This window comes from Ascaphus truei, chromosome 1 (assembly GCF_040206685.1).
Source record: "Ascaphus truei isolate aAscTru1 chromosome 1, aAscTru1.hap1, whole genome shotgun sequence".
NCBI classification, from domain to species: domain Eukaryota; kingdom Metazoa; phylum Chordata; class Amphibia; order Anura; family Ascaphidae; genus Ascaphus; species Ascaphus truei.
The window spans coordinates 43,002,471-43,146,649 of record NC_134483.1 but is presented as its reverse complement, the minus strand read 5'-3'; the positions used below and the strand labels follow the sequence as shown (position 1 = coordinate 43,146,649).

Here is a 144,179-nt window from a genome sequence, read left to right as displayed (position 1 = left end):
AACCGTATTGGATATATGAACTCCAAACGATTTCCCCTTTGGGTTTAAACCTGGAATTTGATATGAAACCGTTTCTCTGATGTATATCTAATCATAAACTTTTTATCCTTCTTATAGATCTCCAACAGACCTCTAAATATGATTACTAGAATGGTTATAATAATTCAACCTAGATAAATTGTTTACAATACATGTTTACAATACATGTTTATGTATATTTTATTTAAAATTTTTACTAATATTAGTTTGACAAATTTTGTTTAACCAAATATGTTTTTATTTTGCTAAGTTCAATTTTTAAATAAATATCTACTTATATATTTTTGAGCTCCATATATGTCCGATGTGGAGATAATATGTTTGTATATCAGTCATTTATAGCATACTCTTAACGGTATCACTTTAAGACACGAATTAGCTCTTAACCTATCAATAGATAGCTTAGGGTTTATAACCACTAAGAACTATGTCACCGACACTTCTGATGAAACCGAGAAAGGTGAAACGCTTAGAGTGACGTTGACAGAGGATCCACAGCCACTTCGCCGACCGGAACCCCCAGATCTTGCTGACGTCACATCCGGATTCGCTTGAACGCAGCCGTGAGACGCACTCAGAGCAGAGGGGAAGCAGAAAGCTCATACAAACCGGAGGCGAGATCGATTGTGTATCTAAATGCCTAATAACGTCCTAAATCATGTGAGTGTATTGTAATATACTTACCATTTAATACAGTTTTCTAAAGTCCGCACTATGTTTGGTTCTCTGTGTTTAACTACTAAAGGTATTCACTTATACATCACCGCTGAAGCTGACATACTATTCCTCACAGCCGACGAGGCATAATCTAAAGATACCACTACGTACATTGATCTATCCTCACTTTTGTGAGTATACAATTCATAGACCTTGAGAAGACAAAGACATCTACACTTGTTCCCTACATGTTCTAGAATACGAACTCGAAGGGGGCGGATGGTCTTACCTATATATTGGAGCCCGCGCGGGCACTCCAGGAGGTAAACTACAAATGTTGACCTACAGCTAATATGTTGTTTGATCTTGACATTTCTATCTGTCTTATTGGACTTAAACGAGTCTCTTACATGACAACTAAAACTGCAAGCAGTGCAACTATTGCAATAAAAAAAAAACCATGGGGAGTGCCAACCAATTAGTGCTATTCTTTTTATTTCTTATTACGCTCGGTGCTAACTTATTTTTTAATGTTAGGCGCTTTTCAAAACAGGATTTGTGGCAAGTTTGGAATATGATCTGTTAAAATTGGATCATTTTTTAATATACAGTATGCCAATGCCGATTTAAGATCTATTGACATTTCTTTGCATCCTTATTATATTGTGTTATGAAGGGAATATCAAAGTTTTTGGAGGGAGTATCTTTTTTAGTAGAACTTAGCATTAATTTCCTTTCTAAAGAAATAGTTTGGTTAATGCCTCTTCTAAATTGGAACTGTCATATTTCTAACTAGAAACTTTTTATTAAAGAAGATTTGCTTGTTCTAAGAAGATTTTATCATCAGAGCTGTTTCTCTTGAGTCTCCTTTATTGGCCAAAAGGTATATTTTTAATCCAATTTTCGTGATGGCAACTTGACTGTAATATAAAATTATTGCTATCAACGTCTTTGAAGTAGGTTTTCGTCTTAATTTTTTCATTTTCGATGTATACCGTTAAGTTCAAAACATTTTTTTCTGATTCACTTTATTGGAAGGTGAACAGACCCTATGGATTTAAGATACCCCAGAGACAGACTACACAAATATACCCTATTGCCATTATTTTGGCTCACGCTTGTAAAGAATGAGAAATATGTGAGTACACACTTCACAGGATTTCAAGATTCATAGATCACAATATTATGTTTGAACGTATTGCACTATTTCCGGTATGTTTTTCCATTTATGTAGTGTCGTGCCTGTAAATATGCATAAATGTTTCAGTTAGGTATATTATATTTGTCTTTCAGCTTTAGAAAAGTATATACATGTAGAAAATTCTATGTGTATTATATCTTTAATGTTATTGATACCTTTTGTATCCACAACATTAACATGATTTGTTACAATGGTACTGTAGGTGTAGGGATAGCTCTCTCTTTCTCTTCTCTCTCTCGATCTCTCAATCTGTACCATGTTTTGTAGGTGTTATAAAGTCAAGACAATACTCAAGACTCAATAAAACTATTTGTGAAAAAAAAAAAAAAAGTCAAGACATTTATTTGATCTCTTTTGGGATTTATTCTGGCGACATATGAAGGATATATGCCAGGTTTATATCTGGATATAATTGTCGGTCAGGGGGGGGTGATTGGAAGAGCCAGGGAGAGAAGGAGCCAGGGAGCAGAAGAGCCGGGGGGAGCCAGGGAATTGAAGAGCCAGGTAGAGGAAGATTAATCTCAGCAGCGCCTCCAAATGTAACCCTGTTTCCCCCCCCCCAATCTCACAAAGGGTCTATCTTGGGGAAATGTGTGCTGGTTACTTCTTTGAGTGTGGTGAAAACCTGCTGGTAACAGGGGGCCCTTAGTCTCCCACCGGGTGTTATGGGGAAAGGTCAGGACAGGCTTGCCTGAATCGTACTCACATGTGCAGCGCCTCCATCTCTTGCAGTCACCAGGTGTATGGGGAGAAGTTTCTTTACCTACCCTTACTAGGAATTACTGCCAGGAGGAGGACAGACCTATAGCCCAAAACCTATCAGGGCTACACTTGCTTCAAAACTTCCCAAGTCGTAGCTGTGGCAAATTTGTCTCCTAACAGTTGGTAGGATAATATATTGGTACATAATTACATCAAACAAAAGAAAAAACAGTAGAACCAAACATTGTGAATAGCAACAGAACTTAAAATGGTGTTTGGAGCTCAAAATGATGTGGTTCTACTGTATCTTTCTTAGGCAACCCAACTTTTGCAGAGATCTACCGGACACATCTTTATATTATTCAAAGGTGGATTTCAATTTATGTTGAAGTGCAACTTTGCTTTTTGAGGATTCAAAGAGCAAAGTCTCTGAAGTTTCTACCACTCTCGCGTAGCTGCATTGAGGAGGGCAACTTGCTTTCCTTTCTTGAGCAGCTCCTTGCAAATTGGAGAAAACTCCCATCTTTTCATCGCTACTTGGGAGAAGTCTTGAAACATCAGAAGCTTGGAAATATTGTACTGTATGTAGCCAGGTCCCCTTACCCTACCTCCATTGCGGGTGCGGGGGATGAGAGGCTACTGCAGGGGCAACCAGGTCACCAGAGCTCCTCGGCAGGACCTCGGACAGGGCGCCACCATCTTGTTTTATGTAGCGCATGCACAGAAGCAATCGCACATGCGCAGTAAGTGCATCAAGTGCGGTGGCCATCTTGCTACAACCCGCGCATGTGCAGGAGACCCTGTAGTGGTGGCCATTACACCCAAAGGGTCGCAAGGGGAACTACAAGCCCCAGCAGCCCCTGGGGTGAAGACCACATGGCGCGCAACAGCCAATAGGGCTGCGAGGATGCCCTGCAGCAAGATAGGTACATTTGGCGCGCTAGGAGAGCCAGTCAAGTCGGAAGAGGGAGCTGGATCCAGCAGGTAGTGTCTCAGAGCCAGTGGCTCTGAGACTAGGCCTAGTATATCCCCCCCTTAGGCCCCAGCTAGGCCCCGACTCACAGTAGCTTGTAGTTGCTGCAGGGAAGGCCCCTTAGGCAGGGACGCTTCCCCATTTACTGTCTAGTGTCAGGGACACAGTGAAGACGCCGCACGGTGATTGCGGCCTGTGGTCTGGAATCAGACCACCTCCGTTATAAGAGACCCTGTACGGTGATATTACCCACGCCGGAATTCACCCCACGCAGAGGCGCACCCTATATCGGATGACGACAACGCTGGATCAGACGGATCCCCTTGTCAATCTGCATTACTCAGGTGCTGGAGCCCCGGGCACGTACCTAACTAAGTGCACCAACACTTTATGGGATAGCGCTATCTCCTACACTTTTGGGTGGATCCTGACATTGGGAGAAAACAACATCAGTGTATTGGTGCCAAGCACCCTATGTACTTTGGGGGCACTCATTGGTGGTACGGGGCTGGGCCTATTATACTGTGTGGTACAGGGCACTGTTATAGTGTGTTCAGTAAAGGTTGTTATTATATATCTGAGTGTGTGTTATTGGTATTGTTCCTGTAAGGGGCTTATCCCACCACGTTGGGATCCCTTGCAGGTGGAGGCGCTGCACCGAGATTAACCAGAATCACCCCAGGCTCCCAGTGGTGGAGGCTCAGGCCTCCTTGTTGCCAACAAGGTAATAGCAGCATTGGTAGTTTCTTCCCTGGTACGGGGGAACAAGGGCTACATGTAGATCTGCGGTTTTCCTTAAAGCTGGAAGTACCTTTGCTCTGCATAGTTGAGAAACTAAATGACCAAGAGAATATTATTATTGAAGTATTTAACTTTATACTTATTATTACCATATATATTTTGTCAAATTGGATGTAGCATTGGGCTTCCCTGCCTTTTATTATATACATTTGCCACACACAGTAGCACTCCTTTTGATATATATATATATATATATATACATGTAGAGGTATCAGTACCGTGTTAGCCGAGCTTCAATAATCAAAAAATAAATAGATGATACCGTTCTGTGGCTAACGAAATGCTTTTATTTGTGCGAGCTTTCGAGATACACTGATCTTTTCTTCCGGCGATGTTACATCGCCGGAAGAAGAGATCAGTGTATCTCGAAAGCTCGCACAAATAAAAGCATTTCGTTAGCCACAGAACAGTATCATCTATTTATTTTTTGATTTTATATATATATATAATATGATGTGGTGGGTGTTGGCGTTTCAGCTTGCTGAGAATGTGTGTGCATAATTGAGAAACCTCAGAACAACCAGCCCTGTCTTTGCTTGAATTGTTGAGTGTTCAGTGCCAACACGATGTGCTCTCTCTATTATTATACTGTGACTCCTCGGTATCCAACGTCTCGCTATCCGTCAGATGTGATATCTGACGCTGCATAATGCAGTCTGTTGGACGCATTAACCGATGCCGGACCCGCTTATTTGATGGTCACCGCCACCAATTAACATTGACCCACAATCCGACGGTCCGTTAACCAACGGCGGTTTGCGGGACGCATTCCGGCGGATAAGCGAGGGCCACCTGTACTTTCATCTTCGTTTACCACTTTTAACTGTTGTGGCAACCTTTTCAAAAGCAGCGGCAGAAGTTCACTGCCTTTCATGGCTTCCGGGATTTATATTATGTTTCTGCGACTTCTATTTTCGAAGTCTTCTAATTTTCCATTGAGGGTTTTCATCGTTTTTTCCTGTGACTTGAGGGAATGTTGTAATTTTGGGACCTCCGATTCATACTCCTGGGTTCTAGTTTCCACTTTATCTAGCCTCTGAGTATGGGAATTACTTTGAGTCAATGCCTCTTGTATTACATTTTTGATATCTGAAATGTTCTCATCAAACAGAGGTGACATTAGCTTCATCACCTCTCTGGCTGTTTTTGCTGCAGGGGATAACCCTTGATTATTTGGTTCTGATAGTAATCTGCTATAATTCTCTGAGTCTGACCTCTCAGGAGAGTGCATTGTATACTGTACGTGTTTTCGTTTTGTTTTTCTTCTCCTTCGGTTTGCACTGGACGCTTTGTCTATGAACTTATCCATTTTGTTTTTAGTTATGTTACCTTATTCTGAAATGTTGTATTTATTCATAAGTAGTTTATTGTGGCCCTTGTATAGTGTTTTGCAAATAGACAGTGTGCTTTCTCCAGTTCTGTTTCCTGCTCCTGCTGTTGCTGGGTAACCAATTGCCTTCAGCAATTACCCTGTATGTCCCGTACAAGAAACCATCGAAATCAGCCCAATGGATTTCCAATACGACCATCAGCATCGCAGAAGAGAGAAGGAAGGTCAAAGCTACTGGGAACAGAAAAGATTTCAGAAGACTGAATGCAGAATTCCAAAGAGAAGCTAGGAAGGACAAAGAGAACTACTGGAATGAAGAGTGCCAGAAGATGGAGGAAGCGAACAGGAAAGGTCATACACGAGAACTCTACACACACACGAAGAGGGCACGGTCAACATTCAAGGCTCAGAGGGCAATAGTTCATGGGAGCAATGACTATGAATTGCATGACCAGCAAGCAATACGCGATTGGTGGAAGGAATACACAGAGAAGTTGTATGAAAGTGAGCATCAGAACCATCCGACGGAGGACAATGAGACACTGGTACTTGAGCCAGATATAATGGAGGAAGAAGTCATATGGGCAATGAAGCAATTAGTCAATGGAACAGCCCCAGGAATTGGCGGCATACCAGCAGAATTGCTCAAACCCATACCAGAGCCAGCATTAACAGCATTATGTAAAGGCATATGGAGCATGTGTGAATGGCCAAAAGAATGGAAAAGAGCAGTATTCATCCCAATTTGGAAGAAGGGTGACATGAAGGATTGCTTGAATTTCCGCACCATAGTCTTGATACCACATGCAAGCAAAATCCTTCTGAAGATTATCCAACAACGCTTGAGTGCAACTGGCGATTGGGAAATGCCGAATGTGCAAGCTGGCTTCAGGAAAGGCAGAGGCACTCATGATCACATTGCCAACCTTCGATGGATTATGGGAAAAAACAGGGAGCATCAGAAAGATATCTACATGTGTTTCATCGATTATTCAAAGGCGTTTGATGTCATTGAGCACAACAAGCTCTGAACCTGCCTGAAGGAAATGGGCGCACCACCACACCTGACCGAACTTATAAGATCACTCTATCGAGATCAAGAAGCTACAGTCCGAACGCCATACTGAGACACGGATTGGCTCAAGATCGGAAAGGGTACACACCAAGGATGCATCTTCTCACCAGCAGCTTTCAACATGTACGCAGAAGCTGTCATGCGGTGAGCAGGTCTGGATGAGTCTCAGATTGGCATGAAAATAGGCGGCACAAACATCAACAACCTCAGATACGCCGACGATACTACCCTGCTGGCTGAAAACAAGAAGGATATCGAACATCTGATCATGAAAGTGAGAAGGTTGGATTGCGCCTGAACATTAAGAAGACAAAGATCATGACAACAGCAAAAAATGCGAACGTTAATATCAAGATCAATAATGAAGAAATTGAAGTAGTTAATGATTTCATCTTTCTTTGCTCCAAAATTGATTGCGATGGCAATGTACCACTGGGATCAAGAGACGGTTGGCACTTGAAAGAAATGCGATGATCAGTATGAACAACATCTGGAAGAGTAAAGACATCAGCTTGGCAACTAAATGCAGATTGGTCAGTGCGATCGTTTTCCTAATAGCAATGTATGGCTGCGAAACTTGGACTCTGGGAAAGGCAGATAGACGAAAGATCGATGCATTTCAATTTTGGTGCTGGAGACGTCTGCTGCGAATTCCGTGGACAACCAGAATAATGAACCAAGCAGTCCTGGAATGGACCAAACCGATAATCTCAATGGAGGTCAAAATTACAAAGCAAAAGCTCTCCTACTTTGGTCACAGCATGCAAAGCAAGTCGCTTGAGAAGGACGTCATGCTTAGAATGACTGGTGGTAAAAGAGGAAGAGGCCGCCCAAGAACTCGCTGGCTAGATACCATCAAGAAAGATGCTGGACTGAACATAGCAGAATTGAAAGAAGCCGTGAGAGACCAGTAGACATGGAGCACACTGATCCATAGAGTGGCCGAGAGTCGTACTCGACTGAACGGAGAGAGAGAAAGAGAGAGAGGAGGGCATAACAATTGCACTCATAAGGCAAAGGCAAACGATCTTATCTTGCATTAAACTGACAATGGATAGAAGGGAAGTAAACATAATTATGCCCCTTTACAAAGCATTAGTAAGAACACACCTTGAATATGGAGTACAATTTTGGGCACCAATCCTAAGAAAAGACATTATGGAACTAGAGAGAGTGCAAGAAAAGAGCCACCAAATTAATAAAGGGGATGGACAATCTAACTTATGAGGAGAGGCTAGCTAAATTAGATTTATTTACATTAGAAAAGAGGCTTCTAAGAGGGGATATGATAACTATATACAAATATATTCTGGGACAATACAAGGAGATTTCAAAAGAACTATTCATCCCACGGACAGTACAAAGGACTCGGGGCCATCCCTTAAGGTTGCAGGAAAGGAGATTTCACCAGCAACAAAGGAAAGGGTTCTTTACAGTAAGGGCAGTTAAAATGTGGAATTCATTACCCATGGAGACTGTGATGGCAGATACAATAGATTTGTTCAAAAAAAGGTTGGACATCTTTTTAGAAAGGAAAGGTATACAGGGATATACCAAATAAGTAAACATGGGAAAGATGTTGATCATGGGATTAATCCGATTGCCAATTCTTGGAGTCAGGAAGGAATTAATTTTTCCCCTTAATGGGGTTTTTTGTTTGCCTTCCTCTGGATCAATAAGTAAGTATAGATATAGGATAAAGTATCTGTTGTCTAAATTTAGCATAGATTGAACTTGATGGACGTACGTCTTTTTTCAACCTTATCTACTATGTAACTATGTACCACAATATGCATCACATGTGTATACATTTAATGCATGTCTACACACTAGTACCATACATGTATCCATCCCCAGCTGGAACCTGGATCTAATGTGAGTGGTACTTGGGCTACCTCAGTAGTAGTGGGTAGATCGGGCTTCTTGACCATATTGCCCGGACTATCAGGTACTCTTACACAGTAGCAGCGTCATCTCCCAGACTCAGAGATATATTCTACTCTGTCTGGGTGGATGTTGCGGCCCACGACCCATAACTTGAGTAGATGTTTTTCCCTATCAAATTCACAAGACTTTGAGCCTCTGGTAGTGTTGGCTATGTGCTCTAATATAGCTTCCTTCACCCTCTCCATCCTATGTACTTTTGCACTCCTCATGAGGTTCTCTGGGAGATAAGGATACTCATACCCCATCTTATGGAACCTTTGTACTAGAACTCTCTCAGCTCTGCTGAATTTCATGAGACCATTCTCTCTGGCTGTGCTGGATAACACCCAAAATATTAACCCTTCCCATAAAGGTGTTTCTATACTCTCTTCCATAACTGGAGATGTACTGAGCACTGACCCTGACATGCTATTCTTATCTGTCCCCACAGATACCGGATCAAACAGAGACACATCACCCTGCTCCACTTGATGCCCCTAAGGCAAGGCCTTCCCCACAGATAGTACAGGCATGTTATTACATTTGCAAAACATACTGGACACCTAACAAGCTCCTATTAGGGACCCCTGATATGTGGTCTGCCTTGGCGTTGGCTCAGGGGCTTACAACAATTTTGGCCAAAAATGTCAAACTAAAAGACCATTTACTTATTAGATATTTATCCATATATATTTAGGCACTGTACCGTGTATGAGTCTCACTAGATGTGCTAAAAACTGAGCTTTGTCTGTGTTTTTTGTTATGTCTCTGGTTTTAATGTTATTACATTTCACATTACTACTTGGGGCCACGGGACTCACCGGGGACAAGGGCTGATGGGTCATGGGGTTATGGCTAGGTCTTGGGTTGGTATGGGCAGTCGGGGCAGAGCGGTCAAAGTGGCTATTCTTACGTCTCTGAAGAGAAAACTTTTGTGAGTCTCCCCAGGAGGAGCGATAGACATGTCCACAGTCCTGGCTAGGCTTAGTTGACCACTGCCTCTAGCCTTTAGAAATCGTGCTTCTGCCATGGCTGCAGCATCGAGAGAGTCTTTCGATTCCTTCTGCTCCCTTCAGTGAAGGAAGAATGGATCCACAGCGGGCCAGTCACTCACTGGAGAGGTAGCAGCAGCTGGTAAGCCCATCCGGCAGGACGGATTTGCAGCCTTCTCTTCTCACGGTAGTGAAGCTGTCATCAGGGTGGTTTTGTTGTCATCTAGGGTGGTGTTGGACGACACTTCCCTAGGGAACTTCTCCAGCAGCCTCTGCACGTCGTAATGCCTTTCTGCGGCTTCCACATAGGCGGCAGCTCTAGCACGGGCCTCGCGCATCTCCTTCTGGCGGCGTAGGTTCAGGTCAGCAGCCTCCTGCGCTTGGTCCCAGCGTGGATAGCTATACTGGATCTCCCGCAGGTCACTCGTAATGACTACCGGAACCTGCAGCTCGATATCAGTCTCGGGTATGTGGAATGTCTCACCACGCATGGAGGGCGTTTCAGCAGGTACCTTATATATGTCATCAGTCTCGTCCTCTGATTCACCAACGGCGGTTACCTCTGCAGGGTTCTCCCTCTCAGAGCAGCTTACTGGACTGGCAGCAGAACGCACCTCGCAGTACGCAGGTGGTGCTTCTCTGTGTGGCTCTGAAAGGTTGACTGCTTGGCACTGGCGTCGCAGCGGACATGGTAGAGCACAGCTCCGGTGGCGGGGTGGCAGCAGACATATTCCAGAAGGCACTCACCCAGGCTGTAGAGCCCAGAAGGGAATCTTCTTTCCGCCCCACATGGCACACAGAGTTTAGCTCCATGGTAAAATCTGTCTCTGGGTAATCTGCTACAATTTCCGCTATTTTGAGTAGTACAGTCCATTGTCATGCGGCTCCCAGTTCTCTGGAACCACCATTTTGTAATCACACACTGCTGTAGGTATTTTCTCTGTCTCAACCAAAACATCCTTTAGGGCAGTGTAGGCTGCAGTTCTTGGTAGATATGATAACCCCCTTGACACGCACCTGTTCCTTTAGCACAGGAACTGAAAATGCACTTTCTTTCTATGGTTTCTTCTGCTGGTAAACCTGTCCTGTGAGAATGCGCATCTCAGCAGCGCCTCCATTTGTAGCCCCTTTACCCTCACCCTAAGTGAGATCTGGTCTGCTACTAATATCTTTCCTGCGATGTGGTGCATCAGGTGAGGTAACAGGAGGGCTGAGTACTTCCGCGATGATGTGGGGAACCTTATTCGTTGGCAGCGCCTCCAGTCAACGAGGATCCTGTTGTAGTAGGATGGTCCATGCTGACACCTTTCCATATCCGAAGACAGTGAATCACACTTGCATATGGTTCCATGGTATTTATTGCATTGGTTAGTTGTTACAGCAGTGCATTCCTTTCTTTCTTCCCCTGGAAGGTTACTTTAAGGCTTGAGGCCCATCTAAGTTTCCTTCTGGTGCTCCTCCTGTATCCCCTTATGGGACAAAGGGTAGCTGTTGCTCACTCCACAGGGGGAGGAAAGAGACACACCCACTTTTAGGAGAGTACCAGTTTATATACCCTGGGGTTGGCTTGTAACCCTGCCCCATTACAGGGCAGGTCTGATACTGACAGGTGTCACATCTGCACATGTCACCCAGCCAGTACCTCCCCCAGGCTGACACTCTCTAGTTGTTGCTAGGCCCGCTCTTGGATACACGAAGGGTATCCAAGGCTGCAATAGCACACTAGGCCTTCTGGAGGAATTAACCCATCCACTGCCTATACCTACCAGGACTTACACTGGTAGGGCCCATGGAAATAAGTAGCAGCCGGAGGCTAGGATACACGCACAAAATTGAGAATTGTGCCTTTTAATTAGGCCACGTCATGTAATGAGATAATAAGGCATGTCATGTATTTGTGTGTAATTGTATTTCTATAGGGATAAAAATGTGTGCAGTAATGTACATCATAAGTTAGATAGTACTGTAGAAGGACATAAATTAGAATTGAATACTTAATTAGGCATATTAACTAATTAAGTGCTCAGCTTGCTTGTAATGATGCAATTTTTTGTCTATTGAGGCTATCTCGCCAGCATTGAGTTGACGAGACAAAATCTGCACATTATTTGAAGCGGTTTTGCCTTTTTCAGTTAACGGAGCTGCTAGACTGCCAAACGTTTGCAAAAATTGCGCGTTTGAGCCATTTTTGTCATACCGCTCTAATTTGCAGAGCTGGAATGAAACTGCATCTGAAATAGCCTTTCTCGCACGGCTTGTGTGTGCATATCTGTGAGGAAAGGGCATTTGCCTCATGGATATGCACTTCTCACAGGCACTAGAATATCCCCCATAGTTGCTAAATATACAATTAAAGATAATATCCTCTTCACTCATTTATGACTGGGCAGAATTTTGAGCTAGAATCACAAAACCGTGTCATCTTTTGGCAAATAAAGGGCGAATCTCTACCCTTCTATTTTTGGTTTGTAGCTACACAGATAAAGATATGCAAAAATAAGAAGGACTTATTAGAGTTAAGTTCTAAACCTATTGTGTGGCACAATGTACAAAAAGAACCTCTACAAGACCACACAGTCTTTGGCTGGCTGGCTGCCCTGCTGCCTAGCTGCCCAGCTGCCCAGCTGCCCTGATATCAGTAGAGCTAACTTAGAGTCAAATGGCAGACAACCCCATACCTTAATGAGTTGAGCTTTCAGGGTGCTTTTACATGTCTAAAAGCTGGAGGAGAGTCTGATGGTATGTGGTATGGAATCCCAGAGAAAGGGCTTTGCAATGGCCGAGTATTGCAGGTAAGAGTGAGAGGAGGTTATGCGTTATGAAAGATACTGTAACTGGGCCTAATTTGACCTAATTTTGCCCATGAATTGTATTTTTATGATATTTTGTAATTGTTGGTTGTAGAACAAGATCCAGACCCTTGCAATATACAGTTGTGTGAAAAAGAAAGTACACCCTCTTTGAATTCTATGGTTTTACATATCAGGACATAATAACAATCAACTGTTTCTTAACAGGTCTAAAAATTAGGTAAATACAACTTCAGATGAACAACAACACATGACATATTACACCGTGTCATGATTTATTTAACAAAAATAAAGCCAAAATGGAGAAGCCATGTGTGAAAAACTAAGTACACCCTTACTGCTTCCATAGGAATTAAGATGCTAAGTAGCAGAGAGGTGCTGCTAATCAAATGCCCTTGATTAATTGATCATCAGCAAGTGTGACCACCTCAATAAAAGCCGAAGTTTTAACAGTTTGCTGGTCTGGAGCATTCAGGTGTGTGTTAACACAATGCCAAGGAGGAAAGACATCAGCAATGATCATAGAGAAGCAATTGTTGCTACCCATTAATCTGGGAAGGGTTATAAGGCCATTTCCAAACAATATAAAGTCCATCATTCTACAGTGAGAAAGATTATTCAAAAGTGGAAAACATTCAAGACAATTGCCAATCTTCCCAGGAGTGGACGTCCCAGCAAATTCACCCCAAGGTCAGACCGTGCAATGCTCAGAGAAATTGCAATAAACCCAAGAGTTACATCTCAGACTCAACAGGCCTCAGTTAGCATGTTAAATGTTAAAGTTCATGAAAGTACAATTGGAAAAAGACTGAACAAGTATGGTTTGTCTGGAAGGGTTGCCAGGAGAAAGCCTCTTCTCTCTAAAAAGAACATGGCAGCACGGCTGAGGTTTGCAAAGTTGCAACTGAACAAACCACAAGACTTCTGGAACAATGCCCTTTTGGCAGACGAGACCAAAGTGGAGATTTTTGGCCATAATGCACAGCGCCACGTTTGGCGAAAACCAAACACAGTATTTCAGCACAAACACCTCATACCAACTGTCAAGCACGGTGGTGGAGGGGTGATGATTTGGGCTTGTTTTGCAGCTACAGGACCTGGGAACCTTGCAGTCATTGAGTCGACCATGAACTCCTCTGTATACCAAAGTATTCTAGAGTCAAATGTGAGGCCATCTGTCCGACAGCTAAAGCTTGGCCGAAATTGGGTCATGCAACAGGACAATGATCCCAAGCACACCAGCAAATCTACAACAGAATTAATAAAAAAGAAAAGAATCAAGGTGTTGCAATGGTAGAAAGGGGGGGGGGGTGATAGACAGCACTCTGACACAATGACTCAGCAAGGTTGCAGGGTGCACGGAACAGGAAGGGACCCTAATACCCTTCAGAAGTACTAACAATCCAAAAAAATAGTACCAGCACTCTCTGTCTCACAGCTACAGATATAAGCGAATACCAGTGTTCGCTTATATCTGTAGCTGTGAGACAGAGAGTGCTGGTACTATTTTTTCAAGGTGTTGCTATGGCCCAGTCAAAGTCCAGACCACAACCCGATTGAAATGCTGTGGCGGGACCTTAAGAGAGCTGTGCATAAACAAATGCCCACAAACCTCAATGAACTGAAGCAACGTTGTAAAGAAGAGTGGGCCAAAATTCCTCCACAATGATGTGAGAGACTGATAAAGTCATACAGAAAACAATTACTTCAAGTTATTGCTGCTAAAGGTGGTTCTACAAGCTATTGAATCATAAGGTGTACTTCGTTTTTCACACATGGCTCCTCCATCTTGGCTTTATTTTTGTTAAATAAATCATGACACGGTGTAATATGTCATGTGTTGTTGTTCATCTGAGGTTGTATTTACCTAATTTTAACAAAGTAGAAGGTGTTTCTATTTCTGCAGTGACCGCCGATACACCTTCTACTTTGTTACTCCATATCTACGGCTGGGGCACGCCAAGGATCCCCTGCACTACAAGAGAACGTCACTTCTTCCCCTCCCCTTGCTGCAGCAGGGCTATCTGGGATACGTGACTCATCGTTGGAAACCTCCCCGCAGCAACCAGCCTGGCGATCGCGACGACGTCATCCGACAGCGCAATCCACGTGGAGCCAGCACCGGGAGTACAACGGAGGCAGCAGTGAAGAATTCAGGCGGGCTAAGGGCAGCAGGCTTCGGTCGGTTCATTCGTGAGTACAGGAGGGGAGTTTAACAAAAGGCTTCTTATCCTGTCTCCTTACCAACCCCTGCATTACGGGCCCCCCCACCTGGGAATTTTAAGTCTGCATATTGCCGCCTCTATTATATACCACAAAGTATTATATGTTCATTGCAGTGGGATCGCTTGTTTTCTTATTTGTTCTCCTTGCCATCTGAGGGTAATCTTGACCCATACCCCGCTACACATACCTCTCAGGAGCATCGAACACTATGGGGTTCATTCCCCTTACGCTATATTACCTAATTTTAAGACCTGCTAAGGAACAGATGATTGTTATTGTGTCCTGATATGTAAAACCATAGAATTCAAAGAGGGTGTACTTTATTTTTCACGACTGTATGTTAAGAGGGCCCCCACCTATGATACCTCTAAACCCAGCTCCCTTGCCAGTTCCTTGCATTCCTGCCAAGCAGCTGCATAAGCATCCCATGTACTGGGTGCCACTGAAGCCCTTACCAACTCCACCACTGAACCGTCACCAGCTTCCACAACTCCGCCGAATAGTGGCGACGGATTGGATCCGCCTCCAGTGCCAACCTCCTGAACTCTGATAACTGCATTCGGGATAAAGAATCTGCAACACCGTTTGCCACTCCAGGTACATGCCTAACCCTAAAAGCTATGTTTAAATAAGGCTGGACACAAATGGGGTGACTTTTCACCCAACTACACTTGCCAAATAGAAAAAGGCCTGTTACCAATTAGAGAATGTTCTTGAGAATAACAGATTCTCAATGTCTAACTTCTTGGCCCCACCTTTCATGTTGGACCTCGCCAGCACTTCCCTATAACAAGGAAGTAGTGACAATATCTCCACATAATCACCCGCCCATATTTTCTTTTATCCCTTCCATTAGTAAATGTAAGCCATGGGGCTAGTTAGGCATGCATAAGCATCTTTGAAACAAATGTCCGCTACTGTTCTTCCCTCACCCACAACTATTGCCAATGCCGATGAAGTAACCCTCACGGTCGCTTTTGAAAAAGCTAATGACATTTCACCACTTACTAACCCCAGCAGAAACCGAGCTGCCAACACCAGCTTCAAAGGTTTCTACACTCCAGGCTGCAGCTACCCTTGGTGGTGTAGCACCCACCACCGCAATAGGAGGTGCTGACCACACCCCTAGCCCACCTGAAAGGGCCCTACCCATAACACCTAAAACTTATAGCACGCTCCTTTGCTGACTTGCGCCAAAGCCTGCTGGCCCTGACCACTGCCGACCTTCACTTACTTGTGATGGCAGCAACCCTGAACTATCAGCTTTTAGTCACACTATTCCCCTCAGGGAAGATCTTCCCAGACCACCAAGGTACCCAGGGACTGAAGCCCCTCTGCATACCCCCCTATCACACTCAAGGGGGGGGGGTGTCTTCCTCTTATTAAAGCTGGACTGATCGCTTCACAGCACAAGCTGGTGGATTACATGAGGTCGAGTCAACTAAAACAAAGGAGGAACTATTGCCCCTCTCAACTCACCACAATAAAATAGTCTTCAGCAGACTTCCCTCTGTATATTGTTTTTACTTGTATGGAACACATAACTCCTGGCTTCCGATCAAATCCCGCATTTCACACTCCATTCTTCTCCTCACTTTTAAAGCTTTACACTCTTCTGCCCCTCCTTACATCTCAGCCCGAATTTCTCGGTATGCACCATCCAGACTCTTGCGTTCTTCTCAAGCATGTCTTCTTTTTACCCCCTTTGTATCTAAAGCCCTCTCCCACCTTAAACCTTTTTCACTGACTGCCCCACACCTCTGGAATGCCCTTCCCCTCAGTACCCGACTAGCACCCTCTCTATCCACCTTTAAGACCCACCTTAAGACACACTTGCTTAAAGAAGCATATGAATAGCACTGTGTATATTCTGAACACGATACATAAAGCTTGGCCCCCTGCAGACGCACTTACCAGAACTCCCTCCTACTGTCTCTGTACATTCTCCCTACCTACCAATTAGACTGTAAGCTCCTCGGAGCGGGGACTCCTCTTCCTTAATGTTACTGTTATGCTTGAATCACTTATTCCCATGATCTGTTATTTATATTATCTGTTATTTATTTGATTACCACATGTATTACTACTGTGAAGCGCTATGTACATTAATGGCGCTATATAAATAAAGACATACAATACAATACAATACAAGTTGGTTGAGTAGCCTGCAATATATGACAGCAATTAAGTTATAATAAGTTGAATGTGCTAAGTTACTACAATTAAGTTATAATAAGTTGAATGTGCTAAGTTACTACCTTGTTCTGATTTTCCTTCTGTACGCCGTAAGATAATACAGATAAAATACAGCAGTTCCCTAACTGATCTTCTGACTCCAAGCCTTGCTGGGGTTTCATAATAATCACCAATTTTGCAGACATATGTACTTGCACATGACTGGTCTATGAATAGGACATTAAGTGGTTAGACCAGACATGTGGTTGCTCTAAAAATGCCGGAGGAGTCTTTGAAAAAAACCCTGTCCACTCAAGGACTGAGATTAGATCACCCTTAGACTAGCCCAGCCAAATTTGCACCCTACCTACATCTCAGAGAAATAAGCAAGTATTTGTGTCAGCATGTGTCTGTATTTGTTGCAATTGCATAGTTTATTTGATCAAGTTGGGTGAAAGCAATATAAAACTGAAACTACTGCCATTTTTTCCCCTTCAACAGTCCTTTAGCGAGTTGAATTTAATAGTTGGAATTGATCGATGATATATAAGTCTGCCTTTCATACTGTAGATTCATTTACTCCATAAAATATAAAACAGAAGAGATAGACTTGAAATATCCCAGATATAGATAATTAGCACCAGTGAGAGAGAGAATATTTCTATAGACTAAAATCAATAGGGACAAACAGTTTTAAAACACATTGAAAGAGACAAGAAGACTCCTAATCACAGCAAAAATACAGAAAGATATAGATTTCCAGAAATAAAATGAATGCCCTAATGTAAGTGTTTGAAAATATGTGATAGAACTGATTAACTTTTTATGTGGAGTTACTGGATAATATGCTGTTGTATTAATAAATCAAGAACAGTTAGGGAGAAGTTTATATAGCGCAGTTTTCCTTAAAGCTTTCATTTGTGGAAACTTGGACCCATGATAGTATCAGATAAAAGTCTTGTCTGAGACATTTTGCACTGATACTAAAAGACCACATTAATTACGTCTACCGGATAAATTTATGGAAGATTTCAAACTTTTGGATTCTCACCTAAAACTCTCAGAGGATTCGATAACAAAGTATAGTCACACGTTATAGGGCAAATGTATCAAGGCAAAAGTAGTGCCTAGATTAGTGATCTTTTCTTGGTTAAGGAACCCTAAGTAAATTCTGAGGAACCCCAACCATCTCTAACAGCGAGTTTGTGATCAGATGCATTGTAAGCAATCCTAACCCTCTTTAACAGCGACTCTGTGATCAGATGCATTGTAAATTCTTCTGTATTTGACACAATTTTCAAATGACAAGAACATTTCAAGGAACCCTTTAGGGATGCCCGGGGAACCCATGGGTTCCTAGGAACCCTGGTTGAAAAACACTGACTTATACTGTACATGCATACACTTATACTGTACATCCATACACCTATACTATACATGCATACATGTATACTGTATATGCATACACGTATACTGTACATGCGGACAAACGGACTCAGATAGACGCACTGATAGAGACAGAGCAGGTTGAGGTTCCTGGTCCCACATGGGGACAGGACACCCTGGGGACTTTGCAGAGAAGGCTAGTGCAAGCCTGAGTGCTGAACACAATTATCTGTGTCACTTCTTAAGCAAAGTTTTATATATTTATACAGGCTTCTGGGGTTGTGCCCAAATTCTACTTATAGGTGCAGCGCCTCCATCTTGTGCAGCCCCCAGCTGTATGGGGTGAAGTCTCTGAACAAGAACACGTCCCCCTCCTCCCAATATACTTCAGTCACAAGCAGGAGGTATAGGTAAAATGCAGCAGCTCTTTATTGGCCTTCCTTATTCAGCAGCAGTTCTCACCAGGGCTTCTCCCTCAGGATGTCCCTAAACTCCCTCCCAGTCAAGGGCACCAAGGGTGGTTCTAGCTCTTCCCCTATCCCCTGGCAGGATAGGAGGTATGGGTCTACCCATGCTCCCCGCAGGGAGGGCCTCAAGCCTACCAGTGCCCTGGCAGCTTAGTACGGGTACCCTGTCTCTATCAAGGTAGAGACCAACTGACTAAATAGGAAGTTACAGTACATTAAGTAAGCTCCAGTAGGCACCACCCCTGTGTCTCTAATTGGACAGTGCTTTTCAGGGCCGCAGACAGATTTCCCGGGGCCTAGGACTACAGTTCTGACCAGGGTGCCCCCCCCCCCCCGCCTGCCGGCAGTGTTGCGAGACCCATTTCATAGTTACATAGTTACATAGTAGATGAGGTTGAAAAAAGACGTACGTCCATCAAGTTCAACCTATGCTAAATTTAGACAACAGATACTTTATCCTATATGTATACTTACTTATTGATCCAGAGGAAGGCAAACAAAAAACCCCATTAAGGGGAAAAATTAATTCCTTCCTGACTCCAAGAATTGGCAATCGGATGAATCCCTGGATCAACATCCTTCCCATGTATACTTATTTGGTATATCCCTGTATACCTTTCCCATCTAAAAAGATGTCCAACCTTTTTTTGAACAAATCAATTGTATCTGCCATCACAGTCTCCATGGGTAATGAATTCCACATTTTAACTGCCCTTACTGTAAAGAACCCTTTCCTTTGTTGCTGGTGAAATTTCCTTTCCTCCAACCTTAAGGGATGGCCCTGAGTCCTTTGTACTGCCTGTGGGATGAATAGTTCTTTTGAAAGCTCCTTGTATTGTCCCTGAATATATTTGTATATAGTTATCATATCCCCTCTTAGACGCCTCTTTTCTAATGTAAATTAATCTAATTTAGCTAGCCTCTCCTCATAAGTTAGAATGTCCATCCCCTTTATTAATTTGGTGGCTCTTCTCTGAGCTCTCTCTAGTTCCATAATGTCTTTTCTTAGGATTGGTGCCCAAAATTGTACTCCATATTCAAGGTGTGGTCTTACTAATGCTTTGTAAAGGGGCATAATTATGTTTACTTCCCTTCCATCCATTGCCCGTTTGATGCAAGATAAGATCTTGTTTGCCTTTGCAGCTACTGCATGACATTGGGCACTATTGCTAAGCCTGCTGTCTACAAGCACTCCTAAATCCTTCTCCATCAAGGATTCCCCCAATATATCTCCATTTAATTTGTATGTCGCCTTTTTATTCTTGCATCCCAAATGCATAACCTTACATTTATCTGTATTAAACCTCATTTGCCATTTACCTGCCCACGTTTCCAGTCTCTCCAAGTCCTTCTGAAGAGAAATTACATCCTGTTCTGATTCTATTACCTTACAGAATTTAGTATCATCAGCAAAGATGGATACTTTGCTCTCGATCACAACCTCAAGGTCATTAATAAACAAGTTAAAAAGCAGGGGTCCCAGAACCGATCCTTGAGGTACTCCACTCACGACTTTAGCCCAACCTGAAAAAGTTCCATTTATGACAACCCTCTGTTGTCTGTCCTTTAACCAGTTTTCAATCCAGGTGCATATATTATTACTGAGTCCAATTTGCTTTATTTTGTACACCAACCTCTTGTGTGAAACCGTATCAAAAGCCTTTGCAAAATCTAAGTAGACCACATCAACTGCATTACCCTGGTCTAAATTCCTACTTACCTCCTCAAAGAAACAAATAAGGTTAGTTTGGCAAGATCTATCCTTCATAAATCCATGCTGACTATTACTAATAATTTTGTTTTCCATTAATTATTCCTGAATATTATCCCGTATTAAACCTTCAAGTAGTTTCCCTACTATTGAAGTCAGGTTTACAGGTCTGTAATTCCCCGGGTGTGATCTAGCTCCCTTTTTAAAAAAAGCACCACATCTGCTTTATGCCAATCTTGTGGTACTGAGCCTGTGGAAATGGAGTCCTTGAATATTAAATATAATGGTTTGGCTATTACTGAGCTTAACTCCTTGAGAACTCTTGCATGTATGCCATCGGCGCCAGGTGCCTTATTTACTTTAATTTTTTCAAGTCGATTATGAACTTCTTCCTCAGTTAACCAATTGGTCATTAATATGGAGGTTGTGGCTTCTTCCTGTGGCGCTACTATTGAACTTGATTCTTCCCTGGTAAACACAGAGGCAAAGAATGTTTAATACCTCTGCTTTTTCCTTATCTCCAATAATCTGCCTACCCATCTCACACTGAAAGGGTCCTATATTTTCTTTTCTCATGTATTTGTTATTAAGGTACTTAAAGAACGGGGGGCGTGTCCAGGACGCTGATGAGAACGGTCGGGTAGCAGAGGAGCTCCCTAGACCCAAGCATAAAACTACAAAAGCAGCGCTTTCCCACCCCAAAAAAATCACCACAAAACAGCTCAAAACCTAGAGGAAGCCCTCGAGAAGGCAATGGCAGGCAAACAAAAAGCCCAATCGGGCCCAGGAATTGCCCGTTTTCTCTCCCCTTCTCAGAGGAGCTCGGAGGCTGCCACAAGAAGCCAAGATGGCGGCGGCCCCACACCACGCGGGGCCAAGCAAGCGGCAATGGAGCGTGACCGCACCGACACACCACCACCGCAAGACGAAGCTCTAACGCGGGATTACATGCAAGAGCTAATAACATCAATGCTGAACAAGCTACATACCTCACTCAAAGCGGACCTTAAAGCCGCGGTCTCTGAGCTGAAACAGGAGATCTCGGGCCTCTCAGAGCGCACCGCGGAGCTGGAAATAAAAATGGCTGACGCAACACAGGCCCAAGAAGACGCCGCGAACGAAATCTACCGACTGGGGGCCGAAGTGAGTAATCTTAAAGACCAGATAGAGGATCAGGAAAACCGAGATCGAAGACAAAACATCAGGATCAGAGGGATCCCAGAATCGGTCCCCCCAGCCCAGATTAAACCTTACATCCTGGCCCTCTTCCAATCCGTCTGCCCTGACCTTACTCCAAGTGAGTGTGAAATGGACAGAGCACATCGAGCCTTGGGACCAAGATCAGATGACCCCAACAGAGCGAGAGACGTGATTGCAAGAATCCACCATTACACAATAAAAGAGCAAATCATGGCAGCATGCCGCGCGCAAGAACCTATCACCCACAAAGGCGACCATCTTCAAATATATAACGACCTGTCTAAACGCACGGTGCTCAGGAGAAAGGAGATGCAACCTCTAACCAAACTCCTGCGTGAAAAAGAAATCAAATATAACTGGGGCTTCCCGTTTAAACTGCTGGTGCAGAAAAACGGGAAATACCATACCATCAGACACCCAGAGGATATGGCGCGCTTTGCCAAAACGGTTGGACTGAACCCGCCAGCAGAATGGGATAAGAACCCCTCCAGAGTCCAAGAACCGGACATACAAGACCCGCCAGCAAGAACATCCGAAAGGCTGGCAGGACAAAGACAAGGCAGAGTCAAGTGAAGACCCTGAAAACCCACCAAACAAGGCCATCACAAAGCGTCTACCAGAAATTAGCTAAACACTCAAACACATCAGGAACCCTCTCTCCCCCCCCCTCCCCTCTCTCCCCCCCCCCTCCCCTCTCTCCCCCCCCCCCTCCCCTCTCTCCCCCCCCCCTCCCCTCTCTCCCCCCCCCTCTCCCCTCTCTCCCCTCCCCACCCACACCTTTCCCCCCCCCCCCCGCCCGCCACCCCTCTACCTCTTCCCCCTACCCCCCCCTTCACCCCCCAAGGAACCCACAGACCCGTCTGCAAACCTGATCCTCCGCATCAAAGACGGCTGCCGATACCAGCGGAGCGGATGACATCGAGACGCGGCAGGCAGCCGACCAGAGAGTGAACGTGACGAGTACCTGGAGGCGACAAAGCCTCTTACAGCACACCGGAACGGCCACAGCAATGAGGACGGACGTGCACACCGACAGCCCCGACGCTGAAGCTTAGCTGAGACAGTGTGGAGCCAAGACCCGCCGTCGCGAGGGGAACACAGGATCCTTTTGCCCCTCCCCTCCTGGAGGCCCCGACAACCGACCGGCCCTCACGGGAGCGGAGGAAGCGAGCACTCAGACGGGAACCCAGGACATCCGGTCGGATCACCCCCTCCGCTTTTTTTGTCTTCCCCCTATCACCCCACCGTGACCCCAACGGTAACCGTGAGTACTACTGCCTGTATAACACTGCGGCGATCAGAGAGTCACGCCACTGTCAGGAGAACACGGGCCTGCCCCCCCCCCACCCCCCCCCCCCCCCCCGGCCACAGAAGGCCTCCCCATGCCTTGACACCCGACCCACCCCCCCCCCCCCCCAAGGGCCCCAAGAGACCCATATCGACATGAAAAGAACTTGGACAATACAAAGATACCTTGGTCTGCGACCCATTCAAACCATGGGCTGCAGACATAAAACTTTAAAATAATTTTGACTAAAAAGAACAAAGAGATTCCTAGGGGAGTATATGCTCAATGTTCCAAGCCGATAGCAAAATCTAAGAATAGGAGTCCCTCCCCAACCCCTCCCCCCCCACCTCCCCTCCCCCCCACCTTCCCCCCCCTCCCCACTTTCCCCCCCCCCACCTTTCCCCCCCCCACATTCCCTTCCCTCCCTATCCTCTCTCCCCCCCCCCCTCCCTCATGCTGTAGCCGAGATAGGCTGCTGCCCAAGAATGTACTGTAAATGTGCCAGGATACTAGACAAGAGTACTCAGATGTATATGCCAGGGCGCAATTATCAGGTTCTCATACAGATACTGCTGTATGGGTCGTTGTAAGCCTTTGACAGATTACCTACTGCGCATGGCGAGGCAGGTCTACCATGCTGCATGCCTGGACCACATCACAGTATAGGTAAATCCAGGCTTGCAATGGTACACCTCGGCATCATAACGCAGGGGGTATCAGTGCGATTGTGATATGTCCCTTGTCAGACCTGTACTGTTGTGTATGTCAAGGTAGATTGGATATATTAAATGCCAGGATCACGTAACTATGTAGAAACAGCGCCGATGTATTACATGCCATGACAATAACGATGTGTAGGTTAAGGCAGGCTTACTATGTAACCTAACAGGAACATGTCTCTGTATATGTTAACCAGAAAGCTGATTGTGTACTAATAATAGACAACGTATATGATACTACCCACAATGCATACAGACCCAATAAAATAGGTTAACCCAGGCTCGCTATAACATACCTCAGGATCAAAGATCAGGAGGCACTCGCGCGACGAAGTTGTATTCCGTGTCAGACCCATATTATTATCTATGTTAAGGTAGATTTGAAACATTATATACCAGGGTTATATCGCAATGTTTAAACAAGCAGACCAAATGTATTGCATGTCATGACAATAACGAGATGTAGATCAACGCAGGTTTACTATGTTACCTACCAGGCACATCCGTCTGTATATGTTAAACCAGAAAACTGACTGTGAACTAGTATGGGCTGTGCTTAGGAAACTACACACAGCACATACAGATCCAATAAAAGGCAGACCTAGCCCATAACTACCAATATAGAGAAGAAAGAAAATTAGGACGCCCCCCACACTCAACTCCCCCCCCCCGTCCTACCCTCACCACCCGCCCCTGTGCTCCCCGCCCCCCACCGCCCCAGTAGAACGCTGCCAACCGGCCCTAAGTAACCAACAGAGAAATACGCACCCTTATATACCTCACCAAAATGGTAAAATAACCCGAGCCATACAACCAGCGTCAGCGACTTCAACACTCACAACCTGAACGTCTCTTTGGGTGCTCACCCCCCCCCCCCCTTTTTTTTTTTTTTTTTTTTTTTTTCTTTCCCTTTCACTACCCACCCCCCTCCCCCATACAAGTAAAACACGACGCAGCCTAAAACCGAAACATGACGACAGAAAAAGGGAAAGCGCAACACACTAGCAACCTAGGGTCTGGACCCCTCGGTTGCACGCCGGTCACTGGTGCCGGAACCTCCCTAGATGGGCACATCTGCCCAAATGCCGGCCTTCACTAGGTCTGGCAACACAATATTAGGACCTGAAAAGGCCCTAATCCTATCTGCTCTCTATCCGCTGACTCTGTCCCAGCGGATCTTTAACCACCCTCCCTCCCCCTCATTCCCCCCCCCCCCCACCCCCCCTTCCTTGGCACCACACAAACAATTACCAAAGAAAATATAAACAAGACACATCCCTACCCCATAAACAAAGCAGCTTCCGAAGTAATACATACCTAGGACATAAAAGCAAGATCCCCTCCGGTGGGAAGGGGGAGATCCCGAGTCCTCAAGCCACAACAAAATCACAATGACATCCACAGCCCCAATAAAAATCTGCTCACTGAATGTTAAGGGGCTCCAAAATAATAGAAAACGGAGACTTGCACTCAACGATATGAAAAAACAGGGGGAGACATCATATTCCTACAGGAGACCCACTTCACATCACAGGACCCCCCAAATTTATTCAAAAAAATATTCCCGACCTGCTTTTTTGCATCATTTAGTAGTAAGAAGAGGGGTGTGGCTATCCTTATCAGACAAGGCACCCCATTTAATCATGTCAGAACAACAATGGACCCAGAGGGTAGATTCCTAATGGTATATGGCTCCCTAGCGGGCTCGGCAATCGTCCTGATCAATGTATACGCCCCAAACGAGAACCAAACAGAGTTTTTACAAGCTGTTCTCGAGGGTGTTGACCCGGGATATCTGTCATCGATGATAGTGGGAGGAGACTTCAATATGGTCTTAAACCCTACCGAGGACAGATCAACCAACATGGGCCCCCCCCGCAAAACCCACTCCCAGATCAAGGGGAAAAGGTTCAGGGAAATCATGAGCGAATTCTCACTGGTGGATGTCTGGAGAACCCAACATCAGGGCCAGAGAGACTACACATTCTACTCAGCACCTCACCAGACTTACTCTCGAATAGACCACATCTTGATCACCAAAAATGTGATGGCGGCAGCCATAGAATCAGACATTGGCTCAATCACATGGTCAGACCATGCCCCGGTCACCTTGACTCTGTCAGTCCCCTTTGAAAAAACAACAACGTACACCTGGAGACTGAACGACTCACTACTAAATCACCCAGAGATCGAGAGAGAAGTCAGATCCTCACTTAAGGACTATTTCTCCCTCAATATGGGAACAGTCTCCTCTCCAGCAATCCTATGGGAAGCCCATAAGGCAACTATCAGAGGGAAATTTATTTCCATCGCATCCCACAGGAAAAAAGCCCGCCAAGCGCTAATCAAAGAACTCACAGAAAACATAAAAGCAATAGAGCTAGCTCATAAAGCACATCCCTCAAAAAAAATATACAAGTCATTAATAGATGCTAGAACAAAGCTTAGACAAACCCAGCTGGAGGACGTTGAAAAGGCCCTCAAATGGACCAAACAACTATACTATGACAAAGGCAACAAAGCTGACAGACTCTTAGCTAGTAAATTAAGAGGGATACAAAAAAGATCCCAAATAACGGCGATCAAGAGTAGGTCTGGTGAGATTCAATATAGTGAAAGCAAGATTGCAGCGGAATTCACAAGATATTACACAGAACTATACAACTTAAGAGCTAAAAACGGCCGACCTGTACCGATAGCGTCAGAATCTATAACTCAATATTTAAATAAATGCCAACTCCCCTCACTGACGGAGGAGGAAAACACAGTCCTCAATGCTGAGATATCAAAAGAGGAACTGGAAGAGGCGGTCAAATCACTAAAGCTTACTAAGTCTCCTGGCCCTGACGGTTTCACAAATATTTACTATAAAAGGTTCTTGCCAACCCTATCCACGCATCTACTAAAAATATTCAATTATTTTATGGAAGGGAATCAAATCCCCCCAACAATGTCTCTAGCCAATTTGGCTATAATACATAAGGATGGCAGAGACCCGATGCAATGTGGAAGCTACCGTCCAATCTCCCTCCTCAATAGTGATCTCAAACTATATAGCAAAATTTTGGCAAATAGGCTAAACCCAATATTACCGAGGTTAATTAATATCGACCAAGTAGGATTTGTCGCAGGGAGACAAGCCTCAGACAATACCCGAAAAATAATTAATATCATTGACCATGTTCACCTCACAGGCACCAAAGCACTTCTGTTAAGCCTGGACGCAGAGAAGGCGTTCGATAGAATAAACTGGCAATTTTTGGACCAGACTATGCGCAAATTTGGCTTTAAAGACGCATACTTAGAGGGGGTCCGTAGATTATATCAAAACCCGTCAGCCACAGTGAAACTACCAGGGGGCAATAACCACAGATTCGAGATAACAAATGGGACTCGACAGGGATGCCCCCTATCTCCTCTCCTCTTTGCGCTAACGATAGAACCACTAGCATCAGCAATACGACTCAATACGGACATCCAAGGAATAGAAATTGGAAACAGGCAGCATAAAATCTCCCTATTCGCGGATGATGTCATACTAACCCTTTCCAAACCCCAAATCTCCCTACCCAACCTTCAAAAAGAACTCCGGGATTTTGGAAAAATCTCAGGATACAAAATAAACAATGATAAGTCAGAAGCCCTAAATCTAAGTCTGCCAGAGCCAGAGGTGAAACTCCTCAAACTAAACTTCAATTACCGTTGGAGCTCCTCCTGTATCAAATACTTGGGGGTTAAGATATCGAGGAACTACCAATCCCTATACCAACATAACTATCCGACCTTATTCCATAAAATCAAACAAGATTTAGAAAAATGGGGAGGTTATCAAATATCATGGATCGGGAGAATGGTCTCGGTTAAAATGAACATACTCCCTAGATTACTATACTACTTCCAGACTCTCCCGGTCCACATCCCTGGCTCGGAATTAAAAAATATCCAAAAACTAATCTTCCACTTTATTTGGCAAGGTAAAAAACCTAGAGTCCCTAGAACATGTCTCTTGGCCTCAAGGGGGAGAGGAGGACTGGGAGTCCCAGACATCACAAAATACTACCTAGCCGCCCAACTGCGACAGGTAGTAGTCTGGAACGCAAACCCAAACCAATATTGTTGGCTGGATATTGAAACACAATATGCCGGAACGCCTTCACTGCCGGCTTGCCTTTGGTCCCTGAGCAAGGAGGACATGCAGAATAGCAAATTTAAACTAGGCCCAATGAGACACACATGGGAGACCTGGACGAAAAGCAAACTCAAGTACAAGCTCACAACACCACAATCTCAACTTATACCGATTCACAAAAATCCGAAATTCCCACCTGGCTGTGAGCCCAGACAATTTGACCAATTTCAAACCAAAAACATCAAGGTGATTGCCGACCTCTTGAGCTTCGGGGAGTTCCTGAGCTATCAAAACATACAAGCCAAATATGGAATAATAGGACTGAACGTGTTCAAGTATTTACAAATTCGACACTTTATCCAAACAATATCCCCAACATTGAAATTTCCCCCTCTCACAGGTTTCGAGCGGCTCTGCAGAGAAACAGCTCACCAGAAAGGTCTAATAACACAAATATGCGCGGAGCTAGAGAGGGGCACAGAAGCCCCCACACATGACTATATGCTGCATTGGGCAGCAGAATTGGACATAGTTATAGACCGAGAGGACTGGGAAAGTATTTGGGAAAATGCCTCAGGAACTTCTATATGTACCACAATCAGAGAAAATATTTACAAAATAATGTTCCGCTGGTATCTTACCCCAGCCAGACTAAATCAAATCTACCCCCTGGCATCCGATCTATGCTGGAGAGGCTGCGGTCAAAAGGGGGACATGGCCCACATTTGGTGGACATGTCCGGAAATTCAAAAATACTGGGAAACGACACAAAAATTAATAGAGGAGGTCACAGACCTCACAATACCCATTGAACCGCTGACCTACCTGCTGGCCAGGCCACTAGACTATCTGGACCGGCCAACAGGAAAATTAGTCTCCTTTATTCTTACGGCGGCCAGATGTGCGGTGGCTGCCGCCTGGAAGAAAGTGTCTCCCCCCTCCAAACAAACAATAATAAAAAGGGTGCAAGAAGTAATGGACATGGAGAAATTGTCGGCTTTCCTTAAAAGGTCTTCTACCTCATTCACTAATATTTGGGATCCATGGTACACCCACATGGCGCTCCTAAGACGAAACACCCCTTAACAGATCAGGGACCCAATGGACACCAAGATCCAAACCAGAACTGCCAAGAAGCTAGGGAATAAGACCTTTCCCCATTACACCCTCCCCCCCCCCCACCCCACCCCCCCTCTCTTCTCTATCCCCTCTCTGTTTCCATGCTCGCGCCGCCCCGTTGGACCACATATGGTCAGGGAGACGCTGAGCCTTTCCTCTTCTCTTCCCAGTTAAGGAAAAAAAAAAAAATGTGTATTAGACAGGCTTACTGTTTGTATTATCTATACCCTGTAATGTCATAACTGTCTAATAAAAAAAATTGAAACAAAAAAAGGTACTTAAAGAACTTTTTAGGGTTGACCTTACTTTCTATTGCAATCCTTTTTTCATTATCCATTTTTGCTAATTTAATTGCCCTTTTGCAATTTTTGTTACATCCCTTATAATTCTGATACGATGTCTCTGTCCCTTCTGACTTAAAGAATCTAAACGCCTTCCTCTTCTTGTCCATTTCCTCCCCTACCTGTTTATTTAGCCACATTGGTTTTGACTGATAAGTGTGCTTTTCTAACAATGTTTTAAAGACTGCCCATTTATCTTCTACATTTTTCCCTGCAAAAACATCATCCCATTGTATTACTACTAGATTAAACCTCAGTTTATTAAAATCTGCCTTTCTAAAGTTTAAAGTCTTTGTTGAACCCAAGTAATCTGTTTTTTGATAATTTATTTCAAATGAGATCATGTTATGATCACTGTTACCCAAATGTTCCAGGACTTTTATATTTGTTATTACTTCTACATTGTTTGATATGACCAAATCCAGAACTGCCCCTCTCCTGGTTGGTTCCTCAATAATTTGGGTCATATAATTATCTTTAAGCACCCCCAAAAACCTGTTTCCTTTTGTTGTAACGCTAATCTCATTGCCCCACTCTATGTCTGGATAATTAAAATCCCCCATTATGCAAACATGACCCAGTTTTGATGCCTTCTCCATTTGAAAATGTATTTTAGCTTCCTCAGTCTCACAGATATTTGGTGGTTTATAGCATATTCCCATAAACATTTTCTTTATACTTTTACCTCCACTGCTAATTTCTATCCACAAGGTCTCTACATTTTCATCATTCCCTTCATAGACATCATCCCTTATAATAGGTTTTAGATCTGGTTTAACATATAGACATACTCCACCTCCCCTTCTATTTGTTCGATCCTTCCGAAAAAGAGAATACCCCTTTAAATTAACTGTCCAGTCATGAGTTTCATCCCACCATGTTTCAGTAATGCCTATGATATCATACTGCTCCCTTGTAGCTATTAATTCACGGTCCCCCATTTTATCTGTCAGGCTTCTTGCATTAGCAAGCATGCATTTAAGTTTTTTTTCAGCCTGTACTATTATCTTATCTGCTCCTTCCTTTCTGCTCCCACTTGGTTTAGTCTTTAGAAGTTTTCTAGTATTATCTCTATTTACTATGGGTATGTCACTGCTTGTCAAACTTGCACTTGCCCCCATTCTACCTCCATACCACCTTGTATCCTCATCTATTCCATTTAGTTCATTATCTGTTTCATTCCCCTCCCCCCTCCATCCTAGACCTTGTGAACCCCCCCATTTCACACCTCCCGAGCCCCCTCTATTTCCCTCCCTCTTCCCATGTATTTCTCTCCCCTCCGTCTCACCTCTCACTCTCCCCCCTCCATCAATTACCCCACTCTTACTCAATCCCTACCCCCCCCACCTCACATGTATTTCTCTCCCCTGCGTCTCACTCTTACTCCCTCTTTTCCTCACTCACCCCCTCTCTCCTTTCACTCTCCCTCCCCTCCATCAATTACCCCACTCTCACTCAATATCCCTCTTCACACTCAATCCCTCCCCCCTCACACAAATTTCTCCCACAAAATACATACAAAAAATCCCCACCCCCCCAAATATATACAACCCCCTACATCCCCAAATATATACAAACCTCCCAAATACATACAAAAAACCCCACCTCCCCAATACATATAACCCCCCAATACATATAAAAAAGACCCCAATACATATATATATATATATATATATATATATATATATATATATATATATATATATAGAATACAAATAAAAAAAACAATACATATAAAAAAAACATACATATAATAAAAAACAATACATATAAAGCCCCAATGCATATTAAAAAAAAACCAATGCATATAAAGAAAACCCAATACATATAAAAAAAAGCCCCAATACATATAAAAAATACACCCCTTCCCCCTAATACATATAAAAAAACAGACTTACCTTATGGATGAACACACAGATACCCAGTAAGCTCATATAAAACCCCAAAATGACCACAAAATATATATATGTATATGTGTCAAAAGGAATGCTACTGAGCGTGGTACTGTATACTACAAAAAACAAAACACAAAGGGAGTCCAGAACTACTTCCAATATGACAAAAATACACAGTGAAATACATATATATCTTGAAAAGGGGTCATTTAGTTTAACACTTTGGCCAAAGCATTATAAGCCTGCGAGCCACTTCAAGGCATGACCATAATATCGCAGGTCCTAACACTAACTGATTAAAATTCTTATTTACCTGTATAATTGCAGGAAGAATGATCTGCATAGGATCTGTCACAAACAGCTGTCTGAAAAGGAGGCCTGAAGAGGAGCCCTGGAGCTGAGGGAGAGCCGGGACCCGACCGCAAGAGGACTGGCTGCCGGGCCTGGACCGAGGGCGTGCCCAACTTGTAGCGCTTGTGGCTAGGCCCCAGCGGACATCGGGCCCGGGACATCGGGCCCGGGACACCAGTCTCGGCTGTCCCCCCTTGTCGGCTGCACTGGTACTTTTGCTCGACTGTTGCTATTTACATAAAAATATACATGAATATCCAACAGCTAGTTAATCTACAGCAGGTGCGGCCAACTCCAATTCTCAAGGGTCACCCACAGGTAAGGTTTTTTTTTTTTCAACTTCAAAGTTTTTATTAGGTTATACAATTTGAACATTATAACACCAACCATTGTTTCACATCGTAATACACACATAAGCGTTTCCACCCCATCTCTCGCGACCTGGGGTTGTGTTCTTTCGAAGTCGTCGCTGGACAAACAACATATACTCACAGGACGTGACAGACCTGACCGACATGACAAAGACAAGACAACAACGGGTATACACATTGGGGGAGGTAGGGGGGGTTTCTGCAGTAAGGTCCAGGGTCGGCAAGCATCTGCCTATTTAGTTGTGGCTCACTGGTAACCGCCTATGTTGTTTCTTTCTCGCATCTCTCGGTGCTAGGAGGGGTCCTACCTGTCTCGTAGCTACGTAGTCGTGAGTCCTGCTCAGTCACCAGAGAACGCATCTATAGTTATTATTGGAAGATTGCGCTGGCGTCCAGCCCGGGGATGTCTGTTTGGGCGATCCACGGCGCCCATACTTTTAGGAAATTGAGGCCAGTGTCGTTGACCCAGCTCGTCAACTGTTCCATTTGGCAGACATGCCAAATTCTGTTCCTAATTCTGGGGATTACTGGTAGATCTTGCTGTTTCCACACTGCTGCGATCTCGCACCTGGTGGCAGTTGCAAAATGTGCAACCAGTTTGTGTGCCGACTTTGGCAATCCCTGAATCTGTCTGCCCAAGAGGAACAGCCACGGGTCCAGGGGGATCTCCAAATTGAGAATCCTTTGTATCCATTCCCTAATGTCTTCCCAAATCGGGACCACCTTCGGGCAGGACCACAGCATGTGTAGTAAATCAGCTACCTCCCCGCACTGCTTCAGGCAGAGCGGGGAGTATCCGTTGACGAATTTAGACAGTTTCAGTGGGGTGTGGTACCAGCGCATCAGGACCTTATATGCGTTCTCTTTTAACGTTGAGCAGATGGAGCTTTTGGCTGCCGCTTGTAGGATGTGTGCCCAGTCTTCGTCCTCTAGAGTCTCCCCTAAGTCTGTCTCCCATTTTGTCATGTAGTTCAGTTGGGGTTCATCGGGTCCTTCAGGACAAATTACTTCCCTGTACATTCTAGAGGTAAGTCCCTTTGTGTCTGTATCTCTGGAACACAGCTGCTCAAAATTGGTCCTCGCTGGTCGAATTGGGAATTTATTGTATAAAGCTCTGATCTGGAGGTAACGAAAAAGTTCGGTATTTGGCAAGCCTTTCTCTGATTTAATTTGTGTGAAAGTTTTAATAAATTTCCTCCCCTCCAGATCTTTCAGCCGATTGTATCCCGACTGTGTCCAATTTATGAAATGATTATTACTGTCCTCCCCGGAGCGAAATCCGGATTGTTTAATAACGGGGTTATCAAGGAGTGCTTAGTCGTTAAGTTATGTTTAAATTTCGTATTCCCCCACACCGCGAGAGAGTTCGCCACGGCCTGCAGCAGCATCCCTACTGTGTTACCACATCTTTTTGGTAGCCAGATTAAATTGTGCAGCTCAACCGGTGCACAGCAGTCTCTCTCCAGCGCCACCCATCTCCGCAGAGACGGATCTGAGTGCCACTGGATAATTTGGCATAATTGAGCTGCTTTATAATATGCCATCAAGCAAGGTACCGCTAATCCTCCTCTTATCGTTGGCCTTGTTAAGATGCCTTTCGCAATTCGCGGGCTTTTGTTATGCCATATAAATTTCATGATTCTAGCTTGTAAGGAGAGGATGTCAGCCCGAACCAAGGGTATCGGCAGGGCCTGGAACAGATAAAGCACCTTTGGCAGGAGATTCATTTTTATGCTGTGAATTCTTCCGAACCAGGAAATGCCATACCCCGCCCACACCCTGAGATCCTCCCTCAAAGTCTGGAACAGCCTGGGGTAATTGGCTTTATATAGGGAATTATAGTCTTTAGTAATGTATATTCCCAAGTATTTGATAGAGGAGGCTTGCCACTTGAAATTGAAGTTTAGCTCGATTAATTTCTCTACCGGTCTTGGTAGATTTATGTTGAGGGCTTCGGATTTGGTCTGGTTAATTTTGAACCCCGAAACTTGATTCAACTTTCCTAGAATCTCAAAGACATTGGGCAGAGAGGTAAGAGGTTTTGACAACGTCAGGATCACGTCATCTGCGTACAGCGCCACCTTGTGGGACTGGTCCCTTACATCTATCCCTGCTTTATCGGGGCTTAGGCGGATGTGTGCCGCCAGGGGTTCTATACATAGGGCAAACAGCAATGGGGACAGGGGGCACCCCTGCCGCGTCCCGCTACAGATCTTGAATTGTTCCGAGGGGTAGCCCTGATGGCGCACCCTTGCCGTAGGACCGTTATACAGAGCTAGTATGGCCTCCAGGACACGTCCTTCAAAGCCAAATGCCCCTAGTGTTGCTCTCAGATAGTCCAGTCTATCCTATCGAAGGCTTTCTCTGCATCCAGACTTAGTATCATAGACGGGATACTCTTTTTTTTTGGCCAGATCAATCAAATCAATTATTTGTCTAGTGTTGTCTGCTGCTTGCCTTCCTCCGATAAACCCCACTTGATCCGGGTGAATCAACCTGGGCAGGACAACACCCACCCTGTTAGCTAGTAGTTTAGAGAAGATTTTTATGTCCGAGTTGATCAGGGAAATGGGCCGGTAGCTCTTACAGTCTACTGGGTCCTTGCCTGGTTTATGGATCAGAGAGATTGAGGCCTGGAGCATTTGAGCTGGGAAGGAGGCCCCTGCGAAGATTTCGTTAAATTATTTCAAGAGATGTGGAGCTAGTATTTTAAGATATTTTTTATAATATAGATTTGAAAAGCCATCCGGCCCAGGGGCTTTGGCGGGTTTGAGTGATTTTATTACCTCGGTTAGCTCCTCAATTGTAAAGTCCCCCTGCAGTGTCTCCCTTTCCATTCTACTCAATTTGGGAAGTTGTGCCTCTTTTAGGAATTTCCTTAATTTCTCTCCTGTTTTTTGTGTGTGGCTGTCCTTATCTCCGTCGTAGAGAATCTCGTAGTATCGTTTGAACGCCTCGACTATTCGTCTAGGATTGGAGGTAAGGTCCCCCCCCTTTGTTCGGATTGATGAAATACTATAATTTGGAAGCCTATTACGTAATTTGTTGGCAAGTAAGGTATCTGGCTTGTTGGCCTTATTATAGAACTTGTCTCTCTGTTTATTGTCTATATGGAGTGCGGAGAGGTGTGCTAGTCTCTTTCGCAATTCCTTTATCTGAGCCTCCTTTACTCTCTTTGTTTTTGCTGCCAGATTCATTAGGAGTCCCCTAAGGGTCGCCTTATGGGCATCCCAAAGCGTGGAGTGTGAAGACACACTTCCATTATTGAGCTCAAAATATTCCTTGATTTTATCTCCTATTTCCTGTTCTGATATTGGATTTTTCAGTAGCAGCTCATTTAGTTTCCAGTTCGGTCCAGGCCTGTCCAGTGATCGTAATGTGCACCGCAGCTCTATTGGTGCGTGGTCTGACCATGAAATGTCATGGATCCCTGAGTGGAAAACCACGGGAACCGCCTTATGAGAGTTCAGGAAGTAATCTATCCTGCTGTATCTGTCGTGAGGGTGCAAATAGAAGGTGTATTCTCTCGTCTTAGGGTGTTGCTCCCTCCAAATGTCTATTAACTGACGGTCTCTTAATCCTTGTGTTATGTTTAGTACGTCATGTTTCTGTGGTTGGTTAGTCCTCGTGCATCTGTCTAGGTCAGGGTCTAATGTTCTATTGAGATCTCTCGCCAGGAGCACACAACCTTGTGCTGTTTTGTGTAACTTGTCAAAGAATTGCGTGAAGAACTGCGGGGTTTGCTCGCACGGGGCGTATATAGAGACTAGAGTGACCAATTGACTGTGTATCGTCCCAATCACTATGACGTATCGTCCATCGGTGTCTACGTGGTTCTTAACAACCTATAAGGGTAGTCTATTATGGATTAGATTAGAATGGCCGAGGCCAGGAAGACTGATCTGAAGTGTTTATCTAGATATTTTTGGTGGTTGTGCTGGGAAAAATGTGTTTCCTGTAGGAAAACAATATCCGCTTTTTTGCGGTTGTAATCTCGGAATGCGATCCTACGTTTAATGGGGTTGTTAAATCCTTTAACGTTGTGCGATATGAGGACTAATTCGTTACTCATCTGGGTAGTGGTGTGAACCCTCTTCCGTGTGACGCGTTGCATTCGTATCTGCCGCTGACCCTCTTAGGAATAGGTCCCTTTCTTCTCCTTTAACACCTCGGACCTCCTTGACTGGCGACACATGGGGGCTAGGGAGAAACAAAAGGGAAACCTGGGGGGGGGACAGACAAACATCCACAGATAGAACCAACATTTAAAGTCCTCAGAACCGTGGCCCCGCCATCCTGGTTCCAAGTCCATCGCCTTTGGGCTCTGGGGGGCCGCTGCGGGGAGCCAATCTCCATCCCTCCTCCTTCCCCATACCCCCCCTTCTTCCCAAAGGACTTTGCTTGAGCCCTGGAGTTAACTTCGTCCAGGCTCCAGCCCCTGACCCATGTGGACTGCAGAGCAGGCTCGTCCCCTGTCGCCCCTGCCCCGCTCCTAACCGTCTTGTACTATCAAAACCTCTATGAACTTCAACTTATACCCAATCCCCTAACCGTTACTGCTCCTAATTTTACTGGCAGGGTTCTATAACTTTCCCCTGCCTCCTTTCACCCCCACCCAGTCTGAGCGATATACCCCTCTGCGTACTGACCCCCTTCTCTTATGGCTCCTGTATCCCGCGGACCTGCCGTTGCCCCTTAATGTTGCGCTGCGGCGTGCCTCCTTGCTCTACCTCTCCGCATGACACCCCTGCTCTGGGGTAACCCTCCTATGTTATTTCTTTAACAGCCCGCGTCACTCTTCTGTCCTTTCTCTGCACCTACTCCCCTCTCTCCCCCTGCCTCTCCGCTTCTTATCGTGGCCTCCATCTTGCTCACTTGCTATTCACGCTTTCTACCACGCTCCTCACCTGCCTCAGCTTCCTTCAGTCTCTCTAACACTTGCGTTTTCATCTTTTGCTTCACTGTTTAACTTGTCTCTGTCCTCTCTTTTTCGGCACACTTTCGTCTCCTGCTTATTTTCCATCCTTTGCTCTAGCTACTCTCTGCTATATCACTTTTTCCTCTCGTTCCACTTACTGACCGCTTTCTTCCTGCTTGATCCATCTTTAACTTTGCTACATCCCTTTTGCTTTCTACCTCTACTACTTCCTTTTTTGCCCTTTCATCCACTTCCATCACTTCCCCCATCCGTTCTACTCCTCTACTCTATCCGTCTGTTCTCGCTAACTTCCCCCAACCTTACTTCCACTTTACCTACCCCGTCCTGCTTGTTAATGTCTCTCATCTTGGCTTCTCTCCCCTCTTTCTCCTCCTCGCTACCCTCCTCTTAGGCCGCTGGGCTGCTATCTCTTGTTGCACCCTCTAACCCCGGAGTTCGCAGGTCGGGCTCCGCGGCTTTCTACCCCCCCCGATTGTTCTGGGGTCGCTCCGATACTGCTCCCCTTCTTTCCGGTGTCCGCTGCAGTGGTCCCTCTTTGCATCACTGTCATTGGGTGCCTGTCGACGTCATCTCCGCCCCATCCAAGATGGCCGCCCATACACTTCCGCCCGAGGTCCCCGGATATCCGGCAGCCACCATTTTGGAGTCATCTTCGCGCCAGTGCAGGGGCATATGCGCGCTCACCTCCCGTCTGTCGTGGACTTCCTGCTCCTGCGTTCCATCTTGGTTCGCTGGCCTCCTCGTGGCTGACACCATCTTTGGGCTGCGTGTATTGGAATCCCAAGTGAGTAGAGTTCTTTTTGCAGGAATCGCCGAAGGGGTTTTCCCTCCTATGTATTTTCTTCTGCGGGACCGATTTTTTGTTTTTTTATTGTTTGTCTACCCCGACTCTCGACGTTCACAATGTCAACTCGTCCATGTTTAACTTGAACTGGTGGGGGATCGTGGTGCAACAAAACAAAACTAGAACCACAGCTGATCCAACTTACAAATGTAATTCTGATTTAGGGGTTCCCTTTTCCCCTCTCCTTCAGCTTTTGTCTGTCTGAGACCGAGGAGAGTGCCCCGCTGTTGACCAGCTAGGGTCCGGGGCCTCTACTGCTTCCTCGCTTGTGATGGGGGCCCCCTTGAGGCCCAGCTTCTGTAGGAATGCTTCCCCTTCTCCTTGTTCTCTCATGGAGATGGGTCTCCCATTTCTGCTCACGAGCAACTCGAAAGGGAAGGTCCAACGATAACAGATGTTTTTTTCCCTGAGGATCCTTGTAATCGGGATTAAAGTTCTGCGCCGCATAGGAGTCGTGGGGGACAGATCTTGAAAAATAATCAGTTTAGCCCCTTCGAATTCGATCGTTGGGTTGGATTGGGTCTTATGGCGGACAGCCTCTCTAGTACTATAGTAGTGCAGCCGCACTATTATGTCCCGAGGCTGTTCTGTCTGCATGGGCCTGGATCTTAGGGCCCTAGGCAGCGGTCCATTTCCAGTCTCTCCTTAGGCGTCTCAGGCAGCAGTTCCCCCAGCCATCTTAGTATATAATCTTCGCAGTCCCCTACTGTTTCGGGGACTCCCCTGATACGGACATTGTTACGCCGTTCCCTATTTTCAGCATCTTATTGCTTCTCTCTTAGTTCGTTTATTTGGATTTGTAGCTCTGCCGTTTTTCTTTCATTCCTTTTAGTAGCTTTGGTGGTTAGGTCCAGTTGCGTTTCCACCTGTCCCATTCGTTCCCCCAGCGTGCCAACCTCTTTCCTCAGTTCTTTGAGTTCAGCCTGCAGTAGTGTCTTTAAATCCTTGTACAGGCGGTTGAAATCGTAGATCTTTACTGGTCAGGGTTGTCGCTTTCCTCCTCCTCTCCCTCCCGTTCTGAATCAGAGCCCTGATTCGAAATCGGCGCCATTGCAGGATCTGCCTTGCTGCTTCTGGTGCTGCTGAAGTATTCGGGGAGCCCCTTCTTCCTCTGGGTTTTGACTGTTTTTTTGACATCCTGCTGTATTGTTTTAGCACTTAGGGTTGTTTCTCCGCTTTTTGATTGATTTTTGAGGTTTATTTCTGACAATGTCTACGAGCGGGGCACAAAGCACTCAGATCACACGACCATACTCTCTGCTGTCGCCCATGCGCCTCCCATGACCAACAGGTAAGGTTTTAAGAATATCCCTCCTTCAGCATAGGTGGCTCAATCAGAGGCTCAGTCAAAATGATTGAGCCAACTGTGCTGAAGCAGGGATATCCCCAATACCTGGTCTGTTGGTGGCTCTTGAGGACTGGAGTTGGCCATTCCTGATCTACAGTATGCTCCATGTAGGCTGTAATAACTAATGATGATAACTGAAGAAACTTAAATGAATTACAAGGGTTTCGCACGTGAATCTGTAAAACGTGTCATTGCTTCATCCTTCTTTCTGCTGCTAAAATCTATCACATACATCCCTGTTATCCTCCTGGCTTCCCTGCTTGTCATATGTGTTACCTACTTTCATGCCAAACTCATAAAATAATGGTTTTCATCTTCTTTTCTCTGACATGCTAGAGTTTCGCAAATCAAAAATGAGGAATGGCAGATACTATAAGTAATCAGAATTATTTTATATCATATATATATTTGTTATCAACATATGTCAAGTAAATAAATGTTTTTAAGGTTTTACTAGTAACTGCCTTCTAACGGTGTGCTTAGGGAGGGAAGAGGGAGGGGGGAGGAAGGAGGGAGAGAGGGGGGGAAAGAGGGAGAGAGAGAGAGGGAAGAACAAGGGAGGGGGGAGAGAGGGGGGAAAGAGGGAGAGAGAGAGGGAAGAGGGAGGGAAGAGTGAGGGAAGAGGGAGGGAAGAGGGAGGGGGGAAAGAGGGAGACAGAGGGAAGAACAAGGGAGGGGGGAGAGGGGGAAAGTGGGGGAGAGAGAGGGAAGAACAAGGGAGGGGTGAGAGAGAGAGGGAAGAACAAGGGAGGGGGGAAAGAGGGAGAGAGAGAGGTAAGAACAAGGGAGGGAAGAGGGAGGGATACCTACCATGAATATGCAAATTATTCAAATGAGCATATTTCCACAGTATCTCATGTGTTCACAGGTACTGTCTCTCTCCTTCGACAAAGCTATTTTTCCAGGGTCTAGATGGGACATACTTAACATCACGTAATAGGAAGTTAGTGCAACGTTGTGTTACAATAATGTGACGTTAAGCTTGAGATGTATTCCAGCTGTTGTTTCTGCATATAATTAGCTTTGTGGCTATAAATGAATCTCAGGGAGGATAACACCTGTTTCGATGTGGTGTTATGAGCCCTGATTTCACACAGCATTGTGAATATGGCCCGTAGTCCTTTACATGCAGGCTGAACAGAATTATTTGGATACATTTTCCTGCCGACATTCATGTTTTCTTATCCATGTTTTGCCTCTAAGAACATGCCTGTGTGTTTCACATTGGAACGGTGGCTGCAGGAGGAGCTAACCAAAAAAAATGAAGGTCTGGAGAGCACAAAGATATTAGTAAAAATGTTTAATTAACACATTATACAAAAGCGGAGGACACAATCCCTCTAACGCGTTTCGTGCCACGACAGCGCTTTATCAAAGCGTGAGTAAGCTGTGTGTTCGCAAATTGTTTAAATACTGGTGTTCAATTGCGCATGTATGGGGTATAGCAACACAAGGGCAAACCTGAAACCCTGAACCAACTCAGATCCATTAATTAGATTCTCAAAAGCTGGAACTAGTATGTCAGTAATCAAGCAGAGGCTAAACCAACCCTATAACCCAAAAAGTTAACAAGACAAAGTGTACCATGCCACAACTCAGAGAACCCTATTTAGAAAGCACACATTTACATAGCATACGCAAAGTATATAATGCATATGTGGACAATTAAAGTATATACAAAACAAACAAAAATATGTAAAAACATATATACATGAACATATAGCCCCTGTGTTGACAAGCTAAACAATGAGGATGTAAGCAATGGTGGAGAAAGTTCTAACCTATTAGTAATACAGTATTACTGAGTTGCTATATTAAAATGAAGATTCGATGTGGCCAATGGTAATAATCCCATGAGTGATGGAGTACTGGTCTCAGCTATATCATGAAATACTATAAAATAAAAGGCCTGTCTTCCAATAAAGGAGAACACCTTGGGACAGAGCTGACAGATAATGTAATGGGTTTAATAATATCCTAAAGGTGCCCTGGATTAATTTGTCTAAAGAGCTTCTAGTTCCCTACTGTCCCATTCGCTCACTTCGATCTGCAGGGGAAGGACTCCTAACAGTTCCCAGAATCTCCTTGACTTCCTTTGGGTCTCAAGCTTTTACCCACGCTACGCCCACTCTCTGAAATGGTCTTCCTCATACAGCTCGAGAGACCCCCTCTCTGGGAATCTATAAAAACAGGCCTACTGTACCTGTTTACCCAGGCATTTAATTAATGAACCCAAACCTGTCCGGCATTTAATAGCTACAGTACCATCCCATCCTGTATTGTATTTTTCCTTATGTTTGGTCTTGTTTATAACCATAAATGTTTTCTTCTTTTTCCCTTTCTTGTAACTGTGATGCGCTTTGAGTCCCATTGGGAGAGAAGCACTATATAAATAAAGTTATTATTAAAGTTATTATTACGTAAATGCAAGTATCAAAATAAAAACACAGAAGCAAATGTTTCCATTTTTCCGTGCAGCTCAGAGTGCATATAAATAAATCTGGATCTAATAAAAGGATTTTGTTTCCGTGTTTCCTTCATGCAATCTATTAGAATTAGACATAATGTACAACTCATTCTGTTTCTGTTTTACGAGCGGGAACAAAGATAAAACAAAATGTATGTCTTTGCCAATTGCTTCTTTCTATTTTATCTCCAGATTTATTTTTGTCTAAAGTATTTGATTCTGCCGCGGCCTGTCACATAGTATATATTACATTATTGCCATCAACAAGGGTGGGAGTATTGTAAGTGTAACACAATTTTCCCCCCCCCCTCTCTGGAAGATGTACTGCTGGCTACTGCTGTCTGTGGTGCGGTCATACCTGTGAGGGTCAATAATCTCTCTTGCTCAGTCAGTCCAGGAGGGACTGACTGCATGTCTCACTCAGCTGGGAGGAGCAGCACACACCTCCTCTCCCTAGGAGGGATGGAAGAGAACTCTCTTTTGCATCCTCAACCAAGGAGGGTGGGAGCTCAACTCTTATATTTTAGCACTTCCTCTCTGATGCACAAGAAGGGGAGGGCACAATGTCTGCACCATCATTGGTTATACACAGACCCTTGTGGCACCACCACTCCGGTTACTCAGAGAGTCAGCACGAGGGGGGATTAATGACCCTAGGATAGCCTGCCACAGCCTGTAGCTACAAAGGACTTATGTGACAGGGGGCAGAGAGGCAGTCTGGACCACCCTTGGGTGGAAAATTCCATGTCCTCACTGGAACGAATTTGATGCACCATCCATCACTCGGGAGCCTGCAATGTAATAACAGATTACACATATGATGGTACAATATTAACCAGAATACATATACGGACAGCAAGGACCCAAATCATCCACTGATAACAGCAATGATATTTCTAACTCTTCCAACATGAAGAGTAGGGGGGGGGGTCACTACTTGTAATATTTAGGATTAGGCTTTTGAATCACCCGTCCCTCAAAATCCTTCACCTTCACAGAATACACCTTAAGGGAACCAGCTTGCTGTTGGATTTCTACCTATCCATGAATATACAAGTCCCTATAAGCCGCTCCCACATGATGGATATACGGGAATCAGTAATGAATTTGTGGATACTAGATTTAGATTGGAGGTAATCAGTGATGGCCAACTTGAGCCAATCATGCCGGTTGTCATCTATTTATTGCATGATCGGTTCAGATACATAAGGGAAGTCGTACCCGTGAGATTGACGGTACCTGTTTCTTATTGCCGGTCCGCTCGGCTAAGCCTTAATATCTTTCGCCCAGCTTCCTGGCTGGGTAAGACCAAAAACTTAGGCTCATCAGGGTCCACCTCCTGGTATAAAATGGAGGGGCCCTTGGATGTCCTAACACCAAAATTTATTTCTCCCAGCCGTTGACAAATGGCTTCAGCTGTATCCTCTGGGGAGTACTGGCCTTCCCCCCACCAATGATCCACAATGGGACCATCTACTAACAAGAACCTGGTTCGGAACATAGGGTCCCACCACCTAAGGGGTTTCCCAGACAAAAGGTTCAGGCCTGGGACTTCTTGGCCTAGTGCACACCTGGGAAGATACTCCAGAGGTATTAGATTGCTGAGATTGTGACATGGAAGATTCCCTAAAAGATCTGAAAGATCCTTGGGACGTAGGCCATTTAATGCAATGGGACACAGATAGCTCTCTCTCCGAATTGTCAGATTTGCTATCCCCTCCTCCCAAAAGACCAATCCCTCAAATCAGGGGATAACCCAGGGGACACATTATCACATGGGAACCGTGAAAGCACAAAGGTGGAAGTGGTAGGACCAATTGCAGTAGCCTGAGCAGGGGCAGGAGTGGTTACAGCCGGTGACTGGGGCCTAGCAGTGTCATGACCTTTCCATATAGTGCGGGCTTACCACTGTCCCGTGGGGTTGGTAGTGGAGTGACGTCATGGGCTCGGTGACCCCATCCCTTACATTGGACCACATAGCAGGGGGCATCATCAGGAAGCAGTCCTGGGCTCACCTCTGTTGGAGCTAGCATTGGGTCAATAGACTCAGTAGGCTCCGCGGATTCCATCTTAGTGATGTCAGTCTGCTGCGACAGTCTCGCAAGAGTTCCAGGGAGGCACAAGCCTGGCGGCGCGGAGGATGTCACATCCGGCTATGCCGGAAGTGCATCACCCCGCGGCACACCGAACAAGGCCCTGCCTGGATCCTCGTTCAGGTAGGCCGCAGCTGCATCCTGTGAAACGGAAGGAGCAGGAACCTAACCAATCAGAAGGTAGGAGACGTCCTTCAATTCCTCTGCCGGCAGGTCTTGGACAGCGCCGGCGTCTTCCTGAGGTGTGGGACTGCTCCTGAGCCCCGGCAGCACCACGGCCTTCTGGACGGACAACCCAGAGCTGATACGCTGTCACAGGATGCAGGTAGGAGACGGTCTCTTCTCTGCAGGTCTCACGCATCTGAGCACATCTTCTTCGGGGACAGATGGGGACCCCTCCACCAGGGATGTCGCGGCGATTCACTCGCCCGGGCGACCAGTTGTATGGAGCTTGCCTGCTCCTGGGCTGCCTGAGGAACTGCACACGACACCACTGGGGCAGTCCACTCGCCCTCCCTGTCATCGGGCACAGTTGGCACAGGTTCCGGTTCTGGAACCAGCTGTCATCTCGGCGCGGAAGTATTGTTTAGGGCGCACGGGCCCACAGGTGGCCCCGCGTTTTAGAGGTCAGGATAGGCCGCATCACAGAGCATGAGGGCCTGGCTGTAACTGGGTGTTGGTACTGTTGGCACTGGACAACTTGGCCGTCCGGGCGTGATGGCAGGGCCCATGGCCCCACAATATCCACAGCATAGAGGTCAGGGTAAGCAAAAACAGGAGATATAGCGTACAGCCTGGAGAGTGGGTCAAAAAGTAGTATAAAAATTAATTCTTCATTGGTCCATTAAAAAACTGAGGTGTAACAGTCCTCCTACGCGTTTTGTGTGTGCGGCACCTTATCAAGGAGTATATGATAAACAAGCAAACAAACATAACTTATATACACATTTCTTGATGTTCCGTTTTCGCGCCATAAACGTAATGATGTCACCGGGTCCCGACCTCTCGCGCGCATGCGGTGATGCAGATACGAATTGCCAGTTTCACCGGTCAGCTCCATCTGCCCTTAGTTGAGCTAAGCTCAATATACGCATGCGCGCGAGAGGCCCGCCCCTGCAACCTCATGGCAGCCACGGAGACCAATGAGAATCGCCTATTAGGCTCAATCTATGCAGAGTATCAAAAACGTAATTGAATAGAAAACTTTAACGAAACTGTACAAAAACTCTAATACTCTAAATCAAAAGAACAAATTAAAAGCAAGTATAGATTGCAAGTTAAAACTTAACCTCCTCAGGCACCAGCAATCAACCCTGGAACAGTCAAAATAGTCAAAGATCAATCATACAAAATGTCTATATACGAACACCTAAATATACAGTTGTACAGCAGATATCTTGATCAAAATTCAAAACGCCTCCCCATAATGATCAGTGTGAGTCTGATATATATTTATATATATAATATATATTAAGGTTATGGTGGGTATAAAAAGTGACTAAAACCTTCCACAGTAAAGCATAAAGCAACTGTAAATATTCCTGTATATTCATTTGCATGTCTTAGACAGGTCTGCAACCCTGTCTTTCACCATTATCACCCAGCACACAACACTTCCACTGCAGCAAGGAATTCTGAGAAATGACATGCAAATGAGCACACACTGCCACCTTTTATCTCATGCTCACATTACATGAGCTTATATAATGTGAGCATGAGATAAAAGGTGGCACTGTGTACTCATTTGCATGTCATTTCCCAGAATCCCTTGCAGCAGTGGAAGTGCTGTGTGCTGGGTGATAATGGTGAAAGACAGGGTTGCAGGCCTGTCTAAGACATGCAAATGAATATACATGTATATTTGCAGTTGTTTTTATATATATACTAGCTGAGAGACCCGGCGTTACCCGTGAGTTAAATTTCCCGCTAGGAGGAGGGGGAGAGCGGACGGGAAGGAGAGGGAGAGCGGACGGGAGGGCGGGGGGAGAGAGGACGGGAGAGCGGACGGGAGGGCGGGGGGAGAGCGGACGGGAGGGCGGGGGGAGAGCGGACGGGAGGGCGGGGGGAGAGCGGACGGGAGGGCGGGGGGAGAGCGGACGGGAGAGCGTACGGGAGGGCGGGGGGAGAGCAGACGGGAGGGCGGGGGGAGAGCGGACGGGAGGGCGGGGGGGGAGAGCGGACGGGAGGGCGGGGGGGAGAGCAGACGGGAGGGCGGGGGGGGAGAGCGGACGGGAGGGCGGACGGAGAGCAGACGGGAGGGCGGACGGGAGGGCGGACGGGAGAGCGGACGGGAGGGCGGACGGAGAGCGGACGGGAGGGCGGACGGAGAGCGGACGGGAGGGCGGACGGAGAGCGGACGGGAGGGCGGACGGAGAGCGGACGGGAGGGCGGACGGAGAGCGGACGGGAGGGCGGACGGAGAGCGGACGGGAGGGCGGACGGCGAACGGACGGGAGGGCGGACGAAGAGCGGACGGGAGGAGGAGGGGGGGAGAGCAGACGGGAGGGGGGGAGAGCAGATGGGAGGGCGGGGGAGAGCAGACAGGAGGGCGGGGGGGGGAGAGCAGACGGGAGGGCGGGGGGGGAGAGCAGACGGGAGGGCGGGGGGGGAGAGCAGATGGGAGGGTGGGGGGGGAGAGCGGACGGGAGGGCGGGGGGGGAGAGCGGACGGGAGGGCGGGGGGGGGAGAGCGGACGGGAGGAGGAGGAGGGGGGGGAGAGCGGACGGGAGGAGGAGGAGGGGGGGAGAGCGGACGGGAGGAGGAGGGGGGGGAGAGCGGACGGGAGGAGGAGGGGGGGAGAGCGGACGGGAGGAGGAGGGGGTGGAGAGCGGACGGGAGGAGGAGGGGGGGGGAGAGCGGACGGGAGGAGGGGGGAGAGCGGACGGGAGGAGGAGGGGGGGGGAGAGCGGACAGGAGGAGGAGGGGGAGAGAGCGGACGGGAGGAGGAGGGGGGGGAGAGCGGACGGGAGGAGGAGGAGGGGGGGAGAGCGGACGGGAGGAGGAGGGGGGGGAGAGCGGACGGGAGGAGGGGGGGGGGAGAGCGGACGGGAGGAGGGGGGGGGAGAGCGGACGGGAGGAGGAGGGGGGGGGAGAGCGGACGGGAGGAGGGGGGGAGAGCGGACGGGAGGAGGAGGGGGGGGAGAGCGGACGGGAGGAGGAGGAGGGGGGGAGAGCGGACGGGAGGAGGAGGGGGGGAGAGCGGACGGGAGGAGGGGGGGGGAGAGCGGACGGGAGGAGGAGGGGGTGGAGAGCGGACGGGAGGAGGAGGGGGGGGAGAGCGGACGGGAGGAGGGGGGGAGAGCGGACGGGAGGAGGAGGGGGGGGAGAGCGGACGAGAGGAGGAGGGGGGGGAGAGCGGACGGGAGGAGGAGGGGGGGAGAGCGGACGGGAGGAGGAGGAGGGGGGGAGAGCGGACGGGAGGAGGAGGGGGGGAGAGCGGACGGGAGGAGGGGGGGGAGAGCGGACGGGAGGAGGGGGGGGAGAGCGGACGGGAGGAGGGGGGGGGGGAGAGCGGACGGGAGGATGGGGGGGGAGAGCGCGGACGGGAGGAGGAGGGGGGGGGGGGAGAGTGGACAGGAGGGGGGTGGGTTGGTTAAAATTTCCGGGTCTCTCCTCTCCACTCCCCCTGTATGTTTCTCCGCTCCCCCCCTCTCTCTCCCCTCCTGCCCCCCCATGTGACACAGACACACAGTGAGACACACACACAGTGACACACACACACAGTGAGAGACACACACACCGTGAGAGACACACACACAGTGTCACACACACACACACACAGTGAGACACACACACACACAGTGACACACACACACACACACACAGTGACACACACACACGTCACCTCTCCTTCGGGGCGCCGCCATCTTAGGTGCCGCGTGTCCCCCCGCCGGGGAGGGAGGTGAGTGCGGGAGGGAGGTGAGTGCGGGAGCGGGAGGGAGGTGAGTCCGGGAGTGGAGCGGGAGGGAGTGGAGCGGCTTCCGGGCGCATCTTAGGTGCCACGTGTTCCCCCGCCGGGGAGGGAGTGGAGCGGGAGGAAGGTGAGTGCGGGAGTGGAGCAGGAGGGAGGTGAGTGCGGGAGCGGGAGGGAGGTGAGTGCGGGAGTGGAGCGGGAGGGAGTGGAGCGGCTTCCGAGCGCGTCTTAGGTGCCGCGTGTTCCCCCGCCGGGGAGGGAGTGGAGCAGGAGGGAGGTGAGTGCGGGAGTGGAGCGGGAGGGAGTGGAGCAGCTTCCGGGCGCCTCTTAGGTGGCCGCGTGTGCCCCCGCCGGGGAGGGAGTGGAGTGGGAGGGAATGGAGTGGGAGGTGAGTGGAGCGGGAGGTGAGTGGAGCGGGAGGTGAGTGGAGCGGGAGGGAATGGAGTGGGAGGGAGGTGAGTGGAGCGGGAGGTGAGTGGAGCGGCTTCCGGGCGCCTCTTAGGTGGGCGCGTGTCCCCCCGCCGGGGAGGGAGTGGAGCGGGAGGGAATGGAGTGGAGTGGGAGGTGAGCAGAGGTGAGTGGAGCACCGGGGAGGGGGGGAGGGGAGTGTGATGGGGGGGAGAGAACAGAGAGGTGTGTGTGTGTGTGTTTTTTTTTTTTTTTTGGGACCTTTGGCCCGTCACTCCGCCTCAGGCCAATGAGAGGTGTGGGGGGCAGGCCAAGGGGGTGGTGTGAGTGTGTGAGGCCAATGAGAGGTGAGCGGGGGCGGGCGGGCCAAGGGACCAATGAGATTGCCGCTAGGGACACCGGACATCCGGACATCCAGGCATACAGTGCTTTCAATAATATATTATAAGATATATATATATATATATATATATATATATATATATATATATGTACTGTATTTGTATATGAAAATACTTAGGGCCTCATGCAGAGAGCAGCCCTATTTAAAATTGGAGAGGGGAATAAAAAGTAGGTTTAATGGAGAGTTTTATTCTCCATATGCAGAAATGGGCGAAATCCGCTATTTTTAGCATTACTGCATGTGGAGAATTGTAAATGAGGAGATGCGCGCAGCTGAAAGGGAAAAAAAAAATCGCGCATTTTTTTCTGTTTCCCTATAGCCGGCGAACTCCTGCTTCTTGCCAACTTTAGTTGGCGGAGAAAATCGCGCCAAAAACAGCCGCTAGATGGCAAGCGCGCCTTTCTGAATTCGGATATTTTTCAGACTGGCGAGATGTAGTTTCTCGCCAGCCGCGCGGCAAGATTTTCAAATAGAAAAAAAAATGGCGCTTTTTTCCTAACTCGCCATTTTCCGCTGTTTTTAGCGCGATTTTCTCCGGAAAATGGCGAGATTGCAAATAGCACTGCTCTCTGCATGAGGCCCTTGTTCTGATGAACAAAATATTATATAGAATTATATTCCAATCCAAGATCCTAAACAATTTAAATTCGAAAATGAATTCAAAATCATCTTGATCCTAGGGAGTGTCATGAGACGATTTCTGAAGTTATATCCATACCATATAACAACCGGTTTAGAATTCAGTCTTCCAATAAGAAGTTTTTGCTATGTCTACAGTAGTATTAGTGACTAAGACATCAAATAGTGATCTCATGACCAAGACCTGAAAATGATTTGCATCAAATGCAATTATAATATGACTATATAGTCATCCTCTGGAAGATAAGCATTACCATATATAAGAATGAATATGTTTATGGGATGTGTCAAGAGAATCTGCAAGATATAACTACATTATATAGCCTATGTTTTTATTGCAGTACATCCCCCCATTCATAGTGATGATTAATTTACTCATATCCTATACCTACATTCGTATCTGCGCAGTCTAGTGACATCACTGCAAGCGCGCGAGAGGCCGGGACCCGGTGACGTCATTACGTTTATGGCGCGAAAACGGAACAACAAGAAATGTGTATATAAGGTATGTTTGTTTGTTTGTTTGTTTGTTTATCATATACTCCTTGATAAAGTGTAATGCACACGAAATGCGTAGGAGGTCTGTTACACCTCCGTTTTTTAATGGACCAATAAAGAATTAATTTTTATACTACTTTTTGACCCACTCTCTTGGATGTGCACTATATCTCCTGTTTTTACTTATGCTGACTTTCAAACAGGAGCAGCACGCTTTACAAAGGGCACAGGATGGGGGCATTCTAGATATGTGAGTATATCTTTATTCAATCAACATATGTGGTTTAATAGAGGTCCAGGGACTATCCTAATGAGGTTCTGAGGAGTGGATTACAACCCCCTTACTCTGTTCCTTCAGGGAATATTGTCTCTTTTAAGGACTTCATACCACCTGGGAGTTGCCTCATTATTATCAGCCCCAAAACCTGTACCCTTGTTTAATCTTGATCATTGCAAATATATGTGCTATATGGATCCGGCACTCGAGCGCGTATACCATGAAAATTTTTTCTAGAGGTCAGGGTAGACCAGAGCAGATGAAGCGTCAGACCCAGCGATAGGGACCGCAGTAGGACGTACCGTAGGGGCCGCACCGGCTGGTGTGGAGGCCCGGTAAATTGTCACGAACAGGGTGGAAGCCGCAGGGCTGGCAGGCCGCATGTAGAAGGTGCCACAGTGTTGGCACCGTGCATCGAGGCTGGCATTTCCTCAGGGTAGCCGGCAGTGCGGACAAATGCACCGCAGATGGATCTGGCCGTTCACCCGGACGACGAGATTACCTCCGGGGAGATTGTAATTAGTAATCTCCAGATCGTTCATAGCTGCACTGGTTGCCATTGAGGTAGTGTACAGAAGGTTGTTTAGTGGCTCCTCTCTCTTGCTCAGCTCCGTGGAATTGAGGTGGGTGCAGAAGGTTACGGACTCCTCCCAGCTCAAGGCAGGCTCCAATTGTCTGGTTAGTTGGTGGCCCCTCCCCTGGGTGGAACTTGGGCAGGGTAGTTCAGACCTGTCCAGAATAAAGGTGTACAAGGTCCCTCTCGTTACACTGTAAGGGGCCCGTCCCTTTTTTAGAACAGATATGGGGTTCTCGCTCCCTAGATAATTTCCCACAGTGTGCTCCCCCAGCAACACCACGCTTTGTGCGTTGGTACCCAAGGGTCCCCACGGTACACTGTAAGGGCCCTGGCCCATGTTCAAATAGGATGAAGGGTACATGCTCCCTGGTTCCATACCCTCAGGGTGCACCCGAACTTGCACAGTTCATTGCGAACAGGTACACAAGGGTCCTCAGGGTACGTGGTAAGGGTTGTCCTGTCCCTGTCATGGACTATGATGAAGGGTATCCACGCTCCCTGGAAACATGCCCCCATGGTACGCCCCAAGAAAGTCTCTCTGGTAAGGGCTTAGGCAGATTCCCTCTTTCCTTAACACGGATGGGTGCCCAGGGTCCCTGGGATAGCATAAGGAGCCCGGCCCCAGCCTCTTTTACTATCTGCTGCAAAGCTGCCAGTGCAAAATCCTTAAAGCCTGCCCTGTTGCTGCCATCTCAGCAGCGCCTCCAAATGTAACACAGTTTCCCCCCCTCCCTGATAGATGTACCGCTGGCTACTGCTGTCTGTGATGCGGTCATAACTGTGAGGGTCCAGGAGAGCTGAGTGGTCTGCAATGGTGTGGTGAACAGTACAGGCTTTTGATGATCTTTAGGTTCCACTCACGGTGTCAGCACCTCCAGCTCCAGTGGGCTCCAGGATTCCCAGAGACAGTCCCCACCAGAATAAACTTCTCTCACAACCCTTCCCAATAGACTGTAGACTCAGGCAGGGGTATACAAAAAGGGATGCTTTATTGAGCAGTCACTGCAGATGTTATACAGCAGATGCAGATAGATGTGAGAGGTTCCAGGGCCTATGGATGATGCTGGGCTCTCTGGTAGAATTAAGGCCAATAATCTCTCTTACTCAGTCAGCCCAGGAGGGACTGACTTCATGTCTCACTCCCAGCCGAGAGGAGCAGCACACAGCTTCTCTCCCTAGGAGGGGTGGAAGAGAACTCTCTTGCATCCTCACCCCAGGAGGGTGGGAGCTCAACTCTTATAATTTAGCACTTCCTCTCTGATGCACCAGAAGGGGAGGGCACAAGGTCTGCACCATGATTGGTTATACACAGACCCTTGTGGCACCATCACTCCGGTCACTCAGAGTCAGCATGAGGGTGGTCCATGCCCCTAGGATAGCCTGCCACAGCCTGTAGCTACAAAGGACTTAGTGACAGGGGGCAGAAAGCAGTCTTGACCAGCCATTTCTACATAAGTATTGTATTTTATTCAATAAATATCCTTCTGCATCAGTTCTTATTGATGCAATATGTAGGCATACAATTCCTTACAAACAGGAAAAACAATCTTCCTTAAATTATTTGAAACTTGTAGTGATCGTTAACATTCATCCTGATAAGTGGTTCTTAAAGAGAACCCCAAATCAGGTTTGGTAGAGGTGATTAGAAACACTGGCAATAACAGGACCAGCGCACTTCACTCTTTTGCTACATACACGTGTCTGCATGGAAGTATATATCAGTTATGTGGTGCTATTGTGTTAAAGGGTTCCTTCAAGAAAGCACAAACAGCTACACCATGAACATTATATAATAAAAATACAATGCACGCAGCAAATAGATGTAAAAAGGTTCAACGTGTATGTAGTGTCTAGCCTTAAAGGTACAGTACTTGCTTGTACTGTTGTAACAGCACCGAGCAGAGTGGAGAAGTCCCGATCTTCAAGCCGAGTGATGTCATCTACCGCCGACATCACCTTGACAACGCACCACGTGGAGAGGGACGCTCAAGCGCTGCGGAGAGAGCAGAGAACGCTGCGAGCTGCTAGACGGCAGGGACCCTGAGCTCACTCCCTGACTTCCAGACTTCATCTGGTAATTGCATTTTAGGTGTTGGTCATTGTACAGTCATCTTTTAATTTTTCCTATTTACATTTTCATACATTGAAGTCTTCTATAACCTAGGCCACATTTTGCTGGTGCTTTTTTTTTTATATTGCCTTGTATGTGATTGTGTTTGTTTTTATATGACATTTTTTTGCTCATCTGGATTTTCACATTAAATCAAGGGTACTACATTATTGTGGTGTTTTGTGTGCTCTTCTGCCCCCCCCCCCCCCCCCGTAGGGTCTTCATTAAAGGTCCCTGTTATAAATGAAAAGAATAGAGATATTTCCAGGTTTCCAAAAGGACTGTACATTATCATACTTGTTTGATTTTAAAATAAAATGTCCTCAAGACCCAATATTTTACCCATTTAACCTCCATCATTACATTACTTTAGTGAAACTGCACCTTTCACTGGATTATTGTTAATTTTTTCTGAATAACACATCTTAATTTTTGTTTTTATACAGAATACCGAGGGTTATATTTCCTAAGCAGTGCAATTCCATAAAACCCCTTTCAGCTCTTAGGGAAGACTATTTAGGGCCCATTCACTTAAATGGGCTGTAGGGTGTCTTCCAGTACCTGAAGGCGTTATGGAGTAGCATCGCTTAGAGAATATGGGCCTAAGTGTGTTGTTGCAGCTAACAGCATGTCAATCTGATAACCCTTGAAAAGGTAGGACTTACATAGCCAATGTGTTGCAGTAAAACCAATAAAAAGCAATATGACATGAGTTGATATTTGTCACAGTTCCATGTCTCCTACCTGCCAAATAAGATGGCTTTGTAATGTGTTTTTAGTGATCCTAATTCTTATCAGCTGCTGATGCATTTTGATAAGTGCAGAGTAAAATGTAGTGCTCATTCATATTCTGCACACAGGAGGTGCCTAGAGCAGGCTGATAACAGGCTGTATATGACATATTAATGTGCTCTATAGACTTCATCCTACACTGTGCTTTGTTTTTTTTCCGGAGTTTTCTTGGTTTCATAAAAACAATGGTTCAGTATCAAAATCTCTCAGCTAAAATACCAGTGCCAAAAACAGCAACAGATTTATCTAAGAAAAAAAAATCCAGTTGAAAACAGGAGGTTTGTTGGCTATGTACTACTTTAACCCAGGCTGTGCTGACAAAGCTGTGTACTGTGGCAGGCATAAGTTTATAGGCGCCCGTCATGATAATAGTATGAGATATTAGGTATTTTAATCCACCTGGTGCTTCAGGTGTTAATGGGCTACTATTTGGGTTTAAAGATACCATGTATTGGGTTGGATTTCAAAGGGAACTCTATTGAAGTTGGATTGAAAAGTACAAAGAGAGGGTTTATGGCATGGTAATACCTTAGCCAGGCCTAGTGTTAAACTCATATTGTCTAGAGATAAGGACATATGTTCTGCCAGCAATGGGTTCTCCGACATAAACAAAAGGTTTTTCAAAGCATTCTCTGGAAGGGGTTTATGAATGGCCAGGGGGCATAGCTAAGAAAGTATTAAACCAAAGAGTGTCTTTATTAAAAATGAGAATATCATGTAATGTCATCTTCTCTGCATAATAGGAGTTACACATCTGTAATCGTGTAACCGAATGGCATGTTCTGACATCACACACTGCATGTTTAACGGGAACTGGGGACAGATATTCATTTGTCACTCAGGTTTAGTGGTAACATGGTCATGTTTAGTCTTGTCGCGTCCGCCATGAGCACCTGGATGTTTTAATGTAGCTCACGTGTGCATAAGTAGTACAGAAGTGAAGTTGCAAGTGCAGTTATATACTGAGGCACAATTCAAACGTTGTTTGTAAAAGTTGTTTTTTCTCTGTCGTAAAACCGTCACTCTCACAGCTGATTTACGACAGGGCTCGGTTTATGGGGTTTCCATGGGAAAAAAAAAATATTTACGTCTGGGCAATGTATTAGATTTTTGGATTTCAACAGAGGTGTATATAGGACCAAATACGTGATATCTCATCATGGTACCAGTGACCTCTCTGGGAGAAAACCTATAAAATTTGGGTAACGTACTGTATAGGGATTTCTATTTGATGTTTTATCCTTTTATTTTAAGAAGCTGTTCTGTATCTATTGTAATTGTATGTTCTTGTAATCCATTTTCTGTCATCTAAGCACTGTATTTTTATATATTTTAAAACATTTAATAAGTGATGCTTTGGGTTCTGAATGAATTGTTGCACGCTCTGGAGAGAGTATTTACGTTTTCGAACACATTTTGCTACAACGTATTTTTGTGTGTTAAAGTGCATAGTTTTTTCTATAATAAACTGGGACCCTAGCAATTATTAATATTACATCTTTTATTTGCATAAATATCCCAGGTGGTGGAAGTGTATAGATATGATGGCAATTGAGTAAGGGGTTAATATTGACTCATTGGAGGTACCTTTGTGGAGGAGAAAGGTGTGTTGGCTAGAGTAGCCATGTGTCTTAACCCCGATTGCATATCTAAGTCACGTGCTTACGTGTGTGCTGTTCGGGACGGAGGTATATTGGGATGGATTTAGGAGAGATGTTACTCATTTGAGTGACCTTTGTGAAGGTGAAGAATGGAGCAGCTGGCGAGCTGTGTATTAACCCTTGTCCAGTAGAGGAGATATTGTCCATTTCAGGGACCCCTGCGGAGGTGAAAAGTGGGACCGGTTGCGAGCTGAGTATTAACCCTTGTCCTTTATGCAGGTCATGTGCTCACACATGGGGCATACATGACAGGGTCCATGTTAAAATGGACAAGAATCAAAAAGTGACACTTCAATCATTTGCATGTCATTTCCCAGAATCCCTAGCTGCAGTGGAAGCATTTTATGCTAAGAGATAATGGAGAAAGGCAGATTTGTGGACCTGTCTAGGACATGTGAATGTGCTCACAAGTGATATTTTGATGTGCTTTTTCATTGCTAAAGCCAGTGCTTTAAATTTCTCCTGTATTGTACTTTGAAGACTTTGTTAAATATCCCTATATTTCATCTGGTGTGCAGCTAGTGTCCCACGTAGGTGGAAAATCTCCAACAGAAATTAAATAGTCTCCACTAAAAAGTTATTCAATATTTTTACATTTTTTTTACATACTGTATATATGTGTCATCTATGCCTATAAGAAACCTGGGATTATGTGATAGTTAATTATATCTATTCATAAATTCCATGTCTCAACTGTATGTAGCAGCTGAGATATTGCAAGAAAAAAAGCTTTCTTACCTTACTAACAGATCTATGAAAGAAATGTGTTCTGTGAATATTTAGGTCCCAGGTACATGGGCTGTAAGGAATAGCCCCGCATGGTAATTATGACCTTATACTTCACACATAATAACACCCCTCAGATGCTCTATATAGGATAGGAATATGAACTTGGAATGTAAGCTATCTCTAACATGGGGGGTTAGTTATAAACGTTGGTGCCCTAAGCCGTGAAATAAACAACTCGATCTATATAAGGAATGTTCCACTGAAACATCTGGTGAGGCTGTTTGCACCACAATAGCCCCGGATTTTCAGTTGCGAGACTGAAAAACAACGGATTTTGGGCTTCATTGTCTCAAAAGAGACTGTGTTCTCTGATATCCTGTATCTATGTGAGTGACTTGTCCTTTGGTTGACATTGCTAGCATGCATTTGCATTAAAGGAGCAATGCAAGAAATATCCTACATGGTTATTTTTTATTTTTTTTAATCTGTTCGGTATTATTAGATAATACTTATTACCTTGTTTTTTTTTTTTAATTCATCTCAATGCCATTTTTTATGAGCTTTAATCTATTGAGCATCCTTTGATTTCTATAGCAGGTTTTAGCACACTTTCCCAGCAGTGCAAGATTTTTGTAACACTTTCCTGTTTGTGGTAATTTGTTGCCAATATTCCCAGCAATTTGAGCTACAAACAGTAACAATAGATAATGTTACCTTAGTAATACAAGAATACATTGTAGCTGCTGAAGGATTGATTGGAAACTGAAAGGTGACTATTTAGTGAACCCTGGGAAGCAGGATTTTGCTGATCGGTTACGGCAGAATTAATTGATTGGCCGCTTAGGTAATTAGGTAATATATACATATATTTGTTTTAATTAAAGCTGCTTGGATTGCCTCTTTAAGATGAATTTACTGTCTTTTTTTCTCTCTCTTTTGGCTGCAGTACTTGATAGAACCAACGGCGGTGACATGTTAAATGGTTTAAATCTACATGACTGAAATGGTTTTGTAACAAGAAACAGACACCAAAAAGTATAACAATCATTTTTTTTTAAACATGTTGAGCTGAAATATGGAAGGGACTTGACTTCTGCTAGCTATGCTATATTTACAAGTTGTGTGATTTCACTATGTACTGAACACTAGTTTGCACAGGCAAAAGCACCTCTCTCCTCCTCTCCTCCCTTCTTATTTTTATCTGGCCCTCTAACAGGGAAAAGGTTTGCCAAGGTTAGAGGGAACACGTGATTGGCACGCCTGCTCAATGCAGAGTTCTCAATGAAAAGAAAGGCTCTTTTACTTTCCAGAGAAATCAAACACGGTAACGTTTGGCTTTGAGCACAATTGCATTTCTTTAAGGAAGCCAATTACATTGCTGAGTTATTTACAAAATGATGGGGGTTTTTTGTAAACTAAAAAGGATTGCATCTGCAGTGTGTCAATTATAATGTGCAATTGGAGCATTTGTGGTATCTATTGTCCCTTGAATAACAAAAAAAACACAGCTATTTTGATATTTTGAAGTATGCATATTTGCTATTAGTATATGGGTGTGTAACATTTGTTTAAATGCAAACATTATTACAATCAATGTTGTGTTTGTTTTTTTAAGGCAAAGCATTCAGTGCAAGTGAATTAAAGCTGTTTATTTGACATTAATTGCAGAATTTACAGCACTACCATTTAATGATAGGAATTAAATAATAAAGAAACCAGTTTAAGCAACAATGCAGACAAAACATTAGGGTTTAACAAGAATGGCATCATGTTGAAAAAACAGCAAATACAAAATAGCTTCTCAACACTGAACTGAATGAGGGAAAGGACTGGGAATTTAGCAAACAGTTTAAAGTGCCCCAACATATCATTGGCTGCTAGGATGTCCAATCTTTAGTCAATGCAGCAGCAAAAACATCACCGAGCACAGACAAGTAAAATATGCTCAGTGTGATGGCTACTGTTACTGAACATTTCAGATGCGACAAAAACGTACATACGTCAATTGAATATACACATGAAATGGAAAGAAGTATGTGAGAAAATGTTTGCATTTTAGTATGATCTGGCCTTGAATGCTGTATAATCACAATTGGAAGATGTACACCGTCTATGGTTCCCTTAAAAGCCCTACAAATAGAGCTGAGTGTAGTAAATACCTTATCATGATGCGTTTCTTACGGTATAAGAATTCATAATGTCACATTAATCCTGCATCTATAGGGAGAGCACAATATTGGTCAGTAAATATGGTCAGTTAATTTGCATGTCATGTGATCACTATATGCTTTCTACTGTAACTAGCCAGTCACCTTAATGTGATACCCAATGTATACTGGGTAATATCTGCCCAGTGGGACTTCTGTGTCATCATATCAATTTTTGTAATGAAATATTTGAGTAATATTGTGCCTTACTATAAATACCACAAGATATTTGTCACTGTCTGTTTGGTTTCCTTGTTCTTAAATATATGATGATCCATAGGGGCAGAAGAATTTAATAGTATATCTTTTTTTAATGGATATATTTGACCATTAATGGTAACACAATAATTCCAAAGGAAGGTGTGATAACAGATAAAGGACTCCATTTGGTAATAAACAAAACTATTATATTTGGCAAATAAAGGAAAAAATTATGATTTTTGGAGAATGTACAGTCAAAATCTGGCAAATGAACGGTAAATACAACCATAATTGGCAAATGAAAGATTTAAAAAAAAAAAGTGCAAATGAAATGTAAGAAAAATCAGGTTTGGCAAATGACAAGAGAAATAATTACATTTGGCAAATAAAAGATAAATATCAGATTTGACAAACGAAAGAAAAAAAATGTCAAATTGGCAAATGAAAGAGAATTAGATTTGGCAGATAACGGATACATTTTGGCAAAAATACAGGAAGGTTTGGTCTACAAAAACATTCACTGAGCTTCTGCTTTATTTGCTTGAATACTGAGTACAGTGACTAACAAAAACCTTATTTTACACATGTAAAGGCAAATGTAGCATATCTTTTTCACATAATATTAATGACATTTTCAAAAACACAAACTGTATTAGGTTGCGTGATTTGTTTTAAACATACATGTATACATTGTACATAGTCTCACATACCTCTATCATTTAGGGATTTCAGGTGAAATCTCAAATCGTAACCAATAATTGTGGAAGAACATAAAAAGGTTTTTTTTTGGAAGTTTAAAGACTGCTACAATCATCAAATGTCTATCAACAAATTAAAAGTCATGAATTCTTTCATTTTTTGGCAGTACATTACAAAAAAAAAAAAACATATCAACATGTACATAATAAGGGCAAAGTGAACTGTTTTAGTAATTTTGAAAACATTTATTTAATACTTGTGTAATATTGGAAACTATAAATGCTATCTTGATACATATCAACATATCGCAAACGGCCGCATTTATGTCTAGCAATTCCCCAATAGCTGCACAACTAATGTGTATTTAGCCGTTGATGTGACTATATGTGTAGTATAATTTCAATACTCAGTAACTGAACCTGGTTGTGCGGTCTCCAAATTCACCAGTATTTGTACGACTCTACGCAGAATGGCTGTATACACCAGTTCAGCAGAGGCCAACTCCAATCTCCAAGAGCCACCAACAGGTCACGTTTGAAGGATATCCCTGCTTCAGCACAGGTGGTACGGTCTTCGACTGAGCCACTGATTGAGCCACCTGTGCTGAAGCAGAGATATCCTTGAAACCTGACTTGTTGGTGGCCCTTGAGGACTTGAGTTGGCCATTGCTGCACCAGTTGGAGTATACATTTCTACATGGAACCCAAGATTAGGAAGAAACGGGTGAATATATAAATTGTGACGAGAATGATCAGTTTGGCAAACAAACGGTAAGAGTTAAAAAATAAAACTGCTGCAATGGCCATACATCTTCTTGTTTTGTTCTTCCTTAAAAAACTAAAAACATACAATAATATCAGCTATGGCTCCCAAGAATAATCCTGATCTTGAAAACAGAGATACAGCCTGTTTTAGGCTGACAGGGGAATATTAACCCGTTTGTTTCAATGTATGGTATTGGGGCCATCCTTGGCAACGAAAGGGTTAAAAAAAACCTCACTAAAACACAAAGGGACTATGTATCAAGTATAGGTTTTATTAACAACGTGTGCAGAGCAACTGCCTTCGGCATCACGTCTAAGTAACTTATTCCATACGCTAGGTACATGCTTCTTTGTCAAAGACGGTTTAGGCCACTGTGATCAGGTGGATTAAGTGACAGGCCAGAAAATTAATGGCAGAAATCAATACATCTTATTACCATGTGGGAGATGAGGATCAAGTAGATGAAACCACCTCCAATAACGTTTGCTGATACACTGACGATGGGCTGTATACTGTTACTGCCATGTTAACAGGAAACATGGGAGCTTGATACATATAGAGCCCCACAATCTCCTTATTCAATATTGTGAGAAGCGAGATGACACACAGTTAATGATGCATCAATTCCCATTCACATGCATGAAGGTATAAACATCATTAACTATATTACCCCCTCTCAGGCTTCACACAATAGAGGCAAATGAGAGATTCTGGAAAATTAGAAGAGATTAATATTGGAATTATCGTCCATCCGCTTTCCTGATGCCTTTGCCAAAAAAATACTGAAATAAATAATTCACGGGTATAAAGAAGGCTTCTGAAACCAGATTTTGATCTATCTTTTTGGGGATGTGCTGCTGATTGTATTTCTATTTGACAAGTAACAAGAAATCCATGTAATATTCTGTAGACTATTGCCTGCCCAAAGCCATGTTTTAGGATTTATGAATTTTAACTTTCTGATTCTGGACTGTGCATGTGTTCACAGTTTAAATATATCTATATATACACAGCTGTTGCACAACTGTTAACAAAATATTTGCTTCCCGTGCATAAATTAACTGAAAGAAAAGGAACAGGCGTTTGTCTGAAATGTGAAAATGTTGCTATTAGGAATCACAATGCATTACACCGCTAATATTATCTCCCTTCATGCATTAAATCATAGAACTGGTTGGCAGTTGCTAATATTAATACTACACAGCAACACAAAACAATTCATTGTTAAAACCAAGTAGCACACATGTGGAAAAAATTATTATTATTATTATTTTTTTCAACAAAGCAAATTAACCTCTTTTAGGCCAGAGGGTCTGAAACGCATTGCTCGGCAGTGTCGGCCAGGCCGATCTGGCCCTGAAGAGGTTAATACAGATTGTTTCTTCTGCAAAATATGAACCTGTAAACGTTGGGCTTGTTCTGCGACTCTCCCCCAATCCATAATAAATAAAATCCAAAAGGAACGACATACATTAATTTATCATTAAGCGCACCTTCTCGACTAATACAAAAGCACAACCTAAAACGTAGAAAGCTTTTTTTGTCTTCTTCTTTTTTTTTCTTTTTCTTCAAATCACAGTTACTAAAAGAAACAGTGAACCATTTATTACATACACTATAATAACATTACTCTAAACACTATTATCTATGAGGTATATCTGAGAAAAGTCGGTAAGGATTTGTGCGGTCTGCATTGCCATGCTGCCTGTTTTCCTATTAAAGCTTTGAAACCGTGAAGATATAAAGAGAGGAGTAAAAACAGGAGAAGAGATATCTCTATGTACAGGGGGAGAAGTTGGAATAAGAGGTAAGAAAGGACCTTTGGTATTTTGGTATTCATTTTGTTCTGGGAAACATTGCAAAGCACAGCGGTGACACCGAGCCCTCCGATTCCACTCTGGTGCACCAGCTGACGCCGAGGTATTTACAGAGGGGAAATAAAGAGAGAGCATGAGTAGGTCTAGACTGACAAAATTGTTGCTTTGGTTCAAGCAAGGCACTTGTCCCGTGGTTATGTTATACTCTGCAGGTAAAGCGTGAGGCTGAGAGGAAATGCAGTAAGTGTGGAGGAAGCTGCTAACTCAGGTTGTTTTCTGCGTTCTCTTGTCCACTGTTCTTTACCCTTTCCCTGGCAGAAAGGCCTGCAACGCAACGCACAGGTCTCTGCAGGCACAGGCGTTGCAAGCTGCCAGGGAAAGGGTTAATCTCAGCAAAGCGTCGTTGGCAGTGAAGAGGTTAACACACGGTTCTTGCTCATAGCAATGTATATTTCGGTGTGGTTGGGGTGCATGTTATTTTGTTATACTGCACGGATGTAGCCGCGTACAATGTAATGTACATTTACATAAAAGGGCTACATTTACTAAGCAGCGCTAAGCTGCAAGCCACCTTACAGTGAATGTGCCGTTAAGAGGTGCCTTATATCTTACCGCCGCTTATTATATCTGTAGCAAATGGACAAGTTCAAGGTCGCCAGGAGCTGGCGTTGACGCTGTATCCCTACACTAGGAAAATGCTTCTCCCTAACAAGTAGCCCAGATATAATACAAATGGGCGTTAAATTCCCATGTCGGAAATACAACTAAGAAATAAAATGATTGTACTTTATTATGGGGGAAAGGGACCTCTTTGGAAGAATGTGCTTTTTAAAATTATATTCAAACATTAACAATTCATTTAATTTCAAAGTTTAGCTTGAAAACATATTAGCATTACATTGGCATAATTTCCGATGACATTACCTAGCTACATCTTGTTGCAAAATCTCTTTCTATATACGGTTACTATGTTAAATAGCAGTATTGCCACCCTGACTCCGTGACATCATCGAGTCTCTGTTTTACAGAGGATTTGGGCCCTTAATATTTCCGAATTCCTATGGAAATTGTGCCTTAGAAAATCCACCCTGGGGTGTAACCTCGGGTTTGGCAATGCTAACATGGTTTAGCCGGAGTAAGTAGAGCTGAACCTTTAGCTGCAAGGCTATTCTTTAACGCTGCCAGTTATACTATCAGGAAGCAACAAAGGATAAAAGAGCTTCAATGCTGCATCCAATAGGACAGGACAAATTATTAAGTTAAAGCTGCAGTTCAAGCTACCCTTTAAAAAAATAAAATACATTCTCATTCAATATGTGCATCCATACAATCTGCACACTGACAAGTAATTAGCTAAGCTGCAGATCGATCCGTTTTCCTGTAATCGATCGCTTGCTCCGGGTTAATTTAATTCAGTTCTTGCACTGCATCGTGGGCAATGTAGTTCCTAGAATATGATTGACTGGGCAGTTACTAGATACCATTGGTTCACTGCTAGAGAGAGGGCGGGGCTGAAGAGCCAGAGCCTATCAGAAGGGGAAGGGGGCTGTCACTTTGGAAATGCTTCCTACATTAGAAACATTAAAAATGTCTTTAAAACATTTTTTTTAAATTTTAAATGCTACAAGTTTTTTCTCATAGTACAGAACTGATTTATTAAAAAAAAAAAAAACGCGTAGGATATAGCTTGAACTGCTGCTTTAAATACTATCTGTTATGAGAAGAATAAGTAAGGGGTCATTAGTCAATCCTTTGCCAAAGCATTGTAAGCTGCACACACACACACGTCATGGTTAACCCTTTACTGCAGTCCTACACTGCCTGCACGTTCTCTTTACCTCTCTACTGGAGGAAGTCTCTCAATAGACTGATCATCACAGGTATATATCAGGACCTGCCAAATAAATGGGGGCGGGTGAGCTTATTACCAGGGAGGAGCTGTCACAAACCTCCCAATTGTTGTCTCCAACCTACATTTAAAATCACACAGTTTTGCGCTTGCAGGGACTGTGTGTGTGATACTACCAGGAAGCAAAGAGCATGAGCCATAGGTGGGAGGGAGAATGTTTGCCATGAAATAATGTAGTCAGCGATGTTCACGGCGAAACTATCCCTACATGAATGCTTTTATGAAGCATAAGCCTCAAATTTGTGACAAAAATGTGCATTTACCCCCCCCCCCCACAATGTTTTTGCATATTCTTTTTTTTTTTTGTGTTTGTGTCATACATTTATTTTGTCAAGATTGAGGTTACTACTAGATTTTATAGATAAATGGTCAGCATTCTCCAAGCTGTGTATGTCTCCGGTGATTCTTTTAAAGCATGTTTTCTCATGTTTGCAGGCGAACCCAAACAGCAACTGGTGTTCTCCAACAGCTCTACGTGTGAGAAGTAAATGGGACTGATCAGAACGTGTGTGTTAGCCTCTTCTCTTACCCTATGGAGAGTTGTTTGCTCTACAACCCGTGGACAGTACACATGCAGAAAACATTTCCATTTCAATAAGCAAGTTCCACACAGACTTTTTCTTTGGGGTGTCTGAGCTTCAGCTGTATATACGTAAGAGAGTAAAGCTAACTCCTTTCATCCCGGAGGTTCCTGCGATGCCCTCCCGCTGGGACGCACTGCAGGCCCCTCTGGTATCCAACGAATTAGGATTCTAGAAAAAGAGCAGATACAAACAGCAGACCGCACATTGAAACAAATCTTTGGTATCTTTGGTATTATCAACACGATTAAAATTACAAAAGGAAAAAAGTCAGTGAGGTAGCCTATTTTTGGTTCTCACTAGGAATAGAAATGTTTTTTTTCTTTTTTTTTTGTCGCTTATTTTTTCCGTTTTAATTTTTTTCTTTTTTTTTTTCTTTTTCATTACACACACATAGTTCATTTTTGGAAGCAGCTAAGTTTAAGGGTTTCTCTCTCTTTTTTTGGTTTGGAATGTCATTTTTTTTGTTTCCTTATTTTACCACACCTCCCCCCCCCCCCCCCCTCCACCCCCAGCTCTTAAGTAGAAGCCACAAAGTTTCCGGCAAAATCTTTGAACAAAATACAGCCGTGTCATTCCTTGTATTCCAAATGCACAACTTCAGAGTCAAAATCAAATGCTTGTCCACAAAATTCACTCTGTTGTTCTCATCAGCAAATAATGTAGTGCTTAAGTTGTTTTTTTAAATAAAAAATATAAACTATACAGGCGCACCTTTTCCCGTGGATGCTGAATAAATTAAATAAATAAGTCACATATGACATAATATGCCCAAATAATTAAAGTTTCGCCCTTCCCCACTTTCTCACAAAAGGGGAGGTTAACGTAAATAATTTAATTACAGATATTAAAAAGACATTGTAAAATTAAATACAATTTTTGGAAAGTGTTTGTTTTCTTTTGTAACCTGCATCCCCCCCCCCCCTTCCTGTGTGTAACAGATTTTGGCTGCTTTAGAAAGCAAACTAAAATACGTTGTCTAAGAAAAGCATGTCGGATGCTATATACTTCTAACCTAGATAAATAGGCAGAGTCAATTACACATTCAAACTAAAGATTCAATTAAATAATTCCAGAAAAACAGAAGTATTTTTCCTAAAACTGATTGCAATAAATTAAATATACCTTGGATCTGAACCCAATGGGAAAGGGGCAAAAGAGAGGGAGCGTTACAAAATATTGCGCGGTTTACCGTTGTTTTTTTTTTAAATTATAAATAATTACATTAAGTTTTGATTGCGTTAATAAATATAAGTAGGCCAATGTAACCATTAAAGTTCTTCCCACAACCTAAAAAATACTTCCATACTGTGACAAGCGAGTAACACATTACTTTTCTCCAGAAATAGCATGTGTCCCCCCCCCCCCCCCATTGCCGAGTCTCCTAAGCAAGGAGATCTGTATTACAAGCAGGAACGAGCTTGGCTTTTGCTGGTTTAGTCCTTCTCAGGTCTTTGGATTTAGCTTTAGTGAAGAAAGATTTAGAATAAAGCTATTCAACCGAAGTAGTTAAACACATTCTTTGTTCTTTCATGGATGATTAAACAATATCCAAGGTTTCTTGAAAGTTGAATTCATCTTGGATGTGCCCATGGTATAAACTCCAAGTGTTCATTCAGAAGATGTTGGGATACTACACTTAGCTCAAAAGATTGTAACTTGTATCTGATGAGCTGACATCAGAAGTACCCCCTATCAATGTGCTCTGTAAGGATGTGGCTTGGATACCATTGCTCAGATCTCACATATTCACCACACAACTCTAAATGGCTCAAATTTAAGAGGTACGCTTAAAATATCCGTTTACTCAAATAGCAAATCAACAATATGGAAAGCTTTCATTATTTCATCAATTTAAATTTACAGTTTATATATTTTTTTTAATTTAAAGTGAGACCCAAATTCACGGTAATTTAACCCTTTCACTTTCCAGGGTGGAGTGCAATGCATTGCGTGCCACTCTGCCATTGAAGGGGTTAGGGGGCTTACAGTGACTCTGTTTGCCTCGTGTTCAGAAGATCAGAAAGCTTCTTTTAACCACGTGTGTGGGTTCTTCTTATCGCACACAGAGCATTCAGCCTAAACCATATTACTGTATCTTGTTTAGAGCTGTGCAAAATCAGTCTGGTCAAGCATCTGTTAAATCCGGACCGTAAAATTGGGCTCTTGATGCAAGAGAGGGGAGGTTTAGTCCTATTTGATAAACCAACTAAATAGTCACTTATATTCTATACAGGAGGGGGAGAGACCTATCTTGTAGGGGCACCATTGACTTATATACCCCTGAATGGAGCCACCTACAGTATACTCCACAGGGTGATATACCTGGGAAATAAGCTAATTTAAATATGCAAATATGCTTATTTCCCACATACAGTACCTGAGGTGTATTCAACTCCCCCCCTCGCCCCCCTATCCCCTGGCACTATTTCAGGGTCTGGATTAAAAATGCTTGGCGAATTTCTGGTGAAAGTGAGAATTTGTAGAGGAATTTGTCAGATTTTTGCTTGTGTGTGTGTGTGTGTGTGCGCTCATTCTGCCTAATTTGCTGAAGGTTCACACCCCAAAAAAATCTGACTGAGCCACTGATTGAGCCACCTGTGCTGAAGCAGGGATATCCTGAAAACCTGACCTGTTGGAGGATCTTGAGGACTGGAGTTGAGAACCCCTGTATTAGAGTTATATTAGGATATATATATATATATATATATATATATATATATATTTTTTTTATAATTTTTTTTTTTTTTTAATTGTGTGGAATTCGGATTGGAAAGTTTTAAAGTCTGAGATATTTGTACTTTTTTTTGTGCCAGTGTGAGACAAAAAAAAAAAAACTACAATTGTGGCCGCGGGGTCACCACTAGAAAGTCACAACGTGAATATATATTAACAAGAATAATTTAAAGTTAGACATTTTTCAGTTACATTTCTTTTTGGAAAACGTGAATCTTACAGATTTCTTGCTCAGAGATGTTTATTGTCTGTACCCAACGGGTGGCACCTACAGATTTTGCGCTGTTGTTCTTAACGTGATTGCACCACTGGGGCCCCAAACTGCGAGATTTCGCGTGCAGACTGCGCAATTTGATACCCCGCGGCTGTCTGTATCGTGCGATTTCTGAGTTAGAACTGGCGTTTCGGGAATTCGCACGATAACGCGTGCGATAACGTTAGCACAACGGGCGCGATATCTGCACCTGTTTTATGGCATCATTTGACATTCCGTGTACATTTTTGAATTTTCGTTTTTTGGGGTATCTTGTACAATCCAGTTTTGTCATGTCAAAAACATCCAGAAAATCAAGTACATTAAACAAATGAAAACAAAAGTGGTTAGAAGCCAATATTATGTTAAGTGTAAGTCAATAATCACTATTTACTGATCTTTACATTATCCCAAAATATTTTCAGGAATATAAATATTATTTTTGTTGAAAAATCACTAAGATCTGATTTACATCTAACAATAGTATAATTCTCAATGAAGTTACCTAGAGGATACAATCTAAGGGCAGAATAAATATTATGTACCTACAGTACGTGTCGTGCCTACCAACTGGTCTCTAAATTATTGCTCCACTCCTGAGTTATAATTTGCCCAGGTATTTGTGATAACACTCTTGCTATAATCATGTCCTAAATGCATGTATTTCTTATTAAAATTATATTTTCCACTCCAGCAAAAGTGCTTTATTATTTACGACGACCAGCTTCTTAATTGATTGAAATCAATTTTAAATTTAGAATAAAATGAATATCAAACTCAAACAACATCTAATTGCTGCTAGTTAGTTTTCTGCCTACTGCTGAATAGACTCCTGATTACAAAAATAAGCAGTATTATTCTTAGTAATCATTTTACCAGTAGAATGTTGGAGAGAGCAATTCATGAAAAGATCTGTAAAGAGCAGATTTTTGCCTTAATGGTTTATCTCCAGGATTGCGCTACGAGATATGATACAGATAAAAAGAAAATTTGTGTGAAACGCAAATGAATGGCTGTTTCACATGGAAACTAATGAGCAAGAAACACAATTCACGGTCATTTTCCAAAAAGAATTGCCAGCGTACCTGCATACAGAGCACATATCGATATACTGTAGTATCCCAACACCTTATTGCTTGGAGGCTATGATATCCTATGACTTTTTCCATGTGGGAAAAATACACTGTAAAAAAAAAAAAAAAAAAAAAAAATGGACCCTTTTCTTTGGTTGTCCAAAGAAACAGAATTACCGTTTCAAAAGACCAATGGTGGCGAGCGTTTTAGCCGTGCAAGAAGAGATTATGAACTGAAACAAAAAAACAAAAAAAAAAAGTTGTACGAAATCCTCATCTTTGGTATTGTAGCTGTTGAGGTTGAGGTTGCTCTGTTCCTTGTTCTTTGAAAAAACTGCATAGGCACAAATTAAAGACAATCTTCAACTTTAAGAGAACGGAGTTGTCAAATGAAGCAGCAACCACATACTGCAGTAGGCCTTACTTTGCTTCCCACACCCACCCCTCCCACCCATGTCAACCCTTTCTTTGAGATCTGCTTCCTTAGATGTCTGTCCAAACACAGTGTGTTAGTAGTTTTCCTGACGCGCTTCCCTTTTCTTAATGGAACAGTTTGTTGCAGAAGAAGTAGGTGCAGAAAAAAGTTTCTTTGGTTTCGATTAAGTAGAACATTAAAAAAAAACAAAAAAGTCTCAAGTGTCTTTAAAGAATTATTATAGCCTTTGGCTTTGCGTTCGAACACAGACTCGAGTGTTCTAAAAGGGGCCATTCACTGGTGAGTGGGGACATTAAGTAAACCACAAGCATTGTTTTCTTGTTGAAGGATAGCGGCTGTATTTACTAGCCGTGCCAATCCTCCGGCAGCGGGAGATGTCCATAAAGTCACCATGTAATTGCTTTCCAGCAAATAAACAAACAAACAAAAAAAACCACACACATATATATATATATATATATAGTCATTGGTATGGCAGTTAGCACTCACGAAGAGACCTTCGTTGAGGGACGCACTGCCCTGAGGAAGGTCCCTCAACGAGGACCGAAACGTTGGCTGCCTGGTGTTCTTAATACACGTTCTTTTCTACATCTGCGGTGTGCTGTCTCAATTTGTTATCAGGATCCCCCTGGTTTCTACACGCTTATATATATAAATATATATATATAGGGTTGTAAACTATCTGGCTTTCTGAAGCAATCACAGTATTTGTAGGAGGGAAAACTGCAAGTTTGACTTTCTTTGGCTAGCAGTGTTCTGGTTCTTTGGTGTGCTGTGTTGTCTCCAGATAGGATGGGGGGGGGGGGGGGGGAGGAGGAGGGAGGTGTAGGGTATACACACATATCAAGGTATAACTGCACTGAACATGGCAGCGGGACGCGCTCTGGTTTTACCCTCTGTGCAGAATCAGTACAATGTGGTCAGCAGTGTAACGAATGGGCCAATAAAAAAAGAAACTACATATGTGTATATATACTACATATACATATGTGTATATATATTTATGTGTATGTGTGTGAAAAAGGTGACGAAAAATCCTCCACCGTAAAGCATATAGCAAATAAAAATATCACTTGTGAACACATTCACATGTCTTAGACAGGTCTGCACCCCTGCTTTTCGCCACTATCACCTAGCATACAGTGCTTCCACTGCAGCAAGGGATTCTGGGAAATGACATGCAATAATGGCGAAAAGCAGGGGTTTTCGTCACCCTTTTCACCCACCATAACTTATCAAATGTGTGTATATATATATATATACATACATGAAAATATATCTTTAAAACAGACTGCAACAAATTATTTTGCTGTATTAGCCATATGTAAAAATAAGATCTAAGTAATTAAGCATGGCAGAAATTCCGTCATTAAATATTGCCATTTCTTTCTGGTAATGTGATCTCCTGAGTATGCACCTGCATTGTGTACAAAAGATATGGAACGTGACTGGGTTATTATTTTATATTTATCACTGTGTTTGGAGTAAATGGAATATAGAAGAATTTAAGCCGGACTCGTTCTTGGAAATATATATCTGTCATTTTGTGCTTAATACTGTACTTCCATTATACGTTAACTGCATGCAATCTTGTTTTGTGAGCATCCAGTGCAAACATAAAAACTGTGAAACATTTCTAAAAAAAAATAATATATATATATATATATATATATATATATATATATATATCATAATCCTGGATTAAAAAGAAACAAAAAAGAGGTCTTTGGAATTTCCTATTTGCAGCGTTACGAGTTGTGCTCAGTTATGGGCGTTGTATTATGTGGATGTGAATAATGTAATCTTTGGTTTCTTGTGCTGTGGACGGTTTAAGCAGTCTGAAAATACACTAGGACAAAACAGTGAATTCCTTCTTGCAAAACACTGTCTTGTATTTGCTGGTTTACATATGATACGAGATGCCTCATTCTGATGAAGGAGGGATGGGATTGTTGGGGTCTTCCGTCCTGCAGTGTGCTGCAGCGGTCACTCCATTGATGAAAAGGGTTAGCGCAGGGGTGGCCAGCTCCAGTCCTCAAGTGCCACCAACAGGTCAGGTTTTAAGGAGATCCCTGCTTCAGCACAGGTGGCTCAAATCAAGTGGCCCAGTCAACGACAATCAACGACTGAGCCGCTGATTGAGCCACCTGTGCTGAAGCGGGGCTATCCTTGAAACCTGACCTGCTGGTGGCCCTTGAGGACTGCAGTTGGTCACCCCTGGCTTAGAGTTTGCTGTCCTACCACTCATGCCTCAGAGCCGACGGCACCATTTGGCAGTGGAGGTCTGCTAACGGCAGCACAGCAACTCTAAATGAACATCTCTCGTCTCACAGTGTTTCTGTTTTGAGGAGATGCCTAGTAAAACATGTCATGTGTAGTAGATACATGGAACAGATCGTCACCAGTGAATGGCCCCCCCGGCCAACAAACAAAAAATATATTTATATATATATCCTTTCTTCTCTTTTTTTTTTGGTTACAGTTGAGTTGTGCCCCATTTCCGAAGCCTTTCTTCCCTCATGCTTTGGTACAAGTGCTGGAGTTTGAAGAGCTTCCCCCTGTACTTAAATCGTCCTGCCATTTCTCCAGGCTGCGTCGCCTGGCGTTCATGAAGAAGTTACTGACAGTGGTGAGTTCCAAGCCCAGCTGCTGGGAGATGGTGATCTGCATTTCCTTGGACGGGCGCTTGTTCTCTTTGAAGATGGCAAATAGTGTTCGGCGTTGGAGGTCCGTGAAAACGAGACGGGATTTCTTCTGGCTGTTGTTTCTGTCTTTGTTCGGCTCTTGCTCCTTGCGTTTGCATGCTTTAGAAAAAGACAAAAGGATGTAGGCATTATTATTGTTGTCGTGTATTATTGAGGTGCCAACACAAGTCCCCAGAGAGATAGAATGGGGGTGAAAGGCAATAATAGCACAGTATAACATGCAAATAACATAACAGTGACACAATAAGCAAGGAGGTCCCTGCCAGAATCCCATTCAGTGCTGGAGAGGCTGGGAACTCATTGCACTGCAGACACCTCCAACACTTAATGGCTGAAGGCCTGACTTTAATCAATAGTGCTAAGTGATAGTGCACCTAATACCGCTTCACTTTAATTGGCCCTAGAGTGCACTAAAGCTTAGCATAATTTAGTAAATCTTGACCCAGGTATTAAAGCAGCAACATTTCCCCCCATCTTCCCCCTCCCCCCACCTCCCCAGGGATGAACTCATATAATGCTAATATCTTGCCCCTGAGGATTTTTGGTAGTGTTTCAAAATCCTTGTTTTCTTAATCTCAACCTTCCGAGGTTACCATGGTGACCTCGGACTGCTGGGGAGACGTCCATTTTAACCTCCCAGACACTTAATATTCCAAATGACCTAAACAAAGCATCAAAATAAAAAAAAATCCCCTAGCAGGGAAGAAGATCCTTTTTTTGTTGTTGAACGGCAATCATTACAGGCGGCTGCTTTAACATCATATTAAAGACATTCTGTAATTACCAATGTACGAGGCTATATTATTTATGTTGACATTTGATGTATATATATCAAAGCGTGAGTGTTTTTATGGGGGTCGTTTGTCAAAGGACTGATGTAACGATGAAAAATGCCATTTTCTTTTGTGTGAGGACATGTTGTCATTCTTCTTAATGTTTTGTCATATTAATAATGCTAAACCTATAAAACGGTCACAATTCTAAACTCGCACTGACTGCACACTGTATCGTATATACCAGGCCTGCACAACTCGGAAAGTGAGAAGGGCCGAACTACCCCAAGGGAAAACAAATTGGGCCGCACAGGTAAAATCATCATCATCATCATCCCTTGCACCTCATCATCTCTCCTCCTGCACCTCTCATCATCATCATCCTCATATATCTCCCCCAGCATCTCACATCCTCATCCTCATATCTCCACCAGCACCCTTCATCATCATCATCATATCTCCCCCAGAACCCCTCACTATCAACCTTTGCGATACTCCCCATCTATCTCTCATACCCCCATCTCTCCCCCTCACACGCACACATAATACTCCCCCTCCACATCAAACACACAATAACCCCCTGCACACCACACACATCCCATCCCCCCCGCACCTCACATCCCACCCCCCCGCACCTCACATCCCTCTCCCCCCTGCACCTCACATCACTCTCCGCCCCTGCCCCTCACATCACTCCCCCCCTGCACCTCAAATCACCCCCATGCACCTCAAATCACCCCCCCCTGCACCTCCAATGACCCATTTGCACCTCCAATGACCCCCCTTGCACCTCCAATGACCCCCCTTGCACCTTCAATGACCCCCCTTGAACCTTCAATGACCCCCCTTGCACCTCCAATACCCCCTTGCACCTCCAATCACCCCCCTGCACCTCCAATGACCCTCCCCTGCACCTCCAATCAGCCCCCATGCACTCAAATCACCCCCATGCACCTCAAATCACCCCCCCTGCACCTCCAATGTTCCCCCTTGCACCTCCAATCACCCCCTTGCACCTCCAATCACCCCCCTTGTACCTCCAATCACCGCCTTGCACCTCCAATCACCCCCCTGCACATCCAATCACCCCTCCTGCACCTCCAATCAACCCCCCTGCACCTCCAATCACCCGAATGCACCTCCAATGACCCTCCCCTGCACCTCCAATGACCCCCTTGCACCTCCAATCACCCCCCTTGTACCTCCAATCACCCCCCTTGCACCTCCAATCACCCCCCTTGCACCTCCAATCACCCCCCTGCACCTCCAATCACCCCCCCTGCACCTCCTATCACCCCCCCTGCCCCTCCAATCACCCCCCCCGCACCCCCAATGACCCTCCCCTGCACCTCCAATGACCCCCCTTGCACCTCCAATGACCCCCCTTGCACCTCACCTTCCAGCCCCCTCCCCAGCACCTCACCTCACCCCCCCTCCTCCCCAGCACCTCACTTCCCCCCTCCCCAGCACCTCACTTCCACACACCCCTCCCCAGCACCTCACCTTACGGCGGCAGAGCAGGCAGGACAGCACGCTTGCAAGCAGCGGGCACAGGAAGTGCAACAACAGTCCTCAATGGCTACCAACAGGTCAGGTTTTCAGGATATCCCTGAATCAGCACAGATGATGCTTTTTTTTGACTGAGCCACTGATTGAGCCACCTGTGCTGAAGAAGGGATATCCTGATAACTTGTTGATGGCCTTTGAGGACTGGAGTTGCCCAGCCCCTGCTTTACAGCGATTGCCTATCTCCCTGAATGTAACTACATTCGTTCACAAACTACAAAAGGTTGTCTCGTTTTACCAAGCACTAGAATAGAATTACAATTTGGGGATTTGTTACCAAAACAAATGATATCTATGGCACAAGGAGTAAAATTCAGCAGAGCAAGAATGGTTTAGAAACCGGTATAAAATATATACGTATCGACAACTACACTAACGTTCTAAAACTGACTATAATTCACTATGTGATGTAAGAAGTACGCGTTCAGAAAGCACCCTTTTCAATTACTGTGTTATCTTCAAATAAAAGTACGTGCTGACAAACTGATTTGGTGAAAACCTTCTCAACGCCTGTAGTAGTGACGTGTCCATTTGGAATGTTCTAACAACTTCACTATCAACTGTGTCCATTGTGGGAAGTAGAACCTTCACTCCAAGCTTCATATCTGCTCTGTGGCATCGGACTAATCCATTTAATTAACATCCCTGCCTAAAGAATATTTTTCTCGGTCTAATGCTAACCAATTTCTGAAATATTTGCTCCTTGGTCCAATGTTTTTTTCCCCAACTCTCTCATTAATTTCCTTATTGTTCATACAGAGATGCCTGCTCAGTGTCAGGGTGTCTGACTTTTGCGCTCCCCAAAACCTGGTTTGTATGTCATTCTTTGTTTAACTGTGTTGCCTATGCTTTGTTCAGCATTCTCCCTGCTACCCTTAGAGCAGGGTGCAGCTAACTCCAGTCCTCATGGGCCACCAACAAGTCATGTTTTAAGTATATCCCTGCTTCAGCACAGGTGGCTCAATCAGTGGCTCATTCTTTGACCGAGCCACTGATTGAGCCATCTGTGCTGAAGCAGGGATAACCTTAAAGGTGGCCTTTGAGGACTGAAGTTGGCCACTCTTGCCTTTATATAGTTATATATCAAGCTAAAAAAAACAATAGCAAGGGTGTGAAACTGAAGCTTCTAGGTACATCTGGAGCGTGCTGTAGTATCTTCGTATTAGGCTAATTTATTAGTTCACTGTACATTATGGTCATGGTTATTGTCACCCTAGAGACAAATACGTTAAGTTTTGTGAACAAATGCAGCAACCAAGAGGTTAACGTTAATTTAAAAAAATTCTCTTTTTGTCCGTCTCCTGTGGGATTAACCCAGGGGGCTTCATGGTGTCTGCATTACTGGGCCAATAAAACAATGAAAAAGGAATATGTTTATAAATGATGTGACTGGTGACAGTGTTCCAGACATCTGACCTGGTCTGGCATTGTAACTTCAGAACAAGGCATCATAGAAATTACAGAGACCTTTCTGGCTGGCAGACAAAAAACTACAGAAAGGGCACTCTCTATTTCCTTAAAAATGTAACAAATTTATGATATTTAAAATCTGGTGTAATTCACAAGGATAAAAAATATAGATTTGGGACAAGCTGAAATACAGAATTGTACTGACAATAAACATGATTGGATATCTGTGTTGCATATCTCAGATTTGTTTCTCTCCCAAAGATTAGAATTGGCTCTATCAAGACTGAGGTCCCGGTGTGCATTAAAATGATACGAACGCAATGGTGAGGGCAGCATTATTCTAGGGGTTATAGCGAGAGTTTTATGGGGTATTTTATACTCTCAGATTCATTTGGGTTTCAAATCATTCTCTCTCCCAGTCATAAATGTCACAAAACATTGATGAGTGGGAGATAAGACACACCCATAAAAGTTTGTTTAAATGCAATGCATTTGAGTATCAAAAAGCTGATTTGAACACGTGAGTTCTAATATCTTCAATTTCAAGACCTCTTTGAAGGGATCTAATATTGTATGCTGGTAACATATAGGTTCTCTGTTTTATTTTATTCTTTCATGAAACTGTCTGCATTTATATATTGTAGGTATTTATAACATTCCTTTTCTGTAAACAAGCACTGTATCACTTTTCGTATATTAAATCTAAAATGTAATAAGTACTGTCTTTGGGCTCTAATTGCACCATTTTGATAAGATTAACTGCACCTTTTTGATAAGATTAACTGCATTTTGGACACATTTTACTACATTGTTTTTTGTTTTAATTATATATTTTTCCAGTAAACTGGGACCAAGGACTCCTAAGGGTAAGACCTTAAGTTATTCTTGGTGGTGGAAGCATATTGAGGTTGGTTGACCGTTTTTGGGGAGTTACTGCTCATTTTTAGTGCCCTGCAGGGAGCTAAGTGAGTCAGCTGGATAGCTGGAGGTTTCAACCCCTTTCGCCACCTGCAGTCACCTGCACCCAAGGTGTGGCGCTCGTGGCAGATATATTGTAAAACAGTAAGAATGGGGGAGGAGTTACATGACAAATATATTAATGAGAAATATAAATGTGTGCAATTATTCAATTTTCTTGCATCAGTAAAAACTGTCAGGTCTGGCATAAATCTTTGTAGGAGACTTATGTGAATGTATGATATTTGTAAAACAAGTTCCTTGCAGTTGATGCAGACTGACTGATGCTTTGCATTAGTTAGTTTCGCACACAGTGCCGATAAACTCAACCTGAACATTCCACTCAACCTACAATGTGACCAAGAGGTAAGAGGTGTCAATTATCAGACTGTCAGTGCATGTTTCTTGATGGGAAAAGCGTTGTTAAAATGACTCTCAGGAGTGGTGTGTACACCTTTACACAACCTGCTCTACCATTCTAAATCAGATAAACCCTTTCCAAAGTTACAAAGAGTGATCATTTCTTTCACTAGTTGAAACATTTAGTGATTTTACCTCCCATAAAATGACCAAAACATATAAACTACATTTCAAATTAATTAGATTTTAGTTCAGCGTAGTAAGATAGATGTAGCCAAGGACTTTCTAACTTATTGTTATTTGATACTACAGTAATGCACATCTATTACTGAAGAAAGGAAACTTTCATGCAAATATTAATGAAGGTTTTTAGAATCTACTTTGGCAGAACAAATCCCACCTGCTTTTAACTTGAAAATCAAATTATATCCTGGAAGAGAATCACAGAATGACAGTATATGTAAGCAGCGTTGTTTAAGATATATCACATATACAAATGCAAAGAATTAGAATCTTGCTACTTGGTTAACAGTCCCGTGGAGTTAGCAATTATTTTTGTCAGACAAGCATACTAAGGAGAATTGTATATATTCATGTACTAGTGATATTGTAGTTATTATTCGCAAGAAGGTTTGTGTAATAATCAGGGGTGACCAACTCCAGTCCGCAAGGGCCAGGTTTTCAGGATGCCCCTGCTTCCACGCCGGTGACTCAATCAGTGGCTCACCCCGGTGTAGACCTATGCAGTATTTCTATGTGCTTGGAAATGTTGTTTTAGGGATGGAGAGTGTCAGATTGCCTATAAGACCTGGGCCAAGGACGGTAACATTTTGGGGCGGCCAAAACGTCCACCCCCGTATGCTTTTGCCGCGCTCTCGGGCCTATCGGATCTAATGGGAAGGCACTTGCCTGTGTCGACCGCCTTCCTGCTCGTTTGGAATCCCAGCGTCAAATGACGCCGCGCCACGTCACCAACGTAGCGTCACACGGCGTCTCGTTGCCATGGCAATGTCAAATGACGTCATGCGTCCCCATTTCCGTGGCAAGGCGCCCGCGGGGCGCCATCACGTTGGTGACGACCGCGGCGTCATTGGACACTGGGATTCCAGAGGAGAAGGAGGGCGGGGCAGCAAGGAGGCGGCCGACACAGGCGAGTGCCGTGGGGCGGCGGATTGTGAAATCCGCCGCAGGGGGATGGTAGTTGCTCAAAGATATTAGGAATGCATGTTTAATAATGTACAAATATATGCGGGTCACATGTTATCCAATACCTAATGGTGGCCTTCTTAAAAGTTACAGAGACGCTTTTAATGGCTTCACTCCCACAGGCGATCTGCTGCTATAAACGCTGTAGCAGTTAAACAAACCTGCCAGCTACACAATCGGTTTTGTACTATAAATATCCTTAGAAATTCTTACTAGAGAAAATATTCAACATAATTAGCATGTAAACATACACATGTCTAACTGGGCCTTCAGTTGCTATAGATGTCATTTTAGTATGTGCATTCATTCAAGTCTAGTCATCATTTTCTATTGCAGATTTATTTATATAGTTATACAGTATATTAATTATTTGGCTCTGAGCACCAAAGAAGAGACTTTACAACATCACTCATATTGACCAGCTCTTAAGTACCTTTATTTCAAGTATTTTTCCTGTTGATCAGGAGCCACAAAACAGAAACAGATAGTCCCTTTAAAAATAAATATATACCATGTGTCTCAAATAGCTGCTTTGTTGTTAAGTTAATGCTACAAGAGTGAATATCGGCACGTAAAGCCATATTTACTTATCAGTGAGTATTCACGTGAATGGGACACAAGCGCCCACAACCACAGAGATCCGTTATTGACTTAAGTCAGGGCCACATGTGGACACGTAAGGCTGATTTATTCTACGTGTGGGTGGTTACTCTGACATCAATTGTAGAACAAACGTGACATATTTTTAAGCTCTTTGCTGTAAGCGGATACAGAAAAACGTAGCTGAGAAAAGTGTAACAGGCTATCAGCAAAGTCGCTATGTATTTAACCTCAGTGCACTTACACAGGGGTCTCAAACTTAGTCCCCAAGGGCCACCAACAGGCTAGCTTTTATGGATATCCCTGCTTCAGCACAGATGGTTAAATCAGAGGCTCGGTCTTTGCCTGTTGGTGGCCCTTGAGGACTGAGTTTGAGACCCCTGACTTAAATGAACGCCTCATTAAGTGCTAACTGGTATCTTCAAAGCCCACTGATGCAGTGTTAAGCCATAGCGGCCTTGCGTTAAGTATAACAGACATTAGTGCTAATGACATGCAAGGACTACCCACAAAGCTCCATTATAGATAACGCAGGGATTTCAGGTGGAGAGGCGGCTGACCACAAAAAGGAGAACATATGCTAATATGTCTATGCAAAGTATATTTAAAAGAATTACATTAGCATATCTCCCAGGTATCTCAGGTGTGCTCCTTTTTGTTCACGGGTGTCTCTCCATGTGTTGTATAAAGGTGTGTTTGGGGGGTGTATCTACCTAGCTAACCTTTGGGAATTTAGTAAAGTAAGACTCTCTCCCTCTCCTGCAAACCCCATATTTCAGGCTCTGAGTGAGTTAATGGCACCTTCAGATAAAACAGGCTTAAAGCGAGGCGGTGCTAATTTAGCATGCCATTAAGCCATTGATTTGGGGAGAGGTTATAGGAGGAGTTAGGGGAGCTCAACATTATAATGCGAGCGATAACATTTTCACAGTTTAATCAATAACGCTCTCTCTTCTTCTTTCGGTTGGTTAAATCCACAATGGGAGAGGGAGAGTAAATAGACTGTAGAGAACATTCTTGCATTAAATCAAAGCACAAACACTGGCAACTTGATCCATCCCCCTCAAGAGTAAAATATATACACACACACACACACACACACACACACACACACACACACACACACACACACACACACACACACACACACACACACACACACACACACACACACACACACACACACACACACACACACACACACACACTATATACATATATATGTATATATTCAGTGGTCGAAGCGGTTTAAAAAACCCAGCGGTGTTATGCCATATTTTAAAAGATCTACGTTTATTAAACTTTGCAGTAAAGTTCATTGGGCTATATTTTATAAAGATGTTGATAAGAGTTATGCTGTAAACATAGGAAGGGCTGGTACTTTCTAAACTAAATCCCCTTTTCATTGGAATTGTAAAATTGTATATAAAATGGAGTGGATCTCTAGGTGTACCATTATTACACTCCAAGCAAGACACACACAAACAGACAAACAGACACACAACACACAACACACACACACAAACAGACACACACACACACACACACACACACACACCATTAGGACCAGTGAAGTCTGCTACGTCTGTACATATTAAATATTATTCTGTAAGGTGAATATCACTCAAACCCCACCCCATACTTGGACAAATTAAATAGCCTTGTATTATAAGAACAAACACTTACACGACTGCAAGATACCGGAGAATTCTGGTGCTGCGTAGTAACATCAAGTGTAAATATGAAAAGAAAAAAATAAATAATAATTAAAAACCGTAGTATTGTCTATTTAACTGAATATTTTACATGCTCTCTTATAGGACTTTTACATATTGTTAAATAAGAAAACCTGAAAAATTGTTACCTGCTGTAACAATTAAAAAAACAAGTACAGCTCAACCCTTTTATAACGCTGTGCTTGGGGTCCAAAGAATCACATCGCGTTAGAAATAATGTACAATTGTATGCATTGTACGATAAAGTATTTAAGATACCAATAATCGTGTTTTAAAGTATTCATAAATATGAAAATTGGGAGCCATGCTAGCATCGCGTTATAAGCGGATTTGCGTTGAAGCGGATTCACGTTGTAACGGATCGCGTTATAACGGGGTGGAGCTGTACCAACAAACAAAAAAGGTTATTTATGGAGTTTAAACTGCTGTAGAATGTATGTCCCAAACGTAAAGCTAGTCACACAAATGTTAGAACGAGGCTGTGAATAATAAGAAAATAGTAAGCAAACAGTAAAACACTTTAACACGTTTATACGGTTACGTGCCCAACATTAACCTGATAAACAGCTAACGTTTCTCTGTAGTAATCTTCCGTTAATAATCCCATTCACATTATTATGCAGAAACATAGAGGCTGTGGGGACTCGGCATCACACCCAACTTTACATGTGAACAAACAAATAACCCCGAGGTGGTCCTTGTGCAAATAAAAAAACATACATGGTGCAATTGAAGTAATACGTGAATATAAATGCAAAAATGTGATAAAAAGTGCCTGACAAAATAATGGGACACAAATAATAAAAAAGAGAAACCAATCTGCAGCTGTGAACCCAGATGAACTGTTCTCTTTAGTTCGTTTTCGGCATTTTCTTAGGATATGGGGAGCACAGATATAACCCAGAAATGGAAAAAACAAGATATGGCTTTGAATTGGCCACTCACATGGCCCCAAAGGGTTAACAGGCACTTATGTATTTCCCCTGGTATGTTGATCCTCTCCGTGCTTTTAAGTGGAGTCCCTCATTGGGTTAATACTTTATTGCCGTTGTGCCCCAAAATTGAAAAGAATGATAATGCAGAGCCTATGAAATAAAATAATTTAGCAAACATGAACAGATTTACTCTCACACTTTGTAAGCTCTTTTCAGCTGTAGGTATATAGAAGGAAATGGAGACTTGTATTTCCAAGCACTGGCACATTTTGAAGAGGGACCCAATTTTAGGTAATGTGGTTACAGATCACCCAAGAGTTATTGGGGGTTGAGCTTGCTGGGAATGTGTGTGTTAATTCAATTTCTAACTTGCAACAGTTGTTTGGAGGTAGGTGGCCCCTCCTCCCCGAGCTCACCCCTCCCCACCTTTTTAACTTGGGAGGTTTGTTTCATTTTGCTGTATGGACAGGACCTTCTGTGGTTGTTCCTCCTCATACAGAAGTAAAAGGGAAGGTTCACTGTGTAGTGTTAGGACCTGCACATTTGGTTATACCTTGGCGTTGGTATGCAGGCTTATGATGCTTTGACCAAAGGGTTTAACTAAATAACCAAGAAAATATTATTATTAAAGTATTTAACTTTATACTTATTACCATATATGTTTTGTCAATTGGATGTGGCATTGGGCTCCCCTGTCTTCTGTTGTGCAAATGAGCTATTATCCAGATTTGTATAATAGTAATTTTGTCCATTATTGTACTGTATGTGTTATTATTTATTTATTTATAAAATATTTTACCAGGAAGTAATACATTGAGAGTTACCTCTCGTTTTCAAGTATGTCCTGGGCACAGGGTAAAACAAATAATACATGGTTACAAGTACAGTTACATAAATGAACAGGGTATACATTATATACAAGACATTGCGTGCACAGTTAAAGAAAATATATATTATGAGCGTATGAAACAGTTACAGACCAGGTTAAAATGTGAGACAGCCTTAGATTTGAAAGAACTTAAACTGGTCATGGATGTGAGAGTCTCTGGTAGGTTGTTCCAGTTTTGGGGTGCACGGAAGGAGAAGGAGGAACGTCCGGATACTTTGTTGAGCCTTGGGACCATGAATAGTCTTTTGGAGTCTGATCTCAGGTGATAAGTGCTGCAGGTGGTAGGGGTGAGGAGCTTGTTCAGGTAGCTGGGTAGCTTGCCCATGAAGAATTTAAAGGCAAGACAGGAAAGGTGAACTTTGCGCCTAGACTCTAGTGTTGACCAATCTAGTTCTTTGAGCATTTCGCAGTGATGTGTGTTGTAGTTGCATTGGAGAACAAAACGACAAATTGAATTGTAGAGGGTGTCAAGTTATGGGGGTTGTTGGTGGTAGAGGAGGTGGGTAGTAGTGTTGTTGAATTGTAATGTTTCTTGGGGGTAGAGGGATTGGGTGAAGGGGGTAGTTGCCCCAAGGGTGGGTGGATAGGCCTCTCGGGTGGGTAGCAGGGGTGGTTAACCCCTTCATTACCATAGCGGTTACCACAGCTATGGTAGTGACGGGGTTAACTCCTCCCGCATCCTTCCCGGCAGGCCTAGCCACCCACCCTAGGGCAATTAACCCCTTCATCCACACCCTGTACCCCCAACAAACCGGGTACTCAGGTTAAACCCCTTCATTGCCTTCGCGGCTAGCCGCTAAGGTAATGAAGCTGTTTTTATTTACATTTTAATACTAGTGTACGGGAGCAGGGGGTCTCCAGAGCTGAACCGCATTGATTTCAGCCCCAGGGCCCCCCTGCTTCCCGAGTTCCAGGCCCTGCATGGGGTGCCGGTATCCCCCTGCAATGTTTAAATTTCACACATCACGTGACCGGGAGATTTAAACGCACACGAGATACCGGCACCCCATATCGGGGCCTGTAACTCAGGATGCAGAGGGTCCCCGGGGCTGAAGTCAATGCGCTTCATCTCAGGTGACCCCCTGCTTCAGTACACTGTTATTAAAATGTAAATAAAAGCAGTGCGATTGCCTGTGAGAGCTGTGCAGGGAGATGTGGCTCTTACAGACTGCGGCCAGATCGTACGGGGAGAACCTTGAGAGAGCCTGAGATCTCATCGCTGCTGTCCCCTACAGTATTGGCATTTTCCTACCTCACGGTTTGAGACTTGTGGAAATGGTTTCAGATTCTTTCTGAATACCGTGATAACACAAATGACAAACCGTTCGATGGGGTCATGCCAAACCGTTCGATGGGGTCATGCCAAACCATTCGAGATGGCAGCAAACTTATCGAAGATACTAATATAGGCCCCACAGTGTTTCAAAACATTTTCATTGCATACACCAATCCAACTCTATAGGTCTCAAATATAGAGCCATAGAGTTTGTAGAATTGAAGAGGAGACAGGTTCAACAATTTGACACAGAGAGAGACCTACTGGATATTCAGATTAAAAACATTCATGACTGATGTCTTAAATATTGATACCATATTGGGACTTTTAGCTAAAAAAAAGTAGTTTTAAAATTTGGATACCATTATTGATAGATTTTAATATTCCTATTACACATATGGGTTATGGTATACAACAAGAGGGGGAGAGAGGGCTCCTGCTCAGCTGAAAATATAGCATATCTCACGTACTAGAGGGGTGCTATCAGGGAAGGGGATACTGTGAATTTTCGAAGGAAAGGTTCCTGTGTGATGCACTCTACTAATATTCAAAAATAATAACATTTGTTATAGTATGTTTTAATCTATAACAACCCATTGTCCATTTTAGTATTTTTAAAGTATTTTTTTTAAGTATGTATGATGTTTTTTCCCCATCATTGTACTATTATATCTAGTTGGTATGGTCACTTTAATTCGTTTTTATTATTAATGATGTTGGTGATATTCACGATTTATCATTTCATAATAATTCATAATATTTATTTATACTTTGGGGCCTATGCAGAGAGCAGCGAATTTTAAAATTGGCGAATTTATTAAAAAGTAGCTTTTTTGGAGAGTTTTAATCTCCATATGCAGAAAAGTGCGAATTCTGCTATGTTTAACATGGATGCGTGTGGCGAGTTTAAATTGGCGAGATGCGCGCTTCAGAAATGTGTTAAAACAAATTCGCGCCTTTTTTTTTCCCTTTGCAATGGCCGCGAGCGGCAGTTTTTTTTGGCGAGGCAAAACGGAGACAATCGCGCCATTTTATTGGCGCGAACAGCCGCTAGATGCCGTTCGCGCCTCTCTGCATACGGATATTTTTTAAACTGGCGAGATTGCGGTTCTCGCCAGCCGCGAGGCGAGTTTTACAAATAGAAAAGAAAAATTGGCGCGTTTTTCGGAAATCTCCATTTTCTGCTGTTTTCTGCGCGATTATCTCCAAAAAATGGCGAATTTCGAAAATTCGCTGCTCTCTGCATAGGCCCCTTTGTCTTTTAATTTCACAGACTCAATACAGATATTGTAGTCATTATGAATGTGTTTTAGAATATGGTTAACCATTTAGAGAGATTTAGGATTGTTTAGCCATATATGAATAAGTTCACATGTATTTTTATGTATTTGTATAAATATTCTGTACCAGTTATATTTTCTATCAGCGCTTCTCTGTTGATTAAAATAACACTTGATTATGTACTATGTATTGAGATATATTGTAGTATTTTTAGTCTTCTATTTATTTTTTTTGACAGTGTGTTATACCCACTAAGTTGTAACTTGTTGGGCTATGAGAGACATTCAAATAGAGATAATCAGTTGTCACAGAGGACTCCAATTGTTATACGTTACCTTGGATCACCTAATTAGGAGAGATGGGAATATACGAGAGCGGATACAGTGTTGCGATAGAAGATTCCTGATGAACCACGTAGCGAAATGCGTAGTCATCAGCCAGAGGGAGGAGACGCAACTACAGCCGGGCACCACGAGATCCCATGAGATGCTGACAGTATCGGATTATCTGTGTAGCAGCAGTGAGAGTTTGTCCCTGAGCAAGGAGATCAAGTCTCTTTTTCCTTCTAGTTACCTAAAGCTTAAAAGAGCTTACAGTGTGAGTGTAAATCTGTTCATGTATGATAAATTGTTTGATTTCAGATGACGCTCTGCACCATCACTGCTCTCTTTTCAATTTTGGGGCACAACGGCAATACAGTACCTATAAGTACAGTATTAACCCAATGAGTGACTACACTTAAAAGCACGGAGAGGATCAACATACCCGGGGAAATACATAAGTACCTCTTAACCCTTTGGGGCCATGTGAATGGGCAATTCAAAGACTTGCTTCTACTCATATACATATAACCAATCAAAGAATATTATACCATCTCTTGTCTTTTCCATTTCCAACTTTGCATGTGTCTCTTTGCGGTAATATATCAGAATATTTTGGCTTTCTCTGACTCTTCCTGAGCCTGCTTGTAATTGGGGAATGGTTTACAGCAGGGGTGGCCAACTCCAGTTCTCAAGGGCCACCAACAGGTCAGGTTTTAAGATTATCCCTGCTTCAGCACAGGTGACTCAATCACTGGCCTGTTGGTGGTGGCACTGGAGGACTGGAGTAAGCCACTCCTGGTATACAGTACAGAGAGCAACTGGTGGAGGCGGGGTTGGGAGTTGCACAATAATCATACAAATATATATCGACTTTGTTTGTTAAAACCTCTGCAAAGAAAAATGGCGTAACCCTAAATGTCTATTGGTCTATGTAAAATAAATATGTAAGTAAATAAAATAAACCTAGCATGATTGCAGCATTGTTACTCCTATAATAACTACTCTTTGACAGAAGCTATAAATATTGCACATTCTGAGTTATTTGTGAAATACTTCGCACAATTAAGCTTTCACGACTAAATTTGCTGATTTAACGAACGTCTATTGATGTATAAGATTGAGATTAAAAATGGTAGAGAAGGCGTCCCATGGATTTAATTTGATCCCAATTCCACTATTTGATGTTCATTTGGACAGCACCTTTAAAAGTCAACAAGAATTGCTATGTTTATCAACGGGATGTAGATTGATATGCGTGCATTGTGCTTATTGCGTGTACAAAGAAGGTACGATTAAAAGCAAAGACGCTCAATCAGTGAAATGTAACACGCCATCTCAGCATGATTTCAAATAAATGTGAAGAAAATGGAACCATGATGGGAATAATGTCCACAATGAAATGACTGTCAGAGAGGCTTCAAATGGTTTCAAGTGTTTTCTTTTATATCATTTAGTTAGAGAAGCCGTGTGGATTTGTATGTTGGTATGATCTCTAAAAGTGGGCCTTAGAAATCAATTTGATTACCTCTCTGAATTAAGTATGCACAACTGAGAGCAATTGAGATCAATATAAATCAGGTTAAGTACTCCACTGTGTACAAAACCATTATGTAACAAGAAGCTATTTGAATGAAGATGCAAATAAACACGTTGTCAAGGTTTGCTATGACACATGTATTTATGGAGAGCCTTGGCTTACCTCTGTCTGCTACCCATAAAACTAATTTTTTGATTTAACCCTTGTTTGTCTTGAATGTGCCACGTTCTACCAGGACACAAGCTGCCACGTTCTTTAAAAAATGCCATCGCAATATGTACTGGAGTTGTAATTATATGGGAGCACTTGATAAACGAACACCTGCCATTTTAAAACTTATATTGAACAATGTTGGGTACGTGCAATAGCTTTTCAAATTGAGGACAGAAAACCCAACTCCAAACTTCAATATAATACATATGGCAGAGCAGGATAGTGCCTGATGTCCTCAGTGGTCACTAACTAAGGAGAAAATCCTACGCCGATTCACGTTGTTATAAAGTATGTGTAACGTCCTGAAAATGACCTTTGTACAGTCCCCGATGCTCCTGGTCCTTAGACACAACATAAGTCATCCACATACATATTTCCAGGTGTGCTGTGCCAGCTTTGTGTGATTACTTTCTTTGCAATACCTCTGGGCAGATCTTTTGTTGGATTGCTAATAGTTTACTTTGATAGCAACGTGCAACTGTTGCTTGTCTTCCATGGAAACAACAAGGTTGTAACATAACAACATAATGAATGGCGGTGTGTTATGTGCACATTGGCTTCCCAATGCAGCTAGTCATACACGCCAGTGACCTCTTAGGATAAGATGTACATGTGTTTGTGTACCTGAATGAATGGGACCAGAGAAAGAAAAGAATCCCTACATGAGCACCACTGAACATTTTTGGTAACACAAGTGCTCGTGTAGGGATTATTTTCTTTCTTTGGTCCCATAGTTTCTTGTCCCTGGAGCGCCCGCAGCAGCTATACCTTACAGCAGGGAGCGCAAACTTTTCCAGCTGCGCCCCCCCCTGCCTGCTCCAACTTGCTCTCGCGCCCCCCTCACCTAGCTCGACGGCGTCAAAAGACGCCGCGGGGGTCACGTGATGTCACGTGACCCCATTGCCGTGGAGATGGACGTGTGACGTCACTCCGCACGGCACCGCGGCGTCATTTGATGCCACGTTGCCGTGGCAACGCGTCCCTGCAGCTCTTCAGAATCCCGGTACGTTAGTTGCAGGGGCCTCACGCGATCCCCCCGGCATTTAATTTAAATGACTGGGGGAAGAGCGCGGGACCTCTGCAACCACCCACGCCCCCCCCCCCCCCCAGACAAATCTCCCATCCTCTTGGGGGGGTACGACCCCCAGCTTGCGCACCGCTGCCTTACAGTGTTACAGCAAGTTTTTGGGGGTACCTTTTATTACACAGTTTGATTGCTGTATCTTTTGTGTGCTTTTCCATATTTTTACTACCTTAATGAATGTCCAACCTTCCTCCGTGATATTCTGTTGAGACCTTGCAGGGATTTATTGTTGAATTAGTAAGTAAGTCATTTGTTTAGTTCTGAATTATCAATTATAATTTGCATGGGGGGTGAGGGGGAGGAATAAAAATATCCCAATTTCTGAATATCTAATAAATGTATCTGTAAGTAATGTTCTGCTAGTTTTATTATTAGTGTAACCCTAACCCGATCACAGGGCACATTCAGTACCAGACTACCAGCCACTTCACAGGAATCCTTAATAGACGCACTAACTCTCGGGGGCGCTGTTACAAACGCTGTGGGGTTCTCTTGCTTGCGAACCAAGCGCGGGATTTTTTTACGAACAAAAAAGGCGCAGGGACTTTTAGAAAATCTTTATTATAAAATCCTCAACAAAACAGTTGTAATCAGACTTCATAAAAATAATAGTCAAAGTCCAAAGTAACATCCACAGCGATGCTTGAACATAAGTAATTCTCAGCAAATAAAATAATGTTCACCCAATAAGGATTTGTGGATCCCCACTTTCCCACTCAGTGAGGACACTGGTCTGTGGCAGTGGTGCAGAATACAACGAAACACTCTGCTGAAGTTTTGGTTAAGGTGATCCTTAAGAAGCCTCTTTGCTTTAAGACCTCCGGCACATTCTAGGCCAGGAGTGGTCAATTCCAGTCCTCACGGGCCAACAGGTCAGGTTTTCAGGAGATCCCTGAATCACCACAGGTGGATCAATCAGTGGCTCCATCAATGAGCTGAAGCAGGGATATCCTGGAAACCTGACCTGTTGGTGGCCCTTGAGGACTGTATTTGGCCACTCCTGGCACAGGCCTCGTGTATTCCTATTCACTAATGGTAGTTTGTCTCTCAGCACTTTCTATGTGGTCTTATTTCATAGGGTTTCACCTTGGTGGGCCAATCTCTGGCTTTTCTGCTCCATTCAGTTGCAAATCACAGAATCCTGGCTCAGATCCCTGTCCAGTTTATTTCTATTCTTCTCACTCTCTGGTTACTTTAGCTTACAATTCAGTATAATATTCAGCTCTCACTTCCAGCTGACATAGAAAGAGCAAAGTAACTCTTCCCTAATAATCAAAATGTTACGCACAACAACCAATTACCAAACGGAAACATAATTATATGTACTCTCCTCCAGCCACTCCTACTAATCCTACTAACCACAGGAGTAAAGACTCAAACGTAGTATATTAACCCCAAAGGAAAGACATGGGGGCTCAAAAATACTTAGCAAATTGACTCAAAAAATAAATAAAGTTATTTACGACGTAGCATTTATGACTTACTTATAGCAACTTGCTTCCAGTTTAAACCCCAACCCATGAGAGTTCTCTATAGATGCAGAATCACGAGACTCTCAACATTCATGCAGTGAATGTATGCAGGACCCCTGATCATTCATGCAGTGAATGTATGCAGGACCCCTGATCATTCATGCAGTGAATGTATGCAGGACCTCTGATCATTCATGCAGTGAATGTATGCAGGACCCCTGATCATTCATGCAGTGAATGTATGCAGGACCTCTGATCATTCATGCAGTGAATGTATGCAGGACCTCTGATCATTCATGCAGTGAATGTATGCAGGACCCCTGATCATTCATGCAGTGAATGTATGCAGGACCTCTGAACATTCATGCAGTGAATGTATGCAGGACCTCTGAACTTTCATGCAGTGAATGTATGCAGGACCTCTGATCATTCATGCAGTGAATGTATGGAGGATCTCTGAACATTCATGCAGTGAATGTATGCAGGACCTCTGAACGTTCATGCAGTGAATGTATGCAGGTCCCCTGAACGTTCATGCAGTGAATGTGTGCAAGACCTCTGATCATTCATGCAGTGAATGTATGCAGGACCCCTGATCATTCATGCAGTGAATGTATACAGGACCTCTGAACATTCATGCAGTGAATGTATGCAGGACCTCTGATCATTCATGCAGTGAATGTATGCAGGACCTCTGAACGTTCATGCAGTGAATGTATACAGGTTCCCTGAACATTCATGCAGTGAATGTATACAGGTCCCCTGAACATTCATGCAGTGAATGTATGCAGGAGCTCTGATCATTCATGCAGTGAATGTATGCAGGACCTCTGAACTTTCATGCAGTGAATGTATGCAGGACCTCTGATCATTCATGCAGTGAATGTATGCAGGATCTCTGAACATTCATGCAGTGAATGTATGCAGGACCTCTGAACGTTCATGCAGTGAATGTATGCAGGTCCCCTGAACGTTCATGCAGTGAATGTGTGCAAGACCTCTGATCATTCATGCAGTGAATGTATGCAGGACCCCTGATCATTCATGCAGTGAATGTATGCAGGACCCCTGATCATTCATGCAGTGAATGTATGCAGGACCTCTGAACATTCATGCAGTGAATGTATGCAGGACCTCTGATCATTCATGCAGTGAATGTATGCAGGACCCCTGATCATTCATGCAGTGAATGTATGCAGGACCTCTGAACATTCATGCAGTGAATGTATGCAGGACCTCTGATCATTCATGCAGTGAATGTATGCAGGATCTCTGAACATTCATGCAGTGAATGTATGCAGGTCCCCTGAACGTTCATGCAGTGAATGTGTGCAAGACCTCTGATCATTCATGCAGTGAATGTATGCAGGACCCCTGATCATTCATGCAGTGAATGTATACAGGACCTCTGAACATTCATGCAGTGAATGTATGCAGGACCTCTGATCATTCATGCAGTGAATGTATGCAGGACCTCTGAACGTTCATGCAGTGAATGTATACAGGTTCCCTGAACATTCATGCAGTGAATGTATACAGGTCCCCTGAACATTCATGCAGTGAATGTATGCAGGAGCTCTGATCATTCATGCAGTGAATGTATGCAGGACCTCTGAACTTTCATGCAGTGAATGTATGCAGGACCTCTGATCATTCATGCAGTGAATGTATGCAGGATCTCTGAACATTCATGCAGTGAATGTATGCAGGACCTCTGAACGTTCATGCAGTGAATGTATGCAGGTCCCCTGAACGTTCATGCAGTGAATGTGTGCAAGACCTCTGATCATTCATGCAGTGAATGTATGCAGGACCCCTGATCATTCATGCAGTGAATGTATGCAGGACCCCTGATCATTCATGCAGTGAATGTATGCAGGACCTCTGAACATTCATGCAGTGAATGTATGCAGGACCTCTGATCATTCATGCAGTGAATGTATGCAGGACCCCTGATCATTCATGCAGTGAATGTATGCAGGACCTCTGAACATTCATGCAGTGAATGTATGCAGGACCTCTGATCATTCATGCAGTGAATGTATGCAGGATTTCTGAACATTCATGCAGTGAATGTATGCAGGACCTCTGATCATTCATGCAGTGAATGTATGCAGGACCTCTGATCATTCATGCAGTGAATGTATGCAGGACCTCTGATCATTCATGCAGTGAATGTATGCAGGATCTCTGAACATTCATGCAGTGAATGTATGCAGGACCTCTGATCATTCATGCAGTGAATGTATGCAGGACCCCTGATCATTCATGCAGTGAATGTATGCAGGACCTCTGAACATTCATGCAGTGAATGTATGCAGGACCTCTGATCATTCATGCAGTTAATGTATGCAGGATCTCTGAACATTCATGCAGTGAATGTATGCAGGACCTCTGAACGTTCATGCAGTGAATGTATGCAGGACCTCTGAACATTCATGCAGTGAATGTATGCAGGACCTCTGAACATTCATGCAGTGAATGTATGCAGGACCCCTGATCATTCATGCAGTGAATGTATGCAGGACCTCTGATCATTCATGCAGTGAATGTATGCAGGACCCCTGATCATTCATGCAGTGAATGTATGCAGGACCTCTGATCATTCATGCAGTGAATGTATGCAGGACCTCTGAACATTCATGCAGTGAATGTATGCAGGACCTCTGAACATTCATGCAGTGAATGTATGCAGGACCTCTGAACATTCATGCAGTGAATGTATGCAGGACCTCTGAACGTTCATGCAGTGAATGTATGCAGGACCTCTGATCATTCATGCAGTGAATGTATGCAGGACCTCTGAACATTCATGCAGTGAATGTATGCAGGACCTCTGAACATTCATGCAGTGAATGTATGCAGGACCTCTGAACATTCATGCAGTGAATGTATGCAGGACCTCTGAACGTTCATGCAGTGAATGTATGCAGGACCTCTGAACATTCATGCAGTGAATGTATGCAGGACCTCTGAACATTCATGCAGTGAATGTATGCAGGACCCCTGATCATTCATGCAGTGAATGTATGCAGGACCCCTGATCATTCATGCAGTGAATGTATGCAGGACCTCTGACCATTCATGCAGTGAATGTATGCAGGACCTCTGACCATTCATGCAGTGAATGTATGCAGGACCTCTGACCATTCATGCAGTGAATGTATGCAGGACCTCTGAACATTCATGCAGTGAATGTATGCAGGACCTCTGAACATTCATGCAGTGAATGTATGCAGGACCTCTGATCATTCATGCAGTGAATGTATGCAGGACCTCTGAACATTCATGCAGTGAATGTATGCAGGACCTCTGAACATTCATGCAGTGAATGTATGCAGGACCACTGATCATGACCAGGGAGGCGGTCAGGCGGTTCCCCATCCCCGCCCGCTTTGTCCCCTTACATAACCGAAATAACGACAGGAGACGGTAAACTGGAGGTAAAATTGGCCGCGGCTATTTTATTAATACATAAACTACGAAGGGTAAATGCCACTCCTCGCCAGAGTGTACTTTCCCCAGGAGGGGGAGGGATGGGTCAGCCGGCCCCCGCGCTGCTGCCGTCTGCGCGAGCGGGTTATCGACGTCATGAATATCTGACCTCGCCCACTCGTGCTCCCCCCGGGCTCAAATGGCCCAGCTCCCAGTCTGGCAAGAACAAGCACCTACCCCCCAGGAGCCGCCGCGAAAAAAGGCAAAGCCGATCAACGACCCCTCCTGCTTGGAACCTTGTTCCTTTCAATATCAGCAGAGTAACAGAATTCCATACAGCAACAGAACAGAGAAGCATTACCATCACATACAGTACATGTCCCATGTTACAAATCCCCCGCCCACGCTTCGTTAACGATTACCGCTGGATTGCCCCAACCTACTTAAGGGGATGGGTGGGTGGGTGGGAATTCGCTGGCGGGAGGCAAAGAGGACTTGCCCCCACCAGCTTGGCCTTAAGAAGCCACGGTTGGCCCTCCCCTGGACAGGGGGAGGGCGATGCGGGGTCCAGAGGGGGGAAGGCCGCCCCCCCCGGTCATGAAACCCCCCCACCTATAGCTGGGGGGGGTCGCTTGACCAGGAAGGCGGTCAGGCGGTTCCGCCCCGCCCGCTTTGTCCCCTTACATAACCGAAATAACGACAGGAGACGGTAAACTGGAGGTAAAATCGGCTGCGGCTATTTTATTAATACATAAACTACGAGGGGTAAATGCCACTCCTCGCCAGAGTGTACTTTCCCCAGGAGGGGGAGGGGAGGGTCAGCTGGCCCCCGCGCTGCTGCCGTCTGCGCGAGCGGGTTATCGACGTCATGAATATCTGACCTCGCCCACTCGTGCTCCCCCCGGGCTCAAACGGCCCAGCTCCCAGTTTGGCAAGAACAAGCACCTACCCCCCACGAGCCACCACCGACGGCCCTATTTAACCCCCCTTAAACTAGGGTCGTGCCGCCAACCACTCCAGGACTCTCTCCAATCCCTCCTGTAGACTGAGATTAAACAGGTCAATCCCCACGTCTGACATGTGTACTCCATCTGCCCTCAACAAACCCCCTGCGCTAGCATCAAAATCCGGGTGTCTTATCCCCCAGCCCCCGCACTGCGCAACAAACCTGCCCACCGCCCTATTCACCTTTTTTCGTGCCTTATCTACCGCGCGCATCGACCTGGCCCCACGCCAGGCCTTTCTATAGGCAATGTCAGACCAAATAAACTGCACCGCCGGCCAGCGCATGAACATCTGCGCCACGTCTTGATGGTCTCTTAACTCAACCGTCCGCACCGCTGCCACGTTGTTCCCTCCCGCGTGGATGAGCAGGATCTGTGGTGGCTTCCTATCCCTTGCCAGCACCAATAGACGCGGTAGCAGCTGGCCCCACCGTAGCCTCCTTCCCCCCCACCAGAATACTCTAGCCTGCCCGCGCAAACCGAGGTCCGCTCCGTATGGCCGACACACCGCCCGTTTCTCTGCCCAGTGTATCAATGAGTCACCGATGATCCAGACATCCATTGCCTCGGCCTCTGCGTTTGGGTGGAGGGGGAGAGGGGGGGGTTGGAAGGAAAAGAAAAAGGGGGGAGGGGAGAAGAGAGAGAGAGAGAATCATACCGGCGAGACCCGTTCTGCGCCTGCTACAGGCCTGACGTAGGACCGTTGGACTACCAACGCCCAATCCTCTGTATCACCTCCCCTGCCAGCCCTGCCCGTGCCGCCTCTGTCGCGGCCCCGATCCTGAATGAGTGAGTCCCGAAATGGGCCGCCTCCATCCCCAAACTTTCGAGGCATACCCGGAACACCCGTGAGAACTGGTACCTGGTTAATGGGACGCCGTCGCTGTGAATGAGTAAAGGCCCCTCGCTGGCGGGCCGTAAGGCCAAATATGCCCTAAGCGCCTCCACTGGGCATATCCTCCTCCCTGGTACGCTTAGCAATGGGACCACCGCACCTCTACTTGCTTGATCCGTTTTGGACCGCCGAATAAAGAGCTGCAAGGAATCTGCACCGAGCGCCACATCCCCCGCTTGCAGGCCCCCACCCCCCTCTTAGAAGCGCAGACTAGCTCCCCTACTCGCAATGCGCCAAAGAATGCCAATGTAAATGCAGCGCTGAAAAGTGTCGCCTCAAATGCTGAAAAACAGACTAACCCTGTCATCTTAACCAGCCCTTCCAATAATGCCGGTGTCACCGGCCTCCTGGCATCGCTGGTCGGGGCCCCCCTTAACAACCCTCTCAGGGCCCTCTTTACCACAAACGCCTTGGTGATATCTGACTCTCCAACCAGCCTTAGGAAAAAAGACGCTCCACTCAGCTTCTTGCTTATACACCTCCCCGCTAGTCCCTTGCATCCCAGTGCGACAATGAATTGCGTCATTGTTTCGACACTCTCCGTCTGTCCCCCACCTTCACTTGCGAAGCCCGAGTACTCCCGCCATGCAGCCGCATAAGCTTCCCACGTACCCGGCGCCACCGATGCTCGCACTAAGTTGGTCACCGCAGGGTCCCCAAAGCCCATAACTCTGTTGGGCATGGTAAGCCGCCCCTGTCTGGCTTCTGGTGCCAACTTCCGAAACTCCCCCATCTGCAACCAGGATAAAGAGTCGGCTATGTTATTTAATATCCCGGGCACATGGCGCGCTCTGAACGATATGTTAAATTTCAAGCATGAGAGGACGAAGCAGCGCAAAAGGCTCACGACCGGTGGGTAACGTGAACCAAAGCTATTCACCGCCTCAACCACTCCCATGTTGTCTGTCCAGAAAACCACCTCCCTGTTTGCGAAGTCATGACCCCACAAGCGCACCGCCACCAGCAACGGAAACAGCTCTAGGAACGTTAGGTTTCTAATGAGCTGAGACTCCTGCCACTGCGCGGGCCAGCGCTCCGTGCACCATGCACCATTGAAATAAGCCCCAAAACCTACCGATCCCACCGCATCTGTGAACAGCTGCAGCTCAGCGTTCCTTGAAGGACGCCCCCGCCATAAGGTTCTCCCGTTGTAAGCCCCCAAGAAATCCGACCAGACCTGTAAGTCCTCGCGGATCTCCCGAGTGACCTGGATGAAGTGGTTGGGGCGCCTGACCCCAGCGGTGGCCGCCGCCAGACGCTTCCAAAAGACCCTCCCTACCGGCATTATCCGAGCTGCAAAAACTAGGTGGCCCAGCAAAGATTGAAAATGACCCAGCGTGGTTTTCCTCAGGCCCGAACTCTCGTAGGAGCTCCTTTAGGGTCGCCAGCTTATCTGGCGGGAGCCTGTATTCCATCCTCGCTGAGTCAATCTCGATCCTGAGGAAGCTGATGACTGTTGTTGGGCTAACCGTTTTTTCGTCGGCCAGCGGGACCCCGAACTCGTGAGCCATGGCCGTAAACTCAAATAGCCATCTAGCGCACAGCTCTGATCCCGCCGGGCCTACGAAAAGAAACTCATCCAGGTAGTGCCTGTACCCTGTGACGCACCACCCATTCGAGAAACGTGCTAAAAGTTTCAAAATAAAAACATGATAGCGCGCAGCCCATGGGGAGGCACAAGTTGATGAAGTACTGACCGCCGAGCATGCAACCCAGCAAGTGGAAACACTCAGAGTGCACTGGTAGCAGCCGAAAGGCGGACTTAATATCCGCCTTTGCCAGCAATGCGCCCCTACCCATATCCGCCACGAGGGCTGCAGCCTGATCGAAGCTTGCATAGCTGACTGAGCAAAACTCACGATCAATGCCATCGTTCACCGATGAGCCCTCAGGGTAGGATAGGTGCTGGATTAACCTGAACGCCCCTGGGTCCTTTTTGGGGACCACACCCAGAGGTGAGATCCTCAAGTTAGGAAGAGGGGGATAGGCGAACGGACCCGCCATCCTCCCCAACTCCACCTCCCTACCCACCTTTTCCCTTGCCACTACGCTGAAAGTCCTTGCTGATTTTAAATTCCGCTCAACCCCAGATCCCGCTTGGTGCACAAAAAGAATCCTGAACCCCTCGGAAAACCCGTCTAGGAGCAGTCGGGCCGCCTCCCTATTAGGGTAGCTTTCCAGCCAGGGGATCAGATTATGGACATTTATCGGAGAAGGCGCCTTGCTGTCCAGCCTTCCGCCCACCCCCCTTGGAATCGAGCCCCTTGTTCTTAAAACATTTTGCCCGCGGATGGGCCCCTCCACAAGTGGTGCATTCGTGCCTGAAACGACAGTTTGCATATGTGCACCGTCTGTCGTTAAAGGACCAGCTCAACTTCTGGCGGGTATTGCCCTGTTTGTCCGTATTCGCGGAGGCGCGTCCCACCTCCGCTCCTCTCTGAAAGGGCGTTGACCTGTCTGATAGGTCAATTAGGTCAATCCATAGGTCTGTCTCCTTCATGTCCCAATTTATTTTCCCTTTGTGCGCCGCCATCTTCTGCCTAAAACTCTCATCATAAACCCACCAACCCCTACCCCCGTGTCTCTGATGGGCTTCCCCTATCATATCCTCGTACTTAAACAGCATCGAACATAAGTGGGGAGACTTCTCCCCGATTACTGCGGCTAATATTCTAAAGGCACGGGCCCAATTGGCGTACGTGCGCGGGAAGAGACGCTTCTCGACGTCGTCTTTCCTAGCCTCCCCTTTCTTATCAGATCGCGCCAGCGCCTCCCTGTAATCGGGTAGTAGTGACAGGATTTCCACAAAATCCCCCGCCCAAATAGTCTCCTTTTCTTCCTTAGTTAAATGTGTGCCCAACTCATTAATGATGTACAAATGTGGAGTTGAAAAGGCCCCTGCCGGAAGCGCTACCTTTGGGGTTGAAGCGGCATCTGAGACCCCGGCCGTGAGAAGAGACACCGGGGTCGATGATGCTGGGGGAGCTAATAATCCCGGGATCCCGGCTGCAATGGGGAGGGAACAAGCGGTGCCGACGACCCCGGCCGTAGAAGGAGACACCGGGATCGGGCTGGAGGCTGCCGTGGCGAGGTTTGATGCCACCGCCCCATCGCCGATGTGCACCCCCCATGCAGCTGCAACTCCTAACGCTGCGCCTGCCTCACCTGCCCCTGTTGAAGTCCCTGCACCGAAGGAGACTGACGCCTGTGGCTCCAAAGCCTTCAGCATGCCTACCAAGGCTGCTGTGAAGCTCTCCTTCCCTGCTGCACTAAGCGTCGATGGGTCCAGGGATGGCCCTGGCGCTGCCTGCCTTACGCCCGCTGCGCCCCCTGAAATGTCCCTCCCAGCGGCCTTGCCTGTGCCCTCGTGACCTGTGCGGACCGCCTGTGATGCCAGCCAACACCTAAAAGCGTTCGTTCTGTCGCGCAGCCGCCCCCTCTTTAACGCTTCGGGTTTCTTACACATCTGTGGCTTCCCGTGAGGAAGAGACCTGGGCAGCGACTTGGTTCGCCCTTCACCCGATGCCGGCTCCACGTAGTCGAACCATGCTGGGTTCTCCGCTCTCCGAAACACATTGGCACCAACTGCGGTTACGGTTGGCCGTCTTGGTCTCCTTGGCCCTGCCGACTCTGCAGGTGAAATCCTGACAGTGACACCGCCCGCGTCAGCAACGGGCGGCCATGTGGCGTGCCGTGATGCCCTGTTCTGCGTCACGGTGGCTGGAAGTCGCCTCCCCTCCTCGGCGGGCCGACCTGCGTGCCGATCCGCCGTGTCCTGCGTCCCAGCGGTCCAAGTCCTCCCCACCATCGCTGAGGCCCGACCTGGCCGCTGTGACGCCCTGCCTCGCGGTACCGTGACCGAAGGCTGCCGCCCTGCGTGCGGTTGCTGAACTTCGCCTGCCGCCTTGCACTGCAGCACCCTCCGCGCTCCCTTCCTGTGGAGCGCGGCCTCTCTGCCTGCCGCCTCTCTAGCGCGCAATGCTGCCTGAGGACTGTCGCCTGACGCGTTGTGCTGCAGCACCCTCTGCGTCCCCTTCCCGCGGGGAGCAGCCTTAGTGCCACGTGCTGGTCTCGCTGAGAACAACGCCTGCAGCCGCCGATCCAACCATGCCTCGTCATGGTTTTCCGCCTTGACTTGAAGAAGGCGGAACTGCTCTGCCATCGATGCCATGCTGCTGTGTGGGGGGGGGGGGATTCTCGCTTAACTTCCGGTGCTTATCTGGGCCCTGAGCTATTCAAGCGCTGCGTGTGCGCTTGCCAAGCTTTTCTAAGCCTATCGCAGCTACGCAGTTCCCACACAGCCACAGCTCCAATAGGGGGGGAACGAAGATCACCAGTGGCCGAGGTGCGGGGAGAGATCCAGCTGGAGGTCCTTCCGAATTCGCTGGCGGGAGGCAAAGAGGACTTGCCCCCGCCAGCTTGACCTTAAGAAGCCACGGTTGGCCTCCCCTGGACAGGGGGAGGGCGATGCGGGGGTGGGCCAGAGGGGGGAAGGCCTCCCCCCCGGTCATGAAACCCCCCCGCCTATAGCTGGGGGGGGTCGCTTTCATGTAGTGAATGTATGCAGGACCTCTGAACATTCACACCTTGACTGTATGCAGGACCCCTGAACATTCATGCAGTGAATGTATGCAGGACCTCTGAACATTCATGCAGTGAATGTATGCAGGACCTCTGAACATTCACACAGTGAATGTATGCAGGACCTCTGAACGGTCATGCAGTGAATGTATGCAGGACCTCTGAACGTTCATGCAGTGAATGTATGCAGGACCTCTGAACGTTCATGCAGTGAATGTATGCAGGACCTCTGAACGTTCATGCAGTGAATGTATGCAGGACCTCTGAACGTTCATGCAGTGAATGTATGCAGGACCTCTGAACGTTCATGCAGTGAATGTATGCAGGACCTCTGAACATTCACGCAGTGAATGTACACTGGCGACACACTTTATTCGAGCTCGGCTAGTCCCACGAATTCGGGTATACCCGGGTGTATTGAGGTTTGTGACTGTTTTCTGCCCGAGTGCATTGGGTTATTTTCCAGGCAGGGATTGAAGCATTTTATTCCCGCTGGCTGCAATACTGCACAGTATATATATATATATATACTGCATTACAATTCATGAATTTATGCCATCTGGTAGACACGCGAAGCATTGCAGCCTATTAAATCCTAATCATTATCATTTAACAGATCAGCCGCCCATCAGCCAGGCATGAACCCAGGCTGGGAAGGCAAACGCAACGGGGCTTGTCAGAGGTGAGGAGCGGCGCATTCCAGGTATCTGCCAGGTACATACTGGGTATTTGCTCGAATAAAGTGTGTCGGTGCAGTATGCAGGACCTCTGAACGTTCATGCAGTGAATGTATGCAGGACCTCTGAACATTCATGCAGTGAATGTATGCAGGACCCCTGAACATTCATGCAGTGAATGTATGCAGGACCCCTGAACATTCATGCAGTGAATGTATGCAGGACCTCTGAACGTTCATGCAGTGAATGTATGCAGGACCCCATAACATTCATGCAGTGAATGTATGCAGGACCCCTGAACATTCATGTAGTGAATGTATGCAGGAACTCTGAACATTCATGCAGTGAATGTATGCAGAACCTCTGAACATTCATGCACTGAATGTATGCAGGACCTCTGAACGTTCATGCAGTGAATGTATGCAGGACCTCTGAACATTCATGCGGTGAATGTATGCAGGACCCCTGAACATTCATGCGGTGAATGTATGCAGGACCTCTGAACGTTCATGCAGTGAATGTATGCAGGACCTCTGAACATTCATGCGGTGAATGTATGCAGGACCCCTGAACATTCATGCAGTGAATGTATGCAGGACCTCTGAACATTCATGCAGTGAATGTATGCAGGACCTCTGAACATTCATGCAGTGAATGTATGCAGGACCCCTGAACATTCATGCAGTGAAAGTATGCAGGACCTCTGATGACGGTCAGAGGTCTGGTCCATAAATTCTTTGTACTGCTGCATCCATGCAGAACAACAATGGTCCTATTTAAAAAAAAAATACTCACTCTGTATACACCCTAGCAATGAAATTTACTCAATCAATATTAAGCCAACATCTTGTAATTATATAGACGGTAAATAATACTTTATTATCACATAGCACTGTACGTGGCATTTGGTAGAAACAGCGAGCCTCTGCTCCACAATCTAATGTTGGGGCCTGGGAGGACAAGGAGATAAAGTGGATTGCCTGTAGTCACTTTTGATATGAACCAGGCTCCCCTGCTTCAAAGGTAGTATCATCGTTTTCAAGGTCAGTGCCTTTACTCACTGAGCCACTTCAGCTCTCTCTCCCTCTCTCTCTCTCTCACACCCTCTCTCTCACCCTCTCTCTCGCCCTCTCTCTCACCCTCTCTCTCACCCTCTCTGTCAACCCTTCTCTCACCCTCTCACCCTCTCTCTCACCCTCTCTCTCCCACTCTCTCACCCTCTCTCTCTCCCTCTCTCTCCCACTCTCACCATCTCTCTCTCTCTCGATCTCTCTCTCGATCTCTCTCGCTCGATCTCTCTCTCGATCTCTCTCTCGATCTCTCTCTCGATCTCTCTATGTATTTACCTTTTTTGGAACAAGTCGTCCCGTGGAGCTGAACAGCAGCATTCCAAGCTACGGGGATCTCATGTTCCTGAGAGAGTTCATTTTGAAATTCTCTTACAAGTATTCTTGTCTGTGAGAAACAAAATGGCCACTGGGGTCAGCCTCACTCTGGTGGTAAATAGAAAGCCATCACAATATCAAAATACTGTAAATACAAATGAAGGATAAAGTATCTGCTGTCTAAATTTAACATAGGTTGAACTCGATGGACGTATGTCTTTTTTCAACCTCATCTACCATGTAACTGTGTAACAGCATTGTGTGACGACATTGCAGTTTCCAATTGGATGACTCTGCAGCCATCTTTGTTTTTTTGTTTTCTTGAAAATGTATATGTCGAATTGGAGGTCATCCAAGCTTGGTGTGCCACGGTTCAGCTTTGGGCTACTCCCTGGTTCACATAAGGTACTAAAAAATAAATATTTGATTTTTTTTGGGGGGGGGGTTGTTGTTCTATTAACACATTCCTCCTCCCAGAGACAGATTGACCTCATCCCCCAGATCTTATCATTATATATGTAAGTATGAACTCTACCTCGCAAAGGATCAAGCTGGCAGGAAAGAGAAGGAGAGGCCACTCTCCACTTCGAAGAAGAGGCTTAGGTTTTGCTACATACACAGCGACATTAGACAAGAGGAAATGATTATGTTTACAAACCAAGTTTGAAAAAGAATATTTAAAAGTGCCTACAGGTCTAATTTCCTCCCCCCCCCCCCCACAAACGTCCTATATTCAAACCCCTCGACATGTTGCTGTTCGTCTCCTGATAAAAAATGACAAACCGAATTTGAAAAAAATCTATTCAAATGAGAGCTATGACACCTGAATACGTGGGGGCGTGAGATTTCTATCCCTCAATCTCTTTATTAGGTTATACTGTATATGAAAGAACAATGGATTCAATCCCACATGAAACCAAGAAGCGTTTTGAATTACAAATGTGTTAAAGACACATGATAAATGCAGTACAGAGGTGCCGAAAATGGCAAAAATGCATATGTTACAACTAATAACAATAATGTTTTTGACACTGATTGCTTGGTGACTTTTGACACTTTATCACCAGCCCAGAGTAAGGTTTCGATCTACCATTAGGATTGACTTTGAAAAATTCAGCAAAAAAAAAAAGTCACCATTTCTACCAATATGGAGTCAGTCAACTTCCCCTGATTTGTATTTTATTTGCACATTTCAGTTACTAGTAAAAAAATCATCTAACAAACATTGGGGTTTATTTATTAAACTCCAATAAGTGCATTTCGGTGTGAAAAAGAATGTTTTCTTGCGGATTTGCATCTTGCCATGTTCATTAAGCCCTTACCGCATGTTCATTAAGCCCTTACCGCATGTTCATTAAGCCCTTACCGCATGTTCATTAAGCCCTTACCGCATGTTCATTAAGCCCTTACCGCATGTTCATTAAGCCCTTGCCGCATGTTCATTAAGCCCTTACCGCATGTTCATTAAGCCCTTACCGCATGTTCATTAAGCCTTAACCGCGTGTTCATTAAGCCCTTACCGCATGTTCATTAAGCCCTAACTGCATGTTCATTAAGCTTTTACCGCATGTTCATTAAGCCCTTACCGCATGTTCATTAAACCCTTACCGCATGTTCATTAAGCCCTTACCGCATGTTCATTAAGCACTTACCGCATGTTCATTAAGCCCTTACCGCATGTTCATTAAGCACTTACCGCATGTTCATTAAGCCCTTACCGCATGTTCATTAAGCCCTTACCGCATGTTCATTAAACCCTTACCGCATGTTCATTAATTCCTTACCGCATGTTCATTAATTCCTTACCGCATGTTCATTAATTCCTTAACCGCATGTTCATTAAACCCTTACCGCATGTTCATTAAACCCTTACCGCATGTTCATTAAGCCCTTACCGCATGTTCATTAAGCCCTTACCGCATGTTCATTAAGCCTTACCGCATGTTCATTAAGCCCTTACCGCATGTTCATTAAGCCCTTACCGCATGTTCATTAAGCCTTACCGCATGTTCATTAATTCCTTAACCGCATGTTCATTAAACCCTTACCGCATGTTCATTAAACCCTTACCGCATGTTCATTAAGCCTTACCGCATGTTCATTAAGCCCTTACCGCATGTTCATTAAGCCCTTACCGCATATTCATTAAGCCCTTGCCGCATGTTCATTAAGCCCTTACCGCATGTTCATTAAGCCCTTACTGAATGTTCATGAAGTCCTTACCGCATGTTCATTAAGCCCTAACCGCATGTTCATTAAGCCCTAACCGCATGTTCATTAATTCCTTACCGCATGTTCATTGATTCCTTACAGCATGTTCATCAATTCCTTACCGCATGTTCATTAATTCCTTACCGCATGTTCATTAATTTCTTACCGCATGTTCATTAAGTCCTTACCGCATGTTCATTAAGTCCTTACCGCATGTTCATTAAACCCTTACCTCATGTTCAAACCATGCAATAAGTTGGTTCTGGTTATGATATTGCATGCAGTATTCAAATAAGGCAAACTCACAAAACCACATATACCTTGGCTATTTGTTAAGCAGCGGGTTTGCTGATCGTCCGGAAAATCCCGACCAGAAGTCTCCCAGGTATCTGGGAATCTAGAATCCTGAGATACCTGGGATCTATACTCATTTATATTTATAAAATATATGATTTTTTTTTAAATGAGCCTATTTCCCAGGTACCTCTTGTGTGTTCACATCACAGGTATGTCCCCACGTGGAGTTTAGGTTAATGTATGAAAGTTTAAAAATAGTATATGCCAGCTTTGTTCCTTTCAGGGACTGAAAGGGTTAAAGCAATATGTGCCCGCTTTATTCTTCTCAGGGGCCGAAATGGTTAAATATCTTAGCTTTGTTAGTTTTAGACAAGCTGTTTTAGTGTGTCTCATACACGGGAAGTAAGTCCACTGAACCTTATGTGACCCCATTAATAGCTGTTGAACCTTATTCTTTTTCCCACTAGTAAATGTTTCAATCCCCAGGGAAGGCATTTCCAGATGGAATATGTAATCTTAAATGTCTATTCTATATGTATGAATTTAGCTTGTGACTGCAGATGTATAGAACTGATAACGTTTTTTTTCCTGCTTGCTTTTTTTGTATAAATATACCGCTTGTCCAATCATTAAACAGATGTAGGAAACCAGCAGACTTTTGTGTTCTCTGTTTTCTTGCCTCTCCGAGCTCGTGCCATCATCTCCGAGACCAAGAATATATCAGTGCCGTGTTGAAATCTCCCCAGGTCGAGTGTGTGGTTGCCTGCCCTAGGTCTGATTAGTTGGATCAGATCTAACAATTTGGTGTCAAGAAGTGGGAATCGCACAGGACAGGGTGAGTAAAACTTATTTTTATTGTTTCTCACCTTTCCTCTGCGAATCTAAATTTCATAGGGCAGAAGAATCGAGGGTTTAAGTCCCTGATTTATATAACAAAGGGTTGAAGTCCCTGTTGTTTAATTGAAACGTGCTGTATATTGTGTCTCGGATAGGATGGCAATTTAGGTTAAGATAAGATAAGAATGTTATATTATTTTGTATACATAAAGTGTTATAAGTATATGAACGAATGTGCTGCAGTATGGATCAAAATTGCCCTTATGGATGGAAAGTGTTGCCAACTGACATTTTTACCACTTTTAAAATGTATATCTATCCCCTCCCCCTATGGTATCGGGACAATTATTACCTCCATATTACCTCCAATTGTTGCCCCCATTTACCCCAGTGTCCCCATTTTCAAACCCCCTGAGCCCCCTAGACCTACCCCCTGTTGAAATGTCTCTTACACAGAAAGGGGGAGGAGATGGACTCTAGGCAGAATTAATCCCTGTCAGGGACCGTTCACGGGACAGGGAACAGTCCAGGGGATGGATACAGTATAGCACAGGGATATACAGGTCCCTCAATTAACACTCAGGCACAGCAGAATGTTAGGAAAATATAGTATTTTTATCTTGACAATCTGTCCCCCTCAGTTAAACAAAAGTTATGTTGAAGAAAAGGAGAGTGTCGGGGAAATAAGATAACTCTAAATTATATTAATTACAAGGAAAATTAGGGACTAAATATGTAAAAGTCAACTCTGTTCCTCTCGCAGTTGCCTGCAGCACTAAGCTAGCCCCCACCTTTTTTTCTCTTCAGTAATTGTTACACAGGAAAGTCATAGGAATGTTGATTGAAGGTATAGTGATAGGAGACGGAGAATTTTAAAAGAATGTTGTAGATAGAGGTCGTGTAAAAGAAGGAATTAGAAAGTTGAAACAATAAGATTTTGTTTTATAGGACAAGTTACAGAGATGGTTTGTTGGTTAAAATATCATTAGCAAGTGTCAGAAAGTTAATCAAAGAGAGATAAAGACAGAAAATATAATTTTTCCAATTTAATTTTAAGACATGCAAACCCAAATTATTTGTGCCAGATTAACAGAGTATGAGTGCATATTGAGTTGAATTAATAATAAATTACCCGTCTGGATTGAAAAATTCAAGGAGTCTTATGTATTGCAAATCTGAGTGGAAAACAAGATTACAGAAGGTATAGGTTTCTTTTTCCCTCAGAATGTTTTTAGATTTTCAGCTATAAATATGTTAAAAAGGTTGATTGATTGAGTAATCCCTGTGTGTTTGTATAATCTGAGTGAATCCTATCCATGTGAAAGTTTTATGTGTATTGAATAATAGGAATGCCGGTTTATTGTATGTATACAAAATTACTATCCAGGAACTTGCAAAGTGTTTGTAAAATAAGAATATAATTAATTGCTCATGTTGAAATTTAATTTTTAAAGGTGTACACCCCCACTATAATATAAACTAAATTAACACTGGGCAGAGGAGAGATTGGGTGCCCGCGGAGAGAAAGGAGGATAAAGAAACGAAGAATTCGGAAAGGTCATTTTGATCTTTACTATCTTTTTGTAAACAGTCCGATCATTGGAATAATAAGGATGTTTATCGTACTGGCCAGGCGATTTATTTCCTTAACCAGAATTAAAATACTTTTCCTCTAAATTTCCACAGATAGAATCAGGTTCTATACTGTTATATACAAATAATGGGCAGAACATATTCTAGACAAAAAGCTAACTAGAAGCTCAGTATTTTTAAATTAGTTTAAAAAAGTTAGTTATAATATGGGGAAAGAGAAGGACATTTTTATTAATATAGTTTGCAGGCAGGATCAAACGGTTTTGCATTGCTTTGTCTGGGTAATTTTTGTTCATATTACTTTTGTTTCTTTTTGTGTGTAACCAGTAACCATAAACTGTTTAAAGTATATGTTAAGTCTATAATTTTCTGTTTAACAAAAATCCAGTTTTAATTTTTTAATACCAGTAAAATTTTATAATGTATCGGGCCGTGTAAGGAGGTTCATATGTTAAGCTGTCCCAAATTGTATTGCAGTATATTTTAAACTTCAGTAATTAACAATTGTTTTTATTTTATCTGTTCTGTTCCGAGGTTTTGGCAGGATGCCCAGAAAGTTATTTCAGCTTGCTGCATGGCCGGAGATGAACAAACAGTTGTAAACTGACTAATGTAAAGTTATATATTGAATTATTTTTCTGCAAAAGTGATCAAATATTTAATATTTTATCAGTTTTAACCATTTTTTTCTTTCCAAATGTGTCCCACCTTTAAATCTGTGTCTATATGTTTTTTATGCTACAGGTTGTTCTCTCAGCAAACCAGATGTTATTTTGTGTTTTAAAAGTTTCTGTCATAAGACTATAGCAGATTATATTTGTATTTATATTCAGTAGGGTTTTGAGGTTTTTAATGTAAATTTTATACCCAAAATTTTCAGGTTAGTTTTTCTATACATCAAGCAACTATATTTAAGCCATTAAGGTTATGTTTTAAATGCTGTTGTTTTTTTGTATGATATTGTTCACATGTAATAAGATGTGAACAAAAGGAGGGGTATTTTTGTTGTTTTGTCAATCAGAAAGAAACGTTTCTCATAGGTAGACGGTTTAATCAGCATCTATTGTGTGAAACTAATGCAATGGTTTGAGTGTCTCATGTTCAGGTGCAATCCTTCCAATTAGATGAAGCAATATCATCTAAATAAAGGTGACTGGCTCAAGCACATTCTACGCAAAAGCGCTTTTCATCTAAAGTGGAAAGGCCCATTCCAGATTCTATTCCCGTCAAAATATTTTTCCTGGATCCATGCTACGCAAGTGCACCCACAGTCGCTTTAAGTTAATTCGCAACACTGGAGGGAAGGCCTAAAGAGATAGCTATTTTCAGTTGGTGTTTTGGGGTCATAATAAAACCCAGCACTAACCAACGAGGAGAAGAGTTCATAGGCAGAAATTCGGACCTCAACATATGAACTTTGAACTTTTTAATAACCTTTTTACAGGTTTTATTATTTTAATTACAATGTATATTCTATTAGGTTTATATAAGTGGTGTCCTTATGAGGACGATAAGGTAGTAACAGGTATAGCTTGTTTAGCCATATTATTTTCTGTTTGGGTTTTTATTGTCCTGTGTATAGTATATATGCACACTCTTATGTTATATAATAGAATCCTGGTAAGCAAAGCCCACATCTTATGTGCAATGTAACCCAATGTACTATCCATACCCAATAGGTTGCATCCCAGGTACATGAGAGTTATATTTAACCCCTTGGGAAAAGAACAATATGTTATAAGACATTTGTAGAAATATAAATAAGAAATTGGTTACGAAGGGGTACAAATACGAGTTTGCTCTAGGGAAGTTATTGACTCAGTGATAGGACAGATAGAGTATTACCCTGCAACCAGACCAGGTTATGTTATTTGGGAAAAGTGGTTCCAGCGATTAAAGGTAGAGATGAGGGATGGGATTTGTTGGGGACTTGGTGGTTGGACTATTTCGCTGGGAGCGAAGCTAGCAAAGGTTTTTGTATGTGTGTCTGTTCTACTCATTACACTCTATGTATGTGTTTAGAACAGCAGAACTTTGGTCCAGAAGTGTGTTGCACCCCCCACCCCCACCAATGCTATGCCTTTTTTCGGTAATGAAGATGTCGGCAGTCCCCAAGAAAAAGAGACCAAAGAAGAAATCAACTGGGCCGATATAATGGCCAGAAAGGAATAAAGTTATGCACTATAGGACTATTTTTTGGTCCAGCAGGATTATAATATGGTTTTTAAATAGACTGTCTCTAAAGGATAAAAGGGGGCGGAGAAGATTGGATGCAAGGAAGGTGGGAAGGTCACCCAAGGGTGTGTGTCAACCACAAGGAAAGGATCACAAGTCAGCCATTTTGACCATGGCAGTCATTTTGTCTGTTCCGATATTTTGAGTAAATGTAGTATGTAAGATGTATGTGTTGTGCAGTCGCTCCTAGGAAATATTAACCCCCACTAACCCCCACTTATTCTCAGAAATAGAATTTGCCCGCTTTTCAAATAATGTCCACCCTATCTAAGCAAATAATACGAAATTGAATGGCATTAACCATTAAAAGTAGCTCAGCTAAGAGAGTTGTGGGAGGTCTAATACCCTTTGTAGGAATGTATCACTTATATGCAAAATTAGATCTGTTTGTGGTCGATATAGATGCCGCTCTTAACGATACTAAAGATGCTATTTTAAGGCTCAGTAGCGAACTATTACAAATTAGAGTAATAGTATTGCAAAATGGTATGGCATTAGATTATCTCTTGGCAGCACTAGGAGGGGTCTGTAAGTTAGTCGGAACACAATGTTGTACTTTTATTGAAGACCAATCTAAAAGTATCCATCATGATATGGAACATTTAGCGGAAGTGCAGGCAAGAGCCCCAAGGGTTTGATTGGACCTTTGGTCTTGGAAGCTGGCTGGGTGCATTGCGAATTAATTTTTTTACAGAATTATGATAATTGCAGGCTTATTACTCTGTGTGTGTGTATTAATCCAGATGGCTAAATGTATAATCAGTTCTATTTTTGCAAAAAAAGCTGCTTCTGTTTCTAGCTCAACAGCTATGTATATGTCTCCTATAATGAGAGAGATACCAATACTCTTTGTTCTCGCAAACCACCCATATATTCATCTCTGATTATCAAACGAGATACCTGCACTCCCATGGTCTCTTGGAGGCTTCTCCCCTGGAGTTTTTCCTCCCCTGAGTGGTGAGCAGAAGAATAAATGGGCCTGGTCAATTGGATTGTTCTTCCAGAACAAAAGGAGGGTATGAAAGGTTAAAAATAGTATATGCCAGCTTTGTTCCTTTCAGGGACTGAAAGGGTTAAAGCAATATGTGCCAGCTTTATTCTTCTCAGGGACCGAAATGGTTAAATATCTTAGCTTTGTTAGTTTTAGACAAGCTGTTTTAGTGTGTCTCATACACAACCTTATGTGACCCCATTAATAGCTGTTGAACCTTATTCTTTTTCCCACTAGTAAATGTTTCATTTCCCAGGGAAGGCATTTCCAGATGGAATATGTAATCTTAAATGTCTATTCTATATGTATGAATTTAGCTTGTGACTGCAGATGTATAGAACTGATACCGTTTTTTTTTTCCTGCTTGTTTTTCTGTATAAATATACCGCTTGTCCAATCATTAAACAGATGTAGGAAACCAGCAAACTTTTGTGTTCTCTGTTTTCTTGCCTCTACGAGCTCGTGCCATCATCTCCAAGACCAAGAATATATCAGTGCCTTGGTGAAATCTCTCCGGGTCGATTGTGTGGTTGCCTGCCCTAGGTCTGATCAGTTGGATCAGATCTAACAATGTATTTGAAGGTATATCAGTCAATGGGCCCTCTCTCTCTTAATACAATATAATACAGTACAATAGATATACCGTACTATAGATGCAGGTATCTTGTGTACATTGTTGCAGTAGCCATCCTGACTTCTTATTTTTAGGGGCCACAAGGCAGTTTAACAACTAGGGCCTGATGGCTACAAAGTACACTAGCAGATATACATGATCTTAAAAAACTTGAAACCCAGACCCGCTGTGTTAAAGAGCGGTGCTTGGGATCCAAAGAATGTGATCATGTTATATGTGCATCGCGTTATACGTTAAAAAAATATTCAGTGAACATTGCACCCCTCAGGGCTGCTGGAGGGGGAGAGCTGGGATAACTCTCCCAGCTGTCCCAAACCCGACGGTGCTGCGGCACCCCCACGCAGGACTGACCCGGCTTCTGCATCAGCTGGCAGCTCTCTCCTCTCCCTGCTTCTGCCTTCAGCTTCCGGATGACAGGGAGAGATAGGAAAATCAGAGCCAGCTCCCTTAAAGAGACAGTATGTCTCTGTGTGTGTGTGTGTGTGTGTGTCTGTGTGTGTGTATGTGTCTGTGTGTGTCTCTGTGTGTGTGTATGTGTGTGTGCATGTGTGTGTGTGTGTGTCGGCAGAGCGATGTGTCACTATGGTAACCAGCATCAAATGACGCCACGGGGTCACGTGACGTCGCGTTGCCATGGCGATGTGAAGTCACATGACCCGCGACGTCATTTGACGCAGGAGCCGAGGAGGAGGGGGGGGGCACAGGCAACAAGCTCCCTGCCACCTGGCACATGACAAGCCCTGATCAAGAGGAGAGGATAGTAAACGACATGGTAGGGGCATGGTAGGAGATCTGCTGCATATTATTGGGAGTACAGAAAAGGAAAAAACCCCACTAATGCACTCTATTCCACAAATATTGAAAATAATAATAATTTTATTCTATAAGCGAAAACTAATTTATTAAGTAAAACCTCAATTGTAGCTTCGGAAAATCTGGACTTCATAAATATGGTCTCCAGACTAGTCTCACACCAGAGTAATAACTGCCCAAGTATTGTGAATTACTATAAGGCTGTATGGTATAGCCCACCTCTCTTTGTTAGGGAGTGGGGCTCTAATCCATAATCCATATCAAGCTTGGTGCAGTCTAGCTAAGGTGCATATGTAGTGTGTTACCAATATCACAGGCTAGTATGTTTACTGATTAGCCCACAACTTCATGGGTAATGATGTTACACAACACACCATTCACTTATGCCTATAATGCCACTTGTGTACCTGCAGTGATATACACACAGCTAATAGGTGATGGTATTGGAGTATACAAATATATCAGTTGGATACTCTCTATTATATACCATATAGTCAAAATTAGTGGAATTGGAGACACTTGTATATATAAGATCTGCTAGACCAGCATAAAACTCAAGAGAAGAAAAGTGTGAGTTTAAACTCTAAAGAGCCACAAGGAAAGCTCCATTGTATGAGCATAGTATACTATTGTGTTTTTTTGGTATATTCTTTAATTTTACATATTCTCTGGATGAAACCCATTGCGCCCAAGAGAACCAACACTAAACATAAATAATTTGGCATACTGGATGTTTATGTATTTATAAAATGTTTTACCAGGAAGTAATATATTGAGAATTACCTCTCGTTTTCAAGTTAGTCCTGGGCCCAGAATTATGCTGACAAATATATCGGTATATTAAATGAACAGTGGTATACATTAAATGTAAAGATATTTCATGAATAGTTAAAGATAATATATGTTATAGGATGTCGCATTGGGGCTTCTTTGTCTATTGAAGTACACAGTTAAAAGGAACCATGCTCAGTGTTTCACTGGCTCAGATTGTCAGGAAAGACCATTGCTGATGTCAGTTACTTGTAGGGGCCTAAAGATGCTTCTAAATAGTATATTGCACAAAATAAAGTTTCTTCTTACTTTTCCTGTGCATTTAATATGAATGAAATGCATGATTTTAAAAATGAGGTGTTAAACCCTGAATGAGGTGATATGCCTTTTTGAACCTGACAACGGTGCTCAGACTCCCGAAACATCGTGCCTTCGCTATATCTGTCATATAAAAGGTCATCATGCTGTAGCTGAAGTAGCATTGCTGGGGTCCCATTGCACTGTGGAGTCTGCAAACAGGGATTAAGATATGGTGATGCGAGAATATTTCATATTTAGAATGACTTTATTACTGAGAATTTGTACACATTGGCCCTTATAAAATAGGTTCCAAAGCTTCAATTGAATGGCAGCTTTCTGGTCGGCAACGTGGGCGTGTGATTGAAGCTATAGGGGAAAAAAAATCATATTTACAATATTTTTTTCATTATTAAACATGTTTTAGAAGAGTCATTTCAGTCCCAATTTACAAACATGGACATTGAATTTTACTGTGTAATTATAGCTAATTTGTGTTAGCAGACATTCATATCAGTGGTGTTTCTGAAGGGGGAAAGATACCAGAAGGTTAAGCAAAATGTTTTCATTTGTATCTAAGTTACACTGTATAATTCACCCATACACATTAAAGAAAAAAAACATTTATCTACTCCCAGTTACTATAAAGTCTCAGTCCTATTTTTTCATAATTACTATGTGAAATTTCTCATTGATCTCCCCAAAAGGTGCTGGAGCTTAATTCCCCTGTATTCACCCACCAAAACAGCTCTGATTAATTTGGGTATTTAAAGAGGCAGTTTAAAGAGGCAGTTTAAAGAGGCAGTTCCCCCGCATGTTTAGGTTTTAGTTGTTTTAAAGATGTTGTCCGGATACTGCACAGTAGGACATCTGCTTTCACCTCTGCTTTCCCCTGATTTTTAGAATGAGGGCAGTTTATTCCTGAAATATGAAGTACAAATCAAAATTCCTATCAGCACTATTGCACTTCACTGAATAAACCTTAGGGCTAGATTCACTAAGCCAAGTTAAATCAGGGCAAATAATGCGACGTTACCTAAAACAGGAATGGATGTTATTTTCCCTGAGTTAACACCTTATTCACTAAGGTAATAAATGCAAAGATAACAGCTATTAAGCCCATTACGGTAGGGTACAGTTATTTATACCTTGGCATTATTCCTACCCAGGCCCCTTTCTTGTGAGGAATTTTCACTTTTGAGATATTTATGACTCATTTGTGTTTTAGATAACTTCATTGGGTCTTTCACGAATATAAGGCCAATTCTTTTCCTTGCTGCATACTTCACAAGGGCGTTGTATTATAGTGTCACTGAAACGTCATAGATGTAGGTTTATTGGCTCATTTGCTTTATATAGCATTTCCTTGGAGGCGTATGTCTCCTCCCTTCAGGACAGAGCCCCTACCAATTTTCCAATTAGTACAGGTATATTACACTCCAGTGTCAGTCTGAACATCACCCTCCAAGAGTAGGTGAATGTATAAGGCTGACAAGAAGGAGCAATATATGTAAGTTTTATTATTTATTTATTTATAAAATATTTTATCAAGTATGTCCTGGGCACAGAGTTAAGACAAATAATGCATGGTTACAAATACAGTTGCATAAATGAACAGGGTATACATTATATACAAGACATTGCATGCACAGTTAAAGATAATATATATTATGGGCGTATGAAACAGTTACAGACCAGATTAAAATGTGTGACAGCCTTAGATTTGAAAGAACTTAAACTGGTGGTGGATATAAGAGTCTCTGGTAGGTTGTTCCAGTTTTGAGGTGCACGGTAAGAGAAGGAGGAGCGGCCGGATACTTTGTTGAGCCTTGGGACCATGAACAGTCTTTTGGAGTCTGATCTCAGGTGATAGGTGCTGCATGTGGTAGGGGTGAGGAGCTTGTTCAGGTAGCTGGGTAGCTTGCCCATAAAGAATTTGAAGGCAAGACAGGAAAGGTGAACTTTGCGCCTAGACTCGAGTGATGACCAATCTAGTTCTTTGAGCATTTCGCAGTGATGTATGTTATAGTTGCATTGGAGAACAAAACGACAAATTGAATTGTAGAGGGTGTCAAGTTTCTAAGGTGGGTTTGAGATGCCGAGCCATATACTATGTCTCCATAGTCAATAATTGGCATTAGCATCTGCTGTGCGATACGTTTTCTGACCAGGAGACTTAGGGAGGATTTGTTCCTATAAAGTACCCCTAGTTTGGCAAAGGTCTTGGTTGTCAGGATATCAATGTGCATCCCGAATTTTAAGTAGGAGTCAAACCATATGCCCAGGTATTTAAAAACTGGTAACAGGAGTTAGGGTGTTAGTGTTGGTTCTATCTGGAGCTCAGTCGCTGGAAGCTTTAAAAATTTAGTCTTGGTCCCAAATACCATTGTTACAGTCTTGTCAGTGTTTAAAAACAGTTTGTTTTGGGAAATCCAGTTTTCGAGGCTCAAAAAGTCAGACTGTAGTATATGTTGAAGGTCAGAGAGGCTATGGCTGTGTGCATATAGGATTGTGTCATCTGCATACATGTGTATTGAGGCTTCCTGACAAGCTGTGGGAAGATCATTGATGAACACTGAGAAGAGTTGGGGCCCCAGAACAGAGCCTTGCAGGACGCCACAGGTGATATCCAGGGGGTTAGAGTTAGAGCCAGAGATGGACACATGTTGGGATCTATCTGATAGGTAGGACTGAAACCAGTTTAAAGCATGCTTCCCTATTCCTGAGTTCTGGAGTTTGTTAAGCAGGATAGCATGTTCAACAGTATCAAAAGCCTTTGCAAAATCTAGGAATACTGCACCCGTGAGTTGACCCCGTTCCATTCCACAATGGATTTCATTGCAAACTTTAAGCAGGGTAGTTACGGTAGAGTGTTTGGGGCGAAAGCCAGATTGGAATTGGCTAGGGAAATTTGTCTTGGTATAGTAATCGCTTAATTGGGAGTGGACACATTTTTCCATGACTTTGGATAGGATTGGGAGAAGGGAGATTGGCCTGTAGTTTGAGACAGTGTTTTTGTCACCACTTTTGACGATTGGGACAACTCTGACAGTTTTCCAGGTTATAGTGATATGGCCTGCAGAAAGGATAGAGTTGACTATGGAAGCAATTGGTTTGGCAATGGCTGGGGCACCAAGTCGTAGGAACCTAGATTGTAGTAAGTCAGGTCCACATTGGCTGCTTAGTTTTAATTTGAGGAGCGCTTGTGTAATCTCCTCTTCGGATACTGGGCCAAAGTGAAAATTGTGGGCAGTGTTGGGAGGGGGTGGGGCTATGTGGGTACTCCCGGGATGAGATTCAGGTTTGTGGTTTGGGCTGCGTTTCGCTAATAAGTTAGTGGCACACCCCACAAAGTAATCATTGAATGCATTTGCAATGTCAGTGGGGTTTGTCAGAGTAATATCCCCCTTAGTGATATTAGTTGGTTGTTGATGGTTAGAAGGCTGGAATATATTGTTGATAACCTTCCAGAAGTTAGCTGGGTTTGAAGTATTCTGGTGGAGATTGTCAGAGTAATATTGTGCTTTTGCATGCCTTGTTTGCCTTGTGCACATGTTCCGCAGGCATCTGTAGTGATTGAGATCCTTGGTAGTGCCAGTTACTTTGTAGCTTTTCCACAAGGTATCCCTGAACTGGTAGAGTGCTATAAGGTCAGTTGTAACCCATGGAAGGTGGCCCCCCGTACCCTTATTTTGCGTACTGGAACATGGGTATCGCAGAGTTTTAAGAACTCGGATTGGAAATAGGCGAGCGCAGAATCAGGGTCGGGAATTAAATTGATTCTGTGCCATGGGCAGTTGGTAAGATCATCCAGAAACTGTTGTGGGTTAAAGTTTCTAAATGTTCTAGTGAGGAGAACTTTAGGGCTTGAATGGGGCGGTTTAATTTTCCTTACACAGTACACTATTGCATGGTCACTGAAAATATCAGGAAGGATGCCAGAAGATTGGATTCTGCTGGGGTTTGAGGAGAGAATCGAGTCTAGCAAGGAATGGTTGTGCGATTTCAGGTTTGTCCGTGTGGGTTGGGAAATGAGTTGCGATAGGTTAAATGATTTGATTTGTATCTGGATTTTGTGTTTTTTAGGGTCAAGCCAATTGTAGTTGAAATCCCCAAGAACTAGCAGCTCACTCTTCTCATTCAGAGAGGAAATGGAGCCAAGAAACTGGGTGATATCAGTCAGGGATTGTAGAGGGTCTTTAGGGGGGCGGTAGATGCCAGCAAGCAAGATGGGCTTAGAAAAGGGGAGGCAGATTCTGCCAACTAGGATTTCAAAAGAGGTTGGGCTTGGGGACAATGTAACAGTGTAAATTGTAAGGTGTCTGCAATATAAAATAACACCCCTCCTCCTCTCTTTGACCTATCTCTCCTAGAAATGGAGTATCCCTGAATGGCAATATTTGCATCAGGGGTTTTAGGGGATAGCCATGTTTCTGTAAGAACGATGGCTTTTGGTTTATGCATAAGGCATCCTGTCCTTAGTTCATCCAGTTTGGGCAGCAGACTCCGGATATATATATATGGGCGACAGATAGCCCTTTTTGGAATTTGAAGGGGGTATTCTCAGGGCTATGGGACAGAGTTGTAATGGGAGGGCCTGGGTTAGGTTCAATATCACCTGCTAAAGAGAGTAATAGTATGAGCAGAAATTTGAGTAGTTGTTTGCAAGTTGTTACTTTATGATGTTTGCCATTTGAGTGTGCGGTGGTTGGTGTGCTGGTTTTCAGGGTTCTCCACCAACATTCAGTAGATAGTGCAAGGCTTTTGAGTAATCCAGGGTGTATGGTGATGTTGGGCGTGGACCAGGAGGGGGGAGTTTGTAGTTTATATACACACCAGGGAATTTGTGCACCCACATAGTAAGGTAACTACTGTATGATACTGGCTTTGGCCAGCTTTTAATTGCACTGCTCACATAAGCATATGCTTTATTTAACCCCTTCAGGGCTTTCTCACATTTTTCTCCAGTCCATGGGACAACTATTACATATATTCAGTGTAGGTACCTGCAATCGGTTATGCCTTGACGGGGCTGCAGGCTTATGACGCTTTGGCCAAAGTGTTTAACTAAATAACCCTTATTCATGTGATCACTATTTTATTTTAGCTTAATTGGTAGGAGCGCATGAATCGTTCTGTTTGTTTTTTGCTACCAGCAGTAAACTTCTATAGGGAGGAGCGCGGTAATATGTACAGTCTCATGTTATTTATACCTTGGCATTATTCCTACCCAGGCCCCATTTTTTTTGAGGAATCTTCACTTTTGACATATGTATGACTATTTGTGTTTTAGATATCTTCGTTGTGGAGATAACAACTCCTTGTTTAAGATAGCTATACATTTTGGGGGGCAGGAAGCGATGGTAACGCACTTTACTGACCATGGCTCCCTCTCTCTTGCTTATCTCCAGCAAAAACTCTTATTTCTGTCTCTGGCTAGGAGTAACGCCAAGCGTTACCTTGCCGCTGAACCGCGCAATGTAGGGGGGCCCAGAGAGCATGAAGTACCCTGCTGTCCCAGCACTGGAAGTTGGGCCCAGAGCAGCTAGAGATCGGGCCCAAATTCAGTATCAGCTGCTGCTGGGGTCTCTGCTTGATGCAGGCGTGAGGCTGCTACGCCGTAACCAATTGCTCCTCCTCCATGTTTCCCACGCCCATAAGTCACCCCAACCTTCTGTCCGCATGTCCATCAAATAAACTGCAGCAGCTCCCACAATGAAACGGCTGGGACCAGAGCAGCACTATCCCCCACCCCCAAAGTAAATTCTTAGAGAGTGGGGGGTTGTGTGTTTGTGTGTGTTGAGAGCATTGAGAGCATGTATGTGTATTTAGAGTGTGTGTGTGTGTACGGGGATTGCAAGAGTGTGTGTGTGTGTAGGAGGATTGAGAGAGTGAGTGTGGATGGGGATTGAGGGTGAGGAAGAGAGGAGGTTGAGAGTGAGGAGGGGGGGAAGATTAAGAGAGAGGTTTGGGAGTGAGACAGAAAGGAAGAATGCGTAAGAGAGGGAAAGAGTGAGAGAGAGTTTGGGGAGAGGGGGACAGTGAGTGGTGGGACCGAAATACATGGAGGTGGGAGAGGATGAGAGGGAGGCATGAAAAGGGGGAGAGAAATAGAGGGGGGAGGTGTGAGCAAGGAAGTGTGTGTGTGGGGGGGGGGGGTGTAAGAGAAAGAGGGGGAGATCGCAAGGCGGCAGACACCGGAGCCCTAATGCAAGCGTTTTTTATTTGGGGGACCCTTTAAACAAAATTTCAGGGGGGGGGCATAAAATGTAATTCCGCCTCACTGTAGTGTGTTTGGGTTTTGACCTTGCAGAGACTGTGTGTAGGTGTGAGCATTAGTTTGATAGCCCCCAAGATGTACTAGCCAAAGTATTTTGTCACACCCTCGAAAACAAAAAATCATTATTAATGGAGAGTTCTCTGATACTCTATGTACTTTCCAAAGAATAGAGGAAAATATAGTTGTCTGCTCGACAGTGAAGCCATAATGTAGTCCACATGGCGACTGCGAGAAATGTTTATGGAGTGTTCGGCTTCTGTAAAAATAAAAAATGTAAATTAACACAACCAAACATGGTAAGGAGGCTGAAATAGAAGGGGGGAAAAGATGATTTGTTCCAAGCAAAATACCTTCTTCCTGTTTTGAGCTACAGAGAAGCAACTTAGATTTCTTATCATTGGGCTGTGTACAAAAGCTCGTATAAAATGAGTATAGGAATTCCCATGGAATAATTGCACTGGGCCTGCTTTATGGATGTGCTTGTGCAGTATTACCCATAGTGCAAAGCCAAACAACTGCATGTCCTGGCTTTATAGACCAATGAATTTATGAAGCACTTAACAACCTGCCTTGCTTGCCCAAATGTTATACATAAATCTCACAACCAATTTAGCAAGACGTACATATCACGGGACAGCACAGCCGAATTGTGATAGTAGTGACCGGATGATAAAATTATATATCTTCAATATGCCATCATTTGCCTCTAATTAATAACGTGGCATATTCGAAACAAATTTTATGAAGCAAAAACCACAATCTGCAATGTAAGTGTATAATTCCAGAATAATTCTACGTTAAATACGTTATGGTGGGAAAAAGAATTGACAAAAACCCTTCGCATTACAGTGTACAACAAATACAAATGCCACTACTGGGTACATTTGCATGTCTCAGACAGGTCTGCAACCCTGTCTTTCCCCATTATCACTTAGCATACAGTGCTTCCACTGCAACCAGGGATTCTGGGTAATGACATGCAAATGAGCACAGTGTGTCACTCTTTACTTCTCATTCATTTGAATATGGGGTCCTATAAGCTTCTTCCTGCCGTATTATACAGCTTTTCAGCACAGCCTGCGAGTGCATAGCCAGGAAACCTGCTCACATATAAATAATTCTAGGAAGAATATATGAAGGTCAAATCAGCTTGAATCTATGAAAATTGTGTTGACTGAAAGAAAAGGTTTAAACAACCACCTCATATTAACAATCCACCAGGCCATCTGGAAATAGGCCTACAGTATCTGGCAAACAAACCTGCTGCAAACACAAAACACTGTTTCATTCAATTGATTTCAGCAAATAAATGATGCTTGGATATCAACCACTGAGTAAAACTGAGAATGAATTAAACCAACGGATTCCTCAATTAACACAATATTCAACTGGCCACAGCATAGACGCGTCTTCTCGGCTATCCAATGCATGCGAACCATTAGATTATTGTATGTATGCATGTACATACTGTAGCGCTTCACAGCTGTAATACACGTGTCAATATAATATAAGGCTGCGTCCATAGAAGGGAAGACCGCGCTGACGAGTCCGCACGCTGCGCGATCAGACTGCCTAAAGGCAGTGATCGCGTCTATACAGCGTGCGTGCGCACGGAAGCGGGAGGGGGCTCGCGATGCACGTGAAATCAGTCAAGACTGATTTTTCGGGCGATCGGGCGGTCACATGAGCGGTTCGCCCAAACAGGGCGAACCAGCTCAGTGACGTCAATGGCCCGCCCATAGACACGCCCCCGAACGGCGCGTGAACGAAGGCCAGGGAAAGCTCCCGCTTTCCCTCAGCCTCCGCGCGCCTCCGCAATGCTGCTGTGTCTATGGACGCAGCCTAACACATAATGGGAATAAGCACTCCAGACATGAAAGTAACATTAGGAAAAAGGAGTCGCTGCCCCGAGGAGCTTACAATCTAAGTTATTATAGAAAAACTATTGTGTTGGTTGATAGAAAGATGTCACAATTTGCAACCATCCTAACATTTTCAGCTGACACTGTGGGGGTTATGTACCAAGGCAAAAACGGAGCAATTCTGGGGTAAAATAACTGCACCCGATATATTAACAGCAACAACAATCCCATTTAAATCATTATGATTCTCTTTTCTACACGGATATACAGAATTGCTACAACATTAACTTGATATGTGGACCCACAAATATTCCAGTGCGTGAGTGTGTAAAACTCCAACAGTTCCTCATGTGAAAAGAGCATTAACTACATAATCTCCATGTGGGGATGTAGTGAGCCCCTGAAATGAAGATGTCAGTCAGTGATAGATTCTGCAAATGAGAAACTGGTAAATGTTATTAGTCCTGCTATACATTACTTTACATTGATCTAGTTTAAGAAAAGCCAAACCTTCAATCTTGCTGTCATGTTTATGTCTAAATTGAACACACGCTGCAGTTCTATTTAAAACAAGCCAGCCAATGCATTCTCAGATTTGTGCTTGTGTAAATGCATAGAGCATCTGCTTCACCCACCGCACTTTAAAAAATGTCGCTTTCTCAATTAGTTAGCAATTTATGTAAGGACTAAAACACATTAAATAAGTTTTATGGTGGGTAAAAAAGTGACAAAATCCCTCCACCGTATAGTGTACAGCCAACAAAAATACCACTTGTGAACACATTCATATGTCTCAGGCAGGTCTGCAACCCTGCTTTTCACCATTATCTCCCAGCATACAGTGCTTCCACTGCAGCCAGGGATTCTGGGTAATGTCAAGCAAACGAGCACACCTTTTGCTTCTTGTCCATTTTAACATGGATCCCTCTAAGCTTATGCCTGCCGTATTTACACAGCTTTTTAGCACAACCTGGGTTAAAGGAGTGTATAGCCAGTAAACCTACTCACAGACAAAGGGAACTCACACATATATGCTACAGCACAATGCCATGTCTGAAATCTATAGATCTCAAAAAACATTGTAAAACAAATTCATGTGGAAATCAATGCAAGGGACACCACTAAAACCATTACATGAGCCAAACTTGCGCACTAATAGAAGAGGTTGTCATGTCTGTGATATGTATTGGTATCCATGCAACGTTTGTGTGGGCAGAAACAGAAGCAGCACAGTCGACTCCCAGTTTTTGAAGAGGACGAGCCCACTATTGTACATATTCAGTATTATTCAGTATTATTCACCTGTTTTTAGGTGTGCAGACGGTAGGAGGCGTGAGGAGTCTCTGAAAACTGCCTGAATACTCAAAGTCAGGGGTCATCAAACCGCGGCTCGCGAGCCTCTTGGGGCACGTCCGTGTGGCTCTCCTCAGGAATTGCGGGAGCAAGCAAGTGTGTGGCGAAAAATGGCGGCGACTCCCCAGCGGTCCCGGCGCGCATGCGCAGGTCAGGGCCGCAAAAAAACATGGGACAGAGGGGGGAAGTACCAGCTCCTCCTGCGGCGGCCCCTCCCCTCCCGTTACCAACGTGGGACGTAGGGGGAAGTACCGGCTCCTCCTGTGGCGGCCCCTCCCCCCCCGCTCCCAACGTGGGATGGAGGGGGAAGTACCAGCTCCTCCTGCGGCCTGCTTCCCCCTGCTTCCCCCCGCGGCCAGCTTCCCGCGCTCCCCCCGTGCCAGATTCCCATGCTCCCCCCAAGCCCACCTCCCATGCCCCCCCCGAGCCCACCTCCCGTGCCCCCCCCCTGAGCCCACCTCCCGTGCCCCCCCTCCCCCCCCGAGCCCACCTCCCGCATCCCCAAGCCCACCTCCCCTCCCGGGCAGCTGCCGCAGGGATATCGGGGGCAGGAGGGGAAAGAGTCCGACGGCAAGCTGCACCCACCCGGTCAAGGTAAGTCACTGTCACCCACTCAGTCACTGTCACCCACCCAGTCACTGTCTCACTGTCACCCACCCACTGTCACCCACCCACCCAGTCACTGTCACCCACCCAGTTACTGTCTCCCACCCACCCAGTCACTGTCTCACTGTCTCACACCCACCCAGTCACTGTCTCACTGTCTCACTATCTCCCACCCACCCAGGCATTGTCTCCCACCCAAAGTCACTGTCTAAGTCACTGTCTCCCACCCACCCAGTCACTGTCTCCCACCCACCCACTGTCTCCCACAGTCACTGTCATCCACCCACCCAGTCACTGTCTCCCACCCACCCAGTCACTGTCTCACTGTCTCCCACCCGCCCAGTCACTGTCTCACTGTCTCACACCCACCCACCCAGTCACTGTCTCACTGTCTCACTATCTCCCACCCACCCAAGCATTGTCTAAGTCACTGTCTAAGTCACTGTCTCCCACCCACCCAGTCACTGTCTCCCACCCAACCACCCACTGTCTCCCAAACCCACCCACCCAGTCACTGTCACCCACCCACCCAGTCACTGTCTCCCACCCACCCAGCCACTGTCTCCCACCCACCCAGTCACTGTCTAGTCACTGTCTCTCACCCACCCAGTCACTGTCTCCCACCCTCCCACCCAGTCACTGTCTCCCACCCACCCAGTCACTGTCTCCCACCCAACCACACAGTCACTGTCTCCCATGGTCACTGTCTCCCACCCACCCACCCACCCAGTCACTGTCTCCCATCCACCCACTGTATCCCACCCACCTGCCCAGTCACTGTCTCCCACCCACGCACCCAGTCACTGTATCCCACCCACTCACCCGGTCACTGTCTCCCACCCACTCACCCGGTCACTGTCTCCCACCCACCCAGTCACTGTCTCCCAAGTCACTGTCTCCCACCCACCCAGTCACTGTCTCCCAAACCCAGTCACTGTCTCCCACCCACCCAGTCACTGTCTAGTCACTGTCTACCAAGTCACTGTCTCCCACCCAGTCACTGTCTCCCAAAGTCACTGTCTCCCACCCAAACCCACCGTCATTCACCCAACTGTCATTCTACTGTCATTCACCCACCCAGTCATCAACCCTCCCACTCAGCCACCCAAGCAGTCAGTCACATGTCTTTTGTTGAAAATATAAAAATAAATAGGTTGCATTGTAATGTTTTTTTCTGTATCACAATAAGAAAACAGTTAAGTAAAAGATATTTTTTCGTGGTAGGTGCACTATAGGTTCGGGGGGGGGGGGGGTACGCTATGGGTTCGGAGGGGGGGCCTGCTCCTTTCATTTGTCCCAAGCCCCATGATCTCTGTTGGCGGCCCTGGGGTGGGGGGGCAGCCTGATGTGAGGGGGGGTCAGCCTGATGTGATGGGGGGGAATAATGATGGGGGGACAGCCTGATGTGATGACGGTTAATCAACCGTACTTGTAACAATATATTTATGGCTCTTTGAAAAATTCTAAATCGTTGTGCTACTCATATTTGGCTCTTTTGGACTAAGAGTTTGATGACCCCTGCTCAAAGTCAATGGTTGCATTTCCATAGGATGATGCCATGATAGTAACAGGAAACACATATACGCCTTTGGGACAAGCAAGGAGCTGATTGATTTATTTTCACAGTTCAAAAATAAATATGTTACTTCTACAATAAAATTATACAATTTTTTTTTAAGTCTTTTGTGCCGTCAAATGTTTATTGGCTATTGTATTCATATATGGTGGCCCATATGTTGAGGTGTGCAAAGAAAGAAATTACAGTACAAAATGGTAAATTAAGATATTGTTGCAAATAGACTCAAATAACTAGATATGGGTTTATGAGTAATGTACTGTAATGTATTTCCTCCCATAAGAAATTATACAATGACCTTCTTTCCTTGTGGTCACCCTATTATGACCTATGGAGATCTTTGGTTAACTAATTTTTTGTAGGGCCAATGTTACGGTTAAGATGTAATATTGAACAATATTAAGAAACATTATGTAAAAGAGATAAACATAAGTAACACATTTTATATCAAATGTACATAATATAAAATGTACATTTATATAAATATCCAAAAAGTGCTAAATATAACCTGTATACTTGTATATATAAATGGTACGTTCACATGGAAGCGATGGTGAGATAAATCCTCCTGTCTTAAGCGTTTGTACAAAGAATGACTCAAAGGAACAGAAATTAACTTCAGCAGAACATTAAACTCGTTTCACTGTTGGGGGGCATAAGACGCATGGCCGTGCCTCGCACTTTACAAAGACACTAAGGGGCCTATGCAGAGAGCAGCGCTATTTCGAAATTCGCCATTTTTTGGAGAAAATCGCGCAGAAAACAGCAGAAAATGGCGAGTTACGAAAAACGCGCCAATTTTTCTTTTCTATTTGTAAAACTCGCCTCGCGGCTGGCGAGAACCTCAATCTCGACAGTTTTAAAAATATCCTAATGCAGAGAGCCGCGAACGGCATCTAGCGGCTGTTCGCGCCAATAAAATGGCGCGATTGTCTCCTTTTTGCCTCGCCAGAAAAAATTGGCAAGAAGCTGCCGCTCGCGGCCATTGCAATGGGAAAAAAAAGGCGCAAATTTGTTTTTACACGTTTCTGAAGCGCGCATCTCGCCAATTTAAACTCGCCACACGCATCCATGTTAAACATAGCAGAATTCGCACTTTTCTGCATATGGAGAATAAAACTCTCCAAAAAAGCTACTTTTTACTAAATTCGCCATTTTTTAAATTCGCTGCTCTCTGCATAGGCCCCTAAGTATGTGTTTCCAAGCCCACCCATTCTTTGCAATGTCATCTACTGGAAAAATAATAGTAAATTAAACAGACTCACTTCCCAATCAATACATTTTGTGAGGGAAAGGCCACATAAAGCAACTCTGAGAAGTTCAATAATGTCCCATGGAGTTACAGTAGTTCTTTAAATGACTTAATTGCCTGATATTGGCTGCAGAGATGAGACCTTCAGCATGGAATTGGGACAGAATGAAACAGGCTGTCTCAGTCATTGTTTCTGGTCACCATGCCTAGTAGAGCCTGTTCCTCTTAGACTAAATTAATGATGTGATAAGGGTAATGACAAATATACATCTGGACTGAGGGGCTGGGATTTCTGTAGTGTGAATAATTTATTTGAGGCAGACCCATCATGCCAACATTTGGAAGATATTGTATTACCACTGGCAGCAACATGATATGTGGGATTACAGCGTTGTTTCGTTGAAATCTTGGTCAACTGGAGTCTAGACAACTAATAGATGGGGAGAGGACTGGTCACAGTTTAATATCATATGCTTGCTAATAAGCACATGCAATATAGGACAAGTGTTTAATGTAGCATAACATAAATGTAAAGCTTTATAAAAGATGGAAATCAGACTATGATTAGTTTTAAGCCTGATATTAGAAAAGCCATTCCTTGCGTTATAACAGGAGCAAGCCCTACTGCTTATTATTACTTGGTATGGGAGGAATTTAGTAGCAATCAAATAAAGCTGCTGTTTGGTGCATCTTGTAATTGAAATGTCTCAACCACACTGTTAAAGACTAATGTCAATAAATATGAATGCAGCAAACAACTCTCCACTCACCATAAAAAAAACAAATATCTCCTTTTTTTAACTTTTGCAAAGTTTTACAGATATCAGTTGTTTAAAATGTGTCTTCTTGGGACAACATAGAAAACAGCTGAAAGCAGGGAAATAATAAACACATGAAAACACAGGATGGACTATGAGGTTATGTCATGACTTCATGTTTGTTTCTTAGGCAAAATGCTGATTTCAAGTGTATACTCCAAAGCATGCTTATACCCCAGGTGCTGGGCAAAATGAAATATATAACACAATGATTAAGATATCTTTATTTAGCTCAACTGAGTCCAGAAAATGTTTTGATTTGTGAAGTAATTCGTCCTTCTGGAAGCATCAGGAACCGAAGTGTATTGAGATTCATTACTAATCCCTTTGTCTTATACTTCTTCAGGAACATCACAAACCTGTTCCTTTCCTTATGTGTGAACGTCAGTTGAAGAATAAGGATGGCTAGATATGGGTGGTGCAAAAACAAGACAAGGTACCATTATCAAAACGAAAAATAATAGAAAGAGGTGCCCCAGAGAAGACAAGAAAGCCACCTCTCACATATAGATAAATGTTGATGAATCCCTAGGCACCCCAAGTTGAATATTTGATGCAAAATAACATTTATTTATTTTACATAGCAAAGACCAATGTTTCGGCCTCTAAGTGCCTTCATCGGGGTCATTATTGGGGGTCCCAGGAGAATAGTAAGCTATAAGAATCTCAATGCACTTCACCCATCCCATGTCACAAAATCACAAATCAAAGATGTTGACTCCTGAGGAAAAGTATACGTTAATAAGGATTTTTCAATAATTTTGTGTTAGATTTCCGCAAGTTCCTTAGAAGTTTTATTAGCACTTATTGGCCACAGAATAAGAAAATTGTAGCATAACTTTTAAAGGGTAAAAAGAGAAAAGGCAATAAGAATAATCAAATTCATTTGTTTATTGCCTGGTAATAAGTGTGCTATTTATAACTGTTAAAAGTGGAAAAATACAAAAATAATGCAAAACTTAGCTAGCATATGTCCAACATTCCTCTCAATTGTCTAGACCAAAGTGTGACCTTTGTCTCCCTTGACACTGACAGTTTCGTAACTTTATGCAGATGAGGGGTGTGCTTTATTACGTTTGGTCCTCGTTGCTGCAATAATTAGGAGTAATACATAGTACATAACATGCAGATTTTTGTCTGTCAGTATATAAATGGGACCGCGTTTTACTACCAGATAGGCGTTTGTTTTACTGCCAGATAGGAGTTGTTATTAGGAGTCGGACAAGTGTCCCACATTATTTCCCCACAAGTATAGTACATCAAACATGTTAACACTAATCATATACAGAATATATGTATGCATATCTTTATCAAATTAAAATATTACTTGTAAGCACATTCACATGTCTTAGACAGGTCTGCAACCCTGCCTTTCACCATTATCCACTGCAGCAAAGGATTCTGGGGAAAAAAACTATATATATATATATATATATATATATATATATATATATATATATGCAAATATAGCTGTGTGCTCATCTGCATGTCTTAGGCAGGTCTGCAACCCCGCCTTTCCCCATTATCACCCAGCATACAGCACTATATATGCATATATATATATATATTCATTCAGGTAGAGGTATCAGTACCGTGTTAGCCGAGCTTCAATAATCAAAAAATAAATAGATGATACCGTTCTGTGGCTAACGAAATGCTTTTATTGTGAAGAAAGAGTGTGTAGTTGTATCAGTGTGATATTTTATGAGTCATTACTGACACTAGTGAACTCTCGTCCCATGAGCGCTAAAGGCCATGTCTGTACATACTGTGCTATATGTATGCACACACAGCTGTCTCTCACACATACTAATACTCCTTGTTCTTCCATCCCTACACACCAATAGGGACCACTAAGTATCCACACACACTTTTAGTTGTGCTACAAACTCTCACATTTCCACACCCACCCACACCATTTATATCCACTCCCACTCCACACACACCTTGTGTAAAGCACTGTATATACTGTGGGCTCTCCATTCATTTTTATTCACACTGATACACATACACACTCTTTCTTCACTTGCTTTCAGTAACCTTTTGACACCTCTAGCCATAAAAAACATCCACACCGGGGGAAGAACAGCACAGATAACATTCCAAGAGACACTGTTTTTAAGTATACCTTTTGCTTCATTCATTGTAACATCGCCGGAAGAAGAGATCAGTGTATCTCGAAAGCTCGCACAAATAAAAGCATTTCGTTAGCCACAGAACGGTATCATCTATTTATTTTTTGATTATATACATATATATATATATATATATATATGTATATATATATATATATATATGTATATGTATAGGTCACTTATGAGCACATTCAAATGTCTTAGGCAGGTCTGCAACCCTGCCTTTCACCATTATCCCCAGCATACACTGCTTCCACTGCAGCAAGGGATTCTGGGAAATGAGCACACAATGTGTCACCTTTTGTCTGAAAAACCATTGTTACATGAAATTTTATATATATATATATATATATATATATATATATATATATATATATATATATATATATATCGTGCTTTACAGCAGTAAGACACATAACATAATAGGAATAAACACTTCAAACATAAAAGTAACATTAGGAAAGGAGTACAAAGGTGTGTATACCAGGGGTCTCAAACTGAGTCCTCAAGGGCCACCAACAGACCAGGTTTTATGAATATCCCTGCACAGGTGATGCATTCTTCAACTGAGCCACTGATTGAGGCACCTGTGCTGAAGCAGGGATATCCATAAAAGCTGGCCTGTTGGTGGCCCTTGAGGACTGAGTTAGAGACCCCTGAATCATACTAATTAAACCCAATATATTGTTCTACACGACTCAACTATATGGCTTTCAGAACTAGCAGTATGACGAGTCTGTGAATTTTAGCTGCTTTGCACAAAGTGGAAACTCAGCTAATAGATTGTTATTAGTATAAGTATTTATACTAACAGGATGTTATATTGTGGGTTATTTATAAAAAAAAAGTATATATCTAGTAAAAAAAAAAAAGAGGCTTAAATTGTAATTATAACCTTTGCATTTGTAGCCTGATATAACCAGAAATGTAGTACACATTGTTTGTTTTCCATAATAACATTGAGTTACAATATCATTCAAGTGTTTTAGCACTGGAAATGCTGCAATGCTGCACACGTCCTCCCCAGCATAGGATTGCTGAAGGTTGAAATACTGAAGGAGGGCATTTCCCCCTCATTTCCCCCTGGGGCTGAAATGCTTAAACCAGTGAGAATATTTCAGTATTTTCAATATGAGGGGAAGCTGGAGAAAAAAAAAGAAGCATTATTTAACGCCAGAATAGCAGAATCATCTGTGCTTGCATAAGCAGCCTGCAGCCCACTCAGCTGTAACTGTCCGTGGTGCTGAAATCTCCCATGTAGCTTGAAGGGAAATCCGACCTTGCTGCTCTGCTACAATAAAGCAAATCGAACATGTACTGTATAAATGGGATCAGGGTTTCCATGCTATGGAAAATATTCACTTTCTTTGCAAATAATATATTTCTTTCCCATTATGTTTGTCTTTCTGTTTTAACATGGTTAGGCCACAAGCAAAATTCACAGACACAGGGCGGATTTACTCAAGTCTCCCAGCTTCAAAACTGGTGCCTAGAGACAGTGTCCAGACAAAGAAAAGGAATCCAAGTGAAATACAGTACATTGTGTTTTTCTTTATTTCACTAATATTTGGTTGTTGGGGAGAGGGTTGCCCCAATATCCCACCGTTTTGAAGCAGGCAGACTTTTTTTTTTTAATAGCAATGAACGAAACTCCTAACAAATATCCAGGACGCTATTGGGGTTACGCATGAAAGTCCCAGGTATAAAACTTGGACTATACAAGCAAAACAAAACACCAGATTTATTAAAGAAAAACAATGATACTTCTTTTAGTGGTATTTGTTTTCTTTGCTGACTCTGATGCTCTTTTATAACAACACTTTTACCGTTGTTATAGACGGGAGACTTTGATAAATAACCTCCATACCCATACTCCAAATTAAACAAATGGAATGTTTTTTTTCTAGTCTTCTGGAATTAAAGAACTAATACTACTTCCCCCCTTTTTGTCTGTCTTTTTTTCTTATTTGTATATGTAAAGAATGTGGCAATCTATAATTCTACATTCTTAACTACGCTGGCAATCGTTTGGTGCTCCTGTTATAAATCTGTAAAAATCCTGATTGTGTGCCTAACATAATCCTTCGGTCAGTGTAACTCACCAGCTACAATGTATCCTGATATTATTAAGGTAACATTATCTATTGGTAAAGTTTACATCTTAAACTGCTGGGAATATTGGCAAAAAATTATCACAAATAGGAAAGTGTTGCAAAGATCTTGCACTGCTTGGTAGGTGGGCTAAACCCCGCTATAGAAATCAAAGAATGCTTTAAACTCATTAAAAATGCATTAAGCGTTGAAATTAAAAAAATAGTCACTATTATCGAATAGTACAGAACTGATTTATTTAAAAAAACAAATGTTTCACGTTTTCATTTGTTAAAGGAGAATAATGCAAAAGAACAGTGCACAGTTATAATTACAGCCGGTAGGTGGTGCTGTTGTCAAACGTCCACTGCCATTGCATCAGATCCTAAAAAAAAGCAGTTCCAAGCAAACCAATTGCTATTCTCAAATAGATCTTTTACTCCTCTTGGCATATCCCTTGATACATTGATACTCTGACAGCAATACTCCAAAGCAAAGACATTTCTGCAGATTAATTTCTTTCAGCAATGTATGATATGAATTAGGTACTACATAATCACCAACGAGATTATGTACTTTCTCCCCTACAAATTGCTAATGAATGTATTTCATGTCCAAACAAGCTTAATCCCTTCCCTCGTCCCCAATGTGAATCAGCACTGAGGAAATGTAAATAATTGATGCAATCTTTTCGGTGGACACAGCATAAATGTGTGTGATTAGGTGTAGTGTCATTCGCCCTTGCACTGAACAGTCTTTATTTGTACAGTGTGGCTACTGGTGACCTTTGAATATTAACGCTCCAAACGATTTGATGGGATTTGTACCTCAAGAGAAATGCATTGACAACCAAGCACATACCTTGTTAGATATTCCGAATAAATACCTTGGTTTTACACCTACTTGATTAAATAACCAATGTGGGTACAGTTATTAGAAAAAGGAGGAATTGGTCAGAGCTGGCACAAACTGATGAGAGAGAGAGAGAGAGAGAGAGAGAGAGAGAGAGAGAGAGAGAGAGAGAGAGAGAGAGAGAGAGAGAGAGAGAGAGAGAGAGAGAGAGAGAGAGAGAGAGAGAGAGAGAGAGAGAGAGAGAGAGAGAGAGAGAGAGAGAGAACTATACGAGCAAATCAAAACACAAGATTTATCAAAGAAAAATAATTATATTTCTTTCAGTGGTATTTGCTTTCTTTGCTGACTGAAACTCTTTTTTTAAAAATCAGCATTGTTTGTAATTAATTTGTACAAATAATGACATTCGAACCTGGAATTTTTTGGAGTCAAATTGTATCAAGGTATTTTGAGCCCTATATTGTCCAATATGAATAATTACATTATTATACACTGTTTATATGGCAGAAAGGTCTGCCTGGACTGTTGATGTTTACACCTTTTACATAGGCGAAGGTACAAAGATTAGAAATGCTCTTACATTGTTGCAGAATATTCATAACTCCATATAAAAATGCACAGCTTCAAGATCTTAATACAGAGACTCAAGTTCCATGTATTTGACATAAACGCTACCGGTGCGATTAAATGGTGCCAAATACATAGGAGGTAATGCTGATGCTAAAGAAAATAAACAAATAATGTCATTCCTTTCCATTAGATTTTTTTTTTATGACTATGTTACCCTTAGTTCCAGTAAAGTAACCCCCTATGAGTCCTTAAAAAAAGCTTTAAAAGTACTAATATCATTAACCAAATGAATATGAAATAGAGCTATCAGCCACCCTAATTCAAAAGATGACAATACAAAGTAAAGGAAGTACTTCTGCATAGAACAGGGATGAAATGTAGCCAGATATGCAGTTTTTTACAGTGGGCTAGTATTGGATTGGTATTGTTTGTTGAGCCATCAAAGGAATATTCCATGAGCAACGTGTGTAAATAAAACTGTCATTAGCAGATTAAGTAGCCTTAATATATAATGAAGGAGTGTGAGCCACATGGATGAGTGTCATCATCAGAACTTAACTCTGTGCACATGTCAAACAAACCGAACAAGAGGAACTTTGCCCCTTGAACTCCGTAGAATAAATAAACTCACATCTCACCTAAGGGTGATTCATATTTATATTCCACCAAAAAGATCTGAGTTACAGCCGATCTGAGATAACTTGCATCATAAAATCTACAAAGTCCTGAGGGTGTTTCCTATAGCTAAGTGCAATGTCTGGACAAGAAGTAATACGTCTATTAGTGTTGGAAATATATATAGTATTGTTAATTCATCATGCTGTCAACAATTCAAAGTCAAATTTGCTTCAAAGGTGAGTATTTAATTTATTATTATTAATAATAATAATAATAATTTAAAAAGTATAATAATACATAAATAAAGTTTACATTGTTGTTGTTTTTTTTTAACAAATAAGGAAGCAAAGTGCCACTATCAAGAAACACACAACAATATATGTGTCTATCTATACTGCACTGTTTTTTTTTTTTATTGTTTTCTTCGGCATCAAATAATGAAACATGCAACTTTATTACAAAATGTGGAGCCTTTTCTGATCTTAGAATGTATACATCTCACTGGCAAACACTTTCTATACCACCCTCACCGCTGCTGTGGCCCTTTGAATGAAAGCTCATCTCCAGTACACTCCGGTATCCCAACAGTTAAAGGGAAGACGAGCTATAGCATGAAAAGGTAAAAGCTATTGAGCAAAAGGGGTCTTTAACTACTGTATGTGGTTTTGTGAAAGGGAAAGAATGGATCAATGGGATCAATAGGGAAGGCTTCCCTGGCCCTGCATAAAACAGTAACGGGTTTCTTTTCACTGGTTTAACTTTCCTCTTTGACAAATGCAAATCAATGGATGTGTGTTTACACCAGACTTTGCAACAGCCCAGCCCTCACATTCCCACCACAACTCATGCTGCTCACAGCCTCTTGTACACTTTCATAATGCATCCAAGGGCTTTGGGTGCGCTACAGCAGGGGGTGGCCAACCCCACACCACAAGGACCACCAGCAGGTCCGATTTAAAGGATACCCCTGCTTCAGCACACGAATTGAGCCACCTGTGCTGAAGCAGGGATAGCCTTAAAAATCTGACCTGTTGGTGGTGGCCCTTGAGTACTGGAGTTGGCCACCCCCTGCACTACAGGGTGTTGGTGTTGTAACCATCAGATGCTATTCACTTTAAGCAGAGATGCCACGGAATAACACGCGAATAACACGCGAATAACTGCCCCAAGGAGCGTGCAAGCGAAAATCCCAGGATATTTGGCTCGGGAAAGATAACCTGTGCTGCTGGTAACAGGCACTGGCTAATTAATCCCTACAATGCTGCTCATTCTGCCTACAGGGCTTCACGGTAGGATTGTGTATGGTATGATGAACTAGGGAAAGGAGCTCAGATCTCCCACTTCAAAGACCATTACCTTAACAATGAGGTGACACCCCATCACTGCACGCATTACCGTGGGGTGCAAAGTGTGCGTGTTGTGGATAGTGTGCTAATGAATCCTCCCGGGTAAGGGAAGGGGACAATGAATACTAGATACAATAGGAACGAAGTTGCTTTATTTGCTAATTCTGCATGTTGCTCCCCAGTGTTAGCGTTGCCAGCAAACTCACCAGGAAGACAACACAACGCCTCACTATTAGTCTGTATTTCTCTCCGAGGAGAAAATATCTATATTTGATTAGGAAAGACAAAGTCCAGCCCTGTTTAAATTCTCTTACAGGTTTGTCTGCATAACCTACACAAAGTCAGCTTTTACCATGAGCTAACACCACACACCGACACACACACACACACACACATATATATATACACACATACATACATATAATGCTACTACAACAAATAACAATAATGCATACATTACTAGAAACATCGTATACAGCATATGTCCGCAATTAAGTAAAGCGGTGCGTGTGTGTGTGTGTGTGTGTGTGTGTGTGTGTGTGTGTGTGTGTGTGTGTGTGTGTGTGTGTGTGTGTGTGTGTGGTGTGTGTGTGTGTGTGTGTGTGTGTGTGTGTGTGTGTGTGGTGTGTGTGTGTGTGTGTGTGTGTGAGAGCAATTTACCTGGATCCCGTATTAAAAAAGTGTGTATCCATGTTTGTATTTTTTTTTTTGTTTAGCTATGTTTACCTTTATCACATATTGAAATAAAACAGACACACACACACGTGAGTGTGTGTATATGTGCGGACTATTTTTCAATGTTACAGTGCAAATCACTCTGCAAATCACTCTGCCCGAAAAAAATAAAAAAAAATAAAAGTACACGTATTTTTTATAGGAGCAAAATTAATTTTGTGTCATAATATGAATGATACAATACAATGATGAATGTTGCTATTTGCATTTAACAACATAAACACCAATAGCACAAATTGAGAAACAAATCGCAGGCATGTGTGTGTGTGTGTGTGTGTGTGTGTGTGTGTGTGTGTGTGTGTGTGTGTGTGTGTGTGTGTGTGTGTGTGTGTGTGTGTGTGTGTGTGTGTGTGTGTGTGTGTGTGTGTGTGTGTGTGTGTGTGTGTGATCCCACAAAAAGATCAAGCACAATTAATTTCTCATTTTTTTAGATAACCTAACTCATTGAGTGCTAAGCGATGCGTTGCCGTTCCTTTGGCACTGAAGTGGGTTAACTGGAAATGAAAGTCAGTAACCAATCAGAGCACCCACAATATATTAATATATGACAACAAAACACTGCAATCTTGTAAAAATCAGAATCCACACTGCAGTAGTGTATGTATTAGGTCTGCACACGGTAAATATATATTCATCCATTAGATCTGTATACACTATGTTAACCAACAGGGATAGAAAATTGCATGTCATTCATTTACCATATATTAATTTATAATACATGTATTTACCATACATGTATTTACCATACATTCATTTACCATACATTTATAGATAATACATGTATTTACCATACATTTATAGATAATACATGTATTTACCATACATTCATGTATAATACATTAATGTACAATACATTAATTTACCATATATTAATTTATAATACATTCAGTTACCATACATTCATGTATAATACATTTATTTACCATACATTCATAGATAATACATTTATTTACCATACATTAATGTACAATACATTAATTTACCATACATTTATTTACCATATATTCATTTATAATACATTCAGTTACCATACATTCATGTATAATACATTTATTTACCATACATTCATTTACCATACATTCATAGATAATACATTTATTTACCATACATTAATGTACAATACATTAATTTACCATACATTCATGTATAATACATTCAGTTACCATACATTCATGTACAATACATATTACAATTGATATATATTCCTATTACATGTATCACGTGTTACACACATGGCAGGGAATATTCCGGATCCTAGTCACATTAGTGTTGCATGTACAAGTGAATCGATGAGATAGCACACAGCTCCTCAATGTGTTAACTCCTTCAGTGCCAGAGAGGGTCAGCAAAGATTAGGATGACGTCAAACGCGTATTGCAGATGTAAAGAATGACTATAATTGTTTATCTGTATTGTTCAATCTCTGTACAATCTGTGCTGAATAAATAATAATAACAACAAATACAACCATAAAGCACATCATGAGTTGGGTTACCTTAGCAATCAATGTTTTGCCCCTAACACGGCTGGCAGGCGCTGGGTTAGATATATGGACTGCAGCAATGTATCCCGCAGGACAGGAGTCCCACGGTGGGTAATATGTTACAGAAAGTTTCCCCTAGGTACAACATTTACTTCCAGAACAACACAAACAAAGCCACTGTTTTAGGATTTAAAAAAACATTAGTTAAGCCGTGTATTTTACAGTGTATTTTACAAGTCAGTATAGATATACAGACACCTTTCTTTCAGGCTCATTATTGGAGACAGACCTAATACACTGTAATCATATCACTAACACATTATTTATAACACATTTATTATTATACTTCTCGGTGCACTGTCTTCTATATATATATATATATATATATATATATATATATATATATATATATATATATATATATATATATATATATATATATATATATATATATATATATATATATATATATATATATATATATATATATATATATATTATATATATATTTATATATAGATAGATAGATAGATCTCTCTCTCTCTCTCTCTCTCTCCTCTCTCTCTCTCTCTCTCTCTTATCTATATATATATATATATATATATATATATATATATAAAAATTTTAATTTGGAAGTTCATTCAATTCACCAGTAAATCAGCTAAAATGAAACTTACTACATACAATTCATGACATTTTTATCAGAATTTTGCCAGTCGAAATTCGTTGCTTTTTAATGACCTATTCATCAAATAAATCACCTTATGGTAAAAAACAAACAAACAAACAAACAAGGCTCTGAAAAAACACAATTTCTTTCTTACACACTGTCTTACGTGGGATCATCAATGTGTGTTATAACTGCGATGTATCCTCCTACTAATGATAACATTCGTCTTGCCAAGGTTTACCAACATGCGAATATTCGTCTACAATGGAGCAAGTGGAAACGAGCATAGGGCTGTGTGTTCTTTCACCCACACCCCCTGGGTCATGTGTAGCAGTTCTGTGTGTTACTGGCCAAGAGCAACCGTGAATGGTGGGGAGAGGGAGAAAGTGCCCCGTTGTAGCCATTATCTCCAGTAATCTGCTTATTCAACGTTTTAGGGAAGGAGAATACAAGATGCCCTGGGACAGAAAAGAGAACAGGAGAGAGCTATATAATGGGGGGGAGGGGAGAGACAGGGGAGGTGATGGTGAGCAGTCTGCTGGGAAGCCCAAGCTCCTTCTCTTTACTGGAAACAAGTCAGATCAGTTTCCAGATCAATTGAATCTGGGTCCACACGGTTATGTTATTGTTAAGCAGCATTAATGCTCTTTTAATCTTCCAAACATCATCAGGATCGATTTGCTAAAATATACACGTGTGTGACATGAACGCATGATGGGGAATCTTAAATAGGGAAGGTATTTGGACATACCTGGGATCCCATGGATATCATTGCTATGGTTAGGCTGGTTTTTTTTTTGAGGGTGGGAGGGGTGAGGGGGGGGGGGGGGGGTCCCTTCTCTATATTGCCTGTGCTCTCAAAGACCCACTATTAATGCATATTAGGAAGGTGTTATTGATTCATATGGGAATTGAAATGGTAGGGACAAGTGATGAGTCGCTCAATTATTTATGCAATCCCTCAACCACGCAGAAATATTTTAGTTATCTACAAATGCTGCTGTAGAAGTATTAGACATAGCTAACTTTTCCTGCACAAAACAGTACGGGTTTTATCCATGTGAATCTATTATTTATTCTATTGTGAGGCTAAATCAGATTACTGTGGCTTTGCTGCGCTAAATTCAGTTTTCATTTGTGATTTGTGGTACGGTATTTAATACAAAAAAATAAAATCTTATAAGCCTGTATGATTAATAATGACATTTAAGTCAATTCTACATGTGGTAAACACACATTTATTCCTGCCTATATTTATACATAATCACAATCTCAGTCCATTTATTGCCTGAATCCTGGGAAGTTAATTTGGGAGGTGTTATATTTATCGCAAAGGAAATTGAATTGGTTCTTGACGTTGTATATAATGGCTCAATCTCATGCATTGCAGCAGGAGCAGAACATTTACACATTCTGGTGTTATGTGCATAATCTTGTGAAATACACATTAATAGGATAAACTGCTGTTAATTAAATACAAGTAATATACACCACACATAACTTAAACTAGACACTTACACAATGTCCTTTTGGGGATGCGGTGGGACTTGAATGGGTTGACAAGGAGGGGCTTTCATTGAGAGCAATGAGGTTTTAGTCCTTACATTTTAGGTTGAGTAGATTGTGCCACTAACAGGACATTGAACTGCAAATCCACTCACAGGACATTGCACTGCAAATCCACTCACAGGACATTGCACTGCAAATCCACTCACAGGACATTGCACTGCAAATCCACTCACAGGACATTGCACTGCAAATCCACTAACAGGACATTGTACTGCAAATCCACTAACAGGACATTGCACTGCAAATCCACTCACAGGACATTGCACTGCAAATCCACTAACAGGACATTGCACTGCAAATCCACTCACAGGACATTGCACTGCAAATCCACTCACAGGACATTGTACTGCAAATCCACTAACAGGACATTGCACTGCAAATCCACTCACAGGACATTGCACTGCAAATCCACTCACAGGACATTGTACTGCAAATCCACTAACAGGACATTGTACTGCAAATCCACTCACAGGACATTGTACTGCAAATCCACTAACAGGACATTGCACTGCAAATCCACTCACAGGACATTGTACTGCAAATCCACTAACAGGACATTGCACTGCAAATCCACTCACAGGACATTGCACTGCAAATCCACTAACAGGACACTGTACTGCAAATCCACTAACAGGACATTGCACTGCAAATCCACTCACAGGACATTGTACTGCAAATCCACTAACAGGACATTGTACTGCAAATCCATTCACAGGACATTGCACTGCAAATCCACTCACAGGACATTGCACTGCAAATCCACTCACAGGACATTGTACTGCAAATACACTCACAGGACATTGTACTGCAAATCCACTAACAGGACATTGCACTGCAAATCCACTCACAGGACATTGTACTGCAAATCCACTAACAGAACATTGTACTGCAAATCCACTAACAGGACATTGCACTGCAAATCCACTCACAGGACATTGCACTGCAAATCCACTAACAGGACATTGCACTGCAAATCCACTCACAGGACATTGTACTGCAAATCCACTAACAGGACATTGCACTGCAAATCCACTAACAGGACATTGCACTGCAAATCCATTCACAGGACATTGCACTGCAAATCCACTCACAGGACATTGTACTGCAAATCCACTAACAGGACATTGTACTGCAAATCCACTAACAGGACATTGTACTGCAAATCCACTAACAGGACATTGCACTGCAAATCCACTAACAGGACATTGTAGGTTCAGTGTTTGTATGGACACCATCAAAATAAATCCAGAAGTGAAGAAACAAGATGCATCGTAATATCATGGCAGCTTGTAGATGACTCGATAATGAACTAGATATTCAACAGATCACACTAAGAATAATCAATAACAACGCAGTCAAAATATATTGGCAAATACAAACTAGTAGTAAAGGATTTGAGGGGAGAAATGCAGTACAAAAATAGCCCCTGCATAAGAAAAATCCATGGGCATATATATGTATATATATATACATATACACACATACATTGTTATGAAAATGCATATCACTTTCTGTGTATTAATACGTGCATAGAAAATATGCATGCTATCTATATACTCCAGATGGAAGAATAAAAAAAAAAAGGTTGTTTTGGGGACCTTAGACTCATTCTAGCTGCCACACATAGGGACAGAACAAAAGAAATGCAAAATAAATGCACAAGACAACTCAGCCTCTAAACCTCTTTCACCTTGAAAGAGTCTCAAAGCTTGGGAGACTTACAGTGGAGGGTTTGATATGGAAACCCCAGACTCCAGGTTTGTGCCTGTTTAACCCAAAGCAAAGTGACGCTGCTCTCTCCAATTCTGGGTCGTGGAGAGATTCCTATCAATAATTCATAGAGATGGCTTCTACTCTCCTTTTCTCCATTCCCTGTAGCTATACACTCAGCACATATAATACCGTACTCACCCAGTCGCCACTTCCCTGGATATATTTTTCTCCATTCCCTGTAGCTATACACTCAGCACATATACACCTTACTCACCCAGTCCCCACTTCCCTGGATATTTCCATACACTATATGAAAGTAATGAAAGTAATTTGCTTATAGCCAACCCCCTGCTAAGAAGCTCACACACTCGTGTCTCCACTCCCCTCCTTCTAGAGTGTAAGCTATTGGGGCAGACCTCCTTCCTATTGTCTCAGTTTGTCTTCACATACATGTACTCTGTTGTCATACAATGTTACAGTCCTCCCTCCTACATTGTACTGCGCTGTGGGAAATGTTGGTGCCATACAAATCAAATCTAACAACATTAATAATATTAATAATAATCACCCCTTCTGCATTAATGACCATGGAAAACGGTAACATGCCTTTATCAAACAATAACTCGAATAGAGAGTATGTGTCTCACCTGAATACATGTATATGTAGCCACTGCATGATCACAGCATGGGAGCTGTGTTCACCCTTTGATGTCACTGTCCCAACTAACACTGTACTTCTAATTCTAAGAATTAGTTCTGTAAACATTCAACCACTGGTTGAAACATTGCCAGTATGTAAAATCGCAATTTTCATGTAGTATTTTGGCTCCCCCCCAAAAAGTTCGATTTACCCCAAATGCTTAAAATCAAAAGCAAATAGTAGTCCCAATACTGCGATGACTTTATACGTGACCAGAATACAGTAATTTAGTTTCCCCTTGCAATTGAAGGGCTTTCCCTCATAGGCCAATAATTAAGTGCAAAAAGGAAAGCTATTCTGTATTGTATGTTCAAATTGCATAGCTAGAAAGTGTGCCTGGCCCCTATCTGTATGCAAGAGCAGACGCAAGGCGCTGCAAGCAACACAAAGCCTGTACACAGTACCTTGTGTAAATGGTATTGTTAAATAAATGTGTCCCCCACAATATAGGCACTGCATCGTTAAAACCTAAATTCTTACATTTTTTTTTAATAAAGTGACATAGTGAAATCCCTGTCTGAATTGTAAATATGGGAAACCCAGTTAAAATGGCGAGCTACACATAATGATTTAAACGGTGCTTTTTTTTAATCCAATCAATAATCAATACTATAAAATAATGATTTGATCAGATGGAGACAATTGAGGCTGATGGTACATTGCGAGGGCGAGTGTGTAAATGTGTGCATGTTAGGGAAACGATTGTATGTCGCAGTCCCTGACTTTAATGTTAACGTTTGGGCTGTGACATTGTGCAATAATGACAATATTAAAGCCGTGACATCTATTGTGTTAAAGCGTTAATTCATTGATCAAACAATTAATCTAGATGTTGCATTTTACTTTTCCTCCCCAAATTATCCACAACATATTTTATTTGAAGACTAGGATGTTAAAGGTATATTTATATTCGAGGTATATACATAATTTCCATGTGTCTTCAAAATACATCCAGAATCCCTATTGTAACTGCCCTGTATGCTTATAATTGGTATTAATTATACTTATACTGTAGTACTATGTAATACTTACTAACATATAACTGCACATACTAACGTGTATATCAGGAAATGGAAATTTATTTTGCACATTCCTTTCATTTTTCTATAGTACTATCCATGCAACCCCAGAACAATAGACAGGTGTAGTTCCTGTTCTGACCGCTAGAGGAGGCACATCAGTTCACAATAAAAGGAACAATCTACTGTATCCGAAAATCAATTGTTTGCTCTGGGATTTTTCAGGTTTCTGCAAACCGGTTCTGTTTTCCAGTACAAAGAAACATATATGGTCTATTACAAAGGTATAGAAGTGCAACGGTAATTTAACAGCACACACACGGTTTGTATATAATTTACTTTTCTATTTGCAGAAATCCAGAATACAGTCCCCAATGATATCAATGCCATACATGTACTAATACATTGCATAAACACCGTGACACAGTAGTATGTCTTTGTGAAAAAATTGTATTTCACAAAGCTGAAGCCGTTTACAGGGGCTGTTGTTTTACAATGGCAATGTAATACTGCCTTGTATACTACATAGTAATAATCATCCTGAAGTGGAATGGCAAAAGAATGTGGTAAACCGAAAAAAAGATGAAAACATATTACATTTAAGCATGACATTTGCTGTCAACGCAAGGCAAGTGTATGCCCCTATATGATACATTTGACATCAGCCAAGGCCATTATTTCATGTGCATCTCAGTGCAGGAATACCTCTTACACGTAGAGCATGAACATTTCACAACATAGAAAACCAATGTAGTCTGACTCACATTATACACATTGGATTTGGTCAGGAAAAAGCCCATGTATGTCAAGGACACTGCCATTGTCCAGCAATAACTCACCTGCAAGCCTCAGTGCTGACATTCTCTGGAACTCAGGCTCTTGCAGCCATTTCCACATCCGCCTGAAGGTCTCCCTGCCAGATTTCAGTTTACTCCAAGGTTTGGGGTTTCTTAGAAGGTCTGAAAGAGTTCCCTGTGAGCGGCACAGCACTCTCTGGGCAAAGATCGCCTGGGGAATGCTGTATCGCTTCAGCTCCGCAGTGATCCTTTGTGCCACTTCTTTGGTGTTGATCTCTTCCAACTGGCCCGAGTTGTTGAGCTGAGATCCCGAGGAGGAGGAGGGCGGCCTTTCCCGGCTGGAGGCCAACATGGGCCCGTGAGATTGAGCATGTCCAGGGTGACCAGGGTGATGCATTCCGTTAATGTGGGACATCATGGCCCCAGGAGGGGTGCCAAGACCCCTGGAGAGGTGCTGATCCCCCCTTGCCAGCATGGCAGAGTGGGCATCAAAGTTTGGACTGAGCATTTTGTCGTGGCCAGGAGGTCCATAGTTATGGAGGCTCTGCTGCGTGTTGTGGATGGATCCCAACCCATTCCCCAACGGGGTGCCTGCCAAGGGGGACAGGTTCTGACCCATCCCTGTCATATCCTTGTAGGGGCTGTAGAGGTTGTTCATGGCTGGCAGCCCCCTCTCATCCCTCATGAGGGTGAAGCTCCCACTGACATTGCCAGACAGGCGCTGGTGGTGGTGGTGATGGTGGTGATGTGGGTGGTGGTGATGGAATTTGTCAGCCACGGTGGAGATGGGTGGCAGGGGCTGGAGTGGCGTCAAAGTGGTGTAGGTGCTGCTCATGCCCATCCCGGGGGGCGACGAGTCGCAGGGCATGCTCATGGCGTGGTGGAGAGGGATGGACAGCTCCGGCCGGTAATCCCCAGCCCCGTCCAGGATGGAAGCCATGCTGGACACCATGGCGGACCGGGAAGATGGCGAGGCCAGGTCCTGGTGGTGGTGGATCCTCAGCGGTCCCGCGCCGCCCCCGCCACCCCGGTGGTGGTGGGGGCTATGGTGGTTGACCATCAGGTCATGGTCATGGCTGGTCCCACCATGCAGACCCCCAATGCTGTCCATTGTCATCTCCTGGTTCATGGCGCAGGCATCCAGATCTTTGGTTAGGCATCTAAAGGCGTTGTAGGCGGACTTCATTCAGTCCATGGGTGTCTTGTACATGGGGGTAAATGAGTGTGGGGGGGGGGGGCGGGTGTGTGGGGGTCTGTTAAGGCCTCTCGGTTGCTTGTGGGGGGTCTGGGTGAGTGTGGGGGGCAGGGGGGGAGAGTGTGTGTGTGCTGGTTACCGAGCTCTCTCAGCCGGGCCCGCGCCGCTCCTCGCCATGTCCTAGCCCTTCTCCTCCTCTCGCGTCTTCTGCTTGTCAGGCTCAGCCCGGAGCTGTCCAGAATGAGGTTTGCTGAAGGCGCAGCCTAACCTGCTGCGGGGAGCGTGCGCTGTGCTTGGGCCGGACCAGCGGCTTCCTCCGATTGGTTGATTGGGCGCTCCCCCCGGAGCTTGTCTGTGCCCAATCCCACACACGAGGAGGCGGGGCTTCGGCATTTCAAGGTTGGTAGAGCTTCACCTCCACATTTCTCCAGTGCAAAGGGAAGACTAGTTAAAGAGGCAGTGTCCCCCTTTCTTTTATTTTTTTTAAATTTTTTTTATTACTTAAGCTTTTATTGATCATTTTTCAGGAATAAGGGTAGGGGGTACATAAAAGAAATAGGGGGAGGGGAGAACATTGGTACATATAATCTGGAAGGATCATATTTGGGGAGGTATTGGAGTCCCCCTTTCCTATAGGAAAGTGATCATAATAATTAAAATAATAATTTAACAAAAATGCAGGGGTTATGTTCAACATTGTGTTTAAGGCAAACATTAATTTGTTGAAATGCACCTATTAAAATAGACCGTGTGTTTTTGTAGTACGTTTACTTTTGAGCCTGTTCTCAGATGGGGATTTAATTGATGTGAAATAGTGTTGAACATGAAAACCTGGCATCAATACATTTGATATTTTGCAAGACCCATAAAGAAGTTAGTTGTATGCACACAATATATTGTAAGTGTCATGGCAGCAAACAAGTTTCACGTTCATTGGTAAAAAACAAACAAACATAATTTTAATTTAATTTATTTATAAAATGTTTTACCAGGAAGTTATACATTGAGAGTTACCTCTCGTTTTCAAGTATGTCCTGGCCATATAGTTTAGATGACAAATAATACATGGTTACAAATACAGTTACATACGTGAACAGGGTATACATTATATACAAGACATTGCATGCACAGTATAAATTAGAATAAATGCAAAACAAAATCCCAATTGGGTTATGTAATAGACGTGGGGATGCATGAATAAAGTTTTTCTTTTTAATCAAAGCAAATACATCCTTAAAACACACCTCAATACAATGATTGTGTGTGAGTTTGTGTGCGAGTGTGAGTGTGAGTGTGTGTGTGTGTGTGTGTGTGTGTATATATATATATATATATATTTTTTTTTCCTGTTTATTTGAAGAGCTTCATAAATAAATAAATAAATAAAAAAAACAATACCTTCCAAAACATATTGTTCAGATTTTGAGAATATTTTACATGGCAAAGATTCAAAACCCAGGTAGGGAGGGGGGGGGGGGGGGCTAATTGGAAATCTTGGTGCATTTAGCAAATCTGTGGGGATCAGAGTGAGGACAATGGAAAATATTCTATATCTGAGGGCTTGAAAGTGACAGATTCTTGAGGTGCAGGTTGTTCTCTTTCTTATTCTGTAGATCTGAGCTGGCTGAGGTTGCGCAGATGTTGCCTTTGTTTAAAGGGACAGTAATTAAGCAAAGGGTGGACATAAGTTTGAAAAGCGTGA

The 144,179-nt window shown here is 43.5% G+C and overlaps 1 protein-coding gene across 2 annotated transcripts; it reads right to left on the bottom strand.

Moving 5' to 3' along the window:
• Nucleotides 1-70,430: 70,430 nt before the first annotated feature.
• On the bottom strand, nucleotides 70,431-142,709 carry ONECUT2 (one cut homeobox 2). 2 transcript variants are annotated; one of them, XM_075586975.1, is made up of 3 exons: nucleotides 141,325-142,709; nucleotides 79,522-79,551; nucleotides 70,431-71,062 (listed from the first exon to the last, which is right to left on the bottom strand). In XM_075586975.1, exons 1-3 carry the CDS (start codon nucleotides 142,466-142,468, stop codon nucleotides 70,776-70,778), a joined length of 1,461 nt encoding a protein of 486 aa, XP_075443090.1. In that variant the 5' UTR covers nucleotides 142,469-142,709; the 3' UTR covers nucleotides 70,431-70,775. The 2 variants fall into 2 exon arrangements, with proteins under 2 accessions (XP_075443090.1, XP_075443098.1); XM_075586983.1 differs by lacking the exon at nucleotides 79,522-79,551.
• Between the last annotated feature and the right edge of the window lie 1,470 nt (nucleotides 142,710-144,179).

What these genes read in the sequence shown, in the direction of transcription:
- ONECUT2 (XM_075586975.1), bottom strand. Translation starts at nt 142,468, where the DNA reads ATGAAGTCCGCCTACAACGCCTTTAGATGCCTAACCAAAGATCTGGAT. An exon ending in GTCAGCACTGAGGCTTGCAG is followed by an intron (nt 79,552 to 141,324) that starts GTGAGTTATTGC and finishes GTTACTACGCAG; the next exon opens with CACCAGAATTCTCCGGTATC. An exon ending in CTCCGGTATCTTGCAGTCGT is followed by an intron (nt 71,063 to 79,521) that starts GTAAGTGTTTGT and finishes CTTTTTCTAAAG; the next exon opens with CATGCAAACGCAAGGAGCAA.